At 45.3% G+C, this 123,514-nt stretch overlaps 6 protein-coding genes and 2 long non-coding RNA genes across 24 annotated transcripts; 4 read left to right on the forward strand and 4 right to left on the reverse strand.

The window, feature by feature from the left end:
• Nucleotides 1-7,245: 7,245 nt before the first annotated feature.
• On the forward strand, nt 7,246-24,504 carry SYNC (syncoilin, intermediate filament protein). 5 transcript variants are annotated; one of them, XM_006117530.5, is made up of 4 exons: nt 7,246-7,382; nt 16,119-17,121; nt 21,204-21,328; nt 23,998-24,499. In XM_006117530.5, the coding sequence occupies exons 2-4, from the start codon at nt 16,126-16,128 to the stop codon at nt 24,056-24,058; spliced, it is 1,182 nt and encodes a 393-aa protein (XP_006117592.3). In that variant the 5' UTR covers nt 7,246-7,382; nt 16,119-16,125; the 3' UTR covers nt 24,059-24,499. The 5 variants fall into 5 exon arrangements, with proteins under 5 accessions (XP_006117592.3, XP_014426196.3, XP_006117591.3 ...); XM_014570710.4 differs by lacking the exon at nt 7,246-7,382 and adding an exon at nt 13,067-13,462 and having other exon boundaries at nt 23,998-24,504; XM_006117529.5 differs by lacking the exon at nt 7,246-7,382 and adding an exon at nt 13,469-13,785 and having other exon boundaries at nt 23,998-24,500.
• A 2,736-nt stretch (nt 24,505-27,240) lies between these two features.
• RBBP4 (RB binding protein 4, chromatin remodeling factor) lies at nt 27,241-40,116 on the reverse strand. 4 transcript variants are annotated; one of them, XM_075908995.1, is made up of 12 exons: nt 39,958-40,116; nt 38,027-38,174; nt 35,882-36,027; nt 32,519-32,692; nt 31,427-31,542; nt 31,140-31,300; nt 30,909-31,035; nt 30,715-30,792; nt 29,530-29,606; nt 29,369-29,426; nt 29,163-29,273; nt 27,241-28,262 (listed from the first exon to the last, which is right to left on the reverse strand). In XM_075908995.1, the coding sequence occupies exons 1-12, from the start codon at nt 40,091-40,093 to the stop codon at nt 28,197-28,199; spliced, it is 1,398 nt and encodes a 465-aa protein (XP_075765110.1). In that variant the 5' UTR covers nt 40,094-40,116; the 3' UTR covers nt 27,241-28,196. The 4 variants fall into 4 exon arrangements, with proteins under 4 accessions (XP_075765110.1, XP_075765108.1, XP_075765111.1 ...); XM_075908993.1 differs by having other exon boundaries at nt 31,140-31,318; XM_075908996.1 differs by having other exon boundaries at nt 38,027-38,171; nt 39,958-40,110.
• Nucleotides 39,741-57,874, forward strand: TSLIG1 (tRNA splicing ligase complex subunit 1). 3 transcript variants are annotated; one of them, XM_075908998.2, is made up of 7 exons: nt 39,741-39,869; nt 49,479-49,503; nt 50,377-50,498; nt 50,773-50,855; nt 51,750-51,802; nt 53,234-53,270; nt 55,564-57,874. In XM_075908998.2, the coding sequence occupies exons 3-7, from the start codon at nt 50,426-50,428 to the stop codon at nt 55,648-55,650; spliced, it is 333 nt and encodes a 110-aa protein (XP_075765113.1). In that variant the 5' UTR covers nt 39,741-39,869; nt 49,479-49,503; nt 50,377-50,425; the 3' UTR covers nt 55,651-57,874. The 3 variants fall into 3 exon arrangements, with proteins under 3 accessions (XP_075765113.1, XP_006117597.3, XP_089629541.1); XM_006117535.4 differs by lacking the exon at nt 39,741-39,869 and adding an exon at nt 46,757-46,896; XM_089773415.1 differs by lacking the exon at nt 39,741-39,869 and adding an exon at nt 46,856-46,965.
• Nucleotides 57,875-59,420: 1,546 nt separating this feature from the next.
• Nucleotides 59,421-121,007, forward strand: LOC112544868 (uncharacterized). 5 transcript variants are annotated; one of them, XR_016347907.1, is made up of 6 exons: nt 59,421-61,064; nt 63,362-63,480; nt 80,751-80,820; nt 97,909-98,293; nt 110,434-110,673; nt 119,433-121,007. It is a non-coding gene; the product is annotated as an uncharacterized LOC112544868 (long non-coding RNA). The 5 variants fall into 5 exon arrangements; XR_016347906.1 differs by lacking the exons at nt 110,434-110,673; nt 119,433-121,007 and adding exons at nt 80,614-80,671; nt 107,387-107,525 and having other exon boundaries at nt 59,424-61,064; XR_016347908.1 differs by lacking the exons at nt 110,434-110,673; nt 119,433-121,007 and adding an exon at nt 107,387-107,525 and having other exon boundaries at nt 59,422-61,064; nt 63,362-63,595.
• Nucleotides 62,778-67,957, reverse strand: LOC102444596 (zinc finger and BTB domain-containing protein 8A-like). Its single transcript, XM_014570725.4, is given in 4 exon segments — nt 62,778-63,538; nt 63,541-63,649; nt 64,529-64,698; nt 67,003-67,957. Coding segments are annotated over 4 exon segments (1,449 nt in total). The 3' UTR covers nt 62,778-63,323.
• On the forward strand, nt 63,604-68,106 carry LOC149521415 (uncharacterized). Its single transcript, XR_016347910.1, has 2 exons — nt 63,604-64,726; nt 67,646-68,106. It is a non-coding gene; the product is annotated as an uncharacterized LOC149521415 (long non-coding RNA).
• Nucleotides 75,635-90,670, reverse strand: LOC102444818 (zinc finger and BTB domain-containing protein 8A). Of its 2 annotated transcripts, XM_075908967.2 has the most exons (4): nt 90,388-90,651; nt 88,435-89,428; nt 82,230-82,399; nt 75,635-80,076 (listed from the first exon to the last, which is right to left on the reverse strand). In XM_075908967.2, the coding sequence occupies exons 1-4, from the start codon at nt 90,646-90,648 to the stop codon at nt 79,744-79,746; spliced, it is 1,758 nt and encodes a 585-aa protein (XP_075765082.2). In that variant the 5' UTR covers nt 90,649-90,651; the 3' UTR covers nt 75,635-79,743. The 2 variants fall into 2 exon arrangements, with proteins under 2 accessions (XP_075765082.2, XP_089629624.1); XM_089773498.1 differs by lacking the exon at nt 75,635-80,076 and having other exon boundaries at nt 82,256-84,655; nt 90,388-90,670.
• Nucleotides 106,626-114,156, reverse strand: ZBTB8B (zinc finger and BTB domain containing 8B). 3 transcript variants are annotated; one of them, XM_075908969.2, is made up of 5 exons: nt 114,070-114,156; nt 113,134-113,309; nt 111,010-111,982; nt 108,503-108,681; nt 106,626-108,084 (listed from the first exon to the last, which is right to left on the reverse strand). In XM_075908969.2, exons 3-5 carry the CDS (start codon nt 111,956-111,958, stop codon nt 107,773-107,775), a joined length of 1,440 nt encoding a protein of 479 aa, XP_075765084.2. In that variant the 5' UTR covers nt 111,959-111,982; nt 113,134-113,309; nt 114,070-114,156; the 3' UTR covers nt 106,626-107,772. The 3 variants fall into 3 exon arrangements, with proteins under 3 accessions (XP_075765084.2, XP_075765085.2, XP_075765083.2); XM_075908970.2 differs by lacking the exon at nt 113,134-113,309 and having other exon boundaries at nt 114,070-114,137; XM_075908968.2 differs by lacking the exon at nt 114,070-114,156 and having other exon boundaries at nt 113,134-113,843.
• Nucleotides 121,008-123,514: the final 2,507 nt, after the last annotated feature.

Genomic DNA, 123,514 nt, shown 5'->3' on the forward strand with positions numbered 1-123,514 from the left:
GTTTGTCTGGGGCAGGAGAATTAAGGCTCCCTGCTCCAGTATAAGCTAGTCAACCTAGGTTGAGGGTTTTGTGCTGCTGAATCCAGCCGCTGCCTCTCTGCCAGCTGGCTGAGCTCTCCTCGTGGGCTGCTCCCAGCTCCCCACCTGCTTGGTGCCAGCGTGTGCTCTGTCCTGCGGTGAAAGATTCCAAAGGAAAAGCTATCACTTCACGCACCTCCCCTTCCAGCTAACCGCTCATCTGGCTGCCAGGAACCTGCATTCTTAGCAGGCGGCCTTCTCCAGCTAGATTTTAGGACCGGTTTGAAAGCAAGCGAGGGGGAAGGTGGAATTCCAGCTGCCACACCCACCACAAAAGGAACAGGGAATGTTCCGCCTGCTATGTGGCAACACTTGGCCAGGTGTTTTTTAACTCTGAGCATGACGTACTCTGGATGGAGCCTGAAATGAGCTGAAAATGCAAGAGCTGCTTGTCTAGAGAGGCTGACATGACATGCCAGGCCAAGGAGGCAGGAGGGCAGGGCTTGGAAGCCTTGTTATTCAAGGGTAGCAGAGCTTGAAAATTCAGACGGGCTGTTAAAGGGAACCTGCTGTGCACAGGCCACGGCTACCTCTAGCTGCTTACTGGGACTGGCTGGTTATGCTTCCAGGCCTGCCTGCTTTCTAATAGCACCAGCCAGGACAGCAGCTCCCACCCCGCAACGCCCTGTCAGAGCCAAGCAGGACATCAGGGCTGCAAGCTTCATGACAGTGTATCCCACGCACCTCCTGGGTGGGGTGCACTGTCCCGTCCAGTGGCACCGAGACCTCTTACAGAGAGACTAATGAGTCTGCTCTACAGCCTTCGCTAATCCCCGGCTGGCTTTTAGACATTCGCGTTCTACGCTCCAGAGGTCCCAGGTTCGATTTCGCCTGCAGACAACCGAGGCCTGTTGGTGTTGCAACGGCAGTGTCAGACAAAGATATGAAAAGCAAATATCCCAGAGCTGTGCAAATCCTGTTCCTGCAGTGCCCACAAGCCACTGCAGGGGCCATCTGTCTCTACAGTACAGTGGGATCCTAGTTCACGACTAGGGCTCCAGCAGCGCCAGTTATACACACACCATAAAACAAACAATAATAAATAAGACTGAAAGTAACGCTTGGAACCTGGTAACAATCTGATTTTTCTCCTTCCTCTCCAGAGCCCCACCCCAGCTGTCTTAAAAAAGGAGAGTGTCTTTACTCTGACCTGCTCTCAGGAAGCTTTTCCCCTTTGGACCTGCCAGCAGCCACCGCCCATCCTCTCCGGGATGTTTGCTTTGCCTATCTTCCCCAGATTAACCCTTTCCTCACCTCACACATTACCGTCAAGCCTTATCTCTCCAATACTAGCTAATTCCTCAGGGCTTGGGCTGACATTTCAGTGGAGATAGTTCGAGCCTAGTCAAGAAGGACAGAGCAGAGGTTGGGGATGTGTTCTGCCCACAGCCAGTGCCTGTGACAATACTCCCTATATTCACTCCTGCAGGAGAGGCTGAGGCAGCTAGAGCCCTGGCAGCCAGCATTCCCGCAGAGATCCATACAGTCACAGCTGCCATAAGTGGGGTGGGATTAGCAGAGGACACCTGTGCTTTTGCAGCGTATTGCTGTGAAAAGCAACACCATATAGAGTGACTCCTGCAGGAGCTGGGGACCCCCTCCCTCAGGCAGGTCTCTTAATGTAGAAGAATTGGAAGAGCAATGACCTCCCTTACGGTTTGTTTGCAGTAAAAGATGGACTGTCTTAACTGCGCCGGTAAAGCGGCAGCCCCCACTAGGGCAGATGGATGCAGTTATACTGATATGGATTATTCCAGTTCCAGAGGCAGAGTAAGTTAAGAGCAGTAAAACTGTTGTACCAGTACCAGTGTCTACACCAGGGCTACGTCTACACTGCCCTCTCTTATGCAAAAAAATATGCAAATGAGGCAAAGCGTGAATATTGCCACGCCTCATTTGCATAATTAACTAGGCTCCATTTTTGCGCAAGAGGCTTTTGTGCAAAAATAAGCCATCTACACGGCTCCTTTTTTCGCAAAACCCCCCTCTTGCACAAGAGCCGTTCTTCTGTTCTTTTTCAGGAACGGCTCCTCCTTGTGCAAAAACGGAGCCTCATTAATTATGCAAATGAGGCACGGCAATGTTCCATGCTTTGCCTCATTTGCATAATTTTTGCATATGAGAGGGCAGTGTAGACGTAGTTTTACTGGCATAACTCTATCAGTAAAAATCACCCCCTCCCAAGTGACAAAGTGCTGCTGGCATAGTTTAAAAGTGTGGTCATACACTAGAGTGTGAGTGTAGAGTGTGTCAACACTAGAAATGCTACAATAGTGCAACTGTAGCATAGACCAGTGCTACAGCAGCAGGAGGGGTTCCTCCATCGCTGTAGTAAATCCACCTCTCAGAGAAAGCAGCTAGGTTGAGGGCAGACTTCTTCTGTCAACTTAGTGGTGCCTACACCAGGGATTCCATCACAGAGGGTATGACATTTTTCATAATCTTTGATGCATGGACCAGCCTGAGACCGAGACCCGAAAAGGTATTTACGGCCTAACTTGAGAGGCAGCTGCCTAACACTTTTGAGGATTTGGCCCTACGGGATTTAGGTCACAAGGCTCTTGTGAGGCCCGTCTAGAACCCTAATCCCTGAGCCATCCTACCTCTCTCCATCTGAAGCAGATTCCCACCCCTGCCAGAGGAGGTGCAGCCAAGCCGCTGTCTCACTGCAGGAGACAGTGAAGAAAGAAGCTACGGCTGCGTAGGTAATACAGCCGATGGAGCAATCTCCCCTAGTAATAATGCTGCATTGCACATCTACTGCCCCTTGCATCCATGGATACCAAAACACTTGCAAGTCAACTATGCACATGTATAGGGAAACTGAGGCAGAGAGCAACAGTAATTCACCCAAGGTCACACTGAAGTTCAGTGGCAGAGATGGATGGATACTATGACCATGGATGCTGTAGAAACCCATAAGGTAGATGGATCACACCCAGTAGTCCTGATTCTAGCATCTGCATTAGGCCCCGCCCCGCCCAAGAATCCCACTTGGTACCTAGCAGTGCGGGCAGTAAGGTGTCTAGTTCTATGGTTCCTTCCTCATATTTACTGCTGTATATGGCCAGAGAGCAGGATAAGACCCATGGGTTTGGAAAGTCCCTGCCACAACTGCTAAGCACTGGGAACGCAGCACAGTGGGGGCTGAAAGGGAGTCTGGAGGATGGCTGGTAGCACTTAGGGATTTATAGCTGTTAAGCCCAGTGGTCTGGAACAGGTGGGAGCTGAACACTGTGTCATTCAGCAGGACCAGAGCTGGGGGAGGGGGATCTGAAGTTCGTTTATCAGTGATTAGCTCAAGCCTATGTAATTTTTAACTGGAAAACAAGGAAACGCAAGGCCCAAAGCTGCCCTCCCCCTTGGAATCCTGAGTAATATTAAACCTGCCTCCTGTCCACTCCAAGTAGATCAGTGCAGCAAGCGCACATGCCCACTCAGCAGATAGGGTTTTACAAAAAGCCAGGCAAATCACAAGTGTCACTCGCACGCACGGCGGCCTCTCGTGGCCAAAGGGATGAACATCCCAGTAAGTCTGTTCATTCTCCTCCCACAGCATCACCGAGCAGCCTTGCCAAGGCAGAAAGACCTCCCTGTGCAGGGACTTTTTGCTCCGGGACACCAAAGGGGCATGCAAAAGCAGCTTTTCCTCATCCTTCCCATGGATCGCTGCCTTCAGTGGAAATACACACAGGGCTGGAGCACAGAGTCACAATTCCCCCACCGAACCAGGCTCAAAATTCTAAGCGCTCCTGCCCAGTCCAGGAATTACTAGAAATGTGGATGAGGGGTAAGAAGTTAGCCATGAGCCATGGAGCCAGTATTGCTCACCTCGAGAGATCAATCATCATAGGATTGAAAAAACAATTATACTATTTTTTCAGGCCTTTGATTTCTGAATACCACCCTCCACCCAGCACGGGGCCTCTGTGTGTCACATCAGGGTTACCAATACTTCCCAATGTTCTGGTTAAGATAATTTGGCCCCTGCTACAAGAGCTCTGACCCCCATCTCTGCCTGCCCCCTGCCTAGCAATCAATCCTGTCCCACCCCAGCAGATCAGCCCTTCTACCCCCATTGTTTCAGGCCACCCAAATTCTTCTCTGCTTCTCCTGGGTTCCTCATCCCCACTCCCTGGCCTAAGAGGGCAGCAGTGGGGTGGGACAGGTGTAGGGGCTCCTCACCTGCCCCCTGTGCGCAACACTTCTTACTGGGAGGGCAAGGGAGGAGGCATGGGCAATGGGTATCATAGGCAGGGGAAGGTGTTGCCTTCCCAAACCATCAGCCTGGCCCCACCCATACTCTGGCCCCAGAGCACCTACTGTAGGCATTCTACCCACCCCGAGCTCCAGGGCCAGAAAGGCTTGGGTGGCGCACGGCCCCATCTCCCTGTGACAAGGGTGTCTGCCCTAGGCAGAAAGGGCAGGACTGGAGGCTTGCTTTCCCCAGCCCTACCTTCACCCACCACCCATGGGACTATGTGTTGTTTTTTAAGGATAAGAACAGTCCACGTTAATTCAGAAAGTGAGAGCAGAGAGCGAGTTCTGAAAAGAAAAGGGGAAGTGTTGAGAAGAGCAAGCCATGGATATTTCGGGCATTTCTGAAAACAGCCCCTTGCAAAAGACTAATCCATAAGCTTAGTTAATTAGCATCTCTGCTTGAGAACATTAGGAACAGGTTTAGCTATCAAACACATAGGGCTTTAGCGCGTATTAGCAGTTGCAAATGGAGGGAATTAGCAGGAGCGGAGCCACAGAGAGCAGTAAATGAGACTCAGGTTTGTTTAACGACCTGAGAGAAGGAAAGTGCAGTTGGCTGATGGAATTGACTGAAGTTAAGGCTAGGAGAGAGAAGGGAGCTTTCCGTAGAAAGGAAGAAGTCAGTAACATTCAGAATGATTTGGACACAATAGATGCTGTTGTTCAGTATAGAATCCAGCACGCCAATAACGCTAGGGGCATCCAGTGGAAAAAGAGAAAACACAGATCACAAGACGATATGCTATCGAACACTGAGGAGCAGAAGGATCAGGAGGAGTGGCACCAGCAAGCCTAAAATCTTTGACACAAGCTGCAAAGGCAGAAAAAGAATGGAAGAAATGCCAGGTTACATACAGGGATGAGGAAATGAGCTTGGGGGCTTATCTGGGCCTCTTATGGAAAACACTCTGCACCCCTGGAGTCACTGGGCAAAGCAGAGCACAGAAATTGAGACAGTCCAGAGAAACGGACAAAGGCTGTACTTTAGAGGGCAGAGGATCTTAAAAGCCCTGTATTCTTTGTGAAAGAAAGCAATCCTGCTCCCATTTAAAGCAATGGGGAAACTCCAACGAGAGCAGAATAGGCCATTAGAGGGGAACTCACTGGAGCGGATGAAATTCTGTGCGGATTGTGCTGCAAAAAGTGTTCAAAGCCTGTGTCAGAGACAAGAAGCAGACCGAGGACATGAGCTTAAAGGAGCACAATGGAAAAGAATTTAGGCAGAATGTGTTTATATGGATTGTATTTATCACATGGGCTAGATGGACCCAGAGAGAAAAAGAGGAGACATCGATTAACCCTCTTATCACTTCTGTGGGGTACTATCCCCATTACAGAGATGGGTAAAGAGGGAGACAGTTAAATGCTTTACTCAAGATCTTTCAGTGAGTCAGTGGCAAAGCTGGGCCCAGATCTCAGGAGCCTAGAACCATTTTCCTCTGTCCTAACATTTATTAAGCCTACTGTCAAAGCTGAAGGGGGCAGACCAAGGGAAAATGAACTAAGTCAGCCGTTCACAACCAGCGGTCCAAAGCCCCCAGGAGTCCACGAGCAGTTTTCAGGGGGTCTACCAAGTAGGGCCAGGATAAGACTTGCTGAGACTCTAGGTGGAAAACTGAAACCCACATGCATGGATCTTAAGCCTGGGGCCCTGAATCCTGACTCATGGAGCAAAAACCAAAGCATGGCACCCAAGCAACTTCCCTGCTTGCTACCCCTTAACACTGGCCCAGGCTTTTATATGCAGAAAATCAATTAGTGGCACAGCTGGCCTGGTGAGTTTTTATAGCATGCTAGGGAGGTCCCCCAAAAGAAAAAGGTGAGAGCCCCTGGACCTAGAATCATTTTTGTTCTGTGGTGCTTTGCTATTTTAGTGGGTCATCTGGTTCCAAGACATCTGCAACAACGAGAAAACAAGAGGGGCAATCAAGGACAGTCTGGGTATTTTTAAAAAAGCAGGACCATTTCGTTTTTGCAGTATGCTCATGTGTTTTCTTTTCTCCTTTGTGGTTTCAGCAGTGTTCCTGATAAGCCCTCAGTAGTGCTGTTTACAGGAGCAAAGTACAGTCTCCCACACACCAAAGAGCGTTTTTCAGCTTGCTCCATGCAAATAGGAATCCACCCAATCTTCCGACCTGCACTAACTTCACAAACAAAGGAGGCCAAAGAGAAGCAATTGTGGGGAGCCTTACTTAAGCAAGTCCAAAAAGAGATGCCATTTCGCTGCAGCTATGAGAGGGTCACAGTGTTGCTGAGATCTCAGCTCTGGATTTGCTGGAACAAGCTGCATTGTATTAGCAGCCTTGGGCATATCAGATGTAATGCCCCTTCCTCTCCCAATGACACCCTAGCTGACGGTTGCCTAGCTATGCTCACAAACAGATCCCCAACAGAATCTGCACCTCCTGGCCCGAAGGAAAGCCCAGCTGAACTTTTTCACATTCCTCCCTCCCCTGAAATATTTCACGGATAAGTCAGAAAGGAGGTGTGAAGTTGGCACTTCAGAAGTAACCTTTTTTGATTTCATCCCATACAAGGCTTTTTCTACCCAGCACACATGATCCACAGGTTTTATCCCCCTGGAAGCTTTGGAGAGTTATATATTTATACACACACACACTCAACTTGTTCAAGTTAATAGCATTCCTGGGCTATTGAGTCAAAAGGCACTCCACCAGCGGGAATTCTGGGCAGGCAGGCGAGGGGGGGAGCATGGACTGTACTGAAAAAAAGTTCCTTTTTTAACAACAATATTTGTCACTTAAAACTGTGCTTCCTTCAGTGGTTATGCTGGCAAGTCTTAGCTCTGATTCAAACCTAACGGCAAACAGAAATGGGTAACATGATCCCTGCACGAGGGTTTTGCCCAGGGAGGATTAACGAGACAGGGGCAAGCTGACGTTGGAGGCTACATTGACATTTATGAATGTTTCAAGAGCGTGGTGGGTGTTGCTTGGCAATTCATAAGTAGAGAAGTGGAGCCAGCTAACAACTGTCGGGGAGGATGTCAAGGACTGGGCACGCAGAGGGCTGGTACAGCAAAGGTAAGATCTGATTTAGTTCCTACCATAGAGGTTTGCTTGATTTACCCATTATTTTTATTTTTGTAACATCAAGGTGCAGCGATTGCAAGGCCTATCAATGCAATAGGAACACAAGGTGGTCAAGAGCTGACAATCTCAGGGAAGGAGATGCCGAGAAGTCAATAGTGGGATTCTAAATGAGTGTCTCGGTGAAACAAAGCCCGTCATTCCAAGGAGGAGACTTTTAAAAAAGTGTCTTAAAGTTCATTCAAAACCCCAGAAATGTGTACAGGTTGAAGCCCTAAAATCCAGGACTCTCTGGTCCAGTAGCATCATGGATATTGCTGGACCAGAGAGATTCCCAGTTGGCCAGGTTCAGAGGAGCCGGCGCAGTGGGGAGCAAAGTGTGGTGGCCAACAGTGCAGCCCCAGCCGGGTCAGAGGCAGCGGGGCCATCACAGCGGGGAGTGCAGCTGTGGCCGAGCTTAGTGGCCAGAGCTGACAGCTAGGAGAGGAGCCCCCCACACCTCTCCTGGTCCGACAAACTCCATGGTTCAGGACCACTCAGGTCCCTAAGATGCTGGACCAGGGAAGCCCCACCTGTATAGACTTGCCTGTATGATGCATCTCCTTTCCGTAGCTATATCTTGTGACAGTCTTGCTCTATCTAGTATGATGTTTTTCCACTCCTTTGTGGATGGTGTTCTAGAGCAGTCTTTTATGCTGGAAAGAGCCTCCTCACAGGGTTACTCAATCACCATTAGGGAGTAGCTGGTGTCATCTTCCACTTCTGCACTTGCTGCAGCTGAACAAGGCCAAAGCTGCCCTGAGAATCTGGAGGGGGAGAGACACAGCTACCGCGTTAGGGACTGAGGCTAGGATCTGCCACCACTGGAAAGGAAAGGGCATCTGCAGCAGCAGAACCTGATTGGCAGAGCCTGGCTCATCTCCCCTCTGCAGTCTCTGTTACATTCTTTATAGCCGTGATAGGTCAAATCACAGAAGTCCCCTTGGAGTCGTCCCCCAACGTGCTGATCATTCCACAGTCACCCAACATCCTGGGTGTCTTCCCACCTCTCTGTCTGATTGGCCAGATCCTCTGATCTCCCCCAGGCAAAGCACAGAGTTGGGGTTACTGCTCCCTTGCAGAGCAACACAAATACTGACCCAGTTCAGTTCCAGGTGGGCTCATCCCCCAGGAAACCAGCCTCCCCCCACCTCAAGAGAGACCAAAACCTCAAATAAATCCATCTTAACCTATCTAAAACTTTTACATAGATAAAGCTCATAAGGTCTGCCCACTTTATCAATGAAAGAGAGATATGCACATTGGTTACTCCCCTCCCCAGATAATTATTTATATAGGGCTTGATAATAAACAAAAGGTTGCAAGTGAACACAGTCAGCTCAAAGTAAGTTCCTAAATTAAACTAAAAAACGTGTTGCATTCAAATTCTTACCCTAAACAGCTGTTCTCATCTCAGGTAAAAGTTTTGAGTTAGAGTTGATCTTTACTCTGGCCTGGGTCTGCCGCTTCTTCAAAGTATTTTGTATTCTCTTAGGGTGGGCCAGACAGCTTCAAAGGCCAGCTGAAGCCAAAGGATTGATGGCTTCTCATTGCTTAAATAGACCTCCCCCCAGGGTGAGAACCCTTGATTCCGCCTCCCCCCATTCCCATGGAAAAATACCAGGTTCAAGATGGATTCCAGTAAAACTATGGTACGCCCACATCTTGAATACTGTGTACAGATGTGGTCTCCTCACCTCAAAAAAGATATTTTGGCCTTGGAAAGGGTTCAGAAAAGGGCAACTAAAATGATTAGGGGTTTGGAACGGGTCCCATATGAGGAGAGGTTAAAGCGACTGGGACTTTTCAGTTTAAAAAAGAGGAGACTGAGGGGAGATATGATAGAGGTATATAAAATCATGAGTGGTGTGGAGAGGGCACATAAAGAAAAGTTATTTATTAGTTCCCTAAATAGAAGAACTAGAGACACCAAATGAAATTAATGAGTAGCAGGTTTAAAACTAATAAAAGAAAGTTCTTCACACAGCGTGTAGTCAACCTGTGGAACTCCTTGCCAGAGGAGGCTGTGAAGGCTAGGACTATAATAGTTTTTAAAGAGAAGCTAGATAATTTCATGGAGGTTAGGTCCATAAAAGGCTATTAGCCAGGGAATAAAATGGTGTCCTTGGCTTCTGTTTGTCAGAGGCTGGAGAGGGATGGCAGGAGACAAATCGCTTGATCATTGTCTTCGGTCCACCCTCTCTGGGGCACCTGGTGCTGGCCACTGTCGGCAGACAGGATACTGGGCTAGATGGACCTTTGGTCTGACCCAGTACGGTCGTTCTTATGTAGTACCAGGTGGCATGGTTGCACGTCCTTTTAGGACCAAGCGCAGTTTGGGCTAACAGGATGAACAGACCATCCACAGGTCATTGGTTTGAGAACTGAGGTATTAGGTACATAAAATATCATCAATGGCCCTCATTAGCACATTAGAACTAGGAACAGATTCACACTGAATGTTTCTTTGCTTCACATATGAGAATGGTACATGCACAAGAATAGGATATATACATTCAGCAAACTAACATTAAAATTAATGTTACAGGAGGTATTCTGAATCTTTGAATCTTGCATATTCATATGCCAATTTTCCTAAAGCGTGGGGATGGGGGAGACTGACAATAGCCACATTTCAGAGGCAACTAAGCTTTAGTGGAACACATTCGTATATTGAGGTTAAATGTTAGTAAATGTGAATATATTTAATGGGGGGCAAACTTGAAACAAAGCCCCATCTCATTCTAAAGGGCAGAGAAAAATGTTACCGGCAGAGCAGATTCACTGGTGAAGCACAACCCAGCTCCGGCTTGCTCCAGAATAGAGCTCAAAGACTGAAATGCAGTAGCAAAGTAAAGAGAACTTTATTCTTAACAATAATAGCACCTGGCATCTGTATATTCACTTTTCACCTGCAGATCTCAAAGTGCTTTGTTTTGCCTAAAGCACTTTGCGTTATTTTAACCCCCTGTTTACACACGGGAACCAACAGGCACAAAAGTACAGGAGAAATTTCAGGTATGTGTAAGTCACTTAGGAACCTAAGCTTATGTTTACACTAGGAGCACTCTACCCGTGTAGAACTACGTGTACATTATCCCCACAAAGACCTAGTGTAGACACAGCTATACTAGTTTTGCACCAGTGTGGCAAATCTACTCGCCCATGCATAAAACAAGCCAACCTAATAAAAGCGCAGTATTGGTAGTACAGCTGCATGCGCACTACAAACTTTTGCTAGCACAGCTCGCTCAGGGATCGCATGCTCTCAGACTCCTGACCAACAGAAATTGGTAGCGTAGACACAGGTTATGTCTTCACTAGAAACATGACAGCTATACCACTGACCACGTCAGTGCAGACACTACTACAGCGACAGGAGGGGATTTCCCTGGCTGTAATTAAGCTACCTCCACAAGAGGTAGGTTGATGGAAGAATTTTTCTGCTGACTTAGTGCTGTCTACACCTGGGTTCATATCAGCTTAACGACTTTGCTCAGAAGTATGAATTTTTCACATCCCTGAGTGACATAAAAACAGTCAACCTAGCTTTTAAGTCTAGATCTGGCCAAAGTCTAAATCTAAGACCTGACCTGGCCCATGTCTAAAACTTAGATTAGCCTAGATCAGGGTCCACCAAGCCATCAGCGGCAGGGGCCACATGCATCTCTGCACACCGGGTATCCGTGGGGGGGCTCTGAGTGTTGTTCCCACCCTCAGCACAATTTTGCAGCTCTCATTGGCCAGAAGCCAACCAATGGGAGCTACCTGGACTGTGCTTGTGGAACAGTCAGTGCCTGGAGAGTCGTCCCCCCCCCCGAAGGGGTGTGCTACAGAGATAAACAGGGTCCCTGCAGCCAAGCACTTGAGCAGGGGGTATGGCAGGTAGGGAGCCCGCCCAAGGGACCTGCTGGGCTGCCAGCCAGTAGCTGCCTACACTAAGCGCCTCTTGGCCAAAGCCTGCACCTGACACCCCAGCCCCTCACTCCCTGTTCTAAGTATCAACCCCCGATCTTGGTCACAACTCCCTCCCAGTCTGTGCACCTCCTCTAGGTCAGACTCCTCTCCTGCAACCATGCCCCCTCCCAGACCTGCACTCCAGTCTCTGGCTCTCAGATGCGACCCCCTCCTTCATCCAACCTTCCACCCAGACCCTGTACTCCCATCCATTACCCCGAGCTCCCTTCTGCACCCAACCTCCATCCCGGACCCCACACCTTTTCCATCAATATCATGGAAGAGTGCAGCTCTTGACCACTTACCAAATTCTTGGAGTGGCCTCCCATCAAAAATGATTGCCTGCCCCCGACGTAGCTGCATTGCTCGGAGGTGGGAAAAATTCACATCCTAAGGAGATGTAGCTATGCCCATCTAAGCCTCCGTGTGAAAACCATCTCACCACCCCCACTCGAGGAGGTGGATTAACCACAGCGAGAGAAAAACTCCTTCCATCCCCGAGTGACGTTCCGATATGCTTGGGCCACAGAGGCAGAGCCGCAGTGCCCTTACTGTGCCTGTGCAGAGATACAGCCTCACTGTCACAAGGAACTCACTGAATGTCAGTGGGATGTAGGCTCCTAAACCAATGAGCTGTTTCTGAAAAATGTTAAAGTGACTAGCTCTAGATGAACGAGCGCAGGGGTTTTCAAACTACAGGTCATGACCCAGGAGTGGGGGGTGGAATGTTGGACACTGGGGCTCCTTGCTGCAGGGGGATCAGGTGAGCAATGGGGGGGCTAAGGCAGCTCCCTGCCTGTCCTGGCACCGCAGACTGCACTATTACCAGCAAAAAGCCTGGCTCCTAAGTTGGGGGAGGGGGCGGGAAAACGCATAGGGCTCCTTGCACTGCCCCTGCCCCAAGCACTAGCTCCACTCTCCCATTGGCTGGGAGCCTGCTGCTTCTGGGGCGCAGCATGGCCTGCGGTGCCAGGAGAAGCCGGAAGCTACATTAGCCTCACCACGGAGCAGGAGCCACTCAAGATAAGCCCCCGCTGCCCCAGCCCCGACTTCCCCAAAGCTGGAGCCCCCTCCTGCACCCCAAAGCTCCATCCTCAGCCCCACGCCGGAGCCCATGCTCCAGGCAAATTACATTGGGTCGCGGCCCCAACAATTTCCTTCAACTGGGTCACGAGGCAAAAAAAAGTTGGAAAACTCCTGCACTAGTAAGTCTGTGGCATTGGCAGGAGTAGAACCCGTGAGTCCTGACTCTGATTGGTTCCTAAAACCCGTTCAATCTCAAATATTTGTAAGGGATTCCGTGGGTTCTTTGAAAAAGAATCTTGTAGTATTCTCTGTTCCAATCCATGAATACTGATCACTAGCCACGAACTTGGAAGGAACATCGCCCCCCTTATGTCCCCCACTCCACCTGCTCCCACCCATTCCACTCCATCTGCTTTCTCGTGCGTAGCTCACCAGACAGCTGCGTGTCTGTGCAAGCATCCCCATGGCTGCCTCGGGATGGCTGAGGACATTGTGCCAGTCAGGGAAGAGTGCCCAATAAGGGCAGGGAAAGGGCGGGCTTAAGGCTGCACATAGAAAACCATCACTTCAAATCCTTCTACCAAAAAAAAAAAAAAAAAAACACACACACACACACACACACACACACCAAAGGCGCACAGCAGCTCAGAGCTTGTGCTCCGTCTTGAGCAGGGTAATTCCTGCACCACCTCTGGGAAATGCCTCACAGGATGGGCTTGCTTTAGATCCAGACTCCCAGCTCATAAACTGATTTTTGACTTCGGGAAGGACCCAGCTGCATTTGCTGTGACTTGTTGCCTGCTAAAAATGATCGGGAGCAAGGAGCCAGCTCTCCCTTTCTCCGCCCTCCTCCTCCTCCCTACCCACGCTGGGAGGGATCCAGTGTCAGCCTGTAGCTGGCATTGCAGCTGGGGTCCAGGCAAAGAAAGGGAGATTGCTGCTTGGAGGCAGGGGGCTCTGGTTTCTAACAGTTTATTAATAGCAAATACACACGCCCATGCTAAACCCACGTCCAGTCCAGCGCACGAGGAACTGGGCTCCGGGAGAGAAAGGTGAGAGCTAACAATTGCAAATTGAGGCCGTGCTTTTCCTTTGTCTGGGACCAGACAGGGTAAAGGTGGCAAATGTGGACGGCTGCAGAGCCACTTCCACCCTGTGAGCAGGGATTAACTCGAAATCCAGCAGCTCTGCTCAGAATACAAGGCAGCTCAGCTCCTGCAGGGCGCGGTTTCATTCATTTGATAGGGTTACAAGATCTGCCAGGAGCGTGCCTTAGCCAATACATTCAGGTTAGGATTACCAGCCATTCCAGTCTGTGCTGAGGAGTGTACTGTACTTCACCATGGGACCATAAGGAAGGTATGTTACCTACCAGGTAAGAGATGTCTTGTGTGAGCTGGGGGGGGAGGGGGGGAGGGAAGAGAGAGACAGAGTGAGTGTGTGTCAGAACACACAAATGAGAAGAGGAGGAGTGGCATGGTGAGTGGGTGTGAATCCCTAAGCCCAGATCTGGAAGGTGGGACTGCAGAGTTTGGTCTGGGGCAGTTGATCAGTTTCAGGATTCAATCCCACAACAGCAGGACCAGCTGAGGCAGAGGTTATTTCTCGATTTTACTCCCACACATGCAGCTGAGCCACAAGGGGTTTAATCTGCCAAAAAGTTGCTGGTACCAGCTGGAAAAGAGCTCTGCTTTTGTCCTCACCTTTCCATGAGCTGTCTTCGTCTCCCTTAGGAAATAGAAGTAGGGTGAGTATCTGTTGAGGTTAGGAATGTGTCATGATTTCAGAAAACTGCCTTATTTGGGAAGAGGGAGAGTACCCATGAAAATAATCTGTTCTCTCTCATCTTAGAATTGTTTTAGCGAACAGAGGGGAGCGCTGTTATTGTGCCAGCCTACGCTAATTTATTTCTAGATGACTAGACCTTAGCTCATTTCCATGCTGGCAGCGAGCATGCTATCGCCTGCTATTTCTGCATTCTTCCTCTCCAACTCTACTCCAAATCGGGTGTGGTTGCAGCTTACATACCCTAGAATAGACTCTATGGGTTTTTTTTAAAACAGCGTAACAGCCTTTTTGCAATAGATCATTCTCTCCTCACCACCCCAGTGCACGTGTGCGTAGACTAGCTACAGCTGAAGCATTCTGTAACAAGAAGGCATATTAGGGACTCACACAGAACACAGGGGATAAATGATCAGCTCGCAGTTGCAGAAGGGAGTTACGACTCCTTCCTGGGAAAGCCAAAGCTTCTCTACTCAGTGTTAAATGTTATATTCCATCCTCAGCCATCTTGGAGAGCCTGCATGTAGGCTAAGAGCACATTCCCTTGCTGGGAGGCTGTCAGCATGACTGAAAACCAGGCAGGTTTGACTTGGAAATCTCTATAACTTGGCACTATACATTTCTATTTGCTTGACATTTTGTACACACACTCTCACTGCAGCAATACCTAGTAAAAGCCTTTCATTTGACATTCATAGTAAATTCCCTCCTAAAAATAAAAGAAAGACATAGCACAAAAGTTACAGTCACAGCGTGCGGGGGGGCAGAGAGAGGCAGGAACACACCTCTATTACTATTATTATGTATTACTGTAGCACCTCAGCATCCTAACCAAGGCTGGGGACTATGTTATACTCTGCAAACACTGAACAGAAGACAGTCCAGGCCCCAAAGAGCTTCAGTTCTAGGACATGACACCAACACATTTTGACAAGCAGTAATATGACTCTAGGCATGTCAAATGCACCCATCCCTACAGCAGCCAACTACAAGCTCATGTACCAAGTACAGAAGAAAGATGTTTCCACACCCAACCTCTAGCAGCACAAACACCTTCACTCATATAAACTAGAAAGTTTAGCCAAGTGTTGGTCTAGGGGTACATATAGCCATAGTCAGACATTCTACACTTCTGTGTTTATGGTGCAAAGCAATGTGAAAAAACCGTGAGTAAACAGATCAGGACCACGTGGTCTATTCCCTCTGAAGTAACAAGCAGGGATCAGCAACACCATTTTACTACCAGAAACCACGGTGAAACAATTTAAGTCTACCCTGGTATTTACAATGCAACAATCGCTGTAGTGTCTATGAACCAGTGTTTCAGCAGAGTCACTCACTGGTCACATCCTGCCACGGAATAACGGTTTGCATTATGGGAAAAGTTGTTACTATTAGACCAGTCACCGCAGTGCAACTCTGCAAGGTGTTGTCCCAGGCTGTTTATTCTGTAACTCCTTCATCATGTGGAATTGCAAGTGGTGGCTCTCCAGGCTGAGTACCACCGGAACTGCGACTGGTTTTTAAAATGACGACTACTCTCTCCTTCCCAGTCCGTTTGCATCAATGTGTCACTTTTTTTATTTTGTCGAACAAAACAGCTTTGGTTTTTAAAGCAAACTTGCTGTAAGACCATGGATAACGCATTGATAGCAGCCGCTGCTGTAGCCTTCGTGCTCAACTCATAAGCCACTTCGGAAAGCAGGGTCTCTTGTAAAGGACAGGAAGGGTGTTTTACATGCGTAAAGGCAGCTAAGAGCAGCAGAGGTGGGGCCCTGCAGTGGAAAAAGGTGCTTATTTTAAACACTCCACAAAGGTACCTGGTTCAGGGAAATCAGTTTGAGGAACTGTTCCTTACCAGCGCAGAGCAGGCTGAAACTTGCAGGGAATGTTATTCTGATGTTGTTCATGTCTCGTTTCCAGGGACCTGATGGCCGATTCGGAACCGCCTTTGGAGCAGCATGGGGATGATGCAGGGACATCCTTAGAGCTCCAGCAGGAGGTTACAGATGCCCTGTTAGAGCCTGACGTTGCACACGCCCCCTTGGAGCTAACTATGGATGTCATGAACACCCTGCTGGAGCTGAACGTGGAAGCTGCAGGTGCCCCGCTGGAGCTGAATATCACAGACACGTCCTTGCAGCAGCATGTGGATGGCACAGATTCTCCCTTGGGCCTAGAGGGTGCCGAGCCTCTGACGCTGAGCATTGAGGAGCTGGGAGAGCACTTCCAGGAATGCATCATGGCAGTGGAGCAGCTGGAGGAGGAGAGGGACAGCCTCATCCAGGAACTCACGCTGCTCCGGGAGCCTGCCCTTCAAGAAATCAGACAAGCTCACGAGGCAATCCTGGCAGCCTACCGACTGCAGGCCAAGGTGGAGCTGGAGAGGGACAATCTGAGGAACGAGATCCGACAAGTCAAGCAGAAGTTATTCAAGGTGACCAGGGAGTGTGTGGCTTGCCAGTACCAGGTGGAAACAAGACGGCACGACATGGCCCAATATGCCATCTATCAGGAGGAACTGGAAACCAGGGTCAGCCAGCTCTCAGAGGAAATATTGCAGCTGAGAGAGACTTGTGAAAAGCAGAAAGAACAGGTCAGGCAGCGTCTGGAGAGGCCTCAGTACCGAGGGGACAGCCATTTCTTGCAGGAGAGCCGAAGGCTTTCCGTGGAGTTCGAGAGTTTTGTGGCAGAGAGCCACCAGGGCCTGGAAAAACACTATGAGCCGCAGCTCGTGTGCCTTTTAGAAAGGAGAGAAGCCAGCGCTAAGGCTTTGCAACAAACGCAGGGAGAGATTCACGGGCTGAAGGAGGCACTGCGACCACTGCTGGGAGAGACCAGCAGGCTGCAGCTACAGAACAGAAGCCTGGAAGAACAGATCGTGCTCATTAAGCAAAAACGGGATGATGAAGTTCTCCAGTACAGGGTATGCTTTACAGGCCTATTAATACAGCTTAAACACCATTCTAGTCTAGGTCTGGTCTGTGCTGCTTCCATGGAGGTGGCCGGGGTCCTGGATTCAGCAACTGCATACTACAGTGATTGGTACTATCCAGAGATGAACGTAAGTGGGTGTGCCCTGGTACGTAGCGCCAGCAAGAGCTGGCTGAGCTGTGGCAAAAGCCAGCAGGGAGCTATTTAAAGAGCTGGCAGAAACCCAAATTGCAATAGGACAGTACCCGTAAGAAATGTGAAGTTAGTTACTTTCATCGTTGGTGCTATACAGATACCTTATACACAAGAGTTGGGAGTCTTGCTTTGAAACCCATGGAAATTAGGGTATAGAAGACACTGTACTCAGAGGCAAAAGAAAAGATGGCAGAGAATAACAGGGGTAATAGAAAGCCAGACCTCTTCTACTTGCCGAGGCATGTAGTAGCCCAAGAAAACCAGGATGTCCCCTCTCCTTGAAAGAGGCAAGGCAAAGCAAAGCAATGGCTGCTGTTAGGCAGGCAGAAAAAAAGAGAGGTTAGAAATAAAGAGGACACCAGGCGATACTGCTAGGGATTCATAACTATGGTCAAAGAAAATATTTTTCTAGTTTAACCTGACGTGTTATCGATCTCCTCTTCGAACATATGGCAGTGTTATCTATGTGCCTAACAACAAAGCCAGTCCCCATCTTGCACAATATGAGAAACACAGAGGAGCAGAAATAACTTTAGCTTTGTTAGTCAAAAAGTAAATCTTAATTAAGGGCCTAAAGCACAACACAAGTTTATCACATGCATGTTCATTTCCAAAGAGTTTAAACCCTATGAAGCAGTGTCGCACCAAAGCTGCTGCTTTTCAACTTGTAGCTGTTGTCTTACGTATTTGCATTTGAATCAGATGTTAAATACAAGTCCTGCTAAAAGTTTGGTTTTTTAAAAAAGTTTCCAAGCTTTGACTGATCTATTAGACACATCAAGAAACAAATCCTCTGTGTAATTCAGTGAAACGTCAGACACTTCAAGGTAGCAAAATCAATTAACACCACCAGATCTGGTCCTCTCTCTATTTAGATGTCCCAGGAGGACGTGTCTCTGTCTACTGAAAACACATAGGCATAGAGAGAGTCAAGTTTTTGAGTTTACACAGAGCCTGAGGAAGAGCTCAGTGTAAGTTTCTCTCTTACCAACCGAAATTTGCCCAATAAGAGATATTAGCTCCTCCACCTTTGTAATAGCCTGGGACTAACAGGACAATGCTACATATCCAATATGCAAACACATGCTACTTTACAGGTATGTAATACCCACATCTAAAGATTTCTCTCTGCCTTAGACGTGCATGCTCAGATACTACAGAGATAAATAAGCACATCACAAACAAAGAGAGATGCATCAAAACAGCCCAACTTGCAGCAGGTCATCACATAACATTTTTCCTTGGGGCTACCTGAAAAGCACCTAATAGCTTCATTTTGTGCTGAATATAGCAGCTCCTTTTATACTGAGTGAGCTTCTACAATTACAGCAGTGTCCAGAGTACCCAGTCTGCTTCTGGGGTTAGTTACAGGTGCTGGTTAGTTTATAAAGCCTTAAGTGGTCTAGGCCTGTTATTTATCCTCTCGTCTTGTTGGCATTTAAAATGCATAAACCAAATACACTATTAATACTAAGCCTCTGATGTTGATAAGAAGGGCTGCAGGCGTCTACTGTCTCAAGTGGGGCTATTTTCCCCCAAGAGCGAGAAATAATCTTCCTACAAATTTCCAGTGGTCCACTCTGGTATCCTGTATCCTCCAATGGTCACAGGTTCAGGGTTTTAAACCTTCATTATGACTACTTATGTAACAACTTTCTCTGGGGGTAGAAAGGAGAAGGGATTTCTTTCTAAACAAATGCAGGTAGTGACTGGTTTATGCCCTGAAAATAGAAGTGTTTATGCCTTATATATTTTTAAACCCAGTTGGTTTAATGATGGATATAATTCATATAAATTACTATGACTCCTCTGAATCTTAATAGGCTCTTTGCCACACCCTCTCTTAGCAACGTACACCACAGTTCAAAGTTTCCTTTTCCATTTTAATATCTGCTACCTTCATTTCCTCTCGTTCTTGTACTATGACAGAAGATAAACAAGCCCACAGCTGACCTTTTCCCTACACCTCTATCACATCTCCTCTCTAAACATAATAATCCAACTCTAATCTTGCCTTCTATAGAAATTCTTTCCATGTCTTCAAAGCACATTCCTTACTTTTTCTATTTCGAGAATACACTTTTTGAGACCAAACCTGAACCCACGATACAAAGGGGAGAATTTCTGCCATTATAGACCTTAGCAGTACTTTTTTCAGTATTGTTCTCTGCTTTTCTTAACACAGCTATTAATAGAGTCTATGGCATCTATGAAATTAAGCTAGTGCCTCTTTAAAAATAAAAGCCTTTCTGAATGTCCTCAGAGCTGTTTCCTTAACATATTGGGTCTCAGTGAAAGCAACTGGCTGACTTCCTCCTGCCTTAATAGTAACAAGTGTCACACACTGTCAAAGGAGATTCAGGGGGTAGCCGAGTTCGTCTGTACAGAAAAAAACAACAAATGGTCTGGTAGCACTTTATAGACTAACAAAACATGCAGACGGTATCATGAGCTGTCTCCCTTGCCAGAGGTAATCTATAACCACTACAATAAATGTCCAATGTTAAGTATTTCACCCCCATTTTGTAGGGGAAAGAAAAGCAATTACATGTCTAGAGTGTATTTAGGGGAAGATGATCCACAATTCTATCCCCCTTTCACTCCACACCTTTTCAGCTAAGTTAAAGCAAGCCAAGGCAGTCAGTGGCTTCTAAAACTGGACTTGGATTTCATTCCCTATACCCTTTCTGAACACTGCTGTTGGAAAGCTTTTGGCAAGTTCCCCTGATCATGCATGAAGGTAACAGATGCTGCAGGCTCTGTATGAAGAGGTCAAGCCATTTATGTCCAGATCAGCTCATGGCCTTACATCAACTTTTCATTTTAGATTTCTCTTCCCATTCAGCGTTTGGAAAGCACAGTGCTTGCTGAAATTGACTCGTATTTCCTATTGCCACATCTCACAAGGACTCAGAGCGTACGGTCTGCCATTAATTTCCTCCTGGCAATTTTACGTTCAGATAAAAATAGATTGGATCACTCTGAAACACTCACAATTTGTTTGTATTACGCTTCGGTTATCAATTCGAGAGGCGTTGTGAGCTGACACACATCCCCCACAAACCAATAAGCCTACTGAGCATGCATTGGCACAGTCAGCCACAAATAGAACTTTCTCCCTAGACAAACTAGGTTCCTTATCTATACTGGGGAAATAATCAAATGGGTGTCTAGCAATACTCCTGCTAATCTGGGTGGCAGCAGGCTTCACAGGTGATTACTCAGTCCCACCCAGTCAGCCAGCCCAGTGCACTGAGCCTTGAGCCTCGGACTGCGCGGGGCTGAGTCATCACCTAGGAAGCTGTGCTACCCCACAACTAAGAGGGAACACTGGTGGCTAGCCATCAGTACAGCTGCAACTGTGCAAACCCATAGGCTATGTCTACACTGGCATGATTTTCCGGAAATGCTTTTAATGGAAAAGTTTTCCATTAAAAGCATTTTCGGAAAAATCGTGTCTAGATTGGCAGGACGCTTTCCCGCAAAAGCACTTTTGCGGAAAAGCGCCCGTGGCCAATCTAGACGCAGTTTTCCACAAAAAAGCCCCGATCACCATTTTCGCGATCGGGGCTTTTTTGCGGAAAACAGTACTGTGCTGTTTACACTGGCCCTCTTACACAAATGATTTGCACAAGAGGGCTTTTGCCCTCTTGAGATCATCAGTGTTCTTGCGGAAATTCAAGCGGCCAGTGTAGACAGCTGGCGAGTTCAGATGATTTTGCGGAAAAACTTGCCAGTCTAGACACAGCCAGAATGTAAACAGGCAGACCTGCTACGTTGATGTAAACAGGGCAAATCCTCCTTCTCCCACCCCTCCCTGTTTAGGCAACACTAAGAGCTGTGTTTCAGTTACACATTAGACATTTTCCTTGTCCACAGGAGCAGGTAGAAGAGATGGAAGAGAGACTAAGGGAGCTGAAAAATGAGGTCCAGCTTCAGCAACACAAGAACCAAGAATTGGAAGAGCTGAGGACCAGCCTACACCAGGAACTATCTATTTACAAGTCAGTTTATTTCTTTTTATTGGTAAAACTATCTAGCATGGAAAGAAAGAATGACAAGTAGTTTTCAAGGACAGCCTTAGAAACTGGCTAAGTAGGAACCTAAAGCTCCTAGTTCCTGTACAAGCAGGGGGATGGAGTAGCACTACTTTGATGGAAAGCACTACACAAACTAGACAATACCATTAGTATCAGTCAGGGATTGGCACGCATAAGTATTGGCTAGAAAGCAGTGTGAGGCAGACAGATTAAAATGGATAGACCTTTAGCAACACAGATACAGTGAGGGCACAATTTTCTTCAAGAATGCCCCAGTTTTGAAAAAGTGTGGGAAATGTTCATGGCGATAGACAGTATCCACAGGCACAAGGGGGAATATTCCCTTCCTGGTCAAGATACCATTACTATTCCTTTTTCCCTTCAGGATGCTTCATGTTACAGAAATGCTCTACAGCTCCAAGAATTTCAAACAAAAATACATTGATTTACATCGCAAAGTTTTCACTTTGGCTATGTCTACACTACAAGGTTTTTGTGCAAAAACCCGCAGAGCGTCCACACTTCAAGCACATTTTTGCGCTAGAAAAATCTAGTCAATCGACAGAACAGAGGGCTTTTTGTGGTGTAGGTATACCTCCTTCTACAAGGCATAACTCCTTGTTGCGCTACAGCTCTTGCGCAGAAAGGCTTGTGTGGACGCTCTGCAGGGGTTTCTTGCACAAAAAGAGCCTATCTGAAAAAGCACAGGTGCTCTGATGACCATTTTGTGAATGGCCATCAGAGCTTTCTTGCGCAAGAGCATCCATACAGCGTGGACATGCTTTTGCGATGCGCTTTGAGGTCTAGTCGGGTTTTTGCGCAAGAACTCTTCCGCAAAAGGCTTCTTGTGCAAAAACCCTGCAGTGTAGACAAAGCCTTTGGGACACATTACGGCTACATCTACATTGGCGTCCCTTTCCGGAAAAGGGATGCTAATGAGACGAGTCGGAATTGCAAATCTGCGGGGGATTTAAATATCCCCGCGGCATTTGCATTTACGTGGCTGCCGCTTTTTTCCAACTTGGGGATAAGCTGGAGAAAAGCGCCAGTCTAGACGCGATTCTCTGGAAAATAAGCCCTTTTCCAGAGGATTTCTTATTCCTACTTTCAAGCCGGAATAGGAATAAGAAATCCTCCGGAAAAGGGCTTATTTTCCGGAGAATCGTGTCTAGACTGGCGCTTTTCTCCGGCTTATCCCCAAGCCGGAAAAAAGCGGCAGCCACGTAAATGCAAATGCCGCGGGGATATTTAAATCCCCCGCGGATTTGCAATTCCGACTCGTCTCATTAGCATCCCTTTTCCGGAAAGGGATGCCAATGTAGACGTAGCCTACCAGTTTATTGGGCTGTATGTGCTCGCGCTGGAGATTTTTAGTAATTTTCCTTGTGATGGTGGCATTCATTTTCCTTCCCCACACACAACTTTCTCCCTTTTGTAGTTTCAGAAAAATCTTCCCTCACTCCACAGATGTGTACCATACTTTTCTTGGAAAAATGCAGGTTGAATCTCTCTAATCCTGAGGGTGCTGGACCTCACTGGTGCCAAACCACAGAATTTGCTGAACCACAGGAGGTCAATATTGTCTAGCAGCATTATCAACACTGCCACTGCTTCCTGGGCTCTTCGATTTAGCACAGGAGAATGAGAGCAAGGTCTGGTGGCTGTAAAACTTTCTAGAACCGTGGGAAACTTGGACACACTCATGCTAAGTGAACATCTGGCTAACTCACATCATGCCAAGCATCAGAAATTGCTAAACAGGGAACGCCGGACTACAGACGTTCCACTGTTAGTAGGGAATTGCCTCTTCCTTTACAGTAGTGTTTCCCAAATGGTGTTCTGCAAAGTAAAAATAAGGGTTCCACAAGAAAATTCCATTAATTATTTTAAATCATAAAATGTTGTAATAGTGATTTTTTTAAAAATGTGCAATTAAACAATGTTGATTTCATGACCTTGTTTATTATAATCTTTACTTATTTGTGGTCTACTTTTTCAGGTTCATATATTAGACTGTTAGGGGTTCCACAAAATTCTTTCGTGTTTAAAAGGGTTCTGTGGCCAAATAAAATTGGGAAATGCTGCTTTAGAGGAAGAAATATCCTTCTGGCAATTTTGAGAGACCAGCAGTTAATTGTATTTATCTTCCTGATCAGGTATCAGATGGCAAAGATGTAGGCTAGGTTGGTCTAAAAGTCACAGGATTCAAAGGCCAGTATTTTCAAATACGAATTCGTATCTGCACCTCCAGGTTCTCATACATGCTACTGGTGTTCATCACTAAAAGATAGATGCCTCAAACCATATTAAGTGGCCTAAATAAAAAACCTAAAACTGGGCAGCGAAGCTTGTAAATTTGAGTTTACTGCTCGCTCCTTTGCCTATGGCCTGTATATCAACACCATTCCTCTTTCTCTGCCATAGCAATAGTTCCTCATTTTTCAAACTGTGTTGAGGATCAGTTGATCTGCCTTCTGGGTGCAAACTGCATAGTTCTGCCTGCTTATTCAGCTAACCTGATCGCTATCCAGTGCTACTCCTGCATGTCTTGCAGCACTAAAATGCTTTTTGTAATTCTCCAGATCATTATTTCATTAGAATTGGTGACCTAAGTTTACTTTGTACATTTGCAGGGGCTGCTTAGAAATCTATGGTCAGCTTTGCAACTCAGAAGAAAAAGTAGACCAAGACTGACTGATGGACTTTCTTTAGTTTAACCAGAAACTAAAGGCAGAAGAGCTTGATGTGAAGGACTGAAATGTCTACAGTGGACACTTACATTTCCCTCTTTCTGCTCACCCCCTCCTAAGTAATGCATAGAAGCTATTTAAAAAGTCAGGAATATTAGACAATCGTTTGCTTGTTTATATTTCTTGAGGTGCTGCTCTGTTGATCTTCTAGCATTGTAGAAAAGAGTGATGCTACCATCCTCAAGGAGAGCACAGAAGAGTATACTTGTACTACACAATGAACATATAACGAACAATAAGATGTATGTTTTGCTGTGTTTGGAAAGCATATCTGATCTTGTTCCATAGGTGGATTGTGTAAGCTTGCACAGAAAAGAAGCCTTTTTTTTTTATTAAAGGAACACTTAAAAAGGATTGTGATAGAGATGTAGCCGTGTTAGTCTGGTGTAGCTGAAACAAAATACAGGACGATGTAGCACTTTAAAGACTAACAAGATGGTTTATTAGATGAACTTTCGTGGGCCAGACCCACTTCCTCAGATCATTATTTGATCTGAGGAAGTGGGTCTGGCCCACGAAAGCTCATCATCTAATAAACCATCTTGTTAGTCTTTAAAGTGCTACATAGTCCTGTATTTTACAAAGGATTATTCTTGTTGCACCATAAACGGGACTGTTTCTTTTGTAGCTAAAAAAATGACTGCTGTATTGAGACACGTTCTAGTAGGGTCCATAAACCAAGTTCCCATATAAATGGTTTCCACTCTATATAAAAATCTCACCTTCAAAATAAGGAGTCAGGGTTTAAACTTGCAGGAGTAGGGAACCTTTTTAGAGTTGGGGGCCGCTGTCCCAGAGGGGGAAAAAAAAATAAAAATCAAATCAGTTGGGGACCGCACACAAGTGAGAAGCAAAGCGAGAAGCGCCTGATGGAGAAGGAAAGAGACATTCCTCACATTCTCCTTGCACGCCAGAGCCTAGGGGGGCCCAGGCTAGATTTTGTATGCTCAGCCCTATGGGTGGATGGCAGAGGAGCTGGAGTGCCAGCGCAGGCTCCTTGAGGCAGGGGAGATCCCTGAGAATCAGGGGCAAGATCCAGGCAAGACAGGAGCCACATCCAGCCCCCAGGACTAAGGTTCCCCACCCCCGGACTAGTTATATATCCCAAATCACATTCTGCCTCATGGTGAGTACAATATGGTCTTATGATCAAATCAAAACAGCTCTACATTTCTCTCACCATAATGATCAGAGGACAAAGGGATGGAGTTTAACCATTTAATCGATAAATATCAGCTTATCAGTTATCTCCATCAATTAAGCTGTTCATAGGGCTGCCGGCAGCTGCAGCAGCCTTGGGAGCTGTATGTGGCTGGAAGCGGCTGCCAGCTTAACAGTCCAAGAGTGGTCAACTGTGTAACCAATAAATTCTATTGGTTACACAGTTAATGCTTTTATTCATTTTTTTTTTACATCCCTAGGATGTAAAACTAACAGCCCATTAACAATTGGTGGCGGTGGTGGTGGGGTTTAAGACCCACGCCTGGTTTACCCCCACCAGTGTAGCCAGAGTTGGAGTAATTCTTCTGTTGACCTATCAGCCTAGTTACTGCCTCTTGGAGTGCGTGAATTAACCCGCAGCAATAGAAAACCCCTTTCCATTATTGTAGCATGTCTATATGCCACAGCACATCAGCATGTGTAGTGTAAATACAGCCCCATTCAAAGCATGTGGGGAGATTGACTCTGCAGTAACCCCTATTCAGAATTACACTTCAGTTTGTTCATGATTTCTTGAAGACCAAGCTTTACCTCAATGGTGAACGAACCAGAGTCAATATAAAAGTTACTGCATGCATGCTACAAAACCCTGAATTTTCTATTCTGACCTCACAGATATGAAGGTTTGGTCTCCCACAGCTACCAAGCCATTAGAGGGCGTGAACAGAAGAACTTTCTAAAGGCTAAATTATGGATAGCTCTGTACATGTACTCAACTGGGGGGTCTGTGAGCTCTTTCAAGGTAGCCATGGGGCCCTCTGCAGGGCTGAAGCCCTGATCCATAGGGCCCCTTGCAGCCCTGATCCCATGGTCAGAATTGGGGACAAGGAGAGCACTGCCCCTCCCCACCCAAAAAAGCCTGCAGCAGTAGAGCAAGGTAATCCTGGGGTCATATCTTCCTCCCCACTGTCTCCTCTCCCTGCCCCCTGCTCAGGTTGGAGGTGGGAAGCCAGAGCTGGGCAGTTGATGCTCTGGCTAGTGCCATGCAGCAGACAGCGGCACTATTCCCTCATCTCCTGCTGGTTCCCTGGGTTGAAGCTGCTCCCAGAGACTGCCAGTAAGAGCTATCTGGCAGACCCTCTGGGAGCAGGGACTGCAGGAGAGCCTTCCCAGTGCACAGCTCCTTGTATCCTTCTCCCTAAACCCGGAGTTAGCCCCCCTGCCCAAGCAAACTCAAGTACCCCATCTACACAATCCTTAGCCACCCTGAGCGAGCCCGCTGTCCATATACAAACCCTAGCCAGCCTCCTCCAGGCATCCCCAGCCACCCTGTCTGCAACTGAAGCAGTTTCCAAACTTTAATTTAAACACCCCACAATCTTTGAGTTCCAGTTTTTGTTTGTGCCTCCCTTCCCCTACTCCCAAACAGGTTGGGTGGCCTGCTGAGATGAGTCAGGGGTAGAGGTGGTAATCTCTCCCCCTGCCATGAAGAGGTGACTCAAGCCCCACTAGCCCTTGCTACCCACCCCAAATAGAAGTCAAACTACACCTATGCCCTGAGGGCCCAGCAGTTTTTAAACAGCACATGGGGGAGGACATCAAGAAGAAAAAAAAGGTTGAGAACCCCTACACTAGAAGGAGTGGGCATGAGAACTCCCTTCATTCCTCACCTAACACCACAGCCACATTTTGGCTATTGGGGGTACAAAGAAGATGTTCCGTGGCACTGCTGCAATGCTAATAGCTCCAGAGGTTGATGTGGAGGAGTTGCCATGGTCTTGTCTCCTACACTTAAATATTGTCCTGGCAGCATTTGCTGGTCACATCTTTTATAAACCTTCTAGGAAGTGTTTTATGCCCCCACACGCTGTGCTTGGAAAGCATCTCTATCGTAAGAGGTACAATTTAGCCTTAATACACATTCCTGAAGGGAAGCTTCTTCACAAGAATCAAAGCAGCACACCGTTTATGTAGAAAACCAATTTATTCCATCTGAAGCACTTACACATAATTAGTCATGGAGAATAACAGCCTACTGAGAGATGTGCAGAAGCTAGTGGTCAAGGACTAATTCCTTAAAAAAAAAATGAAATTCATCCACATTTCGTTAATATTTTTACATATACCAGCTACCAATGGTGTTTTCAGATTACTGGACATGCCACCTGTGGTACATCAGTCAGGTAAAAACATACAATTTTACAACTTGGTGGTCCCAAGTTTTAAAAACCATTTCACAGAAAGGAAAGAAAATATATGAAAACACAGCTCAAGAACACACAACAGACCAAACTACTTGGGTGGTGAACAATGATCCGCAGGAATAGCTACAATATCCAAAATTCTGTGTTGCCCACCAGAAGGGGTGGGAAGGAGACAGTGAAAATCCAGAATTAAGGAAAGATTTCTAGTGCTGGTTCAAGTCAGAATCTGCACTTGAAAATACTGGCGCACAGACTAAAAATCCCAATATTCTCTTATCAAGAAGAGGACAAGAGACTCCATGTAACTGCCCAAAGATTAAAACCACTTGCCATCACCTCAGGTACACAATTATGTGGCTCTACCCCTCAAACCTTGAAAGTTAGCCAGAAAAGTTAGCCTGCAGCTGTAGCATTTAAGCAGCAAAAAGAGAAAGCTCCCACCCCCACTTCTTGAAGGCATCTTTGTCCAGCTTTATACACAATAAGCTGCTGTAGGAAATTTAAAGAAGGAGCTATAGCACGGTACCAGGTCATTTGGGCCAAGCCCTTAAGTTAGAATACTCATTGTTGGGAATTAAAAGCACGGTTGATGGTATCTACATAGGGAAGGCTGAACACAGTCTATGTATGTCTCAAAACCAGTGTCAAATCAATATCAGAGCTGGAAGGGAAGGGGGAGGAGGGGACGAGGACTAAAAACAGTGTAAGGTCAGTCATCTAGGACCCTTGACCTTCTGGATCCACACTTCCTTCAGGATCTTCATCATTATATATGTTCTCAGCCTGCAAGATATAGGGAATGAGGAATTGGAGAATCACTTAATATGACAACACTTATCTGAGTTCAAGGGATACAATGTGAGCACTTCCAAGGACTACAGTTCTAGCAGTCATTCATCTCCAGATACTGAGCTCTCACCCTAGATCCCTCAAGGCTATTTAGCACTTACAGAAGTGTTACTATAAATATGCCCGAACCTTTTCATAATGGCCATGTTTTCCACAGTATTGCTTTAAAATAGAGTTGTGATAAAGGACAACTGCAGTTTGTATGCAATACACAATTAGGGACTTGACTCCTTAACTATAAATTAGTATCATGAAGAATACAGATCTCTTCCTTGTAGTTATTTCATAGTCTACTTTTACACAGTGCTTTTCAAAAGATCTCAGAGCACCTCAACATGATGATATTAAACCCTCTGAGAAGTGAGTATTAACCCATTTTACAGGTAGATAAGCAGCAGGTAAAAAAGGAACTGTGAGGTTATAAGTCACTTAACATTAGTTTCTATCTGGAGCTATATACACAACAATCTAAAATTAAATCTCCCCCTCCCACTCTATCATTTGTAAGCATTTCACTCACTTTGGACAATGAAACTGGTCAACTTCTCCTTTGGCTCCCATACACTAATACAGTGTTTGATTTCCAAATACTAGAAGGAAATGGTTTACATCTGCCCCCACCCTCCCAACACATTTTTGGAAGTGACACACATGAAGTGGTTGCTTTAATGTTTGTAAAACAAAACCTAAATCAACATCAGCATTGCTGAGCAGGCTTGGCTAAGGCTGCACAGCAAATCAGTATCAAAGTAGAGAATTCTATTTTGCTCAACAGGTCTGAGAAAGTGTCATTTACCACACAACCACTACAAAGAATTACACCACATAGCTTACCATTTGCCAGACTTGCATAATATTGTCTTCTGATACAGAACAAATTACCCAGGGTTCATTGGGATTCCAGGAGAAATCTGATATTTTTGCAGTGTGACCACCATGAATAAACTATATTTGGGGGGGGAGGAAAAAAAGAGCATTCAGGTCTAAAGTGCAGATATGAAGTGCATATCAGATCCAGAGTTATAGTTTGAAAAACTTACCAACAGCTCTGGTGGGCCATCCTCTGCATCTTCAGGGGACTGCTCTTCCCCAATTTTACTGTAGTAAAAACAAGAGCAAAATGTAAACAGATTTTTCAGAGCACCCAAGGGAATTGATTCAGACAGACAATAGCAGGTGTCACTCTCAGTTTACGACTTACCTCAAGTCCCACACATTTAGCCTACGGTCAGTACCACTGGAGGCCAAAATGGTTTCATTATGAGGAGACCACTGAACCTGCACAAAGAAGAGCATATCAAAAAGGAGATAAATCTAAAGAAGCCATGCATGACACAGTGAAGCAATGTCTGCTTTATCGCATGAACGCAATTTTCCAGTTTCAAGTTGCAAAGGCATCAATTCAAAAGATGAATTTTGCATTGATAATGCTTCTACATGGAAGAGGGGATTGTGAACACTTATGACTGCCTGCCTAAAGCTTGAATGAGACAATGTGCTCAGACTCCATGGAGCTGCAAAATGCAGTCAGTCTTCCTTCTTACGTCAGATGCCCACTGAAAAGCACTGCATCCTCCAAGGAGGCTGCTTGCCCTCCTGTCTGCAATGAGAGTTACACTTACACAAACTGCACTTATGTGAAATGTGAGGAAAGACCACGTGCAGCACAAAAGAAAAAAAAAAAAAAAAAGCAAAACAGAGGGAAAGAAATTCCACAATCGTATCTATACGAGCCTAAATACTAGAGTTACTGCCTCCAGCTGGAAAAAAAAAGTCTATTCCTGTGAATATGACTTAATCAGGTAGCTGGGTCAGAAGATGAGGGAAGAGCCTAACATTCCAAGCACAGATCGTCCAACAATGCATATGAAAGCTATCAAGAGTTCTATTTAGAAGCCTTTAGCAATCCTGTTACCCAACAAGCCCCTGCATTTTTTTTCTAATCAGTCTTTCATTTTGCTACTCTTAGACAATTATCTTCACCTGCCATCTTCTCATACTGAGAATGCTGGCTTGTCTAAAAAAGATGTCCTGCCTTCCCAATTGCTCACTGCCTCTAACTGACCTTCAAAATCCCCATTCTTGGTCACCAGTTTGCACTCTAAATAGTTAATAAAATGATTGCACCTTTCTAGAGGGCTCAAAATCTGCTGCAGCTCCTCACTGCAACTAGTTACTGAAAAGAGAGTCAAAGATGAACTAAAAACTGCCACTAGTTTTTAAATGCAAATATCATGAGTAACAAAAACAGTGGAAGAAAAAAACTAAATGGACTAATTTTTAATCAATACATTTTAAGGTCATGCAGGGTGTCAATGGTTTGGAGACCCAACTGCAGGAAACAAAATCAAAATAATTCCCCTAAAAATATACCATTTTACTGTACCTGAAATATTTCGTCTTTATGCGATTCAAATGAGTGCAGCTTCAGTTTTAGGTTTCTAAGATCCCATAAAGCAACAGTCTATTAAGGAAGATGAAAAATAAAGTTAAGGGAAGTTACTAGAGTTACCAACATATACACTTGTGTGAACATGAACTTAAGGGATATCATCTGTCCACATTCAAAACAGACTATACCTTATCAGCAGATCCTGTGGCCAGAATAAACTCACTATAGGGATTGAAAGAAAGGCAATTCACTTCAGCTGTGTGAGCATCCACAGAGTGGCTGGGTTTGGAGGTGTTGTTTGACCGGGTGTCCCAACTACAAAGAGAGGGGAATATGATGAGATATAAAACTTTTGCTGTCCAGTATCCTGAGAGGGGGAAATATTCCCAACTTTACAAGTAAAGGTACTACCCACGTACATCATGAGCTTCTGATCATCAGCAACAGATCCAAAGAGGGATTCATGGAGCAAGTGCCAAGATACATCTTCCACTACTGCTGTATGCCCTGTAAAGATGGTCTTTGCATCCACCACTTTACCTTCCTTCGGAACAGCGCTAATATCCCACAAGCAGATGGTCTTAAAGAAAAAGTGTATCTTTAAGATAGAGGAACTTTCCTCACCTCCCCCCCACCCACTCCCAAAAAAGCATTAGTTAATCAACTAAAGTGCAACCAGCACTCTGCATATATTTACAATACTCACATGATCATCAGAAGCACTGAGCAAATGCCCACTCAGATTTGGGTTCCACGACAGTCCATAGCCTTCCTTTTGGTGTCCACGAAGACGGAGATCAGGATTACACTCTCCAGAAGGGTCTGCAAAGGTAGTGTCAGAAAACTTCAGCTCCTAACAACTCCACTAATGCAAGCCCACCATAGAGCACCATGACAAGAGTGCCACAGTACTTCCTCAACCTCTGCTTTCAGATCTTAAACAGGATTCCCACTTTAGTCTTAAGTAGAACCATTTCATTTTAAGCAGTAGAAAGAACCAAGACACTCTACAAGGCTAAAACAAAAAAAAGTGTCAGAACTTTTACTGCTAAAAAGGAAGAATTATATTTCAAACATTAAGGTAGTTCTGACTAGCTCTATTCTGGAATAGGGTTCCATTATGCTAGGTGCAGAACAAAATAAAGACAGCCCTCACTCCCTGTCTACAATCTCTAAGTCAAGAAGTAATTTGTCAGGTTGCACCATGAAATATAACCCTCAGTTACTGTTCTGATAATAATCTTTCATGAATTAACTAGGTCAGTTTTCAATTAAGTTCCCAAAACCACACATTTTGTACATTAGCAGTGATCTTCCTGTGCTTTTCCAAAAGAGGTCAAATTAGTTTTTAAAGCTGCCCCGCCTTACTTTGCTTATGCTGTTTGCAGGTGATTTTACATCCCGGTTCGTCAAGTTAATAGCTCAGCCACCCAGCAAACAAAACAGCTTCCAACTGGCCCCTGAATATCCTCCATTATCACAACAGGTGAAATCCCAAAATTGCCACCATGAAAAACTGATAGTGGCACCTCACCCAAACGACAAATATATTTAAAAGTTAGATTATAAACAACACATGACAGAGAATGCAGTGAGGCAGCAACTGATGACACATATCAACTAGTTCCTTGGAGAAGTTCTTCTACTCAACTAACAAAGATTTGTTTTAATACTAAACATTAAAAACAAAAACTTAAACTTCTATTCCTTCTCCTACTCCCTCCCTCCAAACTCATAAGATCTAGTCACAAAAGTTTGTGCTCAATTTTGAACTGTGGTAAGAAAGAGCTATAGACACCTGGTTTAGAGGGGTGTTTGGTATAGTCAAAGACTAAGACATCACTGGATGGAGTCTTTGTAGCAATGATGCAGGGATTCTGGGGCATGTAGCGTGCTCTGTTCACTTCTCCTTCATGGTTGATCTTGATTTCAATTTCGATTTTCCCACTAACAGAGCCAAAGCCTCCAAACTCTGGAAATAAGGAGCAGATAGCTGTTAATGGTGAACTGAGCATGCAATTCAAATCAAAATATAAGAACTCAATAAGGCCAGAGAAGTATCTATATGGATTGTAGGACAATACGTGGTTCTGAAGCTATGTTCACAGAAAATAAGTCAAGAGAATCTGATTCAAATGCTTCATTTTTGTTGTTGTTACAGCAACACATTAAGGTTCCCAAGTAGGGATGTAAAATCCTGCTTAATCAGCTGATTAAAAAAGTTTTGTTTAGCCCGTTAACCGCATAAACAGGGGTGGATTCGCCCTCCCCATCACGGGCAGGCTGCTCTGGAGCACCCCTCACGCTCCTTCTAGTTAACTATAACCGGTAAGCATCACCTGGTTACCCATAACCAAGGCAGTTAGTTAGCAGAATAATTATTTCAACTAAAACATTTACAACAAATTTATTGCTGGTAAAGGTGCAAGACTAATCATCTCTTTTAAAACTATCTGTTCTACAAATCAATGCTGTATGTTGGGAGACCCATTAGAACATATCTGTTCTTAAACACAACACAGTTTGAGTCTTATCCAGTTAGACTGTACCAAATTTTCTTTGAAAAAAACACCACACTGTCCTTTAAGGTCTGAAGTTACAGCACAGCACAATTTTGTTTAACAGTTCAGCCAATAAGCCTTTAGCCTATCCCAAGGCTGCCTGAGGAAGACACAGGACCTCATTAGAAAAATCTGGCAGGCAACTGCAAGTCTAGGAAAGAGAATAGGACCTACCACCACTGATCTGGCAGCAGGGGACCAGAGATGAGAAAGGTGTCAAAGTGACAGAATCCCTGGACAGAGTTCCTGAACTCTCTTCCACAGTGTTGGCACCAATCTACCTACTCTTGAGTGGATTCACAGTAGATTTATCTTCCTTTTCTGAAGGGTACTGAAACCACATTGGAATCTGGCCCATGAATACAAGAAATTACACTTTCAGAGAGAAAGTTTGTTTTCAGATAGAAAACTCAATTCACTAAAGATCAACTCAACTCACAGTAAAACGGCAAGTTTTCTTGGACATTAAAAATAAAGATGTTCACATTCTTTATAAATGTTTTTAGAATAAACTAAACAGTTATAAGTGAGAGGAGCATAACTATTTAAACATATGCTTAAAAATAGAAATCTGTTTTCTATTCATTTATCTTCTATTTTACAGAATGGAACTGAGGTAGAAAGGTTACATTAAGCAACCCACACAAGACCCAAGACCTTGCCATGGGTGTGCAGACAACACCTTCATTAGTGGCACTGATTAGGTGCTCTCTCATCTAGTATTCAGTTCAATAGGCCATACTGCCTCATGTGGAAGAAGGAGGAATGGCAAGTATCAGGGTTATAAAAAGTCAGACGACTAAAATAAATTCTTTGATAGCCTTTTTGAAGCTATGTTTAGCATGTGATTATGAAATTGAGAGCAAGCATCGGGCAGTATATTCCTTGAAAGAGGTACTAATGTGAAAGTCATTAAATCAAAACATAAGAACATAAAAATGGCCATACTGGGTCAGACCAAAGGTCCATCCAGCCCAGTACCCTGTCTGCTGACAGTGGCCAATGCCAGGTGCCCCAGAGGGAGTGAATCCAACAGGTAACCATCAAGCGATCCCTCTCCTGCCATCCATCTCCACCCTTTGACAAACAGAGGCTAGGGACATCATTCCTCACCCATACTGGCTAATAGCCACTAATGGACTTAACCTCCGTGAATTTACCTAGTTCTCTTTTAAACACTGTTATAATCCTAGCCTTCACAACCTCCTCAGGCAAGGAGTTCCACAGATCGACTATGCGCTGTCTGAAGAAGAACTTCCTTTTATTTGTTTTAAACCTGCTGCCCATTAGTTTCATTTGGTGGCCCCTAGTTCTTATATTATGGGAACAAGTAAATAACTTTTCCTTATTCACTTTCTCCACACCACTCATGGTTTTATAGACCTCTATCATATCCCCCCTTAGTCTCCTCTTTTCCAAGCTGAAAAGTCCCAATCTCTTTAATCTCTCCTCATATGGGACCCTTTCCAAACCTCTAATCATTTTAGTTGCCCCTCTCTGAACCTTTTCTAATGCCGGTATATCTTTTTTGAGATGAGGATACCACATCTGTACACAGTATTCCAGATGTGGGTGTATCATGGATTTATATAAGGGCAATAAAATATTCTCCGTCTTATTCTCTATCCCCTTTTTAATGATTCCTAATATCCTGTTTGCTTTCTCGACTGCTGCTGCACACTGCGTGGACGTCTTCAGAGAACTATCCATGACGACTCCAAAATCTCTTTCCTGATTAGTTGTAACTAAATTAGCCCCCATAATATTATATGTATATTTCCCCCCCCCCCCAATGTGCATTACTTTACATTTATCCACATTAAATTTCATTTGCCATTCTGTTGCCCAGTCACTTATTTTGGTGAGATCTTTTTGAAGTTCTTCACAGTCTAAACAAACCATTTTAGGACCATGATTAAAAGGTTTTCGGGTGTACAGATTATCTACAAGCTTCCCATCTAAATTAAAAGTCACAAGTATTCAAAGATTGCGATTCAATATAATTATGAAAAAAATTAAGGATTAAAATACAGAGGGGAAGAGAAGCAGCATGACAGATTTGATACATCTCTGGAAAACAAATTACCATGCGAAGTATTTTATTAATTAGAATCCTGTTCATGAACAATACTGAAATCCAAAGATCAAAATGTCAATTGCACATTCCTGGCTTCTAGCAATAAAGTGCACAGCAAACAACTGGACTGGAAATGACCCACATAATGTAGAACAATTGATTAAACTGACTAAAATAACCATTTCTTATAACAAGTAGGAATACTGGCAGCCAAACAAGACTGCAGATAACATGGGATCCAAACCCAAAGTATTGAACTATTTAAACAGGACAATATGCCCTCTTCTCTTCATCACTGTTAGTAAAATGTAACCTTTTCTCTTGTAAGTGAAAAGTTTCCTACAATGTAGCATATGGGTTACAGAAGTACTGTGTAGAAATCCATGAGAAAAGCTTAACATTTTCCTGGTGATTTAATAGTGAATTTAATTTTATTTTATCAATCCAAAGCTAAGAAAAAAAGACCAAAATCTAGTGAAAAAAGTGTTAAAACTCCACTTTGTTTACCACCTTTGTCGCTTACCTCCTTTCTCACTATCATAGTGTGAAGCATCAAACTGTGCATCATCATTGGGCAGCTGAACACTGGCTATCACAAGATGGTTTTGTTCATCTGAAGTGTGGGTCCCCAGGACTAGCCGGTGAATACTGAAATCTTTGCCTTCGGGTCTACAACAAATCAAGGGAGATACACCCAGCTGTTACTAGACCATCAGAGTGAGCCCACTGCCCGGAAGTTATCCCTTTACAGGTTCACCAACCAATCGACTGTGATGTCCAGCAATGCAGTGAAGCTGCTGCTAAGACAAGCTCCCGAGTCCCTGCCTACCTCACCCCCACACCACTTCCAGAAGCAACTAGCACTGACCTGTGGGCGGCAGCAGGGGTCTCAATATGTTGCTCCTGCCTCCAAGCACCACCCCCATAGCTCCCATTAGCTGGGAACGGGGAACTATGACCAATGGGAGCTGAGGGGGCAGTGCCAGCAAAAGGACAGCACATAGAGCCATCTGCCCTTTCTCCCACCCCATAGGGCCATAGAGGTTCATTGTCCCTTCCAAAAGCAGTACGGGGCTGAGGCAGGCAGGAAGCCTGCTTTAGCCTCATTATACCACCAACAGGAGCTATTTGCAATAAGTGCTGCCTGGCAGAAGCCAGCACCCCTTACCACCTCCTGCACCTTAAACTCCAGCTCTGAGCCACCTCTGGCAGCCAGCACCCCCTACCCTCTCCTGCACCCCGAGCCCCCTGCTCTAGCCCAGAGTCCCTGCCTGCATCCAGACTCTCCTCCCAAAGCTTGCACCTGCTCACCTTCTCCTGCACCCCAAATGTGCCCCAGACTCAGCCCAGAACCACACACTGCAAACCCCTCCATCCCTGCTCAGAACCAGCACCCCCTGCTGAACCCCAATCCCCTGCTCAAGCCCTGTGAATATGGGGGTGGAGAACCTACAATGAGTGAGTGGGGGGGTGGAGTAGGACTACATGGAAGGGGCAGGACCTTGGAGAGGGGACAGGGTAGATTTGGGTTGCCCTTAAATTAAAAAAAAAAAAAAATCTTGGGCATAAAAAGGTCAGAGACCACTTCTTTACAAAAACATAAACTACTCACTCATTTCAGTATTGTCCCTGCTCTCCTTCTGAGATATGGAAGCAAGGTTGTTTGTGGTGTAGAGATTTCCTATCTCAGTGGTCACCAACCAGTAGATTGGGATCTATCGGTAAATCTTGGAGCCTCAGACAAGTGATCCTGATGGGTTTGGCTGTGAGGCTCTCAAGTGCCTGCACTTTAGCTGTCCCTCCCCCACTGCCCAGCTGCTCCTGCCCAGAGCCCCTGAGCTGCTCCAGGAGCCTCCTGCTTATTGTGCAGAATGGGGGAGACAAGAGGCAGGGAAGCATTGATGTCACTCTGTCCCCCTCTTCTGTACCCCATCTTCACAGAGTGAGGAGGGTGAGGCCTTGCAGAAGGGGTGAAGCAGGGGTAATTGGGTTTCAGGTAGATCCTGGACTGAAATTCAAAGAGTGAGCTTGTGCTTAAAAAGGCTGGAGACCACTGTCCTCTCTCATACTGGAGTCCTTATAGCATCAAAGTTCACTTGTTTTCTTTGCCCATCTATAGTATCTCTGATATTCCCCCAAGGAGCTTCTAGTGGAGTAAAGTCTTGAGGTTTATTAGCACTTTGAACAAGCAGAAGATGGAAAATAAATTGGTTCAGTAATTTAGGGGGATGACAGTGATTACTTTGAAGTTTGTCTCTGGGGTAGGATGGACAGGAAGAGATCAGAGAACAGTTATACAGCCGGTCCTCGAGTTACGAACACGATCCACACTTACGAACAGTACGGCCGCATTTAAACGAATGGGGTCCGACTTACAAACAAATGGAGTTACAACCAAGTGTTTGGTACGTAACTTGTCAGTAAGCAGGGGACCGGCTGTACTTTAAATAGAGGTGAAAATATTCTGCCAAACAGCAGTTCATTTTTTAAACAAAAAGGAGTGGAGATATTGGTTAACATGGTGTGCCGTAACAGTCCTCAACTCACTAAGGATAAGGCAAGAGCACAAATTGCTGGTCATGGAAGACAGCAACTACAGAGTCTTGATGCAATGTGAAACGCGATAGTGACTTTTTTCATCATTCAAAAAGTCAGAGGATAAATTTACCTTGTTACATCAGGAAGCCACTGAGCAGTCAAGCTGGGCCACTCCAGAGCATGGGTCATTACCAGATCATACAGGAAAGGAGTGTTCTTTTTCCAAATTTTATATTCCTCATTGATCACACGTTCCTCCACCGCATCATCAAAGGCTGCTAAAGTTTTTTAAAGATGCACAAAAATATGGACAAGTATTTATAAATGGTCAACAAGACAATGAATGTACATGGGGAAGCTTTTTTGGGGGGGGGGGTCATTGACCCACAGAAGAAGAAAAAAGTCAGTCAGGGGCCACACACACAGGTGAGAACAAAAACAAAATCTTCACACACCCTGACGTGGCCGCAAACTGAGAAGGAGAAAGACTCCCCACCTCTCCTCTCACACACCAGAGCCTTGAAAGGGCCCAGTTTAGTAGATTGTGTGCTCCAGCTCTGCAGTGGGGGGGGGGGCTAAAGCACTAGCACAAACTCCCCAACATGAAGCAGGGGGGCCCTGAGCCTCAGGGGCTGGATCCAGGCAAGCCAGAGGACAGTTCCCTGTGCATGCAGCCCCTGTGCATGAGGTTCCCCACCCCTGGCTTATCTGATAGCAACACTACTGATGCATACACCATACTTCCACAAAAAGCCAACTACTAGATTAAAAAACTCCTGCAGCACATGCAATCACCTCTCTCTTCAGATAAAGAAGTCTAATCTAGAACCAATAGTTGTAGGAAGCAATACAAATTAAATACACAAGGAAGCAATGCCTGGGCTCACTTCATACTAGAAACAGCCCCATTAAGGCTACTAGTCCTAAATCAACCAATAGAGTCCTGTCCATCTCTCTTTGTGAGACAGATGAGTTGAATCTACACCTACCAACTCACCCTTCACTAAAAGTTACTTTAAAGAAGGTGCAAAACTCTCCACAATTTAGAGCAGCATTTTTTTTTCCTGTAAAAGTGGTTTCATTGAACATTAAAAAATAAATCTCTTTAATACTACGCAGGTTCGAGCGACCTAGGAATCCCATAAAAACGCCAAAGTAAATATGGGATTAGACTCCAGATTAAGGATGCAAAACCCCATGTAATGTGTTAATTGGTTAAAAGTTATGTTTAACTAGTTAACCGCTTAAATGGGACCAGATTGAGGCGCACCCATGCTGCTCCAGTCAGACCTGCCCATCGCATGCTAGGCTTGAGCGTCCCCCACCTGCGGCAGACCCCGCTGGGCGGGAACAGTCCCTGCCCGCATCAGGCCGGGGGCTGCTGCAGCCCCCACAGGTTAACGGTAACCGGGGGCAAGGGGGATGCTGACCCGTTCAACATCCCCAAAGCAGCCTGAGCGAGATCGGAGCCCAACACACAGACCGAGGAGGTTTGGGGGCCGCAGGTGGCAGCCTCCTGGCCTCCCCTCGGGGCAGAGCGCGCAGCAGCAGGGGGCGGCCCAGGGAAGCTGGGGGGGGGCACGAGCCAAGCGCACTCGCGGCCCATTGCAGCCCCCCAGGGAGCGCGGAGCGGGAGCGCATCTTGCGCGGCCCCGCAGTGGGGGGGGAGGGGGACCCCGGAAGGGAACCTCCTGAAGACCCCCAGGTGACCCCCCCCCCCCACTGGAGCAGGCCCTGGCGGGGACGGCGCGCCCGAGGGAGGCGGGAGGGGACCGCGGCCTGACCCCCCCCCCACGGAGACGCGCGCGGGTGGAGACACGCCCCCAGCCTCGGAGCGGAGCCCCGCCCCCAGCCCTTCCGGGGAGGGCTGTGTCTCGGCGGGGGGAAAGGGGGAGCAAGGGGGGGGGCTCAGAGCAGCTCCCCAGAGACCGAGGGCGCGGCCCCTCCCCCCGGCAGGTTCTCCACAGCCTGAGGTAGGAGCACAGCGCGCGCGTCCCCCGGAGGGGGGAGGGGCCCCCAGCCGGCCGGGGGCCCGCGCCTCAGCCCCGCGCTCTCGCCTACCCTCCTTGTCCGCCATGGCGAAGGTGCAGGCGGTGCGGCCAGCCGGCTCCTCGCCTCCCTCCGTCCCCGCCAGCCGCCGCTCTATTGTTTCCTGCCCCCTGCGTGCGGCTCCGGCGCCGCGCGCCCTTCGCGCCATCGGCCGCCAATCACAGCCCACTGCCCGGCCCGCGCGGCCAATCCGAGCGCCGGAGCGGGCTCGGGGGGGCGGGTCCAGAGGGGCGGTGAGCGCGCTCTCCGGATCACGTGGGAGGGGGGAAGGCGCTAGCGGCTGAAGTTCCCCTGGGAGCCGCCATTTTCCAGTGTAGGGCATCTAGGGGGACATGGACCCTGGCTCGTGCGCAGGTCTTCTTAAAGGGCCAGTCACCAACCAGTGGTCACTTGCATACAGACACTATGGCTGTGTCTAGACTGGCAAGTTTTTCCGCAAAATCAGCTGCTTTTGCGGAAAAACTTGCCAGCTGTCTACACTGGCCGCTTGAATTTCCGCAAAAGCACTGACGATCTCATGTAAGATTGTCAGTGCTTTTGCGGAAATACTATGCTGCTCCCGTTCGGGCAAAAGTCTTTTTCCGAAAATCTTTTGCACAGAAGGGCCAGCGTAGACAGCTCAGCTTTGTTTTCCGCAAAAAAACCCCGATCGCGAAAATGGCGATCGGGGCTTTTTTGCGGAAAAGCGTCCGTGCCAATCTAGACGCGCTTTTCCGCAAAAAGTGCTTTTGCGGAAAAGCGTCCCATGCCAATCTAGATGCTCTGTTCCGAAAATGCTTTTAACGGAAAACTTGGAAAACTTTTCCATTAAAAGCATTTCCGGAAAATCATGCCAGTCTAGACGTAGCCTATAGAGTATCAACTTCTAGCCCTTGTGTGTGCCTCAGTTGGGGTCAGCCTGGGGGGTGGGATAAGCCACTGCACCCCCTCCTGCAGGTACAACTGTGGAAAACTATTTCCAGATGGGCATCCCTGCAACACTCTGGCCTGGCACTGCATTAAGTGCATTTCCCCTAATAGCTGGGGTCGTCCCGTGTCATTGCATGGACGTGTCCCATCAGCCAGCACTATGGTACTCATCTGAGCAAGTGACCGAAGGGTAAAGCCCACCTAGTGTTCCAACACTACTACCACTATCAGAGGGGTCGTCGTGTTAATCTGTGTCTGCAGAAACAATGAGGAGTCCTGTGGCACTTTAGAGACTAACAGATTTATTAGAGCATAAGTTTTCGTAGGTAAAACCCACTTCATCAGATGAATTGGAACGCAAGTTACAAAAGCAGGAGTATATATAAGGGAGAAGTTACTTGTGTTAATGAAGCTAATCAAGCCAGGGGGGAAGTGGATTATTCATACGGTGATCATATTTTCTGAACCAAAAAAAGGACACATTAGCCACGCCCCCAGCCTCATTAGCCACATCCCCTGATCTCTTAGCCCCTGCCCACCTGCTACATAAAGTCCTAACCCTGGAGGTAGTACTTCAAGGGTTAAGTTGGACACATGACTGGAAGTAAGAACTCCTCCCACTGTCCTCTGCCATTAGGGATGGGTTTGGCCCCCATAGGACCTTCCCATGCAACTATACTGAAATTGCATTAATCCAACTTGCATTGCATTAACTCGGGGGAAGAGGCCAGGGTTGCCTGTATTTCAGTGGCTCTCAAATTTTTTGGCCCATGAACCACCTGGCTCAATGTAAACCTTTCTGCAGACCACCATTTGCTAATGGAAACTCACTGTGAATTACGTAATTACTCTCAAGCCGTTTTGCTAGTGCTGCAGCTAGGGAGAATGGTTTGACTTAAATTGTTAAATAGATTAAGCGTTTTAACTTTCTTGTGTTAGTTTATCAAACTTCATTTTAAATAAAGTAAAATATTAATTTATGACCAACACAAAAGGTTTCAATTTTTTCTTTATTTATGGCAGGGGTGGGGAACCTTTTTTGGGTTGGGGGGGCCACTAACCCACAAAAAAATCAGCTGGGGGCCACACAAGCCAGAAGCAAAAAAATTCCTCCAAAAACCCCCAACCCACACTGAGCTGGCCCTTAACTGAGACACCTCACTCCTCTGGCATCCTAGCCCCACAGGGTGAGGGGATGGGACCAAGAGGAACGAGGTTCAAGGAAAGGATGTTAAATTGCGGTTATCAAGCTAATCGTGTAGTTGAGGGTAGCTTCAGGAGCTGGCTCAAGCTGAGACTCAGCAGTCCTGGCTCGTGCCGGGTCTGGGAGCCACACGTGCTGCAATTCTGCATTTTAAATGTAGTAAGAGCTGCCGGACTCTTAGTACATTTAAAATTCAGAGGTGTAGCAACCAGCACGAGCCAGGAATGCTTGGTCCCGGCTTGCGCTGAGTCCAGCAGCCTCTGTTCACGTCAGACAGCCCAGGCCACTGTGAACAGGGGCTGCTTAGCGGCAGCAACCCCGTCGTGAAGGGCTCAGCTCCTTGTTGGCCTGAGCAGCCCCTGCCCATGGTGAGCCTAGGCTCAGGCGTGGAAAAAAAAGGGGGTTCCGTGTGCAGGACAGGGCTGCCAATGTGTGGGATAGGGATGAGGTTCAGAATCTGGGAGGTACGTGCAGAAAGGGGAGAGGTTGAGACGTCTGGGTGGGAGGTTGGGTGCAGAGACAGGCTGGGCATAGGGTCCCTGACCAGAAAGGAGGGTGCAGGAGTAGTCTGGGGGTAGGGTTTCTGGCCAGGAGGGAGGATGTCTGGCCAGGAAGGAATGTACAGGAAGGGGTTTGGGGTAGGGTGTCTGGCCAGGAGGGAGAGTGCAGGAGCAAGGGAGGGTGTCAGAGCAAGCCGGGAATGCAGGATCTTAGAGGGGGGAGGGGAGTGAGTGAGGGGGATTTGGGTGCGGGGCCTTAGCATGAGGGGGGTGCTTATCTGGCTTGGCACCCCATTGCAGCAGGGAAAGCCTCCAGACTGCACGCTGTCATTCCCCCTGCAGGGGGGAAGGGAACAGGAACTCAGTCCCCCCCCCTCCATGCAGCGGGGATCCCAGTGCATCCACGGGGCTGCAGCACCAGGTCAGGCTTCCCACTGACAGAGCATGTGTGGGTGTGAAGAAACCCCAACATACCTCGCCAGACCAGGCTCACTGCCATTCCCCCAGCGGGGCGGGGAGGAGTGCGGGGGAGAGAGAGCGGCAGCCCGCCCCAAGGATTCTGCGCGTCCCCTGCCGGGGCTCAGGCAGCAGTTCAAAAGTGCTAAAGTTCGGGAGCGGCTACTCAGACCTTGGACCCGGCCATAGGGTTGCCAGATGGTTTCAATAAAGATACCGGACACACTTGACATGACATCACAATCTACATTACATCTTATTTAGAAAATACCGGACATTTCTATTTTCTCGTTTCTATTTTCTCAACTTGTTTCCCGAACAGAAAGCTCAAATACTGGACTGTCCAGTTCAAAACTGGACACCTGGCAACCCTACTCAGCCACCCTCTCTCTCCCAACATAAGTGGCTGCTGTAACAAGCCACCGCCTGCACATGTGGAGGAGGAGGCTGTACAGCTGGACCCGGACCCCATCTGACAGAGGCAGTCCCATGGAGTAAGAAGGGGGCTGTGCGGTGGTGGGGCAATGGGTGATGAAGTGGTCAGAAACTACGTGCCACCAAAAGCCCGCCCCAGCTGGGAACACGCTGTTGATGCTGCGCCGCACCTGGAGCAATGGACTCACAGTCACTTCTTCCCGTTTGAGTCCCCGTCAAGTAGTGGGGGACTTTCCAGCAGGGCTTTCCAGGACATTTCACTACTTGATGCGGGACCAGGAAAGAGTCCTTTAAATCAGGACAGTCCCGGAAAAATCAGTATGTATGGTCAACCTAGTTATTCATAGTATTTGACGTGGAGATGTGACTATTCAGAGAGGGGAAATTGCCTTTGTAATGAAGTTCAGGAATGGTAACACACATAAACCTGTAGGGATACATTTTAACCTCCTTGGACAGTCAGTAATGGATTTGAACGGATTTAAAAAACCGGATACAAAGGGAGACAGCTGACCTGGAATTCATTTACAAATTCAACACTATCAATTTAGGATTGAATTAGGATCTCAACTGGTTACCGCATTACAAAGGCAATTTCTCCTCTCTGGATATTCACATCTCCATACAAATGCTATAAATGACCCACTTCCACCCTGACTTGATTAGATTCATTCACACAAGCAACTTCTTCCTTAAATATACCCCCTGCTTCTATAACTTCCACTCCAATTCATCTGATAAAGTTGGTTTTTCCACAAAAAGCTTATGCCTTAATAAATCTGTTAGTCTCTAAGGTGAACCATACTCTTCATTGTTTTTACCTCAACTATCATGAGGTGTGCGACAGAGTGGGAATTTTTTGTCATTTTAGGAATACCTCAGTTTCCAATTTTGGGTGGCTACCAAGTTGTGGAAAAGGACTGTTTGCTCTCAGAGAAGGCTGAGGCTATGGCTACGCTGGAGCACCTACAGCAGCATAGCTCAAAAATGCAGCTGCACCACTGTGAGCTCTCTAGAATAGCTGCTCTAAACTAGGGATGTTAAATATCGGTTAATCGACTAGCTGATTAACCTCATGAATTCTTATTAGTTAGTTGACTGCATGGGGGACAGGCGAGGGATGGGGCTGGCTGCAGGAGCCGGCATTGAGACCACAGGCAGGGGACTTGCAGGGGATGGGACTGGCCACCGGCCCATACACAACACACAGCTGTTAGGACACCATGAAATTTGAGGCCCCAAGTTCTCATATCAGTAGGGATGACCCTGGGAATGGCTTATCCAGGCCTCTCACTGATATCAATGATACCGACATAATGATAAGTGGTAGCGTGGGCTTAGCCGAAGACATAGGTGAGTCTGTGTGATCTGAGTGGATTAGATGAGACTGAGTCATAAAAAAGGACTGGCTGAGAATGGGAAATCCAGGAGACAATGAAGACCTCACTCATTTGGACACTGAGACCTAGCAACCACTGACCCCGGGGGACGAAGATTTCCCTGTCTCTCAGCACCTCACACCCCAAGTGGGAGCGCCAAGTGGCAGAAGCACCGGGGGGCCAGGAAGCACAGGCTACACTGCCAGACCTGACCGTGGTCTCCCCCTCCAACTGCCAGCCCCGGTGCCGGGCCAAAGCAGCTGGCTGCACACAAACAGCAGGGAGCTTGACTTGGGGTAAAGCCACCCATGTCTGTTTGGGTACATGCCTCACCCATGGTCCATCCCAGATCAGGAGCCTTCCTACCTTGGTGCACCAGGCTATTCTTGGCCTGACATTGGGGCTGGCCCCTGGAAGAGGAGGAGGTGCTCTGGGGCTGGGAAGGCTGTGGATGCATGGCATGCCGGGGCTGGGAAGGCTGGGGCTGTGTGTCAATACTGTGAGAAGGGCTAAGGCCATGCTGCCTGGCAACCAGAGAAGGGGGCCTGTCAGTCTTGGGCCAACAGCTACAATGGAAGGGGCTGGGGTCATGGTTAGGATGGGGCCGGTGACTACAACAGGGGCTGAGCGAGCTCCGGTGGCCAAAGAAGGGGCGGAGCTTTGGGCGGAAGAAGTGGGATTGGGGGCTTGCCCCCCCAAGCCAGCCGTTCACCCACTGCCCATGCCCTTGCCTTCTTTACTCACCCCCCCATGTGCACACTGAACATCGTTTTGTAAGGTGTTGAATACCCTCATATTGCCACGACCTTCGGGGGGAGTTGACAGCATTTGACAGTTGCAAACTCAGGCCCCCGCTCCAATAACTACGTTATTACCTTGGTTTTAATATCACCCTGTTACGGAGCATTGACAGCATGGTGGGGGCGGTACAGAACACAAAGCAAGACTTTCATCCGGCCTCAAGGAGTTAATCATTTGCGGCCCAAAGCCTGCAAAGATTTAGGCACATGCTTAACTTGGCCCACTGTGCAAAATCACTACTGACAGTGCATAAAGTTATAAACACACATGCAAAAATCTTTGCAGAATCAAAGCCTAAATTCCCCCTCATAAATGAAGGATTCGGGGACATGGGTATTCACAGAGGCACACTTCACTATCACAAAACATATAGGCTGTATCTACACTGGCAAGTTATTCTGGAAAATCAGCCGCTTTTCCGGAAAAACTTGCCAGCTGTCTACACTGGCCTCTTGAATTTCCGGAAAAGCACTGACAATCTAATGTAAAATCATCAGTGCTTTTCCGGAAAAACTATGCTGCTCCCGTTCGGGCAAAAGTCTTTTTCCGGAAAACTGTTCTGGAAAAGGGCCAGTGTAGACAGCACAGTAGTGTTTTCCGCAAAAAAGCCCCGATCGCGAAAATGACAATCGGGGCTTTTTTGCGGAAAAGCGCGTCTAGATTGGCCACGGATGCTTTTCCACAAAAAGTGCTTTTCCGGAAAAGAGTCCTACCAATCTAGACGCGCTTTTCCGAAAATGCTTTTAACGGAAAAGTTTTCCGTTAAAAGCATTTCCAGAAAATCATGCCAGTGTAGCCGTAGCCGTAGCCGTAGATGGCATCAAGAGCTTTCGTGCTCATGATACCATCTACATGTTTTGTTAGTCTTTAAGGTGCTACTAGTCTATTTGTTGTTTTTTAAGTGTTTCCTGTTGCAGACTAACTTGGCTACCCCTCTGAAGCTTTTAAGCATCACAGTTCCATAGCCTCCTCTGCAATTGTGCTGCTGCCTACATGCAGTTACAGTAAAAGCGCTCTTCCCCAATTGCTCTTGATTTCCCCTCAGAGGCTGGCCTGACTGAAAGAGAAATATCTCTTTAAGCACCAGAATCACATGTAGAAATTTCCCTGGCAGAAGCCTGCAAGGGGGTGGCCATCTTTATAAAGCAGGAAGTGAGCACTGCACATCCAAGTGTGATCATGGCAGATAACTACAGGGACTATAACCTGACAGAGGACCAGAAGGCCATTAAAGCCAAGTACCCTCCTGTCAATAAGAAGTATGAGTGTGAGTACTCCTAGCCTTGTTCAGACATGGCCCCTGTGGTGCAGGGGGGAGGAGGCACACTATGGAAAGGTGAATCTCTTGAATGCACTAGTGCTTCATGTTGTTTTCATTTGCAGGATGTAGGAGTGTGGCTGTAGCTGAGCTGTAGGAGTTGTGTGTTGAATTGTTTTGTGCCTTTCTGGGGTATGAATAACGACTCCTATTTATAAAAAGCAGCCAGAGAAACTCTCTTTCTCAGCTGTTTCTTGTCTCTAGACAAATGCTTAAGATTTTCGCTGAAGAATGTATTTTTTTTCCATCTTCTCTGCACATTTGTCTTGTTCTGTTTTTTGCATGCCATGCTTTAATCTGCATCTTTGAGGCTTTCGCCAAGGTGTCCCTCCTCCCCCTTTTCCTCCCCAGGAATTCCTTCCTGCACTGATTTAATAACTTTAGGCGTTTATTTTAGGAAGAGCAGCCTGTGTCTTACTACTGCAGTTTTAGTTGAGCTGTTCCCATTTGGGAGCGTAGTCTGTGTAATTTCATTAGCATCTATTGTTTAGCTCGTACAAGAGCAGCATATTCCACCAGTCAAAATGGAACCAATCTTCCGTATGTACTCAGAGAAGATTTGTATTGTCTGGCTGAAGTTTGACTGTTGTTAGAGACAGTTGGTAAGGAAACTATTCACAAAGAAGATAAGTGATTATGGAACCGACACAGATGATCCATGGCATATTACTTATTTTAGACTTGAGTTTAGAACTGCTTCCAACAAATATGGTTATTTTACAATTTTGTTTCAAGTACCAGAGGGGTAGCCATATTAGTAGTATATGCATCTGACAAAGTGGGTCTTTGCCCATGAAAGCTCATGCCCAAATAAATTTATTATCTTTAAAGTGCCACAAAAGGACTCCACAAATTATTTTGTTACAGTGAGTTGACTTAAATTCTAGATCCCTAAATTGTAGTTTTATAAATTAATGTTACATAATTTAACATTTCTTTATTGTGGGTCCCTCTCCTTCTTTTGTAATCTTCTTAATTGTTTAAAAGCTGTAAATGAGCAAAAAAGGCTTGTGGCCTAAGCCTCTAGAACATACCAGACACCTGACACCTCTCTGCCTTGAAGGGAAAGAAGAAACTGGCACAGATACGTAGTCCTCATAACTAATTTGCTATGTTGGTGCAGTAAAAACCTCTAATATCTCATATAGAGATGTAAGCGACTAGTGGACAAGCATATGCTTATCAGGTAGTCAAGTAGTCACTTGACTGGTCACATCTCTCCTCTGCTGCCTCTATCAGAGAGACAGTGGTGGGGGGTAGGAGCCAGTCCTGCAGGGAGACCACTTAAAAGCCGGTTCCCCCCCACCCCAGCACTATCTCCACAGGGGCAGGGGAGGCAGAGACATTCTTACTGCTGTGCCTCTCTCCTTGAAATGTACAAGAGACACCTGCAGCTCTTGTACATTTCAAAGGCAGAGGCGCAGCGGGATAGTGAGTGCCCCCCTTATCGACGAATTGAGTAGTTGATGGAAATTCCACCAATTGATTAGCTGATTCATCGAAATTTAACATCCCTAATCTCATAAGAACTGGAGGAAACCTGTGTTTTGCTAGAAATAGGAGGTGTAGATTGTGTTCATCTCTGCTTTGAAATGGTGTTTTATAACTTGTTTGACAATGCAGTAGCACTGATGCACCCTTTCTAGCTTCTGCAGAAGAGCAGTCACCCTAACTCTGTTCCTTGGCTAGGGGATCTGGCCCAGCAGGATAGGATGATGGGGTGCTTCAAAGGCCAGGAAGACTGGTGCCAATGGCATGATCAGCACTCTGGGGGACAACCCCAAGGGACTCTTGTGATTCAACCCGGCAGTTTCACTACTCTTAATTATATTAATTCTGTGTGTGTATATGTGGATGTTTAATCTGCATAATTTAAAAAAACTCTTCAATCTTAGTGCACATTTTACATTAATCTCTGCCAGGGTAGAGCTTTTATTTCAACTTCAAACGGAGTAACTTCTGCAGAGTGAATATTTGCTCTCTTGCTTCTTCAGAATGCTATTTTTAGCTAAACCATGGCCCCCCTTCTCTTGTGAGGAGCCACATCCTGAGGTTTCCTCTGTCCATAGCTCTGTCAGCACTGAAAAAGCATGGAGTGTGGAAATTCCCCGTGTTTATGCTTGCACATCAAATTGAGAACAGATCCCTAAATTTCTAGGACCCTGTTCTTGTTGCTGATCTTGAGTTGGTTGTACGTGTTGCTTAAATGCAATATGTTATTCTACTTCCGGTGTCTGTTAGCAGCCTCTCAACAGTTGTCCAGTCAGAAATATGTCTGGGCCTTAACTAAGCAAATGGTGATCTGCATGAAACTCAGAGGTAGATTTAACAGAACTTGTACTTCATAGGTGCACCTGTGTAATAAAACAGACTGTGTGTTGTTTGGTTCCAATTTATTCATCTAAACCAATTTCACCAAAAGAAGCACCAAAAAAAAATCTTAAGACCTGACTTTTTTTTCTTCCATATTATTGCTTATTTGTAAACCACCATGATGACCTTGTAACTATATATATTTTCTACTCCCTCAGATCTGGATCACACAGCTGACGTGCAGTGAGTATTTTTTTGCTTCAATTTCTGTGTGTAACCTCAGTAAGATGTATTTCTTCTGTCACGGTTTGATGTAAATCAGGAGTAACTGACATCAGCAGGCTTGCATCTACGTAAATTGATGTGGGAAGAGTCAGGCCAAATATGTCCCCTTTGAGCTTCTGGAATGCCACATGTGAGCATGCTGAGATGAAGGGGTGTGGGAACTAGGGATGTTAGAAGAGCAGCAGCATCTTCTGGTAAAGTGGTTTCTCTCGTATACAAAATCTAGTTTTGTTGAGTGGCTTTCAGCACCCCACACTATAAAAATGTTCTGCTACTGCGGGGGTGCTAAGTATTCTTTGTTCTTTTGAAATGATATTCTACCTCTTATTTTCAAGTGATCCATTTCCATGCATGCCAGCTGCCCCTCTTTAGGAAGGACATTTCTGCTTTTATTAAAACATTTACTACTTTATCCCTCTAAAAAGAATCCCCTTTTCTCTTTCAGTATTTCAGCAGTACTTCACTAATCTTCTTTCCAAGGGTCCCTATTTATAGGTGATGGCAGGTCTGCGCTTCTCTGCATTAGGATTATAAGCGACTAATCAACTATCCGATAAGCAAAAGCTTATCGAATAGTTGGCACACTAGTTGCTTCCCCCCCTCGCCCACCCCTTGCTGCCTCTATCAGAAAGGAAGCGAGGAGGGGCTGCTGGGGGAGAGATGGCTTAAAAGCCAGTTCCCTGGGAGGGGGCAGGGGTGCAGCAGCAGTGTTCCACCTTTGAAATGCACCAGAGTCCCTGCTGGGGCTCTTGTACATTTCAAAGCAGACGTGCCACGTCTGCACTTCCTTTGTTACTGTTGAATGCTGGAGTAATGGAGCTGTGTCTGTAGGTTACATGCCTGGGGAGATACCTTGGAAGAGACTTTTGAACAGTGTGTGATGGCCATGTTTGGCTACATGACGGATACAGAAACTGTCGAACCCTTGGATACTGTAGAAGTGGAGACAGAAGGTAAGAAGGCAATGGGGCTGTTAGATGAACTCACTGAAAGAGAAGTGCATTGGAAGAAAGGTCTGAGCGGTCTCTTTCGATTAAGTTCTGCTACAGATCTGTTGCACCCAGATTTACACTCTGGTATTGCGCTCAGAGTTTCATGCAACTCTCCCAATTGTGTGTAGTACGTTGCTCTGGAAACTGTCCCTTTGAGATGGGCTAAAGAATGTCTGGGAAGTTCTTATTGGGGCTTCCTGTTGAATCCCTTTTTCTCTCTGCTTCTGTGCCGCAGGACATGATCTGTTCTCTCTTCTCTATAACTTCTTGAATGAGTGGCTGTATAAATTCAGTGCCGAGCAGTTCTTTGTACCCAGGGTAAGTGTCTTCCATCTTTCAGGACTGGCATATTCTCTACCATTACCTGCTCTAAGAACAGCAGTAACAGGGGCAGTAAAGGTAGAATCAACAACCCCTTAGACTTGCCAGCGCATGGGGGATTGTAGAAACAAAGGCTAGGGAGAGGCAAGGAATGTGTTTTTAGTGTTGCTGTTGTAAATGTTAGTCATTAGGTGCCATTATCTACTATACAGTTGAGAGTTTATTTTGTCTGCGAGTGAGTATCTCTGTGTTCGTCTGTCTGTTAGTTCAAGAACGCCGCCTCAACAGTAAGAGCTAGGACCACTGAATTTGGTAGGCAGCTTCCTCTTATCATAACTTAAAGCAAGGTCAGGGTTTGGTTGTGCCAGGACAATGGGATGTGCCTGGAATGTGACAGGTTGCGTTTCATAACATGGAAAGGAAGGGGGCTGCTGGCAGGGACAGTTATACTGTGTAATGACCACAGGGGGGCAGCAAGGGGCCAGAGATGGGGATTGGGACAGCTGTAATCCCATTGGGACAGCAGGGAGCAGGAGTGGAGGTTAGATTCTCACATTGCCCACCCCCTTCCGACACACCACCTGGCCAGCACAGCCCCTGCCAGCTCCTACACCCTCGCCCGCCCCTGCCAATCCCCTGCCCTGAAGGACCGGAACAACCACAGTACATCTTCTAGCACTGTAATAACTGTTCTATGTACATCTCTATTCTGACCCTTAGCGTTCCCCTCTGGTGCTGTTCAAACACTGGCTTTAGGTTCTGATGATGATGCCAATATTGGCTTTGTGTGAGGGCATGTTCACAGGGAGTCTTCATCCAGTGATTATAAATCAATATGATGAGTCCTCTTAATGACCACTCTATTTTCCCTGATTTGCTCTTTGCTTGCAGGAGGTGAAAGTGCTTTCCATTGACAGAATGAAGTACAAAATAAGATCCATTGGGTGAGTAGCCAACACCATCTCATTAAAAGCTAAATTCTGAAAACCAGTGAATAAAGAGTAGGAAGAAATGTGGGGGCTTTGGGGAAGTTCTTTTAACTCCTGCCTGTTGTCCAGGATATAAAATTGAAGTATCTACCATGCTCTCTGCCATGAGGATTAATCGGACAATGTTTGTATAAATTATTTAAATAATGTTGCTTCTTCTCATGTGTTTCAGCCAGTCACTATCAAAGACATGGAAGCAGACAGGAAATAAAAATACTCTGAGCCCAGAACGTCAGGGAATTGCTTAATACATTACAAGTGTAGTGTTAGACTGAGTTAGCTTCATCTGACTAACCTCATCTAAAACTCATGAAACAAGGCAATTGTGCTTCCGAACATATTAACCTGATGGAGTTAAAATGTCAGAGGAAGCTTGGGTTTTATCTTGACCAGTTTAAAGTGTTTCAATTACTGCAGCCTTATTAAGATTAGGATGGTTGCTAATAAGATTAGGATGTTGTGTATTTGTCCCTAGTTTAGACAAGGCCATAGATTCCTAGTTTCACTTCCACTGGATAGTTTCTACAGCATTTAAATTCTGATGGGGTTATTGATAACTCAGTGGATTTATTGGGGGTGGATTAGCTTTTCAGCTCTGTAGCTGACTGTATACTGTGGGTATTGTACTAACATGAGGAGACTTGGAAGGCAAGAACAACTTGAATAATTTTACTGCCTCACAGGCTATAATGTATTTATCCTCCGAAAACCCTCTAAGGTACAGACGTGCTAGTATTTCCATTTTACAGGTTTGGGGGGTAGGGAGAACTGAGCCAGTGAGAGGCTAAGTGAATTGACCAAGGTCACACAAGAAGTCTGTGGTAGAGCCCCACCCCAGTTCTTTAATGTCATGGGTTGCTACCTAACCATTGGCTCATGCTTCCTCTTTTCTCCTAACAATCCTGGCTTATGGGAGTCACTTTTCCAGCAATTAGTTGGAAAGGGAAAATTCCCCTCCGTGAGGCACCTAGACCTCATTAAGGGATGGTGTGCCATTCTCTCCTCGACAGTGGGAGTTGCATGTTTTAACTAGGATAAATGGTGTAGTATGATCCCTGAATTACTTTTTTTTAATAGCTTGTTAAATTGTCAAGGAGGCTAGAGCCTGAAACAAGAGGCTTTTTCTAGATTGAACCAAGCATGGCACAAATAACTAATATCTGCTGGATGACTCTGCTCTCTGAGGGGGGAACTAGTTACCACTATGAGAACTGTTGAGGAGAGTTACTCTGTGCCAGAGTTCAATGAGATTTACTATGAAGCAGATCTCTTAAGTGTCCCCCTTGCATTAGTGAATCCAGCCGTGATAGCTGCTGAATTAAATCAAAGTTCCCACAACCTCTCTTTACACTTATCTGTGGTGGGTTTTTTTGTTTGTTCCCTCAGGTGGGGGGAAGAGTTCTCTTTACCCAAACATCCTCAGGTATGTGACCGTTGATCTGTGTCTTACAGTCCCAACCCTATGACAGAGGCTTTTCTCCTAAGTTATTGAGATCCAGTTGCAAACTTTTCTGAGTAACTAAATGTCAGTTGCCTTGGATATCAAAGCCCCGGCTCACAAACTGCCATTTGTAAATGCAGCAATTAGCATTCCTGGAACAGCGAGTCTGGGTGATTACAAGTCACTTGAGCCAGTGAAATGCAGTGTAAATTCTCTGACTTTGGATGGGTTTGCCTTTACCATTATTAGGTTGCTCTCTTGTAAATTCTCTAGAGATTCAGTCATTAACAAATACAATCCTTCCTGATGACCTTCTACGCCAGGGCTACTCAACTTTGGAAGCCCCCCCGGGGCCACAATGATACTCCTAGCACATGGAGGGCCCAACTTAAGTGTGGTTACATATACATGCAAATATATGCAAATAGCTTCTTTCACACTGATGAGCATGAATACAAAGAGTAAGGCAAGACTGCACCACACACAGGCACCATTTAAGTCAGTTCTGCTGTTCCACCCATTGCACTTTTCCCGAGCAGTGACAGTCCATGAAGTTAACTACGAAAATGCCTCTCAACAGAAAACCATTCTGTTGACTCCTGTTTTGTTTTGGCTCCCACCCGCAGGTGGCGTGTTGAGCCCCTTGTAAGCCCAAACTGCACCGCGGGCCGCAAGCGAACAGGCCACGGGCCGTGTGTCGAGTAGCTCTGTCCTACGCCATTCTTTATAAACTAGCCAATTAGCCCTTCATAAGATGGGATTTTCAGGTCTCTCCTCCATGTTGATCTTCTCTCCTGAGCCTTTGGTCTCTCACTCTCACTCTCACTCTCACTCGGGGGACCGCGGAGCCCAAATGGCCGTTTGGGCTACACGTTCCCCATGCTGCATGGGGGGCGCAGAGCCCAGGGCTGGACCGAGCCCTTTTGGCACCCTGGGCCCAGGCGTGCGGCGCTGCCGCAGGGCGCATGCGTGGGCCCTCCCCCAGGGCACATGGCGCATGCGCCGCCCAGTCGGGCCCGGTCAGCGCTGCTAGCGCACGCGCCGAGCCGTGCATGGCCCCGCAGCCAAAGGGACAAAAGGCGCTGCTGTCCGGCGCTGCGGGAGCCGGGCACGCGGCTCCTGATGGCAGCTGCAAGGGACACCGCGCGCCCCTTACAGCTGCCATCAGGTGCCCCCCGTGGGTTGGAGCCCTGGGCAGCTGCCCGGCTCGCCCATGTCTCCGTCCAGCTCTGGCAGAGCCCAAACGGTTGCTTGCGCTGCTTACTCCCACGCGGCGGCCTGGCTGAGCCACGCAGAAGTCAGACGAGCGCCACGGTGGGAGGCGAAGGGGAGGTGACGTTCACGGCCAGGGGGCGGGGCCTGGAGCTGCTGTCACACCGCACGTCACCACCCCGCTCCCCTTCGCCCCCCACCGTGGCGCTCGGCTGACTTCTGCGCTGCTCAGCCGTGGCGCCGCAGGGGAGTAAGCCGTGCAAGCGTCTGTGTGGGCCCCATACTCCCCAGGCAGCCACAGCCAGCATTTCAGGCAACAGCGCCCCCCAGAGGGAACTGCCAGCATTCCGGCGTTACAGACTTGCAGACACTGGGCTACTCTATATATGGTAACCTATGATGTTCTGTTGTGGCAAGAGATGGGAGTTGGTGCTATGCAGGAAGTAACTTTGGAGGAGGTATTTGTTCTGCTACTTGCCCATCAGTTACTGACCTGCCAGTTTCTATGCAGTGCTGTCATAATGCCTGCAGTGCAGCCGTGCTTCTGGGGAGGGAGTGTTGCATTTTTTTGTTTTTTTTTAAGAGCAACTTTCAAACTTTTTGCATCCCTTTCCAAATGTCGTCTGCCACTCAGGTGGGGCAGGGTGCATGGGGTCATCTTTCCTCTACATTTCTGCCTTCCATTTAGCAACAGCTTCTGGAGGCTGTCACAAAGTTCAGCTAAGGGGTGGAGGTGGCACACCCTCTCTGACCTGTTCAGCATCGCTGGCACAAGCCACCTCGTGTCTTTGCTCCCTTCCCCTGCCCTAGTTGAAAACTTCTGTACTTAATAAAACGTGTTGTCTGTCACTTACAGGCTTTCTCGTGCGCTCTCCCTGAGAAGAGCTTACACATCCTTGGGTGTGTGTGGGGGCGGAGGGAGGACACAGACTCTGGTTTTAAAACTAGATTGTAAACTGAACAGCATTCCCTGGAAGCCAGTGAACATTCACGTATTGCTGTGATTGATGCAGAGCCATTGATGAAGGGTCTCAAACTCTTTTCCTGTGCCTGTTCCCTCCAGGGTACTGAGGTCAAGGCAATAACTTACTCAGCAATGCAGATCTACGAAGAAGAGACGCCAGAAGTATTTGTCATCATTGATATCTAAAACAAGAAGAGGGCGTGAAAGGCGTGGATACTTGTGATCGCTGGCAGAGGTTCCCCCACATACTCTGTCAGCCGCCTGGAAATAATGGAACAATTGGCTAAAAATGTATTGTAATTACATGAGGCCAATCCGCTGCCCATCAGCTGGGAGGAAGAATCGCAGGGAATAGCCAGCTATGATTTTACTCTGAGGAGGGTGAACCAGCCTGGGAACTGCACATCAAGAAAGGAGAGCTAGGTGGTGAGAAGAAAAGGGTTTGTAGGGAATCTCTCAGAGCACTGATATTTTAAATTGATTTTTTTTTTAAAGGATAGCATTGGTGCTGGGTTCCCTTTGGATGTAGGTGGGGGAAATCAATAGAGGGCAACTTGAATATTATTATCCACAAATATTGTGCTAGCAGGAGGGGAAAGAAAGCTAGATTGTAATACATCTGCTCACATTTTGCCTTTTTAAAGAAACTGCCTTTCCTCTGTCTTGTGTATTGCTTTGATACTGGTTTTAATTTGCTCATTCTGCAGCATCTGTTTCACTTGGGGTGTGTCTAGACTACAGGGTTTTTTTTTTTTTCAAAAAAACTTCCCCTGCGTCTAGACTTCTGCCATGTTCTTTTGAAAGTAAATTGAAAGAACGCGGCAGTTTTTTCGACCGCAGAAAACCTCGTTTTACCTTTTTTGGAAAGTGCTTTTTCGAAAAAAGGCACAATGTAATGCAAACTGTGCTTTTTTTGAAAGAGAGCAACCAGACTGCCTGGTTGCTCTTTCAAAAAAGCAGCTTGCTTTTTTGAAAATACTGGTTGTAGTCTAGATGCTCTTTTTGGAAAGTATCCTTCGAAAAAGCCTTTTTCGAAAGAGGCTTGCCATCTAGACATAGCCTTGGTTTTTAAAGCAGTGCTTCTCAGACCCCTTTCAGACCACAAGCAGATGGGTGCAACTCCCTCCCCTTCAAAATTTTAAAATGCTTTTTTGTTCTGTTGAACACTAATAAATACTGGCAGCAAAGCGTGCGTTGGGGATGGAGCCTGACCGCTTGTGACTCCCCCGTGTAATCCGGTCGCAGCCCCCGGAGAAGTCATGTCTCCAAGTTAGAGAAACCCTCAGAGGCTTTAAATCAGGGGATGTCTACACAGCAAATTAAACCCACATCTGGGTCATGCCAGCCAACTCAGCTGAGTCAGCTGCAGGGCTGTTGCCTAGCTGTGTATGCTTTCAGCTAGAGCTGAGGTTCTGAGACACCCCTTCCCCTGCTCCCCACACCCTACCCTACCGCCTAGCATCCTGACCTTTGGAAGTCTACACAGCAGTGAAACAGCCCCACATCCAGAGTCCCCCAAGCCTGAAACTGAATCTGCTGGCATGGCCTAGCTGCAAGTGTCTAGTTGGTGTGTAGACGTACCCAGAGAGCTCTGCTGCTAGTCTGATCTAATGACTTCTAATCTAGTAAAATCCTTTTTGACATGTCTGTGTTATAGTGAAAAAATACCACTAGGTGGTACCGGATCTCCATAGAATACTGGTGGAAGTCCTACTACAATGAAGCACATGTCAATGTGCACGCAGTACACTAGTAAGGTTGCCTCTAGTCCTTCCCACAAGTCGAGGCTGACTGCAGTCACCACTTCTGGTGTAGAAGGGAGTCTACCAGGATCTACATGTCCTGGCACAATTAGATCAATGATACTGAACCTGAGGCCAGGTCTACACTGGCAGAGAAAATCAATGCAAGATACACAACTCCATCTAGGTGAATTGCATAGCTGGAGTTGATGTACCTTGCATCAATTTTTTTTTCCTCCTCATTCCCACGTGGCCTCACAGTGGGAGGTCAATGAGAGACACTTTCTCACCGACTTCCCTTACTCCTCCCAACAGCAAGGAGTACCACTGTTGACAGGGCACCTTAAGCATTCAATTTAGCAAGTCTTTACTAGACCCACTAAACTGAACCCTGGAAAATCAATCGTCAGAGTCAGTCCTCTGGTAAATGGAGACATGGCTAGTGGCTCAAGAGCCACAAGTGTCTCTTCAATGTATTTTCAGTGGCTCTTTGCAACACATTAAAACTGCGATTTAATGATGAATAACCTAGATTAATAAATCAGGATGCTTTTACTGTTTATCAATTATAGTTGATAAAAATGATAGTGGATTGATCATTTACCTGTGAGAATAACATAAATATGAATATGTAATACTATAGTAAATTAAACAATGAATTCACACTATTGTTTCTCTTTTGGGCAATGTTAACTGCTAATTTGGCTCCTGGACAACTGGTGTCCGAGTATCACTGAATTAGATCTCGGAATATGAAAGGTACTTCACTCTTCTTCCAGTGATGGCAGTCAGTAAACTAGCTAAAAATCAACAAATGGTCTGGTAGCACTTTATAGACTAACAAAACATGTTTCGTTCATCTATAAAGTGCTACCAGACCATTATTTGTTGTTGTTTTTGTTTTTTTTCTGTAAGAGACTAACTTGGCTATCCCCTGAAGTTAGTAAACTAGCTGTTACTTAAGACAACCCAGAAGAGATACTACAGAACACTCCTATATTATAGTACAATGCCTTGTAATGCAGGAGCTAAACTTACTGAACCCCTTTCCTGCATAGAAATGTACATTTCACCTTCTTTTCTTTGTTACGCAGTTTTGAGACCTTGTAGGGGAACAGTGCAGAAGGTTCCTTTGACTCCTTTAAGGGCTAAGATCTATTTTGGATTGTCCTTTCCCAGTGAGGGAGGGTTGGGGGTATGGTGGTGGATAGGGATGTAAAAGTGTAGTTGATTAACCAATTAAGCAAAAGCTCATAGGTTAATGCTATAGACTACACACATTTTTCCCCCCCACACACACTTGTCAGTCCTGGCTTGCAACGGGTCTGGGACCTACTCCCGCTGCAGCTCTGCATTTAAAGTGTATTAGGAGATGGGTAGGCAGGCAGTCCAACGCTGTTCCGGCTCGTGCTGAGTCCGGAAGCTCAACCATCGCCTAGAGAGGGGCTGCTGCACAAGGAGACAGGCAGCTAGTCCGTAAGGAGAGCTGTTTTTTAAACTGGCTCCTCTTGCAGACCAGCTCCTGCCTGGCACCCCAGACTGCTGTCTGATACAGAGGCAGCAGTGCGGCATGGCAGGGGTCTTCTTGGGAGTGAGGCTGCAGCATATTGGCTGCCATTCCTGCCCCCCAAGGACTAAAGAATAGTTGACTAACCGATAAGAATTCATGGGGTTACTCAACTATTAAATTAACCGATATTTAACATCCCTAGTGGTGGAGTAGGGAGAGAATAAAACAGTGAATGGTGGTTTTTGGGAGGGGACAGGAGGGAGTAAGTTATATTTGCAGCACTCTAAGGCCCCTTCACACGGCTCTGGCAGTGTGAAAGGGGCTTTAGGGTAAACCAGAATTGGGCTCTTTGGCTGTGTCTAGACTGCATCCCTTTTCCGTAAAAGGGATGCAAATTAGACACATCGCAATTGCAAATGAAGCGGGGATTTAAATCCCCCCTGCTTCATTTGCATAAATATGGCTGCCGCTTTTTTCCGGCTCAGAGCTTTGCCGGAAAAAAGCGCCAGTCTAGATGGGGATCTTTTGGAAAATAAAGCCTTTTCCGAAAGATCCCTTATTCCTTATTTTAAGAGGACTAAGGGATCTTTCGGAAAAGGCTTTCTTTTCCGAAAGATCCCTGTCTAGACTGGCGCTTTTTTCCGGCAAAGCTCCGAGCTGGAAAAAAGTGGCAGCCATATTTATGCAAATGAAGCAGGGGGGATTTAAATCCCCGCTTCATTTGCAATTGCGATGTGTCTAATTTGCATCCCTTTTCCGTAAAAGGGATGCAGTCTAGACACAGCCTTTATCTTTCAAAGCAGTGACAAGTCTCCGTGTTAGTCTGTGTCTGCAAAAACAATGAGGAGTCCTGTGGCACCTTAACAGATTTATTTTGGCATCAGCTGTCATATGTACAAACCTTATGCCCAGATAAATCTGTTAATCTTTAAGGTGCCACAGGACGCCTTGTTCTTTCAAAGATGTGTACAAGTTAACTGTAGGAGTGATAGTTCTTTGCTGTTTGAGTGTTATATATGGGGATCCATGTGGGCCGACTAGCATCTTTCAAAACGAATGGCAGCTTACCGGTCTCCTTTATCTGCATAGGGAATGTGAAAGAGGGAAGGGCAAATTGCAGTCAGGTGTCAGTAACCCCTCATCTGCATATGTCTTTAAGTTTGGCTCATGTCCAGACCCCACTGTGCACTACCTTAAAAAGGAGGAAGAATTTGTACTAAAACTAAGAAAGGGTTAATACTGTGTCCTTTCCTTCTTCCACTGTAGTTTGAGAAAACAACTATGAAGGATAGAAGGGGCTGCATGCTTTAAGCAGCTTTCTTTTAAAATACTTCATTTAAGACCAACTTAAGCAGAGGAACTGGTTGTATTACAGTCCTTTCTCTGTACACTTGTCCATTTAAGAACCTCTTTACTTTTAGTTATATGGTGCATAATGAAGTTGATGTAACTTGTTTTATTTTGAACACCTGCACAAGCTACTGAGGGTGGAGTCTCCTGGAGGTGATGCAGGGTTAGTTTTGCAGTTGGAACATGGCAAATACCACCACCAATTTCCCTCTCCCTCCCTCCATTTGAGCCCTTGCAGCTGCGTTGTACATGGGTAATGGCATATTGGCTAAAATACCCCTCTCTCGGTTGTTGCAAGATGTAGGTTGAGTGGGCTCGCTGGCTGCTTACTGCTGCCTTCCACCCCAGAACTGGCTGCACTGGGGTTTCTTTTGGGGGAGGGGGAACGAGAGCATGTGAGGCCTACTTGAATTGATGACTGCAAGTGGAGCGAGGGTGTCATTTCAGTGTACTCGCATGGAGGAGGAGGAGAAACAGGCCTGGGGCATGAGGGAAGCCAGCCCTCAGCAGCACAGGGCGGAGCCAGAGCGGTTGTTTAGGAAAGCTTCTAGCATAAGAGGGAAGCCAGAAGATGCAGCTGTCTGAGATGAACTGGGATAATTTCCATGCTAGGCCCTCGAGGCAGCTCACCCCATTGGGCAAAACCAGCTAGTAGCAGTGTGGAATCAATGTGACACTGGCAGGAAGCCCCCTGAAGGCAGCTGGTCAGGAAGATGTTCTTTTTGGCCCAAATGCCTGGCAGTCAGCCAGCTTAATTAACTTATTGCAGGTTGGGGGGGGGGAAGGGGGTTAGTTAGCCCAACTTCCCATTGGCTGTCGGGTGGCTGTGTTCAGCCAATGGCAGGTCAGGTTGGGATTCTGTCACAAGAGCTGCCTCGGATGGGTCACGTTCCGTTGCCCTGGCGCCTGGAGGAGTTTCAGGTGGGGCCGGGCCCATTGCAGGCATGAGGGGTGCAGCCCCCGGCATGAGGGAAACTGAAGCGGCAGAGCAGCCTGAGGTGAAGGGGCCCTGTAGGGAGGCTGGAGGGCGGGGAGGGCAGAAGGGCAAGGCCTGACCCATGAGGGAGCTAGCGGTGAGAATGGGGCAAGACCAGTGGTGCTGGAACAATTTATTGAGGGGAGGGGTGTCTTCTGAAAGCCATTGAACAAAACTCTAAACCCTTGTATGATGGCAATCCAAGCCAGGGGGTGCAGCCACACACACAGCTGCTGGAACTAGGGGTGCAATCTGTCTGATCGTATCTGAGCTGGAGGGGGTGCCCAGGGAAAGGGCAGTGGGCTAATTAGAGCAGTGGTCACCAAGCAATAGCTCGAGATCTGCTGGTGTATCTTGGACTGAACCTCTGACTGGTTTGGCCCAGAGGCCTGCCCCCACTGCTGCGCATCCCCTGGGGGAGGGGGAAGGAGAGAGCATGTGAGACCTAGTTGAACTGATGACTGCAAGCGGAGCGAGGGTGTCATTTCAGTGTAGACGCGTGGTGGGGGAGGAGGAGAAACAGGCCTGGGACATGAGGGAAACCGGCCCTCAGCAGGACAGGGCGGGGCCAACTCTGACTGGACGTTGCCGAGCCAGAGCGGTTGTTTAGGAGAGCTTCTAGCATAAGAGGGAAGCCAAAAGATGCAGCTGTCTGAGATGAACTGGGCCAATTTCCATCCTAGGCCCTCAAGGCAGCTCACCCCATTGGAGCTGCCCCCCTTCCCTCCCCGAGCTCCTGCTTGCTGTGCAAAGCAGGGAAGGGAGCTGATGTCAGGGTACCTCCCTCCCACCCTGTACTCTGTCCCCACAGAACGGGGAGAGGGGCACAACAGGGCTAGGGATGGAGGGAGTTTGCTGGCTGCTTTGAGAGTGGTGCAGGTCCAAGGCAAGGGTGAACTAGCCAAGGCAATGGTAAGCCAGTATTTGTATGAATTTGTATGTTTTAGCTCTCAGTCTCACTTGTCACTTACTTAATATATGGTTTGGGTTTTGAGGGCCCAATGGCCTTTGGTCATCTCTACACTGAAAACAGGAAAGACTTCAAAAAATACCTGGAGGATTTATGTCAAGTCCAGTTGAAAGTAGGACTTGTGTTCCTGAATCTTAGACACCTCAATATCTCCCCTATAATGCTCTTAACCAGCCCCCTTTATCTAGCAGTCGAATGCAAGTCCCGAACAATGTTTTTTAAATAACAAAAGAAAACTTTGTAAAGATTGCACTTTTAGCATTAGTCTGTTAGTCTAAATTAAAAAGCCTCAGTGTGAACTCTGTTCATTTGCATATGCAAACTCACTCTCCAACTGTAGCTGTTCCGTTCAGTAACCTACTCTATAGAGATTCTTTAACATGCCTTTTCTTTTAACCAATAAAGGGTAGCATTTTTTGAGACAATACTACTCTAGTAAACAGATTAGTCAAATTCTAATTAGTTTTTTAATTTTATTTATAAATATCAAATGTAAATTTTTCATAAGTATTTATATATAGATTAAATACAGTATTTTCAAAAATATATGATAGCTACTGGCATTAAGATTTTTTTTCATAGTAACTGACTCAGTAGTTCTTGCTTTGCAGCTGATATAGTATGTATTTTTTCATATACATAGGCAGAACATTAAGAAATACCTTTAGATTACTGGAACATCTTAAACAACTTAGTTCTAACAAAGGGTTTGAAATGAAGGGAAATGATTCATGCTTTCATCTGAACAGGAACTTCAAGGTGGTCTTGATTTATCATAAAATAAATTACTTTAATAGCTCTCTAGAGATTCCATTGTTTCTGGACAATTTTCAAAGGTCTTTACATTATAGGAAAAAAGTAGTTAGAAATTTCTGTGGACACAATGGAATGTAACTGTGCACACTAGATTGTATGGGAGCAAAATCGGGCCTACAGCCTTATTAAAAAGGATCTGTTATGATAAACTAAGTACATGTTGAACCTCTCTAGTCCAGCACCAGAGAATTTGCTGAATCACAGGAGGTCAATATTGTCTGGCAGCATTAGCAACACTGCCACTGCTTACTGGACTCTTAGGACACATTTAGGGGTAAATCAGAGCTAAATAACAGCACAGAGCACTGAGAGCCAGGACTGGTGGCTGTAAACAAACTTTATGGGCCTACAGGAAACTTGACCACATCCTTGATAAGTGGACCATGGATGCTGCTGGACCAGAGAGGTTCAACTTACAGATCATGGTCTTTTAATTGGCAAGCTGTAGTAAGTCATTGATGAGATGAGCACTTGTAGATTTTGCTCCAAATCCAGCTATCTAAGATTTGTTTCACTTTTTCCTTCTGTCTCAGCTGTGTGATCATCACTGACTTGTTGGATGACAAATTTATCAGGCTCCTCCTCCATCGCTACATCTGATCTGGGCTCTTCATCCAATGGCCACCCAGAAATTTTGTCTCCTACAGAGATAGTAAGAGGATGTTCTGTGTCTAAGTCATCACGACTGCTTTCAATACCTGCTTCAGTTAACAGTCATTACATAGTCTGTAGCGCCTTGTTCCTTGTTGAACCACATGTCCTGTTAGGTCAGTGACATGATTCTTGCATTTTCTGCAGATTAGTTTGCCTGCTTGATGTATCTAGAGAGGTGGAAAATAGAAAATATTAGCTTCCCATCCAAAGAAGGGCTAATAGAATTATATTTTTCTTTAGATATTATCATTTTTTATAAACTGAGAAATTCATTAATTGCCATAAAAATAAGTAAGGGGATGGATTATAAAACATGAAACTTCTATAGTAAGAACCAACAAAACTGCACTGATTTTTTAAAAAATAAAATCTATAGTACAAATATATTGGATCATGAACTAGCGTTAGATGAAAAGCTAGCTTTTGCCAGCTACTTTGAATTTGTGGCTGACTTGTTCTCCACAACTCAAATCTGTCATTTGAAGACCATTTTTTAAACTGTCCATTGGCTTTTTATTAAAGCCTTTTCTCTTAAATACTACTTTCCTTTTTTTTCTTTTCTTTTTTTTTTTTTTTTTTTAAAGAAAATGCTATGCTATGCCACCATAGTTATTTCTAAATTGTAGTACTTTTACATGTAAAAGGTAGTTGTCTTCACTGAAAAGGAAGTCCATATGTTTTGAGTATGAAGTCATATAGGTACATACCAGGTGTGGCACAAGTTTCTTTTCATGATGCCAAAAGGTCTCATCCATCTTAAAATGTAGGGTTAAAAGAGAAATTCCAGCTCTATGGTCTCTCGTTAATATAAAAGCCACGGTTATGCTACAATCAAAGGAGCTAATTTTAATGGTAAATTTGATAGGGAGTGTTCTGATGTAGACGCTCGTCTCAGTTTAGAAACTAAGATAAGTGAGACAACTCAATTATTTTATAGGCCACTGAAGAGCAGTAAGAAGAGTGATTGGCTAGTTCAGGATAATAAACCGCTGTTGCCAACATAATTTCATTTTTCAAGAAAGCCAATCTTTAGTCAAACAACATACTGTTTGGAAATGGCTACGTAGATGCTCTAATCTTGTGAATTTTTTCCCACATGCCTCACACGGGTAAGGTCGTTCGCCTGTGTGACATCGAAGGTGCCGCTTCATGTCCGCTCTTCGTTTCACAGTATGAGTGCAGAAGGGGCACTTGAATATCATCTTGGGTAGATCATCTGTTACAGAGAAAATCCTATTAATTAGGTAAACATTAAGTCCCTTCCTTAGATTATGGGAAAAGCTAACTTTTCTTCAACAAAAACTTAAAAAACAACGAATAGTCTAATAGCACCTTAAAGACTAACAAAACATGTAGATGGTATCATGAGCTTTCGTGGGCACAACCCTTCTTCAGATGACTGTAGTATTAAAAGTCCAGATCCAAGAATAAATAAGGGAAGCAAGTGGGAGAGGAGAAAAGACAGTGAATAGATTGTTCAGGTAGTTACAAGAGGCTGATAAGAACAATTAGCACCTCCGTTGTATGGTTGGTTAAGTCATTAAGATGGGGAAGGTAATGTGATTAAAATGTCACTTTAAGCAAGCAAAGAACCCAAAACATGACTGTAAGTCTCAGATCAAAGCCTATCACAGCTCTCTTACAACCACAGCCATTCAGATGGACTTTTGGTCTCAAGGGTCCCATTAGTATTTTCTAAACCAACTTATTTTTATTTCTCAATTTGTGAATACTTTTCAATATTGTACACATGAATATATAAAACTCTTCCATCTCCTATTTGACTAATGTTTAAGACATTTCCCGCACCCTAATTCATTGGCGGTCTTGTCACAGGCCAGCTCCTCAAGCCCAATACACAGGGAAAGCCTGGAATTACATTACATACACAAATTCAATTCACATGCTACTGGGCTTAATCGAGATTTGGGATGCTGGGGACTTTATCACTGAGGTGCTAACAGCTTTCTGAATGGTATCCTTCCTGCCTTAGCAATCTATCTACTGACTGATTTTTATCTGCTTTGGTCTAACACCCATTCTCCAGTAAACAGAAGGGGGGTGGGAAACAGCGTATCTTTCTCTTACCCTCCCCCCCTTCCTTTCTCCTATTTATTCTGAGTTTTCATATCCCCTACTCATAACTCCGGTCATCTGAAGAAGTGGGCTGTGCCCACAAAAGCTCATGATACCATCTACATGTTTTGTTAGTCTATAAAGTGCTACCAGATCATTTGTTGTTGTATTTTCTGTAACAGACTAACTTGGCTACCCACTGAAACTCTTCAACAATTTTGGTAGTTTTTCCAGTTCTTCAAAAGCATAATGCTGTGAATTGCAAAATTTCTGACATGCATGCAATATAAATGAGTCCGGACTTCAAATGTTTATTATTTAAATATTTTATTTCACACAATGTGGATAATCCATGCTATTTGTGCAAATTGCTGTTAATGTGTTTGCTTTCTTCTACTTGTTTATTCTACCTTTTATTGCACATGATAAACCTCCTTGAACCAATCCTGCAAACACTTATGCACCTAAACTGTATCTCTGATGTCAATAAGATTACTCATGTGTAAGTACATGAAGAGGCTATGTGTAATAACTTAAATACATAAGCTATTACAATAGCACATAACTATACAGCAATTGAGGCCCCTGTGCTAAAAGGTTCAGAAAAGAGCAACAAAAATTAAGTGTTTGAAACAGCTGCCATATGAAGAGAGATTAATAAGACTGATTTTTTTTTCAACTTAGAAAAGAGGAGACTAAGGGGGGAGGGGAAATATGCTAGAGGTCTATAAAATCATGACAGGTGTGGAGAAAGTGAATAAGGAAAAGTTATTTACTTGTTCCCATAACATAAGAACTAGGGCTCACCAAATGAAATCAATAGGTAGCAGGTTTAAAACAAGCCAAAGGAAGTTTTTCTTCATGCAGGGCACAGTCAACCTGTGGAACTCCTTGGCAGAGGATGCCACTTGTGTGAAGACCAGGACTTTATCTAGTTCTTTTTTGAACCCTGTTAAATTAATGGAGGAGAGGTCCATTGATGGCTGTTAGCCATGATGGGCAGGGATGGTGGTGCTAGCCTCTGTTTGTCAGAGGCTGGAAATGGGTAACAGGGTAAATGTGTTCTGTTCACTCCCTGTGAGTCATCTGGTATTGACTACAGTCGAAGACAAGATACTGAGCTGGATCGACCTTTGCTCTGACCCAGTATGGCTCTTATGTGCTATGGGTACATAACCATGAAACCATGCACATTGTAAACTGTCTTATTGCTCTGCTGAAGTCAAACCAGCTGAAGATCTAGCATCAGTCTTCTGGCTCAGAGTCAAGATGCCCACCCACTAGACTATATTGCATCTCACTCCTAATTCCTTAGGTGTTATACTATATTAAGAAATGGTAATGAAGCTTAAAGTAAAGCTCTGCTGATGCTCAGAATCTTTTCCAAGTGAACCCTGAGAAAAGTACAAAGATGGAAACTTTATAAAATGATATCTACAATTACCTTCATTCCAAACACCCATTACCCCTAGAATTGAGGGCACAGAGTAATACAGTTCATCTGCTTTTAAATCCATATTCACAGGAGAAGTTCTTGAAAATTCCAGCTGAGCAACTGACCATTTCTTTGGTATCGCTTTTGATTCTTGATCACATCGGTACCCAGTATCAGCAATGTTGTTCTTGATCTCAAACTGAATTTGCTCTTCATCTTCAGAAATATGGTTCCTCTCCAACGCATTGCAACTTTCACTGGCCTCATCAGGTGTGTTTGAGTTATATTTCAGAAAGCCATGGTGCTGAGACTTTCCTAAGCGCCGTTGGCGCTTTTTCACTGAGCCAAGCCTTTGGCCTCTGTTAGATAATTGTGTTTCTTGCTGTTGGACAATCATTTGTGAAGATGAATGGTTGCTGTTATCACTCCAGGAATGTTCGTTCACCATGCCTGCCTTTTGATCTGCCCTTAAATGAAAGTGGATGGGGTTGCTTTTAGCTTTCCTTCTTGACTTATTAGAAGGTGGGCAGTCAAATCCACTGTTGACTGTGGTGGCCGAGAGGGTGAAATAGTGTTCCTCCTCCTTTTCATTAATCTCCAGTGAGGATTTAATAAATGTCTTACACATGCTAAGAAAATCTGTCATCTGCAGATAACTAGCAGCTGACATCACTTCAATCACATTTTGACCCGTGAGAGACAATTTGCCTGAATAAACAAAGTCCAGAATAACTGTGAAGGTGGCAGGAGAGAAGACCTCAAAAGTAGCTGTCGTTGGCTGACTTGTCTCTCTTGAGCTCTGGGAAAGGCGCATTTTGAAAAAGCCACTGCTGGCAAACAGCACATTGCGATGGGCTTTGAAGACCTTCCCCTCCACCAGGATACAGCAGTCACAGAATAAGTCTTGCTCGCGCTGCTTGTTGAGTTGCTGCAGGAGATGAAACTGATGGGAAGAAATCTCCATTCCGGAAAGAAGGTAAACGGGAAGTATTGCTAGAAAACAAAGAATAATTGCCATCTTGACAGTCTTATCTACAAACCAAAGCTGCTGAACAAGTTCAAAAAACATTTTGCTCTTTAATAAAAGGATGCACAGAAAGCATCCAGAAGAGACATTAGACTATTTTGACAGATGCAATGCTTCAGTTCCAGCAGCCAGCTCTGTGCATGCATAGCCCTACCACTGAGCAAAACTCAATGAAAGCTTTAAAAAAAAAAAAAAAAAAAAAAAAAAAAGCTTTCAGATTCAGCAACTGCCTAGAAGAACCAGCCCTTTGACAGAGAGTAGGGTCGTAATGTTCAAGGCTGAGAGGGCTCCCTAGATCAGGAGTAGAGACCCTAAGGCCTAGGCTGGATGTGGCCCCTGACTTTCCTGGATCCGGCCCCCAAGGTTCAGGGCTTGGCCCGCTATCAGTGGGGAGCCTGTACTGGCACTCCATCACCCCCACCATCCTTACTGGAGCTGGAGCAGACACAATCTAGGTGCCTGGGCCCCGCAGCCTCTGGTGTGGGAGGGGAATGGGGGGAGAGTCTTTCTCTTGCTCAGTCCAGGGCCATGTCAGACGTTGTTTTGTTGTTTTTGTTTGGGTTTTGTGTTTTTTATTTGTTTGGGGTTTTTTTTGTTCTTGTGGGCGGGCCCGGCCTGATTTTTCTATGGCTCAGCAACCCCCTTTCTCAAAAAAGCTCCTCCATCCCCCTGCAGGAGCAGCCCTGCACGAACCGCAGCGGACTCCGCAGCACGCCCCGTGTGACCGGGCCCCTGTCACCCTCCGGAGTCCAGGACGCCCTGCGGGCGCTGCTCCCGCCCCAGCAACCCCAGAGCAGCGGGGCCCGTCTCCCAGTGCCCGAGAGGGGCCGGCCAGGCCGGGGCAGCTGCATCCCTCCAGCTCCGCCCGGGACCCGCGGTGCCCAGCCCACCCATGGCGCCCACGGAGGTCCCGGGGGACGCGGCCGCCAGCTCGCTCCGGGCTGGGGCTCCCGGCACCCCCGCGGCGCCCAGCGAGCTTACTGGCTGCAGAGCGGCGGGTGGGTGCAGGGCTTCCCGGGGCTATGTGTCCCTTCACCGCGATGGGCGTGGGACAGAGACGGAGCCGCCCGGCCCCAGGGCTGGGGACACAAAGGGGTAACGCACCGGCGTCCCCCTCAGCCCGCTGTCTCTGCTCAGGCTCGCCAGGTCTCCCCCCCCCCCCCCCCGCAGCAGCTGATGTCGCTGTGCCCCGCTAGGCTTGGGCCAAACTCAGGGTGTAGCCAAGGAAGCTTTCTGGGGTGAGGAGGAGAAAACCTGCGGTCGATATACGGGCTCCTGGGTCTGGTGTGAACGAGGAAGCCTGAGCTTCCACGCAGGGGTGTGAACCCAGCAAGCCCTAATAGCGGAAGTATGAGGGGGCGCCCCCAAAGCAATTAGTAGCCGGCCTGCTGCAGCCTTAATCGACAAATCAAGCCTTTGAAGGGGTGCCCCCTGTTCTTCAGCTAAGGGGAGCCAAGGGGGAAGCTGCTGTGTCCTTCGCTGCTGTTTGCATTGACCATGCAACAAGATGAACCGAGAAAACCAACGTTAGGCCTTTGGCCTTCCAAGCCTGACAGCTTTCTTGGTGGCGGCTTGTCCGGATTTTTTTAATCAAGTAAAAACACTACGTGATGTAAAGAAGAAACTTTTTTTACTTTGTCTTTCCAGTGTGACTAGTTCTCAAAAAATGAGGAGTACAGCATCTTTCGAAAAATCGCCCCGTTGTCGGAAAAACTGCATCTAAACTATGATTTCAGTTTTGAAATGGTGCTTATTTGAAAAGCACCAGGACGTGATTATGCAAATGAGGCGTGGGATATTTAACTTCGTTTGCACTTTTGAAACATCTAATTTACATCCCTCTGCTGGCAGAGGGGTGTAGTTTAGATGTAGCCCCAGTAGCTAGTTTGATTCTGGGTATTTTTCTTTAAAAAACAATACTGGCAAAGTAATGTGGTGTAAAAGCCTCTGCGTATTAGCATAACAATTAGTCCCAGTTTTGCAGTTGCATAGAGTGAAGTGTGGACAATTAACATGCATACATCCTTTAAAAAAAGACCCATAAACTCTTAGTGGAAATGCAGAGGGGAGGAAAGAAACTTCATGTAGTAGATGAGATTTGGAAGTTTTGAGTTCACAGCTGTACACTTCTTGCTCGAATTATAAAAAGATCATTTTTCTTCTGTCCATAATTTTGGTTTAGCAAATGGGTACTTCCTTTGTAGTGTTCCAGTAGTAGTAGTTCACTGTCAATCTTCCTCAGATATAAAAAAATTGATGCCCGATTCTCTTTTTTAATGCTTCACCTCAGCTGGAATCCCAGCAGTCACTGTTATAGTTTGTAAGAAACATATTGAAGTCACCAGGCTTGCTGTGGAACTCTGACCCTTAGCAGCCATTGCTAAATGGAAGACAGCACTTCACACTTAATGTAGACCTTTTTGTATTTTTATGTCTGTCTATCTGTATCTCCTTTGGGGTGTGTAACACTCTGGCTACATTTCAGCATTTTGTGAACAAAATTTTCTGGGACATGCTGGTTCCATTTTGTTATTTAGATTCCACTAGTCTCCAAAAATCAGAAACACACACACACACACACACACACACACATCCCGGGAGCCGGGAGCACACAGCCCCCTCCCCCCCCCCCCCCAGGGAAGGCAATACATTTGCCTTCTCCTACTTCACCAGAATGATTTCTATGCCACACTGAAGAAATGTGAATTTGACAAGGACACTATCAATTTCCTCAGTTACATTTCTCCAAGGGGGCCTGTCATGATTGAGGGTTAGCCAGCAGCCTGGGGATTAAGGGGTTAACTACACCTAGCCAGGTGGAGTGACCAGTAGGAATGTAGGTGGGACTTTCAAACTGGGACAAAGGAATGACAGGGCCTATCAAGACAGCCTGGGGAAAGTGTATGCCCTCACTACATGGAACGCTGAAAGGATGTCAAGGGAGTTTAGCAGTTTCTTGGATTTGCCCATTTTTTGCTGGCACTTCAGGATTTTCCTAGCTAGTGTCGCTGATAACTGCACTCCTCCAAAACAGCTTCGTTTTGTCTGGTTGGCAGAGATACGATCAGCCTTCAATCAGCGAAATAAAGCTTTCGTTCAGTGCCTGTTATGGGGCATTCAGACTCTGCCAAGTCTTTTACTGAGGAAACAGATACTTCAAACTTCACAATCAGGGCTGTGCTTTTGCAAAATGTGCCCCTCCCCCAACTACCATCTTTGTGTCTATTATTCCCATTAACTATTGCTGAGAAAATGATATCTGGGACAAAGAGCTGCTTGCCATTAAACCAGCATTTTAAGAATTAAGATCTGATTTAGGGGGGCGTGGTGGCAGTCCAGGTCCCTATAGATTCAAAGAACTTAGAGTACCTTTGAATGGCCCATAATCTTAGTGGCAGATCTGTTGGCTGCCTTTACCAGGTTTGATTTCATTATCACCTACCGCCCTGGGTCACACAATGGGAAAGCAAATGCCCTTTTCTCCCAAGGACAAATACACCAATCTGAACTCTGCTTCTCAAGTCACTATTCTAGGATCAGCTAATTTTGTGGAATCACAGTCAGAGCGTGCTGTCCCTTATTCAGTCACTACTCCCAAAAGAGCAGCAAGTGGCCAAAATCTGTCACATACTTAATACCTCTGTGACCCTGTTCAGCTTGGACTTCCTTGGGCAGGATGGTTTACTCCTGTATCACGAGTGGTGCTTTTACATTTCAGAAGGTCAGCTCAGGAGTATGGAGAATATGCCAGGGTGTACTTGCGGCTGTCCTGCCAGAACTCACAACATGGTGGTGCAAAGTTTCTGATGGCCAAGGGTGAGTTGGGGGTGGGGGGAAAAGAGAGGCAGCACTAGGAACCTGTTATCAGAGCAAGTTCCCACGTCAACTGCTTGTTCTGCTCTAGCTGATGCCCACCCAACTCACCCCTGGTGCATCATATCAAGTTGGTGGACTTGATTATACAACCACCTTGCTTGCCACGATACACCATCATCCTAGTAGCAGTTGATCTTTTCACTCAGATGGTACTTTTTTCCCCACTATCTCCACCATTAAAGAAAAAGACTCCCTGTGACAGGGTGCCTGCCCTGCACTGGCCCTTTAAGACCAAGACTCAGGCCCTGAGCCGGGGCTGGGAACAGAGAGGCCAGCTGAAGCTGTTAGGCTAGTGAGAGCCCAGCTGGCAGCTATATAGAGAAGCACAGTGCTTAGGAAAAAGCCAATGAGGAGCTGACTGCGGAGGAAGCAGGAGCTCCCAGGAGGGAGACCCGCTGGGGATAGCCAGCAAAGGCTAGGAGAAGGCCAGCTAAGACTCCCCTGGCTAGGGGCCGGAGGCAATGCCCAGGGTTTGGAGGCGGATCACAGCGTGGCTTAGGTAAGCGGGGCCGCGGAGATAATCCCAGTGCCAAGGATGAGCAACCCACACGGACTGTAACTTGCCCTGAGAGGGGCTAGATGAGGATAGTCAGGGGGGCACTGAGGAATGGTGGGGGACCTGCACCCTGACACTCCCCTTTCCTAAACCATGTTTTTCATTTCCACAGATTGCCAACTAGAATAGCGCCTGAGTAGGACCCACAATTCACTCAGGGCACGTCTACATTGCACATTTATTTGGCTACGTCTAGACTGGCAAGATTTTCTGCAAATGCTTTTAATGGAAAAGTTTTCCGTTTAAAAGCATTTGTGGAAAAGAGCGTCTAGATTGGCACGGACACTTTTCCGCAAAAGCACTTTTTGTGGAAAAGTGTCCGTATCAATCTAGATGCGCTTTTGCACAAAAAAGCCCCGATCGCCATTTTCGTGATTGGTGCTTTTTTGCACAAAACAAATCTCAGCTGTCTACATTGGTCCTTTTGCACAAAAGCTTTGCGCAAAAGGGACTCTTGCCTGAATAGGAGCAGCATAGTATTTCCGCAAGAAGCACTGATTTCTTACAGTAGGAAGTCAGTGTCCTTGCGGAAATTCAAGTGGCCAGTGTAGACAGCTGGCAAGTTTTTCCGCAAAAGCAGCTGATTTTGCGGAAAAGCTTGCCAGTCTAGACACAGCCATTTCAGAATAGGATATTTTGGAAGAAATACCCTGAAATAGCTTATTTCGAAATAGCGCTTCTACACTAGAGAAGCCATGAAATTAATCCAAGGCAGGCTCCCCGAATGTGGACGTGCTACCTCAATTTAGAGCACCAGGAAGCACTGGTGAGTAATTACTTTGAATGACCCTGGAGAGGAGCTATTTTGAAATAGCAATTTTGGAAGAGGTGTTTGTAACGGTGCAGTCGGGGTTCCCCTGATTCTGCACACCCACAGCAGCCAGAATAGTCTCCGCCAGCCAGCAGAATAGAGAGGGGTTTATTGATTATTTTTTTTCCAGAATACAGCCCAGCATAGACGTGATGTGGCAATAGGAAGGGGGACTAGGATGTCACAGACCCCTTAAGGCGGGTGCCTGAGCCCCTAGTCCAAGCCCCCTCCCTAGGCTGTCTCCATCATGTTTCCAGCCCCAGACTAACTCTCTCTCCTCCCACGTACGTACTTTGTTCCAACCTCCTTCCCTCCCCCCAGTCAGAACAGCATCTGGGCCCCTTGCTGGGCCGTGCTCACAGACAGGGCCAGTAGGGGACAGACAGCCCAAGCCTAGGAACCAGCAAGATGCCCCCCTACATCACACTGTTATTCCTCATGGAATGAGGTTTACAGAAGTCAGAATAAGCTGTCATTTCGAATTTATTTCAAAATAATGGCATTGCTGTGTAGATGCTCACATTGTCCTATCGGAATAACAGCCATTATTCAGAAATAACACTGCTGTGTAGATGCACCCTTGCTGATTTTGGCACAGCCTCCTGGAATCGAACTCTTCACCTACACAGCCTGCCATCGGCAAACCAATAGGCAAATGGAGCAGGTGAATCAAATCCTCAAGCATTATCTTCAGAGCTTCCTTAACTCTCATCAAAAGGGCCAGATCACTTTCCTGCAATATGCCAAATTTGCTTAAAATAACTCCCTTCTATATCTCCATCCATCACAGTCCATTGTATGGCCATTCAAGTTTTCACTGTTTCCATTTAGTTCATCTTGTTGCAACAGCTCTCATTTCCCACCTTCACCAAATTTTCAAGGAACTGGGAAGATGCCAAGGAAACATATAAGCATCATGCTGATGACTGTCACCAAGTTGCACCAACACTTAAACTTTATTCCCCAGGGTGTCTGCTAAAAATCTCATCCTCCCACCCATATGCCAAATTAGACCATCAAAATTAGGCCTGTTCAAGATTACTGACACATCACCTGGACAGCATGCAAAAAACCAGCTGTCTAAATCCCTGAAAGTCCACCCCGTTTTCCACATGCCTCTCCTCCCCAAAGCCCTACCCAGAAAATCCTTTCCCTGTGGACACTGTGGTGTCCAACATGCTAGCCACATGTGGCTCTTTGGCCAGTGGAGTGTGGCTAGTTGGTTCAAAAAATTTACATTTTCAGAATAAGGTGGCTAGTTCACTACAATGGTAGCCACTGTAGCAGGCTACTGCTTCAGAATGAGTTGGACACCACGGCTCTGGCAGCTCCATTGCAGGGAGGTTCAGGGTTAGGCTGCGTATAAAGTCTGAGAAATCCTGGATTCTACGTGACTCTGAGGTCAACTTTACTACCTGGTAGAGCAGGATGATGGCCTTGAAGAAGGATCTTGGGAACCAGAAGGGAATGTCCGTGCTCTGGATCTCACACTCACCTTTCGCCAGAAAGACAAGGCCTTCCTACCATTGGAAGGCACCCTTGGTGGGGGAGGTACTGTCAGAAAAGTCTCCTAACACACTAGACATAGTTGAGCCTAAACAGGAGCCCCTTAATTGATAGAGGGGGGTGAGCTAATTACTACTGAACCCAGAGTTTACCGACTGCTCCACACATTCCCTGCTGGCAGCTGGGTTCCATCCGGCTTCCTGTGCTCGCTCTTGCTCTTTCCCATCCTTAAGTTCCTGACAAAGTCTCTGGCTCAGGCTTTGGTTTCTGAGCCCTGACTCATCCTCAGTTCGGCCACTTTTCCTTCATGTCCTTTAGCCCCACTCTAACCACTAGGCCTGGCTACGGCCATCGCTCTGACCTTTGGCATGACCGCCCACGTTCCAGTCAGGTCCTGGACTGTTCGGAGAGGATGTCAATGAAACAGTTGTAAGCAGCCTCTGTAGGGTGTTTCAAGGGGCAGGAAGTCAGCGGATTTGTCTGTGGTCTGGCAGAGTGCCAAGAGGAAAGTAATACAATCAGCTTTTGCCAGATACGTTATTTTTGGTATTGAATGGGCCCGTGAAGCCAGCAGGTTCTCAGCCCCATTTCTAGTACAATTCGCTCAGCCAGGGCCCTGCTTTTATTTTCTGTGCAGAAAGGGAAGGGGTTTCTGAAGAAGAGTGGTGGGACATTCCCATCTAACATGCAAAGAACGTCATGAGAGGAGATGTTTAAAAAATTAGGACCATTTACATTTGGAAAAAGGAACAGAGGGAACATGATAAAAGGAATGTAAAGTGATGAATGACAGCGTCAGGCACTTCTGTTTACCCTGTTTTGTGGTACAAAAATGTGAACAATAAATCAAATTTAAAAAGGCAACAAGTATAAAACCGATACTTTAAAATACAAAACATGATTTACCTGTTGAAATCACTGCCTTGAGATAGTCTCATAAAAATAAAAAATGTGGAAAACTCTACAAACCCTTGTGTGTCCGGACATAGCCAGCCACAAACTGCCTAATGTCAGGAAGAAATTTCCCCTCACATGAGGTTTTTCCGTAATTGTCCATTAGAGGGGTTTTGTACTCTCTTCAGAAGCATCTGGAGATAGACCAATGTTCACGTAATCAGATATCCGGATTCAAACCAGCATTTCCACGTTCCAAAAAGAAAACCCCCTCAGGCCCAATAGACTCGATACCAGGGCCACGTCTTCACGCACCGTGCCGGTGTTCAATTTAGTGGATCTAGTAAAGTCCCATAAATCAAATGCTGAGGCCATCTCTAAGCAAGGCCTGTACTCCTCAAAGCTGCGAAGAGTAAGGGAAACCAACTGGAGCATTTTCTCCCATTGGCCTCCTACTGTGTGGCCACTGCCATGCTCAGCTTAAGGTAAACCAACTTATTTTGTGTAGCTAGAGTTGCATACCTTAAACCCACCTTCCTGGTCTAGATGTCCTCAGTGGATGAAACCCAAGTAACGTGGGTGGTCCTAAAACACCCTCCCTCCCCTCCTCTGTTGTGATCGATCACCCAATATTGTGGCCGAGAGGGCTCTGCCATGGAGATTTTATGGTGACAGAACTGTTTTCCTTCTTACCTATAAATCAGGTTTCTGTTCCCCAATTACTGAGTGAATTGCCGCTTGAAACCCTTCCATCACTCTATACACATTCCTTTGCTAGGTCTGAAAGTTAGTATGGGGTGATCAGAGACTATATTGCAAAGTATTTACTCGTAATAAAAGTTTTGGCAGAAAAGGAAGAACTTGGTTTGGATTTTTTGCCCCTGCCAGCCAGTACAGGAGTTTTGTCAAGGCGGAAAACTTCAAAAGTTTTCTGTGCAGTTTCAGAGCAAACCTCCTGTGCAAATTTCTGCGTAAAAAGGAACATAAGTACACCACGGAGAGCAGGGGAAAAATCTGGAATAACCAAAATTAAAACCTCCTTTCACTTGTCAGAATTCACCTATGGGGATCCCCAGGGCTCGCCAAGCGGCGGTGAGCCCCGCTCGCCAGCCGCATGGTTCGGCACGCTGCGCACGTGCAGACCATGCTGCGCCGGCTTGTAATCTACTTGCCACGGGCGAGTAGATTACAGTAACTGTCGAGCCCTGGTTATCCCATTCTGCCATATGAGAGAGAACAGACAACTTTCTTTGGAGGAAGTTAATACTGTTTCTGAAGCAGGCAAAAGTAAACGAGGGTATTCCTCTTCCTAGCATCCTCATCCCTAGACCTAGGGATGGCCTAGACGGTGCTTGGTCCTGCCATGAGGGCAGGGGACTGGACTCAATGACCTCTCCAGGTCCCTTCCAGTCCTAGTATGCTATGATTCTATGCTACTTCTGGACTGCACTCATTCTCTGCCAGCGTGGACATGTAGAACCCAAACTATGATCTCCAGAAAGGCCTCAGTCAGGTTTCCATTTAACATTCCTGCTAGCCACCAGTATTTCCCCTCCCCCCTCCCAAAAAAATAGCTGATCTCTCAGGTAATGCAGATATCAAATTAAGATAATGCAGCTTTACATAAGGGGATTTCAAGTAGTGCTTTCTTAAAAGATGTAAGTGGTAGAGCGATTATAATAGTACACTTTTGTAACGTTGCTGTAATTAATCCAGACTTCAGGCAAGCATGCTTATTGATACAGTGCAAAGAAATAAAACCTGCAATTTACTATCAGAGAAAAATTCAGACAAGAAAGACTTCTAGAAAATAGAAATGTACAATCCTGCACCCATTGAAATAAATTCTATCAGTAATTTTCATAAGGGCAGGATGAAGCTTTTAATAATGATGTTAAATTATCTTTTAATTATCCAACTCCAGATTATTTCTGTCTAACATGCATGGGTTTGTTTCATGTTTGCAGTGCTGGTTAACTCATTCACTGTATCAGAGAGTAAAAGCGGCTTATTTTGTTTCTGCAGCAGTCTCTGGTTGGCACTTATCACCTCTTGTATTCTAACTGGAGACAAAGTAACAAATTGCAAATATTGTTTTCAGTGCATATTGTTCACTGGTGCTTCGTATAACTGAGAAAGCTCAGGAAAAGATTACTAGGTTTGTTTGGTAACTGAATGACTTTGGGAACATTAAGTTACGTGGACCTTTTAACTCACCAATTCAAACTGAGTACAGACCACTGTATATTCAGTGGCTTAGGACCGTAACTAATACCAACTAATTTTACATTAGGGATATTAAATTTAGTTTGATGAACTAATTGACTAGTTGATAAGCAGGGGAGCTGCAAGGGGTTAGATCCTGACCCCAGGAGTTAACCCCATTGTGGCGCTGGCTTTTAAAGATATTAAGAGCCAGGAGGCTTTTAATACCTTTAAAAGGCTGGTGTGCAGCACTGGGGACCAGACGCAAGCTGGGACAGTTGATTTGTGTTTATTGCGCCGGGTCCCTCCCCCACTGCACTTCTGCTTTTTAAATGCATTAAGGGCCTTATAGCTCTTAATACATTTTAAAAGTGGGGGCACAGCATCTAAGACTGGGTACGAGCTGGGAATCAGCTGATTCCCAGCTCACGGCTGGTGCCCGTTACCCCTCTGCCCTCTCCTGCCTCCAGTGGAGACGGTGCTGGGCGGAAGCGATTTTTAAGTCGGCTCCCCCCAGCATCGGCTCCTGCTTCCCCTTCTTGCTGCCTCTCTCTGATAGAGGCAGCAAGGGGGAGGGAGAAGCAACCAGCTGAGAGACTAGTCGACAATCCGATAAGCTTATGCTGATCAGATAGTCATGTAGTTGCTTACATCCCTAGTATACATGTTAGTTAGCTGTGAAACCATTGTTGATAACTTAAGGGAAGGCTTAAGAGGGGAACTAGCATGAAGGCTAAAACAACCCTTTCGCCTTTGAATTTCCTTTCCAAGTAGCATTACTAAAGGCAGTTTCTGTTCTTATAACTAACAAACCTCACTCATGATGGGTGAGGTACTAACTTTTATTGGATAAACATCTGTTGGTGAGCGCGACAAGCTTTTGAGCAACATAAAGTTCCTCTTTTGGTCAGAGTCCTGTGTGGCTCAAAAGATTGTCTCCATTACATACAATTCTCAGTCATGTCGGTTTGGCACTTTAGAGAAGTTAAAAAAATTTTTTTTAAATTATTTTATAAAAATTGCTTTCCTCAGCAGTTAACAAAAGACTGAGTAAGTCTGATGGGAAGAAGGAGTATTCCCGATTTTTAGACTGAATAAACATTTAACGGTATGAGTGAATGATTTTGGTCAGCCATCACTTGATCTGTCATGCATTTACTAGAAGTTGTATCCATTTGTTTATTTTCTGGGCAAAGATTTCTTGAATGAATGGTCTAATTTTTTTTTTTTTTTTTAAGAAGAAATTTTACAAAAAAAAAAGTGCTTTTCCCAATATGTGCGCTATCACATCTAAAACATTTTATATACAATATTTCTGAAAGCTCTGCCTGGCTTCTCTAAACTGGATATCAAGACATTATTATAGAAGGGCACCCTCATTTCTGGATTTTAAAGAAGATTTTTTCTTATGTTCTACACTGAGCTACCTTCTTGTACTGTGCTGTCACCAGGTGATCCTGGCTATAATCCCCCCACCGCCATGCCTAGAAAAGTTTTAAAATAGGGTAATTTACAATGAAGTGTGAAATTTGTCTTAAAATGTTTTTACCCCTCCCCACAATGAAAAAAGGGTTTGCGAAAGGGACCCACCGTCTGCTATAAAGAGTTATTTTAGTACGTCAGATTCATTGTTCATCCATTATTCCATCTCAGGATGAATTCTAATGAGCAAAATGTTGATACTTTGAGTAATGAAATTCAAAATGGACTCAGTGGCATGTCCATAAATGCATGCAAATTTAGACAAGTTCATAAAAAGCCAATGTAGTAAGTAGATCTTTGTATAGTAAGAACAGGCTGGTTGGGAACGAATGGTCAAGACACAGGAAGTCAATGTAGGAGGGGACATTTCACTAATTTTCAGTTCACTCACAACTACCTAATATTTGGCTTTACTTCCTGTTCTTCTGCTTCATCGTCACTGTCATCAACCTGCTGGATGACCAAGTCGGTAGATCCATCTTCCACAATCTCCACATCCGACCGGTTGTCTTCGCTGTAATTCCACCTAGAATCTTTATCCCCGTCTTGTGGAAAGTCAAGTTGTGGTTCGCCATCCAAGTCAATGCGGATGCTGTCTATGCCCGCTTCAGCCAGACACTCGTTACAGAGTCTGTATCGTCTGGTCCCCTCTTGGACCACTTGCCCTGTAAGCTCAGTCACATGGCGTTTACACTTCCTGCAGATTGGCTTGCAGGCCTGATGAATCTGTGGAAGTTGAAACAGACAAAAGCTGGTGCTTCACAAGTTTAAAAACTAAAGAAATTCATTTAGGCGGATTTAAATAAACCAACAGCGTAGCACGAAAGGAGATTTCACAGGGGAGCCAAAAATGTTACATTATGACCTCAGTACTACAAAGCATTTGCCTTTTTTGAAAAATTCTTAGTCTAAAGTTTATAATTCTGTCTGCAAGGACAGGCTGGGTTGGGAAATTACATTGTTAATGTTAAGGATCAAGACAGCGTACATAAAATCTACCCCACCCACAAAGGAACTGAATTCTGGCTAAATAGTGTCATAATTGAGAATTAAAAACAAAACAAAACAGCAATAAAGCATTGTGATTTGTTACTTAAGTAGCATGACAGAACCATGCTCACTCAATAATTTGGTATTTCGTTTTCAAATAATAATTTTATCTGGTACATTTTGTAAGAGGGAGAACATATTGCTTGTGTGCATTTTTAACACAGTTTTTTGTTAGAAAGCACCTAATTCCATCTTTCTGTGTCTGGCTTGTAGATCTAGGATTACAGACACAATTTTCAACCTGACAGGATCCAAAACATGAATCTAATAGGTAACAAAGTAATTGTTCATTCATGAAGATGGATGTAGGATTAATTCCTTAAGTGTAAATAACAAGGTTTTTTTTCCAGATATAACTTTCCCAACAATGAGGAGATGCCATATGTGTATGAAAAGCTATTAGCTTTGTCCTGAAACGAGGTAAGCAGACAGTTAGTGAAATCCTCTAGCTTGAGTGGTAGCTTTGTATTTTTGGAGGGGATGGGAGCAGGAGGAAGTAAAAAGCTCACTGTGTCTAGTCCTCGGCCACTGCTCTACGTCTTTACATAGTAAACTTTTTGGGGTATGTACTGGGGATGTAAGAAGTTGTTTCAAAAGGTAACCCTGTTTCCAGGGAGCCACAGTGTGTGACCAGCCACAGGGGGACCAGGCCAGTCACAGACAGGGGCTGCTCCGGCCAGCTGGAGCAGCTCCTGCCTATGGTGGGCCCTGTGGGGCTGAAGCAGCCCCCTGCCAAGAGTGGAAGAGGAGCTGCTCCAGCCCCTGTCGGTTAATGGGAACTGGTAAGCCTCACCCATTAAAGGTGTGGATACCAGTTACCCAGTTAGCCTTTTAAACCCCCACGCTGTACATTAGACTGTTGTAAGTCTTTTTAATCTATGTTAAGGGCCTGAAGGACAACCGTGAAAAGGAAGAGTCTAGGATTTTAATTAGCATCATGAAGCACTATTAAAATGATAGCGCGGCAATTGCTTAAGAAGTCTAAAGGGTTCTAGTGCTGGCATAGCACTGTTTATCCCTCTCTAAAGAGCGTGGTCTTCTGGGATAGCTTTTTGCCCAGCTGTTACACATGCAACAGCTCCCCCTTCCAGCCACTGGCACACCTGTAGCTGCTCTAAGTCTTCCAGCCAACCTGCCAGATTCCTCTCCTCCTTCTGCTGACATGTCTCCTTTCTCAAGTATTGCAGCCTTTCACCGCATCCCACCAGTTTTACCTTATTCCCAAATTCATGTATTTTTTAAAATTAATGAACAAGAATTAAATAAACAAACCCCCATATTTAAAAAGAGCTAAACTACTAGCGTACTCACACTTGAGGAGAGTCGGTATTTTCAGTTTTACTTTAGGTATTGTCAAATAAGTGGGTCTGTTTGTTTCCTCATTTATATGCTGCTTTTACGTAGCAACAAGGAGAGAGAGAACGCACACGCGTGCAGAGTGATTTTTTAAGACAAAGAAACTGATGTGGCAGCAGGAGTGCCAAAAACTACTTTTCCGCTCCTTTTAAGTGACATTCACACATCTCCAAAGGGCTCATATTAGTGGTATGCTCCAATCAGAGGTCGGAAATTGTACATAGCACTTTTGCAAGCCCTGTAAGCTAGGATGAAATGCATCCCCTTTCAAAAGGATTACATTTCTAGTCAACATGTTTTTAAAACCACAAGAATCTTGTTTTAAATTACTATTGCTTTAAGAAAACTGGCATAACCACACCAGGCAGATTGAATAACTTAAAATAAGATGCATCCATACAGCATTGTACTCCAAAACATACACTTGTACACACACGCAATGAAGCCATGCAGTCGGTGTCTCAAATACATACTGTTCGAAAATGGCTACTTAGGTGGTCTAGCCTGCTAAATCTTTTTCCACATGCCTCACAGGGATAAGGTCGCTCTCCTGTATGGCAACGAAGGTGGCGCTTTAGGTCCGCTTTTCGCTTCACCACATGGGTGCAGAAAGGGCACTTGAATCTCATCCTGGGCAGATCATCTGTTACAAAACAATCCTATTAAAAATCTGGAAAAAAAAGAGTCATCACAAATCCAAGCATGCGAGATTCCGAAAGATACTTTACGAAAGGGACCAGCGCGAGCCGAACTGCATGTCTGTTTCATTCTGAAAGAGTCAATGAACCCCACCCAGTCAACCCTTCAGTTCCACAGGTGGTCGGCTTTCTCATGTGAAATCTGTAGCTACAGGATAAAGGAGAAGGACTTCGCAATGGGCTGTATTAAAGCGGATAAGAAGAAATAAAGAATATTGACCTAACCTGCTGGATGAAACGAGGGCACCACTGAGGTTTATTTGGAAGGCTTAGTGTTTATAAGCCAGCCTGCACAAACACTTTGATTGTGGTAACAATGGAGTTTGGTCGAAATAGCTATCTTATAATTCAGCTGCTCTCTCTGTAATGTGTGTGTGTGAAAAAAACCAGCTTCTCTACTAGTTATACCAGGCCTGGGCAAAAATACCGCCTTTAGGCTGCATCTGGTTCACCAAGCCACCAACTATAGCCTGTGTACACCACGAGGAGCTCCAGGAAGGCTCCCCGCTTGCCTCGCCCCACTTGAACACCGCTCAGAAACGTGGCTGCGGGGCAGTTTATCTTTAAAAACCTTGAGCCCGGAGGGGAGGGGGAAGGCTTCAAGTGCTGCTCCTGCCCTCAGCACAATCCCATTGGTCAGTTTCTGGCCAGAAACTGACCAATGGGAGCTGCCTGTTTGAACAACAGGCAGCCATGAAACATCACACCCCCCTCCCTCCCCTCCTGGGCTCATAGTTATTCACAAAGCACGTGGCTGCAGCTGTGGAGGCTCCTTGCCTGCCTGAGAAGCTGCTGGACTGCTGGCTGGTAAATCTCCTGGCTAGAGCCTGCCTTTGGTGCTGCAGCCTTCCCCAACCCCCTGCCCCAGATAACAATCCCCATCTGCTCTAGCTCACAACCAAACCCCTGCACCCTCTCCTGTACCCCAATTCCCTGCCCTAGACCACAACCCAAGCCCATGCACTCCAGTCCTATGCTCCGGGTCACAACTGCCTCCCTCACTCCAACTCCCTCCTGCAATCCACTTCCTTACTCCAAGCTCCCTTCTGCACCCAATCTCCATCCCAGACCCCACACCTCCACCATTAATATGGAAGAGTGCGGCCCTTGACCACTTTCCAAATTCTTGGAGCGCCCCCCCATCCAAAACTATTGCCCACCCGAGTTATACTGTACAGCCTCACTGTCAACCTGCCAAGATAGAAGAACTGAGGTGTAAGCAGGCCCGCCAAGGGGGGGGGCAGGGACAGGAGGAATAAAGGGGGCAACTATTTGAAAGGGAATGGCACCCAGAGCCCTTCAAAAACTGACACCAGAGTGCCATGTGGCACACTCCAGGCAGCCCTGAGGGTTCGAAGGGAGGTGAAAGAGGGACACACCACAGCCCAGGGGACACAAAGCCGGCTACCCTAGCCCTGCCCCTTCCAACAGTGCAGAGCTGCTCCCCCAACACCCTTCCTTGCCCAGGGACCCAGTGAGGCTACCGGCTCCCCTGGCCATAAGTACACAAAAGTTGTTTCGTGCCTCAAAAAAAAAAAAAAAATTCTGTTGAAATGCCAAAGCAGTAACAAGCAAAAAGTGTCAGGGAATTAACCTAAAAATTGGGAGAGAATCCCCAACAATAGCAACTAGCTACATAGCACTTACATAATACTTTCCACCGGCAAATAAGCATTATTATCCCTATTTTACAGATCAGCAACTTGAGGTCCCCGTCCTTCAAAAAAAAGACTTTTTTTTTTTTTAAATGCTTTATTAACTGCAAGCATGTGGCTAGTCCTATTGACATCAGCATTCATAGGACTCGGACCTAAATGGCTTGCCTATACAGTGAGTCAGCTGCCCAATTTGAAATAAAACCCATGTCTATACCCTTCCACTACTTTATAAAGTTGTCACCACCATGACCTTCCTCTTTTCCTCCTCAGGCGCTTAACATGATAAGAGCAGAGGGAATGTTAGTTGACTAGTATCATGCAATTAAAAGTAAAATAGTTTTGAGGGCCTTCTCTTGGCACAGATCTTGCTGGGCAGGAGTAAACTTGCCTATAGCTTGATTTGAGTGCGAGGTTTAACAGTAAACAAGGGTGTAACAAGCTGTGAGCTGGAGATGGCATTCTTTGGGCTTCTTGAGGTAAGTGGGATCATGCTGAACTGATAAGCTCGAAATGAGGATGTCAGCGACTGGTCCTGTACAATGTCTAAGCCAATTAGAGTCAAGAAGCACAGATATTAGTACTAGGAAACCGTATACTGCGTGATAACCTCGATTCTACACCCTATCATCCTGAACCTAACCCCGTGTCTGGGCCTGGTTAGCATGGGCATAGAGCTGTTACTTTCTAATACAGTAACTTGAGTGACCAGATGGAGTCAAACTGAGTTTTTGGGTCCCATACATTTGTTCTAGAACTGGACGAGTTGTTCTGGATAAGTCAAATGGAGGAGGCTCGCTTCAGTCCCTGGAAAGATCATGGAGGGAATCCGCAACGAATCCATTTTGAAGCACTTAGAAGAGGGGAAAGTGATCAGGAACAGTCAACATGAATTCACCAAGGGTAAGTCATGCCTGACCTACCTCGTCATAGAAGGCAATTGGGTAACTGGCTCTGTGGAAGGCAGTGGACATGATATACCTTGACTTGAGCAAGGCTTTTGATACGGTCTCCACGGTATTCTTGCCAGCAAGTTAAGGAAGTATGGATTGGATAAATGGACTGTAAAGGTGGATAGAAAGCTGGCTGGGTTGTCAGGCTCAACTGGTAGTGATCAACGGCTCGATGCTGGGTTGGTATCAAGCAGAGTGCTCCAAGGATCGGTTCTAGGGCCAGGTTTGTTCATCTTTATTCATGACCTCGATGAGGGGATGGATTGCACCCTCAGCAAGTCTGCAGATGACACTAGCTAGGGGAGGGACCCTATCCCTACCCTCCAGCATAACCTAGGCAAACTGGAAGATTGAGCCAAAAGAAATCTGATGAGGTTCAACAAGGACAAGTGCAGAGTCCCGCACTTAGGACAGAAGAATCCCAATCCCTTCTACAGGCTGGGGACCGACTGGCTAAGCTGCAATTCTACAGAAAAGGATCTGGGGATTACAGCGGATGAGAAGCTGGATGAGTCAACAGTGTGCCCTTGTAGCCAAGTAGGCTAACGGCAGATTAGGGTGCATTAGTAGGAGCCATGCTGGCAGATCTAGAGAAGTTATTATTCCCCTTTATTCGACACTGGTGAGGCCACATCTGGAGTACTGCGTCCAATTCAGGCCCCCCAATTCAGAAAGAATGTGCATTGGAGAAGGTGCAGCAGAGGGCAACCACAATGATGAGTGGCTGGAGCACATGAGGAGAGGCTGAGGGATTTGGGCTTATTTAGTCTACAGAAGAGAAGAGTGACGGGGGATTTGATAGCAGCCTTCAGCTACCTGAAAAACAGGAGAGTTCCAAAGAGGCTGGAGAGAGGCTGTTCTCAGTAGTAGCAGATGGTAGAAAAAGAAGCAATGATCTCAAATTGCAGTAGGGGTGGTCTAGCCTGGATATTAGGAAAAACTATTTCACTGAAGCACTGGAATGGGTTGCCTAGGGAGGTGATAGAATCTCCATCCTGGAGGTGTTTAAATCCCAGCTTGATAAAGCTCGGGCCGGGATGGTTTAGTCGGGGCTGGTCCTGCTTTGGGCAGGGGGTTGGACTTGATGACCTCCTGAGGGCTCTTCCCACCCTAGGATTCTAAGAGGTCTTTCTGACACCTTTCACTTCCTCCAGGAATCTCTGATCGATAAATCTTAAAAGATCCTATATCTGAACTCTAGTGTTTAGTTGTCTGCCACTCCAAGCTTGAATTGTGTAACTATACGTATTCTCTGGAAGACTGTCTCTACTGCCCACTAGTAAGCAGAACATTACATTTAATAATGCCCAATAACTAGAACCAAAAGGAAGAAGTGATAAAACAAAAACTCACAAGAGAGACCAATTATCTACTATATATTTGAGAGTTTGTGCATCTGTCTGTGTGTCCGTCCTCGAGTTCATTTGTTCAACAACTCCTCCTAAGTGGTAAGAGCTAAGACCACCAAATTTGGTAGGCAGCTTCCTCTTATGACAACTTAAAGGAAGGTCAGGGTTTGGTTGCGCCAGGACAATGGGATATACCTGGAGTTCGATTTTTCTCATATAACGGAAAGAGAGGGGTCTGGTAGGAGGGACAGTTGTATTCCAGAAGGACGGGGTGGTAGGAGAGCAACAAGGGGCCAGAGATGGGGACTGGGACAACCCCACTGTGAGCCAACAGTGATGAAGAAAGGGACAGCTATCTACTATATATATATTTCAGTTTGTCTGTCTCCCAGCTGTGCCCACTGCAGCAGCCAGGGGCTATGTCTTGCACGAAAAATATGCAAATGACACTGTGTGGAATATCATCGAGCCTCATTTGAATACCTAATGAGCCCCCATTTTTGCAGAAAAGGCTCTTGCGCCAGAAGGAGCTGTCTACACGGCCCCTTCTTGGGCAAGAAAACCCCCTCTTGCGCAATGCCGTTATTCCTGAAAATAATCGGCATAGCGGCATTGCGCAAGAGGGGTTTTTCTTGCGCAAGAAGGGGCCGTGTAGACAGCTCCTTCTGGCGCAAGAGCCTCTTTCGCAAAAATGGCGGCTCATTAGGTATGCAAATGAGGCTCGGCAAGATTCCACGCTTAGCCTCATTTGCACATTACTCACGCAAGAAGCCACATGTGCAAACGTAGCCATGGAGAGGTGCTTCTCACCTGGCCCCAAGCTTCTGCAGTAGGAGAGGGCTGGTGTTGTCCTCTCTCCCCTGGGCAGCCTGCAGACTGAACCCCTCTTCCCCAACCCCATCCACAGCAACTATTCAAATGAAGAAAAACTGAACTTAGTTGAGTTAAGAACCTGAGCAACACTGGATGAATCTTCTATTTAGAGTACAGTTTCAAGAGCTGTTTTGGGAAATACAGATGTACGAGAAGTTTTAGTCAGCAGAAATACATTTTAGAAGAAGTCATAAAGCTTGAAACCTGAAAAAGTTGGCCTCATTTAGCTGCCCATCTCTGCCAAAGTTCTAATACTTCTATAAGAACTTAATAAGATCCTATATTCCTTTTATAGGGGAAAAAAAAAGCCCACTTTGGTTCCAACTTGAAAGAGTAGTCTCGGATATTCTCTGTACTAAAGAGAGAACTTTGGCTAAAAAACAGCTACTCAGTTTCTTTTCCATAAACAGCTCATAGTTCATACGATGGAATTATGTATGCACCTGACTGCTCTACATCCTGAGGATCCTTGTGGACAGCTCCGCAAAGACTTCTGCTCAGCATGCAACAATGGTAAAACACCACAAGTATTACAATGTAAAAAGGAAAGGATTGAAAACTACTATGAAGAGCTAATACCATCAGCTGGTACACTCTCCCTTGGAATAGTGTATTCAGTTCTGGACACCATATCTCCAAAAAGATACTGCAGAAATAAAAAGGAGTACAAATCAACAGAGCTAAAGATTTACCCTTGCTGAGAACCTACCCCAGGGTCCCAATGGTTTGCTAAATACCTTCAATGCATGATTTTGTGTTTCTGTGTCTACCTAACGGCACAGGGGTTAATGCGATGGAATTAAAGCGGGAGAGGAAAAAGTGAGAGCTCTAATTCTATGACACTCACCTCATTTTGGAATCCTTCCAAAGCTTGAGAAACCAATTCAGAACTTGGTGACTTACAGTAGAGAGGTACCGTTCATGCCATTACAGAATTGGACCACTTAGGGAATATTATTTTCCAATCCTGCATTTGTAGGCAATGCAGCTGAACATATTCCCTCCCCCTGCCTTTTGGACACAGTCAGATATTTTTCCCCATCGACAGAGCTGGTGATACATGTTTTCCATTGCAACTTTCACCCAGTAAAAATTCAAACATCATCTTTGAAAGAAAATGAGGAGAGAGGTACAAATGACCAACTCTTACCTTCAGCCCAGCTCCCCATTACACCTAAAATTGAGGGTATGTTGCCATACTGCTCATCGGCTTTTGAGGACTTTGACTTGCTAGAAGAATGGGGTGATTCGTGTTCTTGCTGTGTCACAACCAAGCTCCTTGGCATCACCTCGGACCCCTGACCATACTGGTACCCAGCATGGGCAGAGTCAATTTCTGTGTCAATTTGGACTTCCTCCTCAGATGGAGAAAGGTGGCTAGGAGGGTCTGCGGATCGGTCTTCAAGCTTGCTTGACTTATAATGGGGAACGTCGGAGGATTGTTGCAATCCCAAATGTCTAGTCTTTTTGATAGACTCCTGCCTTTGGTCATGTTTGGCCAACTGCTGCTGCGCATTTCTCTGCGAAGCTGGATAGTAGCTGAAATTGCTCCAAGCATTGCCACTCATCACGCAAGTCCCTTGATCAGGGTTTAAGTGAGAATGAGGGGGGCTGTTTTCCGTTCTCCAGTCAGCCCCATACAAGCAGGAGCGTTCCACGCCATTGGAGTTCACATCTTTGTCCGACAGGCTGAAATACCGATCCTTCTCCTTCTCACTGATGTCCAGGGAGGACTTGATGAACGTCTTACACACACTAATAACGTCAGTCATCTGAAGATAGCTGGCAGCCGACATGACCTCAATCACATTGTGGCCAGTGAGGGAAAGTTTGCCAGAATACACAAAATCCAGAATAACTGTAAACGTGTCAGGAGAAAAGGCCTGGAAGGTAGCAGTGGTTGGCTGACTCGGATCCTTTGAGCTCTGGGAAAGGAGCATTTTGAAATAACCACTAGTGGCAAACAGCACATTGCGATGGGCTTTGAAGACCTTCCCCTCCACCAGGATACAGCAGTCACAGAACAAGTCTTGCTTGCGCTGCTCATTGAGTTGCTGCAGGAGGTGAAACTGATGGGAAGAAATCTCCATTCCAAAAAAAACAAAAAAAAAGAGGGGGCAGGGGGGCAAGCAGGAAGCCTTGCTCTGCAATAAAGAACAGTTGCAAGCGTGACAGGCTGCATGTAAACCAGAGGGGCTGCCACCAATTCCAAAAACAGGTGTGTTTTTAAGAGCCCATTCGTTCTCAAACCCACAAGAGCCCAGAGAGGGGAGGCGCAGCCCTGACTCCACGCCGCATCCTCTGGCCAGAGGGGACCGAGGCGGCGGAGAGAAGCAGCCGCACACAACTCGCCCTGGACACCAGCTCCCCGCACCGGGACATTGGCGGAGGGCGCCGCCACTCAGCGCGCGCGTCCAGCCCGAATTGGTCCTTCCCCCCGCGGGAGCCAGGGGCGCCCGACGGCGCCAGACACGCCCGCCCAGCGCAGGGGGCAGCGCCTAGCGAGGGAGAGACCGCGGCAGGCGGGGCCGGGCGCTTTCCTCCTCCGCTCCCCTAGCGGCCGGGCCACCAGCGCCCGAGAGAGGCTCGGCGGAGCTGCGCCCCCCAGCCGGCCGCTGCGCCATGCGCCCGGGGACACCAGCCGGCCGCTGCGCCATGCGCCCGGGGACACCAGCCGGGCGGACAGTGCCCGCTTGCAGGGCGCGCCTGCACCCGCTGGCGTGTGTCCATCCGGCTCCCGCCTCTCTCCCCCTTTGTGCAGCCCCGCCGCGGCTGCTGCCCGCCTCGCACCCCCCGGCCCCCTTCGCCCGGCTCCCCGCCGCCCCGCTCCCCAGCCAGCCCTTTGTTGCCGGCCCCTCGCAGCCGCGCCTCGGGCTGCAAATGGCGCCCGCCGAGGTCTCTGCAGACGCCGCTGGCTCCGGGGCGAAGAGGCGGCCCCCGAGAGCAGCGGGGCCCCGGGGGCGGCCGCGTCAGGGCCCCAGCCCCCTGCGCGCAAGGCAGCCGGCGGCAGCGCCCCACCGCCCCGTGCAAGCGGCTGGCTGCGGGGCCCGTTCCCAGCCCGCAACGCCCAGTCCGGCCCGCCGGCTGCGGGGCCGCCACTTACCGGCCGGGCTCCGGGCGGAGCGGGAGGTGGGTGCGGGATCCCCCAAAGCCCGGCGCGGGGCGCTCGGTGGCTCGGATGCAGCTGGCGGGTCCCGCCGCCCCAGCCCGCGGAAGCCCGAACGGGAGAGAAACAAAAGGGATTTGCTGACGTGGGCGTCGGACAGAGACGCCCGAGGGCTGGGGACACAATTAAAGGGGCAACGCACCGATTGCAGGCGCAGCCCAGCAGCTTCCGCTGCGCGCCTGGCGGTAGGGGCTGCATTTCCCTCTGCTCCCCCTCCTCCCCTGCAGCCCTCTCCAGCCCGAGCCGCTTCCTCCCGCACCTTGGTGCACAGTGGGGCCTTCGATGCCCCACATCCTTGTGTCTCACGCCAAGCCCGGGCCTGACTCTCACCCACTTTCCCTTCAAGGCCGGGCTAAGCCCTCAAGTTGTTCTCAACCCCTTCAGATTGTATCATGTAGGCCCTGGTGTCCCATTTCTTTCTCCCCCTGACTGAATAAGAACGGCCACTCTGGGTCAGACCAAAGGTCCATGTAGCACCCTGTCCTGTCTGTGGAGGGTGGCCAGTGTCATGCAGCGGACAGAACAGGATTGTCAAAACTCTCAGAGGGGTGGCTGTGTTAGTCTGTAACTAAAAAAACAATGGCCTTGTAGCCCCTTAGCGACTAACCAGAAATACAGATCGAATCATGAGCTTTCGTGGGTACAAAGTTCATGATACTATCTATATTTTTTGGGTAGTCTCACGCCATAGGAACATTCGTTGTTGTTTTTTAGGTAAGCATCAAGTGAGCCCTCTCCTCTCACCCATTTCCAGCCTGACAGAGGTAAGGGGAACCATTCCTACCCAGCCTGGCTAACCTTGTGCTCTTCAATGGAAGACTTCAATGGGGGACTTGCTCTTCAGTGGCATTTTGAGCTCCAGTCCTTTCTCACCCCTTGCATGCTCCACTTTACATCCTTCCTGGATGCTTGAAGAGTATTCCTGTAGCACCTTCGAGACTAACAAAAATATATGTATAGTATCCTGAGCTTTCATGGGCAAAACCCACTTCCTCATATAGCTCACGATACTATATATATTTTGTTAGTATTGAAGGGTATGTCTACGCAGCAGGGCAAAAGTCGAATTAAACCATGCAGCTTCAGTTATGTCAACTGCATAGCTGAAGTTGAAATAATGTAATTTGGCTTTTGGCTCTGTCTCCACAGCAGGATGTCGAAGGAAGAACACTCTTCCTCTGATTTCCCTTACTCCTCCTGAAATGAGGGTTACAGGAGGCAGAGTAAGAAGTCCTCCAGCTCGCCTTATTTTGAAATAACGGCTTGTGGTGTAGACGCATATTTTGTTATTTTGAAATCACATCAGTTATTCCGAAATAACGCTGCTGCGTAGACGTCCCCTTCTACTGCTACTCCTTGTTTTTAAAGTTACAGATTATACAGCTACCCCTCTGAGACATCAAAAGAGTATAGGATGCTTCCTTCCTTCCTTTTCACACTTAACTGAGCACACCCTGGGTTGACAGGATGCCCCAGTTCCTTACCTGCCATGATACAATACAATAAAACAATTATGATTTTATACATGAAATAAATGCATTAGCTGCCTGCAAAAAGGGCCAGATTTTATGTTGTTTGGTTTGTCAGAGAACAGATACACAGACTGTACATATATACTGCACATAGGGGTGTAATCCTTGTTTACAAAATTATACACCAAATTCTACAGAGCACATTCTGTTTGTATCTAACAAAACACAACCTGAAGTTGCCAACTCCGCCCTTAAGAGTACTGGTTTGTGAGTCCCTGTATTTATGTGTAAATGGAGAGCTGTTGACAAAAGGAGACATAATTCTTCATTTGTGGTAAATAAACTAACACCAAGTACTTAGATGAGTATCATCATCACAAATTTCTCTCTGTGCTTTTGCACTGCTTCAAAATGAATTAGCGGCTAACTGTGTAACATAGGGCAAATCCTGCAGTCCTTAGTCAAAACAGCTCACATTTACTCAAATTGCAGGAGTGGGGGGATTGTAACAGAGTGAAGACTGAAGAATACGAATCTTCCCTGAAAGGTCAGAAATAATCTATAATGAATCTGCAAGTGCCAAAAAGAAAGATAGACACAAAACAGTCGGACTGGAAGCTACTGTCTTCCACAACTTCAGTTTCCTGATTCTGTAGTGTGCCGTTCTAAATTTATAATTCAAATGAATGAATGGCAGATTAGAGTGGGACATGGTTAAATTTAGGTCTAAAAGAGAATGGCATTTGTCATATGAGTAGAAACTACATTGGAGAAATATTTCATCTAGGAACTTTGTTTCACAGAGGGCAATGGCATGGATATGTGATTGGTATGTAATAGAATGTAATATTTTCTCCTTTGAAGTTAAATGTTTTTATTACTTGCAGCTTTATGCATTCTTAAATACAACATGTATTAACAGTGTATCTATTTTATTAGGCAATAATCTGAGGAATAATTGCTATAACATTTTCATTCAGAATTAATAAATATTGTTTTTATTTTCTAACCACAGACCTGATCCTACAAAGACTTGCTTCCTATGAGTTCAGCAGGTCTACAAAGGTTCTTGAAGTTAAGCATATGCTTAGGTTTTTCAGAACCACAGCCTACATTTGTCCTAGTAGCCAGACATTCCTGTGAAACAGTGACAATAGAGAACAAAATCGATGTTCTGGAAGATAATATCCCATCGTTTTACTTTGGATAAAATTACAGGAATGTTACTTTACATGTGTGAGAAGACAGATTAAAAAGATTGAGACTTTTTAGCTTAGAAAAGAAGAGACTAATGGGGGATATGATAGAGGTCTATAAAATCATGGCGGATGTAGAGAAAGCGAATAAGGAAAAGTTATTTACTTGTTCCCATAACACAAGAACTAGCTGTCACCAAATGAAATAAATAGATAGCAGGTTTAAAACAAATGAAGTCGATGTCAGGTTGGCTGTCAGTTTCTAGCGGAGTATCCCAAGGATCTGTTCTAGGACCAGTTTTGTTCAACATTTTTATTAATGACCTGGATGAGGGGATGGATTGCACCCTCAGCAAGTTTGCACTTGACACTAAGCTAGCAGGAGAGATAGATACGCTGGAGGGCAGGGATAGGGTCCAGAGTGACCTAGACAGATTAGAGGATTGGGCCAAAAGAAATCTCATGAGGTTCAACAAGGACAAGTGTAGAGTCCTGCACTTGGGATGAAAGAATCCCCAGCATTGTTACAGGCTGGGGACCGAATAGCTAAGTAGCAGTTCTGCAGAAAAGGACCTGGGGATTACAGTGGATGAGAAGCTGGATATGAGTCAGCAGTGCGCCCTTGTAGCCAAGAAGGCTAATGCCATATTGGGTGCATTAGGAGCAGCATTGTCAGCAGATCTAGAGAAGTGATTATTCCCCTTTATTCAGCTCTGGTGAGGCCACACCTGGAGTATTGTGTCCAGTTCTGCCCCCCTCCCCCCCATAGAAAGGATGTGGACGCATTGGAGAGGGTCCAGCGGAGGGCAACCAAAATGGTTAGGGGGCTGGAGCATATGACCTATGAGGTTAGGCTGAGGGATTTGGGTTTGTTTAGTCTGCAGAAGAGTGAGGGGGGATTTGAGAGCAGCCTTCAGTTTCCTGAAGGGAGGTTCCAAAGAGGATGGAAAGAGGCTGTTCACAGTAGTGACAGATGACAGAACAAGGAGCAATGGTCTCAAGTTACAATGGGAGAGGTCTAGGTTGGAGATTAGGAAAAACTATTTCATTAGGAGGGTGGTGAAGTACTGGAATGAGTTATCTAGGGAGGTGATGGAATCTCCATCCCTAGAGGTTTTTAAGTCTCGGCTTGACAAAGCACTGACTGGGTTGATTTAGTTAGGATTAGTCCTGCTTTGGACAGGGGGCTGGACTTGATGACCTCCTGAGGTCTCTTCCAGCTCTATGATTCTATGAAGTATTTATTCACGCAACATAGTCAACCTGTGGAACTTCTTGCCAGAGGATGTTGTGAAGACCAGGACTTTAACAGGGTTAAAAAAAACCTAGATAAATTCATGAAGGATAGGTCCATCAATGGCTATTATCAAGGATGGGCAGGGAAGGTGTCTCTAGCCTCTGTTTGTCAGAGGCTGGGAATGGTAACGGGGTGGGATCACTTGATGATTACCTGGACTGGTGCACTTCTTGCAAAGAAGATATTTGTTCTTTGTACATAATTTTTTTCAATGGGCACCATGCAGGTTTTAGTTTCTATAGCTTCTTTATTTAGTCCTAGGTCTCATGTTTCTCACTTTTTGAGTCTGCAGGAGTTGGCGTTGGATGATTGGTAGGAAGGTCTCTTCTAGGGGTGGAACTATTGCATCAAAACCAGTAGCTCAGAAACCAGACAAATAGTCTTATCTTGTAAACTGGCTCTAGAAAAAGGAGATTGAAATCTCCTTCTCTTCATTAAGATGCTAATAATTAGCATACATTTTACAAAGTGTGTCTTTCTTGGTTTCACTTAGATATAAAACTAGAATGAATACCAGAAAATGCTAAAAGATCTCAGACATGTATAAAATATATTTGTCTTGAAAATCCAAGAACTCAAATACAGTATTTTTTTTCTTTAAATGTTATGTGTTTGCTAAAGAAAAGTTCTGCAGCTAATATACAAAACAAATTGCTGTAATAAGGAAGACACACATGAACACACATTCATTTATTTGAAAGATAAAATTTGATGGATGAGTTGTAACAGATTTTTTCCAAACTAAGAAAATATAAGTGCCATATGCTTATACTGCAATTCTTTCAAAATACAGAACATAAGAAAAGTTTAATGGTGCCCTTGGCTACAGAGCAGTTTGAGTGACACAATTCTCTTTCTGCTTCACAATGGAAGAATTTTTTAATTCTCATTCCATAGTTCTGGATGAAAAATGTATCCAATGAAAAAATATGAACAGGAATAATAACCCTTAGAATGTGTGCAAAAACTATTGCTTTTTAAAATGGTATAATGTTTCTTAGAGAGAAAGTATTGGTGAGAATAATGTTTTTTTCCCTTCATTTAAAAGGCTTTAAGGAACATTTTAATATAAAAAGTTATTCATCCCTATAGTAGTTCAAAGGTGAGTTGTTCATCTTTCTGTCTTAGGATTCTTTCCAATGTCACAGATCTTGGTGAATACAAAGCATGCAAATAAAACCATATTACAGTCGTAATCGTAATGACAGAACTTTGCTTGTCAACCAAAGTCTAGGGAGGTGGAGAGTGCTAGGCAAGACACACGAAATTAATATAATTATGAGATTTACTAATTCTCAATCAATACACAACCAATATTAGACTTTACTTCCTTTTTCTCAGCCTCATCTTCACTATCCTCAACTTCTTGGATGACTAAGCCAGCAGAGTCGCCCTCTACAACTTCTGTGGAGGAAGGGTGGCATGACATTGTTACCTTTATTTCTCTGCTGCTGGCGGTGGCACTGCCTTCAGAGCTAGGCTCCTGGCCAGTAGCTAGCCACTCTCACTCCTGCGCTGCCACTGGTGGCTGTGTTGCCTTCAGAGCTGCAGAGTCAGATGATGACTGCTGCTTTCTGGCCACCAAGCATTGAAGATAGGCTTCTCATGCTCCCCCCAGAAGACACTGTTTCCCTCCCCCAGGGTGAGCATGCCCCTCCCCCAAAGTGTGAGAGATTCTGATCTAGAATGTGTCAGTCTTGAGTAGGGTTGCCAGATACTTTCAGAAAAAATCCTGAACATGGCAGGGAAAAAAATTGGTTGAGGAAAAAAAAAATAGGAGATTTAAAAAAAAAAAAAAAGATTGCTGTGCCTTTAAATTCCTGCAAACCCCTCTCCCCCCCGCCAGACACAGCAGGGGAAAAATGTCCCCACCGGCCTTCCATCTGAGAAAAACAGAAAATACCAGCCGGTACATCTCTGGATATTTTTTTTTTTAACGGATTGAAGACGCAATTACCGGACTGTCCAGGCAAAAACCGGACACCTGGCAACCCCTAGTCCTGAGAACAGCCTGATGCCTATGTGCAACAGAGGAATACCACTGAGCCCTTTCGCATTGCAAAGGGTTTGGTCAACTTCTAGGAGGCAGTGCCTGGCAAAAGAGGTCACAGACATGGGGACTGATGTGCCAAAGAAGAGCTTACTGAGTATAGTGTTTGTTTAATTTTGGATGTAGAACCTGGAGTTGTAGGTCCACACGCTTAATTTCTTAGCAAAGGTAAATTCAAGCTACATAATGAGAAAAAATCCTGAAAACATCTAAAGACAAAGGAATGATTTATGCAAGGAGTCATCAAGACATCATTATGAGACAGGATGAGGTTTAATAAAGAGAAATGCAAAGTGCTCCACTTAGGAAGGAACAATCAGTTCCATACATACAAGATGGGAAGCGACTGTCTAGGAAGGAGCATGGCGGAAAGGGATCTAGGGGTCATAGTGGACCACAAGTTGAATATGAGTCAACAGTGTGATGCTGTTGCAAAAAAAGCAAATATGATTCTAGGTTGTATCAACAGGTGTGTTGTAAGCAAAACTCGTGAAGTCATTCTGCCGCTCTATTCTGCACTAGTTAGGCCTCAGCTGGAGTACTGTGTCCAGTTCTGGGCGCCACATTTCAAGAAAGATGTGGAGAAATTGGAAAGGGTACAGAGAAGAGCGACAAGAATGATTAAAGGTCTAGAGAACATGACCTATGAAGCCAGGCTTCATGAACTGGGCTTGTTTAGTTTGGAAAAAAGAAGATTAAGGGGGGACATGATAGCGGTTTTCAAATATCTAAAAGGGTGTCACAAGGAGGAAGGCGAAAATTTGTTCCTCTTGGTTTCTGAGGACAGGACAAGGAGTAATGGGCTTAAAGTGCAGCAGGGGAGGTTTAGATTGGACATTAGGAAAAAATTCCTAACTGTCAGGGTGGTCAAATATTGGAATAAATTGCCAAGGGAGGTGGTGGAATCTCCCTCTCTGGAGATATTTAAGAACAGGTTAGATAGACATCTGTCAGGGATGGTGTAGACGGAGCTTGATCCTGCCTTGAGGGCGGGGGGCTGGACTCGATGACCTCTCGAGGTCCCTTCCAGTCCTATTATTCTATGATTCTATGATTATATATTTTAAAATGTATTAATTAGTTGACGAATAAAGAGTATGTAAGTAGGGCATAGATTGTTGCAACTTCAGAAGTACTCTTTTTTTAAAAATCAGCAAAAGCTATAAAAATCTAGGACTTGACAAGTTTTAGCAGAGGAAAGTTGGATATGGTATTACAAACTGTAACTGATGGTACAGTCATTTGAGCTCATGATAAAGATGGTCTCTCCTGTAATTATGTGCTCTGTTAGATGTAGAACAGAATTTTATGCCTTTAAAGTAGCAGCTCCAACCTATATAGGTTCTTATATCACTCATATCACTGCGGTGCTTCTGGTAGTACATTAAGTGATGTGACTAGCATCTATCATACATGGTTCTTTTGTTCTTTCCTCTCTCACAGGGTGGCTAGATACAGAAATGTTTGGCAAGATGATGAGGGCTTTGTCTTGAAGTGGATCTAGAGACAGCAAATGTGATGCTATCACTGCTTTATCTGGCTTGCACAGAAACCTTGGATTTGTCCAAATGTCAGCACGCATTTATAGCACACTTGCTTGACTTCCAATCAGAGGCGGCGAGCTGGCCTGGAAAGCACCTTCCAAAGTCTGATTACTGACTTTTTAAAACCCCCTTCGCGCCTTTCTTGGTAAGAAACGCTGATGAGAGGGCAGCTCGGGAGATTCCGTGTCAACGGGCGCCAAGAACACACTTCCCAGCAGAATCAAGTGGCTGGCGAGCGAGGTCCTTGGCCCAGCAAGACGCTGGACTAAATCGGAGCGACCCAGGTACAATAAGGGCAGGGGATGTGGTGTTCTCTGGGCCGCCCGGACTGATGGTAGGACAAGGAGCCTGGCGCAGGGTGACAGGCAGTGGCAGAGGCTGCTGCTCCCTGCAGCGCCCCTACTGCAGCACCCAGTGCCTCCACTTACCCGCCGGGCTCCAGGCAGAGCAGGAGGTGGATGCGGGACCCCCCAGGCCCAGCGCAAGGCTCTCCGATGCAGCTGGTGGGTCCCACTGCCCCAGCCCAAACTGGAGAGAAACAAAAGGGATTTGCTGACGTGGGCATCAGACAGATGCCAGAGGGCTGGGGACGCAATTAAAGGGGCAATGCACCGATTGCAGGAGCAACCCAGTACGCATCTAGTGGTAGAGGCCGCATTTCCCTCTGCTCCCCCCTCAGCCCTCTCCAGCAGGGAGCATCCGGCTTCAAGGCCATTTTATACTCCCTAGGCCCTCATTCTTGAAGCCTTCCCCCACAGATGGGCATGGCTAGAGCGCCCAGCCTTGGCACACATGGGCATAGGAGGCAAGGGAAAAGTTTTGGAGGGGTAGCCATGTTTGTTTGTAAGGGTACATCTACACGGCAGCACTATTTTGGATACTTCCGGTATCCTGAAATAGTTATTCCGCATCTTGACAGCACGCCCATTGTTTCAAAAGATCTTTTGAAAACGGGCATGCTATTCTGATATCCCTAGAACCTCGTTCCACGAGGATTAAGGGACATTTTGGAATGATGATTTATTTCAAAATTTGGCGCTGTGTAGACACCACCAAGTTACAAAATAAGTTATTTCAAAATACACTCCAAATAAGCAACTCAATTTGCGTGACGTATTATGAGCTAAGGGTGCAGTATAGACGCACCCTAACTGGAAGAAACAGCAAAGTCCTGCACCATCTTAGAGACTAATAAAAAATGTAGATGGTATCCTGAGCTTATGTGGGCACAACCAACTTCTTCAGAAGAATGGCGGAAAGGGGTCCAGGTTGCAAATAGAGAAAGAGGGGGGATGGGGAGTGAAAGAGAAGGGGAGAAAATGGTGTGTAACCCCGCATGTTTCTGGCTATTAGCCAGGGGATAAAATGGTGTCCTTGGCCTCTGTTTTTCAGAGGCTGGAGAGAGATGGCAGGAGACAAATCGCTCAATCATTGTCTTCAGTCCACCCTCTCTGGGGCACCTGGTGCTGGCCACTGTCGGTAGACAGGATACTGGGCTAGAAGGACCTTTGGTCTGACCCAGTACGGCCGTTCTTATTAAGTGGTTTATAACATCCTAAGCCGCATGGCAATTAAGTGTTTCCTGTTCAATGGGCAACCCACAAGAGTGCTGCTTTGAGACACCAACCACAGGATCCTTTGCTTGATAGGGGCTCCCTTCAAAGTGAAATAGCATTTCCTGTTCACAAGTTGTAGAGACGGGCTAGCTCTTAGCCACTCTAAGATGGTGGCATGGGAGGGAATAAGTCAACTTAATTTCCTCTTCAGCTGTTAGAATGCTTGGGATCCAAACAGATTTTAATTGTTTCACTTCCCTTGAAATGGGCATTGCAAACAATTATATGGACAGAAACATTTCTGGCTTCACTAGATCTTCCATTATAATTCCTGCTGGAACTTCAGACCCCCAAATTACAGCCCTGTTTCAGAAAATCCACCCAGGGTCTCCAGCAAGCCATCTACTTAAATCATATGCCCATGTGTGGCAAGAGGAACAAAAATCACACTATGTTCTGAGTGTTAGCATAACATTTATTTTTTTTGTTTTGTTCTTTAGCTATAAAAGAACTGTGCTACATACGACAATATAAACATGTAGTACATATACAATTTAACATACAATAGACATTCAGTAATGCACCACTGTAGAAAAAAAGTTACAAAAAGCACTTAAATATTTGTTCCCCATCTCTTAAAAAGGGTAAATTGCGGCTGTGGTGGTGGTCTACCATAAATTCCTAACTTTGGTTTCAATTATTTTTAAATCATCCACCTTGACACACACACACACACAAAAATTTCAAATACACTTGGAAACTTGGCAGCTAATGACAAAACGTCATAGCCACTTTCCTATTAGCGACTTGTGGTAAACACAGTTATAAATCTCCGAAGTCCTGCCTGCCTAGCATTGCTATACCTATTGCATACTGAATTGTATAGATACTGTGCTGGTATCTTCAGTCAGTCACTGTGAAGATCCTTGCTTTAGATCTACACTGGGAGACTAGTGTCCCACATGGAATTATAGAACTCAGTGCTTATGGAACCAGAAGAGGTCAGTTCTTCCACTTCAAAGAGAAAACGTTGCATTAGTATTTTAAAAATTGCTATTGCATGGTAAAACAGAAATACTGGGGCACTTTTTAAAACAAGAGTCAAATGTCTCTTGTGTTCTTAATTTAGCATTTCATTGGACAGAAAATAGCATTTCTAGTGAAAAATACACCAAGAATCAGACACAGAGAAAGTGGGGAAAACTGAAGAATTTCAAACACAAAGCAGATGCAGGAGATAAACAAAGAATGTTTTAGTTATAGCAATTAATACTACAGGAAGGTTAACTTGTGGTTTAGTTAACTAATTGATCATTTCAAGATGCTGCATTACCCAGAAAATGTTTACAGCTGCATTGGTCTTTGAAAGTGGAAAAGGTACACAAAAATCCTTTCCTGGATCAATAAGTAATATATAGTGCATAGGATCCAATGGACAGGGCTCAGCGGGTCAAAAGTGTTAAGCAGAGTGGGTCATGTTCACCCTCACAGAGGAATTTACGATTGGCACTTGAATCAGCTTTCAGGCAAAAAAACCCAACGAACCAACCAAAAAAACCAAGTAGTACCATCACAGGGGTTGGCTCAAAAGCTGGTGTATTAATTATTTCTTGGTTTAGTGAACATTCTAGGTCTTGGTTTAATACCTGGTCATCGGACCTTGTGAACGCCAAAAGCTAGGGTATTCTAAATGTGTTGATCCAAGATGTCACATTATTCACCTTAACCAGCAAAAAAAGTTTAGCTACTTTATATGTGTAGGGGTTTTTTTTGGAGTGATTTTTGGTTCCCCCCCACCCTGTTACCTATTTATGTTCAAACAAGGAAGTTGATTTAAATACCATGAGTCAATTACACTAATTTTTTTTAAGGTTTGCATGATAAACTTCTGTTTTCAGCAGTATTGAATAGCTAACAGTTCAAAACATACTAAATCTTACTACTCAAGGGCTTGGAGAATTTTTCAAACTGATTTGAACCCTAATCCTTTCATGCATGCTTAGCTTTAGGCATGTTAGTACCAGTCAATTGGGCCGTGCATGTGCATAAACACACCTAAGTTACGATGTACAAAATGAAGAGGGACACCCGATTTAAATTTTGCTTCAGATTTTAGCTTGCAAAGCCACCCTTTTACATGGTATGACCAACCAATATTTCTTCACATTAAGAATTCCAATGATAAAAATTAGTTTTGAACATTTGCAAGTGTTCAAATGGAAGACTGAGGTGCTAAAGGAGCACTCAAGGAAAATACAGCTATTGTGGAGAAGCTAAATGAATTGTCAGTCTTCGCTGCAGCTGATGGGAGGGAGTTTCCCCATAACTCAAGCCATTCTTTCAAGCTTTGTCTACACTGCAAGTTTTTGCTGCAGAAAATATGCTAATGAGGAACTCATTAGCATGAGTCACAACATTAGCATATTTTCTGCCAATTCTTTTTGCACAAGGGGTTTTGGCACAAAAAAAGAAGCAGTGTAGCCAGGGCTGGCCTTACCATGAGGCAAACTGAGGCAGCCGCCTCAGGTGCCAGATTGTGTGTGTGTGGGGGGGGGGCACCACTAGGACCCAGGGTGTAGAAAATTGTGTCTGCTGGTGCATGTGTGGGAGTCATTTGAACTCCCTGCCTCAGGTGCCAAAATGTTCTGGGCTGGCCTTAAGTATAGCCGCTTCCATTTTGCACAAAAACTCCCGGAGGGGCATAAAGATCTTGCACAAAAGGTTTTTTTGCGCAAAATGGAAGCGGCTACACTGCATCTTTTTTTGCGCAAAAAAAAAGATGCTAATGATGTCACAACTCATGCTAATGAGTCCCTCATTAGCATATTTTCTGCCGCAAAAACTTGCAGTGTAGACAAAGCCTTAGGTGACAAATCTGAGTAACTGTCTCAGATTGAAGGGTCATTAGAGGTGGAACAAACTGGTAAATTAAATAGTAATAAATCATGGACACCAGATGGCAGTCACCCAAGAGTTCTGATGGAACTCAAACATAAAATTGCAGAACTACTAACTGTGGTATGTAACCTATCCTTTAAAATCAGCTTCTGTTCCAGATGACTGGAGGATAGCTAATGAGACACCAATATTTTAAAAAGTCTCCAGAGGTGATCCTAGCAATTACAGGCCACTAAGCCTAAAGTACCAGGCAAAGTGGTTAAAACAATAGTAAAATGACAGAATTATCAGACACAAACACAATTTGTTGGGGGAAGCATGAAAATGGCTGTTCTAACAGGAAGTCATGTCTCACCAATCTATTAGAATTATTTCGGGGAGGGGTGTCAGACATGGACAAGGGTGAATCAATCGATAGTGTATTTAGACTTTCAGAAAGACTTTGACAAGGTCCTTCACCAAAGGCTCTTAAGCAAAGTAAGGAGAACAGGGAAGGTTCTTTCATGGCTCGGTAACTAGTTAAAAGGTAGGAAACAGAGGGTAAGCATAAATGGACAATTTTCAGAATGGAGAGAGGTAAACAGAAGTGTCCCCCAGAAATCTGTCCTGTGACAGTGCTGTTCAACGTATTTATGAATGATCTGGAAAAAGGGGTAAAAAGTGAGGTGGCAAAGTTTGCAGACAATACAAAATTACTCAAGAAACTAAGTCCAAAGCAGACTGTGAACAAAGGGATCTCACAAAACTGGATGACTGGGCAACAAAATGGCAGATGAAATCCAATGTTGATACATGAACAGTAATGCACTTTGGAAAACATAATCCCAATTATACATACAAAACATGGAGGACTAAATTAGCTGTTACCTAAAGATCTTGGGAGTCATTATGGATAATTCCCTGAAAATGTCCACTCAGTGTGTAGTGGATTAAAAATATCAAACATTAGGAAAAGCGGCGAGGAGTCCTGTGGCACCGCTTTTGCAGATTCAGACTAACACGGCTACCCCTCTGATACTTGACACCAAACATGAGGGGTCATTAGGAAAGGGATAGATATGACAAAAGATACAATAATGCCTCTATCAGTGGTTCCCAACCTTTTTGAGCATATGGATCCCTTTTCAATCTATTAAAATTTCATGGACCCCCCTCTGGGTTTCTTAAATTTGCACTTAAAGGGGTTACAAAGTAACACAGGTAACAGTAAACACTTTTAAACAATCTTACTTGATCTGGATTTTAAAAACCTATTATTGTTACAAGGAACATCCAAGAGGTTATCAAGAAAGAGATCATGAGGATTTTTGTTCAGTTGATTATGTGCATTTGACAATACAGTTACACTGTTTCCTTAGAAAGTTGTGCAGGATCCTCCAACCTCTCTCCCTTCCCAACAACCAGGGAAAGAAAAGTAATTAAAAAAAATTGAAAATGAGACTATGATTGTAAAAAGCATAAAAGGTATTCTGAAGAATCAGGAGTAGTACCTGACAAGCCTTTGTTTTAAATTGACTAGATTTTAAAGTTGACATTAAAAGGGTGCTCTTTCCTTGCCATTAATTTGATTTTTGTTGGCATAGTGCCCCTTGCCAGGAGTGGATGGATTGAATGTTTGGGAATTAAAAATGTGAGTGCCTTAACTTGGAGTTTCCTTAATCTAATCAACTACTTTATGTTTAATTCTGCACAAAGTCAGTAGATTCCAGACTCCACCAAGTATCCACTGATGTAGTTAAATCAGATGTTCAAATAAGGCTCAGCTCATAAGATTATCTGTTAATTAAGGTAAACTAAACTAAAGGACTTCAGCTATAAAATTACTGTTCAAATTTCAAACAAATTAAGTGACTCAGTTTTGGAAGATAACATTTACAAGTTCAATGCACCATTATCATTGCAGCATGTATTTCTTTAGTGAAAAACAGTGCAATTATGTGCAAACAAATAAATTAAGAGGTATATTCCTAAACAATGTAAATTATGTAGCATTCAAAATTTAAGATATGTAGTTTGTGGAATTTTAAAAACTTTGAGAGAAAAGATCATATTAGAAACAAGCCTACTAAGAACATTTTTTTGGATTTTCATTCAGCACCATATGAATATTCGTTTAGAACAGTAGTGTCACTTTCTCGAAGCTTATAAAGGCTGGATTTACATGGAAGATTTAAAGGAAACATCATGGAATTGGGTGGGAAGCCTAGCAAACAAGATCTACATAAACATCTGTCAACAGGAAACTGAATCAAGCATAACTTTTTCTACTCAACACAGAGGCTGAATTAAGGACCCATTGACAGACACAGTGGCACGCCATGACAGATCAACATAAATTGCAATTTTGCTGGTCACTTTCAAACTGTAATGCAACTCTCTCCCACCCCAACCCTTACCCCCACATTACACAAAACTTAACACAGTTCCATTCTCTAAGTACAAGACATACAAGAAACATTTCTAAAACCAAATGAAGCAGGCTGAATTAAAACAGCTGAAGGTCACTGCTGTATTTCCCACAGCTCTTAAATCCACTGCGTATATACCCTCACAAGAGCACTGATTTTCCTCTTGTGAAGGTCTTCACAATTTCAGAGTTCACTAGCACATGCCTCAACATCGTTTTACAGTGTTTCTCTGATAAGCTAAATCACCAGAAAGGTGCATTGTAACACACTACCCAGCACCAGATCCAACGAATAATCCAAGTCTAGTGACCTCTAGTATTTACACCGAAGTGGCACCTCTCGGGTAGCACAACCATAGAGATTAAGGTGCCATGCTGATGAAGATTCAGAATCACTATTTACATTCTTACCCCAACTTCATTATGGAACTCAGTCCTCAGCTGTCACAAGCATGAGGACTGCTTTTCAAATGTTCTTACACAGAGTCCTTGGCTCATCTGATTAGCAGATGTCAGAATACCATCGTGAACTTGGGGTGGCTGGACAGAAACAGAGCAGTAATCAAAAAGACCAGCCCTGCGGGATTATAGGTAGGATTTTCAGAAGCGCTTATGTGATTTAGAAGACTACCCTATAAAAGCCAGATTTTCAAAAGTGTTTAGAACCTAAAATTGAAACTGGATCAGGTGCCTAAAAGCAAACTGCTATGGGCTGCTGAGTTCTTTTGAAAATCTGGCCCAAATATTAATTGCCTATGTTGATGAAACTGACATTATTGGTCAGACATCAACTCCAATTTACAAACGATATGAAATAAGGACTATTGGAAAGGTTTTGCAATAAGCTAAAACCCAAATGCAATAGCTTATTTTTAAAGTAGTGCATTGTGCTCCTCAATTTAAATTACAGAAAATAAATCCAGCAAGAAATACAGTATCTTCTAGAAAGAAAGCACTTAAATAAAACTTCAAGTTTAGGGGAGACATTTCAAACAACTCTAACTTTTGGGTTTCCCCACCACCACTCTGCTAGTCATTACAGGTAAACAGAGACTTGCCTCATTTTTCTTTCCAATTTGATCTTGCAATGAAGTCATCATGCTGCATGTGTGATGTCAGAATCACTTCTGTACAAGCAGATTGTGATATCACACTAGGATTATTGCCTTACTGAAGGATGAAGCAAATAGAGAAGCTGACCCATGGGGCAGAATGTTCTTATCCAATCTATGAACTAATAGCACTAGGTGGACAGAGAATGACTAGTTAAATCAGCTGCTCTTTATATAAAAATGTTCCATTTTATGTTTGCTCAGTGTAAAGTCTTCTTTAAAAATATAAAATTGAAAACTGTCTTTAAGTGAGACGATCTTCTTGTGTCAGTGATATCTGTCTGCAATCCTCTGTTCTAGCACTGGATCCAGAAAGTGAAGTCAAATACAATAAGCTTTTCATTAAACATTTACAAACAAATTAGAAAGTGCTATCTACCTAGAGTATGCACCTCCACTTCACAGAATCCTTTCACATTGGGTCTTCTTTAGTCTGAAGTTTAACAGTATCTTACCCAAGAGCTCTTTACAGTTTCCCAGCTAATAGTGTACAGGAATTTGATACTGGGCAGATAAATAATCTCAGTTCCTTCAGAAACCAATTTGTATCTATCCAACAAGGAAAATGCAGGGTCCAAGCTAGAATTTTAAACAAGAGGCAGTACCTGGATGAATTCATAAGACAATGAAAGGGTACAAACCATCACAGGAATCACCAAGGACTATATTTGACTACATAAGATAAAAAAAAAAAAATCACATTAGGAAAAGAGAAGGTTTGCATCCAGTGAGTCTCTAATTTTACAAGGCTTCTCACTTGACTTCAAAAATAGTTTGCTAAGGTGGTTTTATATACGTAGCCCAGATTTCTCTTTGGAATTGTACTTCAGCTAGATCAGCAGTAAATCTGGCTGTTTAGTCTACTATCAATGGAATTCCCACAGAAATCACTTTTCTAGACTGCTAGGCTATAACTTCTACTTTAAATGGTTAAAGAGGTGGGCAATGCACTTAGTCTTGCTTCAAAAACTGGTGCACTCTGGACACACTATTTTACTAGATCACATAACAAGTGTTCTGTGTAGATCTCAGGCCTGGACTACTGTCTAATGGGCAATAAAGATAGACAATCATAGCCCAAGCTCGGTTGTTCTCCAGGAATGGAAATGCAATGAAAACTGCCCCCAAAATAAAGCTTGCTCTTTAAGTACACATATGAATAAGCATGTGTTTGAAGATTCTCTACTGAATATACTTCCCTCTAACATATTTGTTATTCAGGTAGTTTACTCGGGCTTTCAGGTCAAATCCTATTCTAAATTTTTACGATTAAACAAACAGTTAGGATTTACAGTTTCAGATAAGACTTTCCTAGCATTAACAGGGATGAGACTGCAAAATAGTTTAGAGAAGTCCAAGATTAAGGATGAAAACTACATTTATTTTCTCCACATCTCTTTCTAGAAAGATGATGGTGCCCCCTTCAGACCAGGTTTGATGGACCATGGCAGCCTTGCGGGAGGAAACTCAGTACCAAATCGTTACGGGGATTCTTCACCTGCAAAGAGTGTTATCCTTCCCACATAGCCAGGGTACAGAAGCACAACAGGAGACAGTCTCTGCTCACCCAGGACAAGAAATTCCCTCAGAATTCTAGTGCACAGCACTAAACAGTTACAAAAAAAAAAGTGAACATTCCAAAATCCAGTTCTTCTCACCTGTTCTATCAAAATGGGAGTTTAGTAATAAAAATACACAGTTCCACAAAACTGGTTAAATATGAAGTTTTCTGCTGTAGAATGACCAATCACAGGGGAGACACTTTAAATCCACCCACCCTCCTTTTGTTGCTACATAAGTGCCTCTCGGTCTGATAAGCTTCTGTGGATCTCCTGCTTATCATCGGTATCATCGTCATCGGCTGGATCATTTTCTTCACCAGATTCCACGTATATAGGCCAATCATTGTCTGTATCACCCTTTTCTTGACCTTCTGATGACGGTTCCATCAGACTGAGGTTAATGGGCATTGAATCCTCGTGAGTAGTTGTTACACAAGTGCAGCTGTCGCACAAGCCAAAGCGTCTTAATCCCTGTGATAGGCTACTTGTGAACGTTCTTCTGCAACCCTTGCAGATAATTGGCTTGTTTGATCGGTGCACCTGATCAAAGAGAAATAAAACATCATTGTAAACTGGTTGGCCTATCTTATTGCTTTAGCCCTTTTGGGGGATGCTGCTTCCATATATTCCAATGTGAAACACACAACACCATTTACCAAACAGGCAGGGCAAATGATCACATCACCTTTCTAAGAACAAAGGTTTTGTTTTGGACTAAGATAGTTGTATTGCATTAAACGTCAATTTCTTAGTCTTAATCTTTGCCCAGTTGGCCTTACATATTGGGAGCAGAATCATTCTATCCTCTACTGTCCTTTACAACAGCCTTAAATAAAAAATGTGATACGTATACATTCTTCACATAGACCAGTATAACAACTGAAAAACACTGACCACAGAAGCTTACTATTTATTTTCAACCCTGCTTCCAACAGATGTCTGCTTTCATCAAACTTACACTCAGAGCATGACTCCGAAGGTGCTCCTGCCGGGTGAAGCGTTTGCCACATGTCTCACAAGGGTAGGGTCTCTCGCCTGTATGAGAGCGAATGTGCCGTTTTAATATTCCCTTCTGCTTAGCCGTGTAGGGACAGAATGGGCATTTGTGGAGCTTGATTGGCACAACTAACACATCACCTTTTAAAAAGAAAACAATATATTTTAGACAAATAAAAAGTTAGTTGGGTTGCTTATGATGATCTTTGCCTGTAAGGTAGAGCGAGAATACTCATGTATTTTTTCCACTTTGTAGTTGACTCATTTGGATATTATTTTTAATTTTTATGGCCTCTGTTTTAAAAGCTGATGGTGCCTAGCACTTGAAAATCAGGCAATTTTAGAAACATGTAATAAATCGCCAAACTGGTTTTTGCTTTGGTGTTTGCAAGATAACACTCAACAAGCAAACCACTGAAAGTATCTTGTTATCTTCTACATTTATTTTTGAAAAAGGTGTCATTAACAGCACTAGAAACTAAAGTCTTCAATTTAGCTACAGAAAAGGTACTTCACAGGGCAGTAGCAGTGCAAGTTTTCCAATATGCCACAGTAATGTGACTCAACTTAGACATAGGACCATTTTTAAGAGGTAATGTATGCCTCTGTCCTCCTTCAAGTCTTAGAAGTCTTTCTACTGGGACTAACAAAAGACAAAATACTCCAATACTGAGAATATACATATCCATTTAAATATTGATCAAATTCATGAGAGAAGATGCGAACACTGAGAATTGTATTTGAAGATTACATTAAGTTTTAGCATGACTGAGCTTCTTGATAGTAGCCAAAACATGACGGACAAGAGATATCCTTTGTAATAACTAGGATTAGGTGTTAAGAGATGTTAAGAGACTAAAAAGTGTGCATTGCTTTACATGTGAATTCAGGAAAGCACTTTAAACACCCTTGATGTTAAACCATCAGGCGTTCCACTGAAGTCAATAGGACTTTAATCATGCACTTAAGTTATACATACACATAGTCCTTTGCTATAGTGAAGCCTCAAAGTTAACTAAAATCTTCAATAAATATAAAAACCAGGAATATCCTAATAATCCACGTGATATACATACACATATCTAGACCGGACTCCGTAACTTTAGCTATCAGGACCTGAGTTCAGCATTCTGAGTCTCGAAGAACTGAATACATCACAAGCACTAAAACCAGCATGAAGAATAGTTTCATATTCTACTTTAGGTGCCAGTGACGTCAATTCTTGCAAAAAAGCGAAGAACTGTGAATGCAAGTTTAAAATACATATTTCTAGTGTTAAAGTTTAGCACATTGTTAATTATTGATGATTTTTATCAGATTTTATGTGCATTTTTAAGTATAATGCTAGATTAATCTGAAAGTTTTATTTAAAAAAACATCTATGGAACATCATGTTATTCTCTTAGATGTCTGCTTTGCCACAGCATTTTGGAAGCAGTAGCTGTTAGTGTAACAGAATACTGCTAATAAACATTATTTCAGTTATGCCAACTGAATGATTAATAGTTCATGATTTTATCAGATAAATACTGATTCACTAACAGTGAAAGTTTCTCATGGACCTGATGAATTCCAAGCAACTTGCGTGTTTGAACTAGTGATGGAATAAACTTAACTTTACTTTCTATAGCATACATACAGGATGTTTGTGAATAATTCCTGTTGCCTGCATTTTTTTTTAAACTTGGTGCTTTATGAATGACTATGAGAACTGAGGTGTTCTTCAGGCAAGGAGTAGATCCCACCTTAAAGACAGTTTTTAAAAAGGTAAACAGTGACAGTGCTTGGGAAAAGAAATAGTCCTCCAACTTTATTACAAGCAGATGAAGACCCAAAAATGTTAACTGCCATTTTAGGAAACGTGTATATTTACATGAGCTCTTTCTTCTTCAGGTCCCTGAAGGTGCTGCCACATAGCCTTCCTGCTGGTGCTGAGAAATCCCAGCATGCATTTGTGCTAGTGAAAGCAGCTGCCCTGAAGATCAGCAATGGAGAAGGAAGTCTGCTTCTAGAGGGAAAGTATGCAGCGTTGTTAATATTCTGCCTCTCAGTTTTCATAGCACAACCACCATGGGGCTATCAGTATGTCTTTCTGACAACAACTCTTCTTCCCAATACTGACAGTGATAAGAGGTAAAGCTTTTCTTATATTCATCCTTTATTCCAGTGTGATCCCAAATTATGTTACTATTTGATGGTCACTGACATTAGACTCCAAAAATGTCTAATTTCAAATACAAGTGTGTAGATCAGAAATACTTACCCTGCAAATGCTGCACTGAGCAAAATGAGTGCAGCTTTCTTTTGAAGTCCAGAACAATAGCTTATTTTGCTGTTGCATACAATTCAGCAACATTTTCCTGTGATGTATACTGAACAAGAATGAGAATAACCATTCAATTAACATAGAAAGTTATACACATAAGCAGTTTCCTCAATTGTTCTACATACAGTCGCTACTCCTCTCACCTGTATCCTCACCATACCAGTCGCTGGGAATGTCCATCATAGAACTCATGGCCACCCCTGTATCTTCCGGCCTACCCTCAAAGCCCCGAACAAAGTGATGAACCACATCGTCTTTTCTTTGAGCGGCACTGTTGCGTAGCAGGGCCTCCAGGAACTGCTTCATATGATAGTTATTGCAGGCCAAGTCCATGGCTTGGCCGCTGTGCAGTCCTTCTTCCATCTGCTCAAGGGTTAACGGAGTTGGATATTGCTGTAGTCGTTCACCCACTTCTACTTCCACTTCATCAGAGTCAAATTCTACTTTGGGTTCTATTACACCTTTGGGCAGAGAAGAATTGAGGTCATCTGGAGAGTCACTGCTTACAGGGTCTCTCACCACCAATTCTATAGGGTGGCAGCTGCTGCATTCACCACAGGGAGGATCTCGCTGACAATCTGAAATCCTTTCCTTTTCTTGCAGAGAAGAGACAGAGGCAGAGCAGTGGCTCTTCGTACCATAAGAAGTGCCCTCTCTGGCAGAACTAGAGCTTCCGCTATCAGCCTGATAGAAGGCAGCTTCTCGCTCAATTTTTCTGCAAATATCTAGCGATGACCTGATGTATGTTTTGCAAAAATTGACCACATCAGTCATCTGCAAGTAGCTAGCTGCGGACATGACTTCAATAACATTTTCCCCACAAAGATCCAGCTTCCCTGAATAAAGGAAATCTAGGATGATGGAGAAAGCCTCTGAAGTCACAATGTCCAAAGAAGCAGTGCTGTGTCGCCCACTGTCTTGAATGTAATGAATCAATAAGGCTCTGAAGTAGCCACTATTGGCAAACAGAATGTTCTTGTGAGCTTTGAAGATCCTGCCTTCCACAATAATGCTGCAGTCACAAAAGAAGTCCCTCTTCCGCTGTTCATTGAGCTCTCCCAAGAGCTTGGTGTAATACGACTGCATCTCCATTTCTCCTGTTGCTGCTTCTGATCGCTGTCAGGAAGAAATATGAAAAGAGCATTAGAGCAGAAATTCTCCTCCCCTTGTGGAATCAATCACTGTTTTCCCTCCCTCTAAAAAAACCCACCAAAACCAGAAAGCTAACAACAGGGCCAACAGTCATATTCAGATTCTGGAAAACTGGATTTTCTTTTAAAAACCTGACGTCACTAACATTCCAAACTAGGACAGTCCACATCCAATTTTTATTAGCATTTACCTTAGCACCAAAGAGTCCTACCCATTGACCAGAAACCTATTGTAGCAGGCACTGTACAAAAAACCGAACACAGGCCCATATGCAGGAATTTCTGCTGGGGGGGGGGGGGGGGTGAGCTGTGGGGGAAGGGCTGGTGGCTGCTCTGCTCCCTAGCTGTGCCCCCACTGCCCCACCCCACCTCCAGCCTCTGTCCTGGGGGAAGAAGGGGGGAAAATCAGCCCCAGGAATCCCCCAGCCGTGGGAAGGGAGTTTCGGGGAAATCAGCCCCAGCACAGGGGAGGGAGGCTGGCAGCACACTGCCTCTGCCTTTCCCAGACCAGCTGGAATTGGCCCCATTGTGGACCATGAAGGATGTTGGGGGGGGGGGAAGGGGAGGGGTACAGTCACACCCTTTGCACCCCACGCTGTGTATGGACCTGGAACATAAAAGATAGTCCCTACCATAAAGAACTTACAATCTAAATGCAGTAGCCTCTGTCATTTCTTAGTGGACAACATGGTATCTTAAGTTTAGTATCCCAACTTGGCCAAACTCTCACAGACACATGGCAAAGATGCAGTGACTGCATACAATGCTTCGAAGACCCAGAACAATTCTAAACCATAGATAATCTGAGATGGTATCTGCTTTTGATAACACTTTCAGAAAAAACGATTCCATGGTAAAACTACAACCCGCCCTCAGAAAAGTTTGTAAAGATAACTCTGGTCATCTGAGGAAGTGGGTCTGGCCCACAAAAGCTCATCACTTAATAAACCATCTTGTTAGTCTTTAAAGTGCTACATAGTTCTCTCTTTTGTTTCAGCTACACCAGACTAACACAGCTGCATCTCTGTCACTAATCTACATGTTTTGTTAGTCTATAAAGTGCTACCAGACCATTTGCTTGCTGTTTTTTTTAAAGATATAGTTATCAAAGCTCACCTTTTTACTTATGCACTAGTTGTCTCATTGGATGAGATGGCATGCATTGCCACTAAATCTCTTGTTCTTTATAAAGCAGACACTATTGCTTTTACATTTGCAGTCAAGGCTGAAACTAGCATAGGTAAGTTGCTCAGGAGCACCTCTGGTGGAAAAGCTGATGAAAACTGGAAAAGCTTAAAAATAATCGTTCATGTTACTTATTCAAGGCTTTCCACTTGAGAGTCTTAAAGAACTTTATAAGCATGAAGTCTCCTCATGCTCCTGAGGGTTGGGGAGTGCTAGGAGGGTGACTAGACAGAAAATGTGAAAAATTGTGACAAAGAATGGGGAGGGGGAGGTAGGAGAAAGAGGGAAGGTAAAGTAGGCACCTATAGAAGAAAAAAAAATCAGAACTGCCCCTACAAAATTGGGACCCTAAGCACTATCCTTATTTTACAGGTAGGGAAATTGAAGAATAGGGTTAGAGATTTGAGGCAGAAACTGAGTTCATTTGAGCCAGACACTCACGGGGCAACCGGTCTACGGGTATTGCTGTGCCAGGGCAGGTCTGTGCTCTTTGGGGGGGGGGTCTCCCCCTTGGTCAAGACTGCTGGCGAGGAGCCAGCCCTGCCCCCCCGCCAAACACGGGGCAGCTGATCAGGGGCCCCTCCCTCACAGGGTCCATCGCACCTCACAGGCCCAGCGCTGCCCGGAGCCCACAGGCCGCCCCCCCCCAGGGCAGTCCCCCCCCCCCGCCAGGACTCAGTGTTGAGTGGGGGGGAGTGGGGCTAGGAGACCCCCCCCAACAACTCCCCCCCAGGCAACCCCCCCCCCCCAGCTCTGTGCAAAGGGCAGCAGCTGGGGGGGGGAGGATCCGCTCAGCTTCCCCCCCCCCCATGTGTCCCAGTGCCCCTCCCCCCCATGAAAAGGAGGAACCTCCATTCTCCCTCTCACCTTTACCCGGCCCCTTCCGCAGCGCTACCGAACCTGACGCACACGCCGGGCCGGGCCCGCCTTCTCGCCCCACCCGCCAATCCCGGGGCAGGACAGGCCCAGGGGCGGGGCCTCCCTCCCAGCAAGGTAGGGCGTGCACCCCCCCCCGCCCCGCCCGCTCGTGGCGGAGCATGCGCTCTGCGCCTCGGCCGCCTGCAGGATGGTCCTTCCCTGCTGGGAGTCTCGGTTCGGGCGGCGGCAGGGGAAGGAACTACAAATCCCAGCATGCACAGCGAGGGCTCGTTCTGCGGGGCAGCTGGCTGCCGCGCCCGCGAGGCAGGGGCCGGGCAGGGGCGCTGCATTGGAAGCGGAGCTCGTGTGCTCCCGGCCCCGTGGGGCTCTCAGAGCCGGCTGCGGGGAAGGCGGAATAAGTGAGATCAGTACAGTTTGCGGTAGAATTCGCTCTTAGCCAGCTGCCCTCTAATCTTTTCCACCCATGTGCGGAATAAATGTGCTCATGTGCACTGAAACAGGTGTGAATGTGCACCACCAGTAGAAAGAAAAAACATAGCGGTGGGCGGTCTGCTAATCAGCCAGCTGGCATTTGAATCTCTTCTGAGCAGCCACACAAATGCCCAGCTTACAGGCAACGCTATGCTCAGGCTCCCTCTGGGGCTATGTCCAGAACCATGACTTACGTGAATCGTGTGCATTTGTGCCTGCCTCCCCTTTCATCCCCAGAGAACCTATAGCTCTTCACAAAGTGAACAGGATGCACTGCAGACTGTGCTTCCCAAAGGCACCAACCTGGCTAAATTTCACAGACACAAATTGATCTGAGGAAATTGATCTGAGGAAGTGGGTCTGGCCCACGAAAGCTCATCACCTAATAAACCATCTTGTTAGTCTGTAAAGTGCTGCATAGTCCTGTCTTTTGTTTCAGCTAGACCAGACTAACACGGCTTCATCTCTATCATGATTCCCTCCTAGGCAGTCACCCAAGCACACAGCTTACAGGTAACACTGGATCAGTCTTTGCCCAATTACTTTTCCCACTCTCTGCTCACTACAGGAATCTTCCTTTCCAGACCCTAATTTCTAACTCCTGCCGGAGGGTATGCCTAATCTGAACTAGCTAGTCCGTGCTGCATGTAGCCGCGCGGCACGGGGTCCGAACTAGCCAGCATTTAAAAATGGCGCTGGCCGGCTTTATGCAAATGATGCCCGGGAAATTCAAATCCCTGGCTTCATTTGCAACTCCGTATGACTACATTACCCCCCCAGTTCGAACAAGGGGGGTAGTGTAGACATACCCAAAGATCCTTATTTCTCACGCTTCTCCCTCATGTTTCATTTCCACAGTCAGATCAGCTCACTCATTCTCTCCACTGTCCTTTTACAATTTTACTTTATTCCTACCTTCCTACATCTTTATCTACCCTTCAATTAAAAAAACAACAAAGAGTCTGGTGGCATCTTAAAGGCGAACAGTTTTATAATGGCATAAGTTTCCACTTTTGCTTATGCCATTATAAAATTGTTAGTCTTTCAGTGTGCCTCCAAGACTCCTTGTTTTTGCTGAAACAGACTAACGTACCTCAGATACTCTTCAATTAATAATTACCGCTCATTTGCGCTAAGCAGATCAATGAATTTATGAATTTGCTGTAAGATGAATTGTGAACTCCTTTCACTAACAAGCAATGCCCTTCACATAATATACACTGGTCACTCAGCAGTGAAGAAAATCAGTAGTATTCTGGTAATCTGCAAAAAAAAAAAAAAAAAAAAAAAAAAAGAGCAAAGCTAAGCAGGAGGGAAAAGTAAAATGACTGAAGGTACAGATGCTGTACATGGCATGTTTTCCAGACAAAGAGTAAGAAATCCCATCACTGTTTGCCACATATGTTAATGTTGCTCAAATTCTCCTACATGGCCTCCAAATCCCTGTGGAGAGCAGAAGCATGCAGCAGTAGGCAGGGAACCAATAGCAGCTCAGCAAGTGACCTAGCTCTGCTGCCATTTTCAGAGGGCAGTGCAGGGAGGCAAGGACATGCACATAGTGTCTGAGAGCATCAGGATTTTAGCAATTGCCTACGCATCCTTGACACACGTGTGCTTTAAAGGGACAAGATGGGTGAGGTAATAACTTTTATTGGGCCAACTTCTGTCAGTGAGAGAGACAAGCTTTTGGGCTTACACACAGCCTTTCTTTAGGTCTCGGAAATCTACTGAGTGTCACATGCTAATTAATGAGTTCGGTGGCATCTTAGGGCGTGTCTACACTTTTTCAAAATAAAAAGGTGAGCATCCACACTACCAAGCCTGTTATTTCAAAATAATGGGCTTTTTATTTCAAAATAATAACTCCTATTAGTGAAGAGGAATAAGCTTATTTTGAAATAGTTATTTCAGAAGTTATTTTTTTGAAATAACTTATTTTGAAATAACCTGGTAGTGTAGACATAGCCTTAGAGACGAAGAAGAACATATATTGTATCATGAGCTTTTGTGAGTAAGACTCACTTCATCAGATGAGTTGGAGTGGAAATAACAGAATCCAAGATCTATATAATAGGAAAAGAAATATCTGTCAGTTGTAGGACATGTGTTAATGAAGCTAATTAAGTGGGCTGGATGTGTCCCATTCATTGAAACATTGGCAGTGGAAATGGCTTTGTAGTGTGTTAAACAGTTAATATCTTTATTCAAGCTGAGGGTAACAGTGCCAGATTTATAGATGAATTTCAGGTCTGCAGCCTCTGTAACTGGGTGGTGAAATTCCTTTGTAGAAGAAAAGGCTACCTTTAAATCCACGATTGAGTAACCAGGTAGGTTACAGATAGTAACTTATAGGTCCCTTATAGGTTTATGTGTGTTACCATTTCTGATGTCTGATTTGTGTCTGATTTCTTTGTCACAGAGTCTGTCTGGTTGGGCCAATATACATGGCAGAGGGGCATTGCTAGCACTTGAAGGCATCATTGTTTTTGGTTACACACTAGCACGGCTACCCTCTCCTCCCCCCCCCCCATTTTAACATGTTAAAATAATTGGTTTCACCTTGTGTGTCACATGATTCATACTCAGTATATTTCTTTATACCTGAACAAGAACTCTGGGCAAGCTCAAAAGCTTTGTCTCTCTCACCAAGACAAGTTGGTGCAATGAGAGGCATTACCTAATGTAGCTTGTCTCTCTAGTCCAGTCTCGAACATCCTGGGACCTACACAGTTACAACTGTACTCCATGGGTGTGTCTAGACGACATGGCTCTGTCGACGGAGCCATGTAAATTAGTGTATTCGGTATAGTCAAAGAAGTGGGGATTCTTTGACTCTTGTATTCTGGGGCTCTTGTACATATCAAAGGAAGAATGCGGGACTTCATGTGCAGCAGGAAGTCGTGCTGACTCTGGGCTGCACGCAGGCATGCTTGCTTTGAAATGGGTCCAAGCTCCTCGTGTTGGCAGGAAAAGTGGCAACAGCCCCTTCTCCAGACACTACAAGTCTCCGTTCCCCTGGTTGTGTTTGATTTAAAAAAATGCCAGTAGGGGACACTCTATTAAGCCACGAAAGCCATTCAGCTTTGGTAGTAGCCAGCCAGTTCACACCCATCAGGAAATTCAAGCCCTTTGTCAACCTGATACAGCCATACAAGAGCTCGTTAGCTACTTCATCCCAAGTTTGTCTAGTTTTAAGCAATTTCCCATTCGGGTTTCCTTCTGTTAATTTCTCTCTTCAGGGAACAGGGGAGAGCTGGAGCATCTGACCCCCTTTCCCCAAATGGGGAAGGAGCCTCCACTATGGTGTTGACTAGAGAGAGGCAAGGTGAATGAAGTGATGCTTTTTATTGGCCTAACTTCTGGGTAAATATTTGTAGCAGTGTTCCTTGTAAGCTGCACGCTTGTGTAACCACTCAGGAGAGATTCAAATGCCACCCAGATGATTAGCAGAATGCCCACAGCTAGGTTTTTTTTCTCATGATGATGCACATTTGCACATAAAAAAACTTATTCCTTCCATGTGCAGAATATTTTTTTATATGCAAATATGCACCACCAGTAGAAAAAAAATCTAGCTGTGGACGTTCTGCTAATCATCTGCCATTTTGTTGCCCAGTCACCTAGTCTTTTGAAGCTCTTCACAGTCTGCTTTGAACTTAACTGTCTTACGCAGGTTAGTATCATCTGCAGATTTTGCCACCTTATTGGATTATCCCCTTTCTCCAGATCATTTATAAATATGTTAAATAGGATTGGTCCCAGTAAGGACTCTGGGCTGTGTCTACACTGGCCACTTATTCCAGAAAATCAGCCGCTTTTCCGGAATAACTTGCCAGCTGTCTACACTAGCCCCTTGAATTTCCAGAAAAGCACTGACGATCTACTGTAAAATCATCAGTGCTTTTCCAGAAAAACTATGCTGCTCCTGTTCGGGCAAAAGTCCTTTTCCGGAAAACTGTTCCGGAAAAGGGCCAGTGTAGACAGCACAGATTTATTTTCCGCAAAAAAGCCCTGATCGCGAAAATGGCAATCGGGGCTTTTTTGCGGAAAAGCGCATCTACATTGGCACGGATGCTTTTCCGGAAAAAGTGCTTTTCTGGAAAAGCATCCTGCCAATGTAGACGTGCTTTTTCCGGAAATACTTATAACGGAAAACTATTCTGTTTTAAGCATTTCCGGAAAATCATGCCAGTGTAGACGTAGCCTTGGAGTACACTACAGTTACCTCTCTCCTACCCTTTGTTTCCTATCTTTTAATCAGTTATAAATGAATTATTTTCCCTTCCCTACAAGCTCCAGAGCCCTTTTTCAAATATAAGAAAATAGGGTGTATTCCAGTGATGTATTCCTGTACATTTCAACAGCAAGAGAGACACTGCTGCTTCTATTGCCTTAGCCAAGGGAAGCAAGAGTAGGTAGCAGGAAAGTGAAATTGACATAACAGATCATTTTTTGCAGTGCAAACACGCCCATCAGCTTCCTTTACTCCTTGTGAGGAACAGGAATACTGATGCTGATGGGGGTGCCCTTTGAGTTCGATTTAGCTAAATCAAACCCCGGAAGATCAATCACAGCAGCGTTGATCTTCCATGTAGAGAAGACGTGGTCATACTGTCTTCAAACCAGAATCCTGGGGGGGAAAAGGCTCAATAGACAATTATCTGTCCCTTGAATCATCTTGCCACCCAAACCCAGAGTTGGATTATTGGTTGTTTAAATTTCAACAGTATGTTCAGTGCTGTATAGGACACAAGAATAAAAGCAGTCTCAGCCCCACAGAACCTCTAGGGTTTCTTCTATCTTGGCCAATATATAGAATCTATAGCAAAAAAGCATGTCTTTTAAAGTTTTAATTACTATTCATTTTATCTTTACTTCAGATTCTCGAGGTCACTGCCATAGACCTGAATTTGGGACACGATTTGCTTGGAAAAATCTAGCTACTGCTGGAATAACCGTTTTTGAGAACAAACAGAACTTCGTGCATTGATTACAGAGACTTCTACTTACGGTCAATGGTTGGGGGTGGGAAGGAAAGAGAAAAACCTGCTAATGATGGACTGGAGACAACAGTGATTTGCTGGGCTCATGTATCATACAAACAATTCTTTCCAAAAAGGCTTCATTTTTATTAATGAGGCATATCCCAGCCAAGGGACTGATGTCTGTGGAACAAAAGCCGTCAAAAGGGAAATGTATGGACTGGTTTTGAGAGTGTGCACATGGATGCCTGCCTCCTTTTGTAAACCGTGGCTCTTTAATAACTCGAGTGAGCGAGCCTGAAAACCAGAAGCCAAGGGTGGCAGCTGGGAGGGACAGCCTAAAGGCCCCTTGTCAGACTGAGCAATTCAGACATCACCTGGTTCCTCTGCATCTCCTAGTCACCTCTCCAGAAGCATCCCATGAGAGAAGGAAAAACAAAGAGATATGATGCCCCGGCATAGCAGAGTTCTGGGCCAAACACGCTTAGTTAGTTTTTACAGTAAAATTAACTCCCATCGGCTTAGGGATCTGGATGTGGGGAGCCTGTAGTAGGAATGATTAAATAACTTGCATGCTAAAGAGCACAGTCCTTGGGAAACTGCCAGCATCCGAAGGCACCATGTGGTCTTTGAAACCCACACGTTGTGCAATCCAGCATTCAGCATTTCCCCAAATGTCCAGTCAGATCACATAGTCTCCATACCTGCTAAATTCACCCAGAGGGGCAGTGGATGAAATCATTGGCTAATCAGCAGTGTAAAAATCAAGCAGAATTCCTAATATGCAGACACATGGTCGCCTTTTGTTGGGATAATGAGAGTCGCTGACCCATCTAAAGCTGTCACCCAGTTAGTAATCTGAAGCAGATGGCGTGAATTCATTGGCCATTTAATAGGCAAGCATGTCTCCTCTGTTCTGCAGGCCTTCCCTCTGGAGTTGTGTGCGTGTGTTTTCTCTCCTCCGATAGCAGCAGCCTCACCACTTGAAATCAGCTGCGACATATTACTAGCCCAGGAGTCTGAATTCCTTGGGGAAGGAGTCTGGTAGGAGGGCTTTTTCTGTGGAAACAAGTAGTCCCATGGCAACCTAGAGACTAATAAAAATATAGAGCATCGTGAGCTTTTGTTAGTTCCGAAGGGCACATCTACGCTGTAGTGTTATTTCGAAATAACAGAGTGCACGTCTCCACAGCAAGCCCGTTATTTTGAAATAATTTCAAAATAATGAGCTTCTTATTCTGACTTGTGTAACCCTCATTTCACAAAGATAAGGGAAGTCGAAGGAATAGCGTTCATCCTTTGACTTCCTGCCGTGTAGACAGCACCAAAAGCCGAGTTAAGCGACATCGACTTCAACTACACAATTAACGTAACTGAAGTTGTGTATCTTAACTCGACTTTACCCCGCAGTGTAGGTGTACCCTAAGGTGCCACAGGACGACTCATTGTTTTTAAAGTTACAGACTAACACAGCAACCCCTGAGACCTTTTTATCTGTGGACTGAGGAAGGTGTTGACTCCTCTGGTTTGCAAGAGCCAATTTATTGACCTGCAGGGTATGTTGCAAGTTTTACCTGTTTACTCAAGCTTGCCCTAGCTCAGTTGAGTTCTTTTGCAACTTGGGGGGAGGAAGGAATTCTTTCCTGAACTGGCTTATTTTTGTTCTATTATTTGTGGTGTTGTGAGACAGTTGCAAATGTCGCCAGCCATCGGGATGGGCACATCAGAACTAAGTCATTAATATTGCCAATGTGTGAGTGTGAACTGTGTCTGTGAAGGAGCAGCTAGGGGTGAGCCTATGCTATCTGTAGGGCCATTTTGCAGTGTGCTCTGTAGATTCCCTGGTCCTCTTTGCTGCTGTTCTGGTTTTCTTGGAAAAGAATACAATGGAGAGGATCTATTGGGAGTGTCCTTTTCTCTTCCTGAGCAAATCTGTGTCCTGTTTCGCCACATTTGAACAAAGGGCAAAATGCATCCCATATTCATACTTTACAGAGGAGGGCCTTTTCCTCTCAACACAATCCAACCATTTTTCTTCCATTTTGTGCTGCCTGAGGCGGTTCCTTTGGGGCAGAAAGTTAAAAGACTTGCTACCACTCTTTGCCGGCGATTGAGGCTGAAGTCAACCAAGTGTGTGGGAGAAAGCATTGGACAGTTGTGCCCATGAGAACACAGACAGGGACCACAAAGCCATTCTCATTGGGCACAATATCGAAGCAATAAAAAAATAACTGGTAGATTACAGCATAATTGATAAGAGTACAATCACCAATACAGTAGAAATGTTTAGGATGCATCATCCATGTTTCTCTTTTCTTTTATTCCTAGCTCAAGAGTCTGTAAGTACAGGGTGCAAAAATTCACTTGCACGGTGAAACCAAAAGCCAGCTCTTGAGACTAAGAATTCCCCAAGCCCTGCGCTCAATACTTCAGGGTCAGGCCCTTCAGGAGGACACACTGAAAAGGAGTATCCTGTGAATCAAACAGTTTGTGGAGGCCAGGAGATTTGTTTTCATCACAGCCTCACTGTCAGGGGTGGATTTTCTATGGTTTTCTTTTCATTCAAGGCTGCGCTTCTGAACAAATTAGCAGGACCACAGCTGTGCTCTTGCTGATACAGAAATGCTGCCACTGAAGTTGTTCCCCTGAGGGATGATTGGACATGAGGTTTGCCTGCAGCACAAGAGAGGGTAAAATAGAGGAAGCAGCACATCCACAGCACCAACATCCTAACTACCTCTGGGCAGACAGCTCCTTTGGGGAACCTCACGCTGCCGTGGGCTTGGGCAGCTTTCTACATTAAGGAAGCTCCCATCGCTGGGATCATAGCTGTCCCTGCTCTGAGGAAGCGCATGCACGTACACTGCTGAAAGATGTTCACACTGCCGCAGACCTAGATGCTGCTGAGACTGACTGACTTCACTCTGCCGGTAGTTGCTTCCTCTATAAAGTTGTCTAACTATGAAGCAAACTAGAGAGGTGGGTGAGCTTTTGTTGGGCCAACTTCTGTTGGTGAGAGGACAGGTTAAGCAGCTCACTTAGAGCTCTTCTGAAGCAAACTGCAGAACTGAGGGGGCGTCTACATTGCAGGGTTTAACTTGGAATAAGCTATGCAAATTGGGCTCTGTCAGTTGGGTATCATATTTCAAAATAGCTTATTTCGAAATAGGGAACGTCTACACAGCACTTATTTTGAAATAGAGCACTCTTCCTCCGACTTACCCTACTCCTCGTACAATGAGGCTACGTCTAGACTGGCAGGATTTTCCAGAAATGCTTTTAACTGAAAAGTTTTCTGTTAAAAGCATTTTCGGAAAAGCGCGTCTAGATTGGCATGGACGCTTTTCCGCAAAAGCACTTTTTGCGGAAAAGCGTCCGTGGCCTATCTAGACATGCTTTTCCGCAAAAAAGCCCCGATTGCCATTTTCGCGATCGGGGCTTTTTTGCGGAAAACAAATCTCTGCTGTCTACACTGGCCCTTTTGCGCAAAAGTTTTTCGGAAAAAGACTTTTGCCCGAACGGGAGCAGCATAGTATTTCCGCAAAAGCACTGACAATCTTACATGAGATCGTCAGTGCTTTTGCAGAAATTCAAGCGGCCAGTGTAGACAACTGGCAAGTTTTTCCGCAAAAGCAGTCTAGACACAGCCTGAGGGTTACAGGAGTTGGAGTAAGAAGTCCTCCAGCTTGACAGTATTTTGACATTATTTCAAAATAACTGCCTACTGTGAAGATGCAAACTAAGTTATTTCAAAATAGTGTTGCAGTGTAGATGTATCCTAAGGGAGCTCAACTCAGCAGTAAGGGAGACAGGCTGACCCTGCCAGGTAGCCCATTAATATACCAAAGTATGGCCCAGGCAGCCCTGAAGGGGGATATTCATTTGGAAAGACAATATAAAAAGGAGACAAGTCCAGGAGGGAAAACATTCCCCTCCCCAACAGGAGAGATTACAACCAGGAATGGCTTGAGAAGTCACAG

Source organism: Pelodiscus sinensis, chromosome 26 (genome assembly GCF_052426305.1).
Source record: "Pelodiscus sinensis isolate ZL-2025 chromosome 26, ASM5242630v1, whole genome shotgun sequence".
In the NCBI taxonomy this organism is placed as follows: domain Eukaryota; kingdom Metazoa; phylum Chordata; order Testudines; family Trionychidae; genus Pelodiscus; species Pelodiscus sinensis.

Coding starts and splice junctions, on each gene's coding strand:
- SYNC (XM_014570710.4), top strand. CDS start 13,218: ATGATCGGGAGCAAGGAGCCAGCTCTCCCTTTCTCCGCCCTCCTCCTC. Junction 13,463..16,118: donor CTGGGCTCCGGGAGAGAAAG/GTGAGAGCTAAC, acceptor TCTCGTTTCCAG/GGACCTGATGGCCGATTCGG. Junction 21,329..23,997: donor CAGGAACTATCTATTTACAA/GTCAGTTTATTT, acceptor GTACATTTGCAG/GGGCTGCTTAGAAATCTATG.
- RBBP4 (XM_075908993.1), bottom strand. CDS start 40,093: ATGGCGCGAAGGGCGCGCGGCGCCGGAGCCGCACGCAGGGGGCAGGAA. Junction 31,543..32,518: donor CAAACACCCCTCTAAACCAG/GTGTCTATAGCT, acceptor CTACCTTTGCAG/ACCCTTCTGGAGAGTGTAAT. Junction 29,274..29,368: donor ATGGCCCACCAGAGCTGTTG/GTAAGTTTTTCA, acceptor CCCCAAATATAG/TTTATTCATGGTGGTCACAC.
- TSLIG1 (XM_006117535.4), top strand. CDS start 46,809: ATGGCAGATAACTACAGGGACTATAACCTGACAGAGGACCAGAAGGCC. Junction 46,897..49,478: donor TGTCAATAAGAAGTATGAGT/GTGAGTACTCCT, acceptor CTACTCCCTCAG/ATCTGGATCACACAGCTGAC. Junction 51,803..53,233: donor TACAAAATAAGATCCATTGG/GTGAGTAGCCAA, acceptor TTGTTCCCTCAG/GTGGGGGGAAGAGTTCTCTT.
- LOC102444818 (XM_075908967.2), bottom strand. CDS start 90,648: ATGCAGCCCCTACCGCCAGGCGCGCAGCGGAAGCTGCTGGGCTGCGCC. Junction 89,429..90,387: donor CTCCGCCCGGAGCCCGGCCG/GTAAGTGGCGGC, acceptor TCTTTATTGCAG/AGCAAGGCTTCCTGCTTGCC. Junction 82,400..88,434: donor AATGGGGAGCTGGGCTGAAG/GTAAGAGTTGGT, acceptor GTTTTGTAACAG/ATGATCTGCCCAGGATGAGA.
- ZBTB8B (XM_075908969.2), bottom strand. CDS start 111,958: ATGGAGATGCAGTCGTATTACACCAAGCTCTTGGGAGAGCTCAATGAA. Junction 108,682..111,009: donor CTGGTATGGTGAGGATACAG/GTGAGAGGAGTA, acceptor TCTTTTTAAAAG/GTGATGTGTTAGTTGTGCCA. Junction 108,085..108,502: donor TTCGGAGTCATGCTCTGAGT/GTAAGTTTGATG, acceptor CTCTTTGATCAG/GTGCACCGATCAAACAAGCC.